The 121,896-nt window shown below is 40.6% G+C and overlaps 1 protein-coding gene across 3 annotated transcripts; it reads right to left on the minus strand.

Moving 5' to 3' along the window:
- Window positions 1-31,810: 31,810 nt before the first annotated feature.
- On the minus strand, window positions 31,811-119,372 carry sh3tc2 (SH3 domain and tetratricopeptide repeats 2). Of its 3 annotated transcripts, XM_072590969.1 has the most exons (19): window positions 119,279-119,345; window positions 118,531-119,153; window positions 114,572-115,244; window positions 85,045-85,119; window positions 84,318-84,416; window positions 82,532-82,659; window positions 78,280-78,385; window positions 74,787-74,930; window positions 55,941-56,133; window positions 55,249-55,325; window positions 53,458-53,653; window positions 51,586-51,719; window positions 47,264-48,940; window positions 45,001-45,181; window positions 44,417-44,567; window positions 42,085-42,207; window positions 38,851-39,001; window positions 37,229-37,425; window positions 31,811-34,489 (listed from the first exon to the last, which is right to left on the minus strand). In XM_072590969.1, the coding sequence occupies exons 3-19, from the start codon at window positions 114,876-114,878 to the stop codon at window positions 34,271-34,273; spliced, it is 4,158 nt and encodes a 1,385-aa protein (XP_072447070.1). In that variant the 5' UTR covers window positions 114,879-115,244; window positions 118,531-119,153; window positions 119,279-119,345; the 3' UTR covers window positions 31,811-34,270. The 3 variants fall into 3 exon arrangements, with proteins under 3 accessions (XP_072447070.1, XP_072447069.1, XP_072447071.1); XM_072590968.1 differs by having other exon boundaries at window positions 118,531-119,372; XM_072590970.1 differs by lacking the exons at window positions 78,280-78,385; window positions 82,532-82,659; window positions 84,318-84,416; window positions 85,045-85,119 and having other exon boundaries at window positions 118,531-119,372.
- Between the last annotated feature and the right edge of the window lie 2,524 nt (window positions 119,373-121,896).

Here is a 121,896-nt window from a genome sequence, read left to right on the forward strand (position 1 = left end):
CTCTCCTGGTTGTCACAACATCCTTGTAAACCTGTTTTGACAAAGCCTCCACATCTTTCCTGTAGTATGATGACCAGACCTGCACACAATACCCTGAAAAAGGCCTAACCGAAGTCTTAAGACAGCTGCAACATGCCTTGCCAATTTTTATACTCAGTATTGTGACTGATAAAGGCAAGCATTGTGTATGCCTGCATTACTCCAGATCCATTTGTGTTGTCACTTTCAGGGAACTATGGACTTGTAGCTCAAGATTCCTCTGTATTACAGTGCTCATAAGGGTCTTGTCATTTACTGTGCACTTTCCTCTTGCATTTGACTTCCCAAGATGCATCACTTCACACTTGACCAGATTAAACTCCATCTGCCATTTCTCCACACAACTTCCCAACTGATCTATATCCTGCTGTATCCTTTGATAATCTTCCCCACTAACCACTATTCCACCAGCTTTCATATTGTTTGTAAATTTACTAATCAGATCACTTACATTTTCATCCAAATCATTTATAAGTATTACAAACAACAAAGGTTTAACACTGATCACCGCTGGTCACAAGCCTCCATTAGAAAAATATCACTCTACAACTACCCTCTGTCTGCTATGACCACGCCAACTTTGTATCTAAATTGCAACTCGTCATGGATTTTAAGAAGCATAACCTTCTGGATCAGCCAACCATGGCGCGGGACCTTGTCAAGTGCTTTAGTAAAGTCCATGAAGACAACGTCCACTGGCCTACACTTAATCATCTTTATCACTTTCTCAAAAAACTCAATCAAGTTTATGAGACAAGATCTATCTTGCATAAAAACATGTCGTGCTGGAAAAGCACAGCTGGTCAGGCAGCATCCGAGGAGCAAGAGAGTCAATGTTTCAAGCATAGCTCTTCATTGGGAAGAGTTTATGCTTGAAATGTTGACTCTCCTACTCCTTGGATGCTGCCTGACTTGTTGTGCTTTCCCAGCACCACACATTTTGACTTTGATCTCCAGCATCTGCAGCCCTCACTTTAGATTAGAGATTAGATTAGATTACTTACAGTGTGGAAACAGGCCCTTCGGCCCAACAAGTCCACACCGCCCCGCCGAAGCGCAACCCACCCATACCCCTACATCTACCCCTTACCTCACACTACGGGCAATTTAGCATGGCCAATTCACCTGACCTGCACATCTTTGGACTGTGGGAGGAAACCGGAGCACCCGGAGGAAACCCACGCAGACACGGGGAGAATGTGCAAACTCCACACAGTCAGTCGCCTGAGGCAAGAATTGAACCCAGGTCTCTGGTGCTATGAGGCAGCAGTGCTAACCACTGTGCCACCGTGCCATCCCACATAAAACCAAGCTGACTATTCCCATAAGTCCATTCCTTTCCAAATGTGAGTAAATCCTGTCCCTAAGAATCTTCTCCAATACTTTATCAACCATTGATACAAGGTTCACTGGCCTGTAGAATAGAATACAATAATTCTGATAGGCTGCATGGCTTTTAACTGTGCAGCATTATGATACTGCAGTGAAATAATGAGGAAATGGTTTGAAAGGTGTAGATGTTTACTTATTATCTGAAAATCATTGCGTTTTAAAAGCACACTATTTAGTTTCACTGGATATAGGTTTGCTCGATGAGCTGGAAGGTACATTTTCAGATGTTCCATCACTATACTAGGTAACATCATCAGTGAGCCTCCGGTTGAAGTACTGGTAGTATGGCCTGCTTTCTATTTATGTGTTTGGGTTTCCTTGGATTAGTTATGTTATTTCTTGTGGTGACATCATTTCTGGCGGGGATGTCATTTCTTGTTCTATCTCTCAGGATGCGGTAAATGGGATCCAAGTCAATGTGTTTATTGATAGAGTTCCAGTTAGAATGGCATGTTTCTAAGAATTATCATGCGTGCCTCTGATTGGCTTGTCATTCCTCATCTGTATATAAGGATATTAGGGAGAGTGGGTCATATCACAACAAACAAAACTAATGTCATTTATAAAATACTTTGCAAGAACTGTAACAAACACTACATTGAACAAACAGACAGAAAACTAGCCACCAGGAGACATGAACATCAACTAGCCACAAAAAGACATGACCCACTCTTACTAGTATCTTTACTAGTGGAACAACACATGCATTCTAGGACAAGCCAAACAGAGGCATCCATGAATATTCCTAGAAGCATGGCATTCCAATCGGAACCCTATCAACAAACACATTAACTTGGATCCCATTTAATACCCCCTGAGAAAAAGAACAGGAAGTGAGATCACCACTGGAAATGACATCACTGCAGGAAATGGCATCACCAGCCCAAGGAAACCTAAACACATAAATAAAAAGCGGGCCATACCACCAATGCTTCATCCGGAGGCTCACTGATGATGTTACCTAGCATGGTGATGAAACGTCTGAAAATGAACCTTCCAACTCATCAAGCAAATCTACATCCAGAAACTCGGTCTGAGCTACTGGCCTTCTCAAAAGATAGTTTCATTCCATCACCAAATGCTAAAATTTACTGTTTGACTCTATAACACAACAGCATAAAAAAAGTACTGAAGGTGACAATTCAAAATTATAACCTCAATCAACATGGACACCCACAATTGACTTCTGTACAAGATCTCATTGTAACATTTGCATAAAGGGATAAATACTTTTGGAAAGAAATATTGAACACAAAATGTTATCCCATTATAGTAATTTTAGCTTGATCATCTTACCAGCACTGGAGATACATGGCACTGCGATGTAAATAAACCCACTGTGGTAATGCCATCAATAACAGAGATATTTAAACTGAGTCTTATTCTAATTATCACTGCTATTCTTTATTAATCTAAATAAATGCTGTGGTGAAGGCAGAAAATATGTTAAATTAATAAATTGATAGTTTGTGAATAGAAGCTCAAGGTTTTAACACAGTGACACAATAACTAATCTAAAATTCATTGCTGTTGAATTCCCAGTTCTTACACCATATCAGCATACTGCAGGATTTGACAAGAGTTAATAGATCAAAGAATATGCTTAGGGCACATCAGATGCAAAGATCCAGATTGATTCTGAAGTAGAACAGAATGAGACTTGCTCCTGCAAATTGTCTTATTCCATTGTGTTCCTGTGTCAGGGTAAACTGAAATCTGAGTTTAGAATGACCTGCACTGTTGCTTCATTGTTATTAACAAAACAGTGCAAGATTACTTCGCACCAAAGTTGTTGTGAGAATGGTCACTTAAATATTGATAGCGAATCTACATTGAATAAAACAGGACTTGAAGGCAGAAGTTTATTTCTTCTGCAATCAACCCCCATGATACTTCTCCCTCTGCAGTAGTAGCAATTCAGTGCCTTACTGAGGGGATCATGTGTTCAGGTTTCACAGTGAGAGACTGGATAGAAAACTCAGGCTGATAGTCCAGCACAGTTCTGAAGGAGTTCTGCCCTGTTAGAAATGTCAATATTTCACTGAAACATTAACTCTGTCAGGTGGGTGAAATGAAAACCAAAACATCATTTGAAGTAGACCAAATTTTACTTTTATTAACGTTATTAAAACAGGATATCTGGTCATGATCAATATTTGATGTTGCGCTTTGTTCTATGAGGATTGACTGCTATACTTCTCTACAAAAGATACAGTGACTCTGCTTTGATAATATTTCAATGAAGATAATACAATTTGGGATCAGAAAGGCATATGTTTCTTTCTTCTTCAATTTACTAGAAAAAGGGAAAAGCAACTTTCAGCTAAGGAGCATGGTAATGGGTTCTGAGGAAATGGTCATCAACCAGAATTCTATTTCATTGATGAGATCTCGCTCACCTGTCAATACCTAGGCTGGGTGGGCAGTTGGGAACATTATCGAGAGTGTGTGGTGCTGGAAAAGCACAGCAGGTCATGCAGCATCCAAGGAGCAGGAGAATCAAGGCCACATTCCTGATGAAGGGCTCCTGCCCGAAACGTTGATTATTCTGCTCCTATGATGCTGCATGACCTGCTGTGCTTTTCCAGCACCACAGACTCACGACTCTGATCTTCAGCATCTGCAGTCCTCACTTTCTCCTGGTTGAGAACATTATGTTTGTGCTGGATGCCTGGGAGTCGAATTAATTGGTTAACTGGAAGAAAGTGAGTGGAAGAGAGAGAAATATTGAGGGGTAAGGTATAGTGAGAAGCAGGGATGTAGTGAGTTAATGATAGGGGTGGTATATTCAGGGAGACTTAGGGAGGAGAAGATACACTAAGAGGGAGGTATAATAAGATACAAGAGTATAATGAGGGGTAAAGGTATAGTGAGGGGTGAGGTATGGTGAGAGTTTGAAGAATGTTAAGAGAGTCTGAGAGATACACACTGAGGGAATGGGGAGAGAGGATGTGCATCAGAGAATGTTTGTTTGTATGTCGGATGGGGGTGAATGAGAGGGAAAGGGTGATTGTGTGTGAACACTGAGAGTGAGTCAACCAGACATCTGCATCTATTCTGCTCCTCACCCATCCTTCAAAAAACATTTTAAAAACTAGAAATGGTTTTAAATTCTGCATTTTTGTTGTTTTAGAAGATAAAATACCATGTTAGAACAGTTTACTGAATCAGGCTGTATTTATTTTTATTTTTTATAGGATTAAGCTGTTATTAATTAGGCCAACATTTATGGCCCACAGCTGATTATCTTGGAACTGAATGGTTTGCTAGGCCATTTCAAAGGGCAGTTATGAATCAATTACTGACTGTGGGTATGAAATCACATATTGGTTCAACCAAGTAAGGATTTTCTTATCTAAAGGACATTGCTAACCCAGTTAGGTTTTTTATGATGATCAACAGTGGTTACATGGTCAACATTGGGCTAACTTTTAATCAAAAGCTTTTATTGAATTCAAATTTTATATATTCAACATGGTGGGATTCAAACTCACATTCTCTGAATATTATAGCCTAGGATTCTGGATTTCAAGTCCAATGGCATTACCACACTAGTACATAGTAATATGTAGCTGATAGCTATCCTCAGTGCTGTTGAATAATGTATGTAATAAAAAAGTGCACCTATCATTTGCTCCCTTTCATCATTTGAACCAATAGGATTGCTCATTCATATCCAGAATTGACAAGTTAAACAACCCAGTATTGGCAATATATTTTCCACAGCTCCAGCAAACATCACCATCTAGTCTGCAGATCTTCAATTGTATCCACAGTGAAAGCTCAACCTCCGAAGTAAGGTAAACAGTCAGATTGCTTTCCTGATGTAGAGAGAAAACTTGATGAATATCTTCCAATCTGTAAACCTAACTCAGCAACAGCAATTAAATTCTGATTGATATCAATTTTTATAACTTTAAGGTCTTCAAATAGAAAAGTAAATTCGAACATAGACACACCTATGCAACCAAGTTAATATTTTGCATATAATATATCACAATACTGCTAGCATATCCACCTGACTTACTGCCTTACTTAATGCTAGGGATGTGCTACTTCTAACAGTGTAATTTATCAACAACCTGCAGGAGACTGAAGTCTAAAATATCTTATTCTCCTAATAACATGATAAAATTCTTAACACATCTATTAATTTGCTTTCAGATATTCAAATTAGATTCATTTGATTACAAATTACACTTCAGGCATTGTTTCATTTACTTCCTTCCAATCTTCTTGCAGTTTATTGTTTTGCAAGGATTAATTGCCTAGCCAACCAGGGGATTGTTAATTAACTTGTATTTTCTGTGGGCAAGAACATTGCATCGAGAGAACATTTAAACTCTACCTCAGGAAATGTATTAAATGAGTCAGAACATTAGCATTTCTAATATGTGTAATTTGCAAAACCTACAATAATAAAGTAACATTCTTCATGGATTTGTAATATTTATTTAAGAATCAGGGTGAAAGCAATTCTATACGGGGACAATAAAATATTTATCCAGGAGTAGCATACAAGTAGCACAACATAAATTTGGCATCAATATTTTCACAATGGTTATTCTATGTAGCATTAGAATAAAAAAAATCTGATTAACTCCATTACTAATTATTATGCAATGGATCTCATGAATATTCCAGTTTCTGCTAAGTAACCTACCAAAATCTGTTATTTATGCAACTATTTACAAAATTCTGTCAGGATATAACATTTTATTCGTAATATAGCTTAATTAGAACAAAGTACCAAAATAGTAGTCTGATGAGACCAATCAAGTAGTAAATGCTCTAATTGATGGTTTAATCATCCTCTGTTATGCAAATAAACTTTAACTGGAGTTTACAGATTTACAATAATGACAGCAGTACTATACTTCCAATTAGCAGTGAGGAAGACTGAAGGAGAGTGCATAGGAGAGAGATGAGTGTAAGTTTAATTAGGAGTGCTGCCTTAGTGGGTCAGAGACAAAACAACTTCAGAGATTAGGGTTCTGCAATGAACTTCCCTCAGAACAAGATTTTTTTGGTATACAGAACTTAAGTATTTCTGAAAATTGTTTTCAGTGATTTTGTTAATTCTTTGTTTTTTTTTGCCTTGCACTTATCAGGACAACTTGCAAGAATACCAATTTGAGGTAAAATCCAGAATTCATACTATATCAAAGGAGAATGCTGATTGGTTGTAAAATGTACTCTGATTTGTAGAGGCATTACCAAGGAGAATACACCAGTTAATAAAGATTGAAAATGAATTGCTAGGCTTTTGATTTTGCGATTGGAACTGGAACTTTAAGTGATGACTTTCTATCATGGGGACGGGGGGGGGGGGGGGGGGGGGGGAGGAGGGTGGCAGGAGGAAGTTCTACAATAACTATAACTGTTCTCCTTACTGCCGTAGCTGGGAAAAATGTGATATCAGACCAAATGGGCAATTTATGTTCTTCGAGGAGAAAGTGAGGCTGGAGATCAGAGCTGAAAATGTGTTGCTGGAAAAGCGCAGCAGGTCAGGCAGCATCCAAGGAACAGGAGAATTGACGTTTCGGGCATCAGCCCTTCTTCAGGAAGAATTCCTGAAGAAGGGCTGATGCCCTAAACGTCGATTCTCCTATTCCTTGGATGCTGCCTGACCTGCTGCGCTTTTCCAGCAACACATTTTCAGCAATTTATGTTCTTCCTTTTCTACATGGAAGTGCCACCATTTTAAATAATCACTTGTTCTGGGAGCAGTCACTAGGATAACAGATGCAATTTGCCTGCTTTATTCCCAACTCTACAACTATGTAAGCAAGACTGCCATTAAATTCTACTTAATGAAACTATTTCAGGACAAGAATCGAAGTATTCATCAAACAAGTAGGAATGGGCCAAAATGACAAAGAAAGAAAGAACTACACAATTAAATACACCAGAAAGTAGGAGCACATGTAATGGCCCAGACTCTGTAATCAGCATTGAAGTTACCTCACCAGTGAGTTTGAAGAATGCTGCCCAAAAAAGACCAACCTACCGCTGCAGGGCGAGTTTCAGCTGTCCTCATGTTAATGGAAATATGGTTCCAAGTCAGCAGGATTTCAAGGAGTCAGCAACAGTGAACAGAATCTGTGTGCAGTTCTGGTCGCCTCACTTTAGGAAAGATGTGGAAGCTTTGGAGAGGGTGCAGAGAAGATTTACCAGGATGTTGCCTGGAATGGAGAGTAGGTCGTACGAGGATAGGTTGAGAGTTCTCGGCCTTTTCTCGTTGGAACGGCGAAGGATGAGGGGTGACTTGATAGAGGTTTATAAGATGATCAGAGGAATAGATAGAGTAGACAGTCAGAAACTTTTTCCCCGGGTACAACAGAGTGTTACAAGGGGACATAAATTTAAGGTGAAGGGTGGAAGGTATAGGGGAGATGTCAGGGGTGGGTTCTTTACCCAAAGAGTGGTGGGGGCATGGAATGCGCTGCCCGAGGGAGTGGTAGAGTCAGATTCATTGGCGACCTTTAAGCGGCATTTGGATAGGTACATGGATGGGTGCTTAATCTAGGATAGAAGTTCGGCACAACATCGTGAGCCGAAGGGCCTGTTCTGTGCTGTATTGTTCTATGTTCTATGTTCTATGTTCTATGTTCTAATCTTCTGCACTTCACCACAGCTTGTAGAAGGGGAGGAAGGGATACTTAATTGGGCAATAGGCTAAAATCCAGTGTCCCAATGGTTTAATTCTTTTCATATTAAGTTCTCAGAACCTTGCAAACAGTTTGGCTTCTACTTAATTCATTTTCATGTAATAAAGATTCTTTACTTCCCCACCCACTGGAATTAAAGTCACATGCGCAATCTTCATTGGCAAAGATGGGAGGTGTGTTCATAACTCTGTATAATGAATCGTGTACTTAGAGGGATAAACTTCTTCCTCCAATTTCCAGTTCATACAAACTTCTTGAGAAACTTGACTACTTCATGACCAAGCTGTTTCTGTGCATAAGTGGTTAGAGTGTGCCAAATGAAGCCTGACTGGGTCTACATCCCCTGCTCAAGTGAGGTAGCCACATTGACTGCTGCCAGCACAACTGATGGGTGCAGGTACACGGGGCTTAAAACAAAAGATTAATTCAATTGTGGCTTAGCTAGAAAGGAACTGTAGGAAATGGAACTTCAAGGGTGTGTCGTAGGAAGAACTGGAAGAATTCTGAAGAGTACGGGAGAAAAGTGGAATGTACCTGATCAGTTGGGTTGCATATTTAGGATGGGGTACACAAAGGCTGATCAGGTGCATTCGGGAAAGAAAAAGAGCAGCTGAATTGAATAATAGGTGGTGTAAGGCTGAGGCCAGACATTAGGATCTGGATGTAAGTGGAATCACAGGAAAGAGAAGGAATAGCAAGGGAGATAGAGAAAGGGCAGATTGCCATGGGGACAGACTGAAGAAGGATTAGGGACACACGGAGAAGTGAAGGCCATCTCCAGAGATGGAGAGGAAATGTGTCGGGTTGAGGGGGAATGGATCAGATTATCTTTTGCAACACCATCACTCTCCTAAATAATTTTGCAAAAGGATACCTTACAATGCAGGTACAGTACAAGTATGAGCAGACCCAAATCCACTTGCACATGTTCCTGCACCCACAAACAGCCACATGAGGGGATTGAAACCAAAAGGGAAATGGAGTATTATGCAAGTACTCAGTTAAGGTGTTAGCACTGACGAGACATATTCAAGGTGAAGAAGTTCTATTACCTCCTAAAATCAATGTCCTATCTATTCATTTATTTCTAGGAAGAAAGCCCCTGAGACTCACCAACACTGATGGTGGTGGAGGAGGAAGGGATTATTCCACGTGCAGCACTCACAGGCCCATGTATATGAAATAGAGGCAGCCACACACTTGTAATGCTGGAGAAACAATATCAGGCAGGATGTGGTTAGATCCCTCTTGCTTTTACTCCAGTCTGTGTATAATCCCTGTCATTACCACCAGATCTTCCACTGTTTGCCGCTGCATTTCTGGCAGCTTATTAATAGCTGAGTCTAAACACTTATCATCTGCATTTGGCTCAGAAAGGAACCTGTTCTTCTGGAGTTCTCAATGTTTCAGAGAACTCGGCTTTTTTTTTTCCCTCCCATGAGATGTGAGCCCATCTCAGTCCTCATCATCCTGTGGCCCTGAGCCTATTCTCGATATGTTACCCACCAAGGTGACTGTCTTTGTGCTGGTGGGGAGGCGGGAGGAAGACCTGATGCTGCGTTCTCTGAGAGTGCCGACTGCTCCTCCTCAGACGTGCAGTTCCAGGGGCTGGTAGAGATTGGAACTGGTGCGCTGCAGCTCTTCAGTTTGTCTTGGCTGGGTGTGGGATCTGGAAAAACATATCAGTACCCTGAGGCACCAATCTTACCCAAGGATTTAATTGAGATGTTAATGCTTGATATATAGCTGGAGGTAGATGTTTGGAGATTTTCTCACCCTATGACTGTATTTATCAAATCTCCCCTTTGGCGCAGGAATGTTCACCTTGCTTTCCTGCCGACTCAGTGACCTACTCCTCAAGGAGTGCAAGGAGCCTTTTGTCAGACATACTCCATCTTCCCTTTCTAAAGCCTGGGCCTGCACACACTGCTTGTGAATGTTCAAAGTGTAGAGGGACATAAACATGAAGATAGATTAGCATGGGTACATGAGTGTTATGCCAATATTGGCGGATGTCAATCCCTGAAGCTGTGATTGTCTGTGCATTTCTTATGACAGTTAGAAGTATAAACACAGAAGGTGTTGGAGAAACACAGCAGCTCTGGCAGCAACTCTCGAGAGATACCAGACATGTTATGTTTTTCTAACACTTTATTTAATGGTTTCAGATTTCCAGAATTCCGAGTCCTTTGATTTTATTTGAGACGTCTGTATGAAGTTGGGTGTTACAGAGTTCTGAATGAAAGGTATTTCAATATTGTCAAAGATCTACAATTGATGAAAACCATTAAAGCATTATATAGTGAGTGTAATTGGGATACTGTGCGATGTTCATCCCAAAGCCGTGTTATCGCATAACCATTTGTGATTATTTCCTTGTCCCATGTAAGCCTTAGATGAGAAGCTATCACATGTATACATTTTCCTACTTCTAATTAAAGGCTAATGAGCTGATGAATGCTGTATCTCCTATTAAGTTTTTGAATGTGAACACTGGCAAGTATGTGGGAATCAATAGCACTATGGCACAAATAATGTATTATTTGTAGTTGCAATTAAGTGACAGACAGTGATTGAACATGTAGCATCTGATGGAGATGCTTGGCAACTAACGTTATTTGTGACAATGCTATCTCAGATTCAATTACACTCCTTCCCAGTGGTTGTGAAAAATGGTTGGTTTCCCAACTGGAAAAACTGGCCAATCTGCCTGACAGGTTGGGGGGGCATCCTCTACTTTCCCAAATCTGGGACAAATTGTTGACAGTGATGGGGTTATGGGGGCAAAGGACTGCCCGTTAACCTTGCCTGTACCCCTCCCCTGACCCTCGTTCCCCAGGATCCCACCCATGAGACTAGACAGAACTGAAAGACTTATCTTCTTGACATTGGATTCTAGAAGAACTTCCAGTGATGATTTTGAGGGCGCAAAACCTGTTGGGACAATCAGTCAGTAGCTACTGAATTTTCCTACCCTCACTTAATCATAGAGTCATAGAGATGTACAGCAGGGAAACAGACCCTTAGGTCCAACTCGACAATGCCGACCAGATATCCCAACCCAATCTAGTCCCACCTGCCAGCACCCAGCCCATATCCCTCCAAACCCTCCCTTTTCATATACCCAACCAAATGCCTTTTAAATATTGCAATTGTACTAGCCTCTACCAGTTCCCCTGGCAGCTCATTCCATACACGTACCACCCTCTGAGTGAAAAAGTTGCCTTTTAGGTCTCTTTTATATCTTTCTCCTCTCATCTTAAACCTATGCCCTCCAGTTCTGGACTCCCCCACCCCAGGGAAAAGACTTCATCTATTTATCCTATCTGTGCCCCTCATGATTTTATAAACATCTATAAGGTCACCCCTCAGCCTCCGACGCTCCAGGGAAAACAGCCCTAGCCTATTCAACCTCTCCCTATAACTCAAATCCTCCAACCCTAGTCACATCCTTGTAAATCTTTTCTGAACTTTTTCAAGTTTCACAACATCTTTCCGATAGGAAGGAGACCAGAATTGCATGCAATATTCCAACAGTGGCGTAACCAATGTCCTGTACTGCCACAACATGACCTCCCAAATCCTGTACTCAATACTCTGACCAATAAAGGAAAGCATACCAAACGCTTCTTCACAATCCTATTTACCTGAGACTTCACTTCCAAGGATCTATGAATCTGCAGTCCAAGATCTCTTTGTTCGGCAACACTCCCGAGGACCTTACCATTAAATGTATAAGTCCTGCTAAGATTTGCTTTCGCAAAATGCAGCGCCTCACATTTTTCTAAATTAAACTCCACTATTTAAGAAAAAACAGGGAACTATAGATCAGTAAGCCTGATGTCGATGGTGTGCAAGTTGTTGGAGGGAATCCTGAGGGGCAGTATTTACATGTATTTGGAAAGACAAGAATTGATTAGGGATAGTCAACATGGCTTTGTGTGTGGGAAATCATGTCTCACAAAGAGGACTGATGAGGGCAGAGCAGTGAAAGTAATCTATAGGGACTTCAGTCAGGTGTTCAACAAGATTCCCCATCAGAGATTGTTTAGCAAGGTTAGATCTCATGGAATGCAGGGAGAGCTAGCCATTTGGATACAGAACTGGCTCAAAGGTAGAAGACAGAGGATGGTGGTGGAGGATTGCTTTTCAGACTGAAGGCCTGTGACCAGTGGAATGCCACAAGGATTGGTGCTTGGTCCACTACTTTTCATCATTTATATCAATGATTTGGATGTGAACACAGGAGGCATAGTTAGTACATTTTACACCAAAACTGGAGGTGCAGTGGACAGCAAAGAAGGTTATCTCAGAGTACAATGTGATCTTAATCGGATGGGCTAATAGGCTGATGAGTGGCAGATGGAGCTTAATTTAGATAAATGAGAGGTGCTGCATTTTGAGAAAGCAAATCATGGCAGGACTTATACACTTAATGGTAAGGTCCTGGGGTGAGTTGCTGAACAAAGAGACCTTGGAGTGAAGTAGAATGGCAGATAGATAGGATAGTGAAGAAGGTGTATGGTATGCTTTTCTTTATTGGTCAGAGTATTGAGTTGGGAGGTCATGTTCCAGCTGTACAGGACGGTGGTTAGGGCACTTTTGGAATATTGCGTACAATTCTGATCTCCTTCCTATCGGAATGATGTTGTGAAATTTGAAAGGGTTTAGAAAAGATCTGCAAGTATGTTGCCTGGATTAGAGGGTTTGAGCTGTAGGGACAGGATGAATAAGCTGGGGCTGTTTTCATTGGGGCATCGGAGGCTGAGAGGTGACTTTATAGGGGCTTATAGAATTATGGGAGGCATGGATAGGGTAAATAGACAAATCTTTTCCCTGGGATTGGGGAATCCAGAACTAGAGGGCATAGGTTTAGGGTGAGAAGAGAAAGATATAAAAGGGACGTAAGGGCAACTTTTGCACGCAGAGGGTGGTGCATGCATGGAATGAGCTGCCAGAGGAAGTGGTGGAGGCTGGTGCAATTGCAATATTTAAAAGGCATCTGGATGGGTATATGAATAGGAAGGGTTTGGAGGGATATGGGCCAAGTGCTGGCAAATGGGACTAGATTAGGTTAGGATATCTGGTTGGCATGGACGAGCTGAACCGAAGGGTCTGTTTCCGTGCTATGCAGCTCTACGACTCTATGACTTAGGACACAAAATTGAAAACCTCAGCTTATTATTAGGTACAATTTAATGTCGAATAGGACATTACCAACAGTAAATTTTTGATTGAGCTGTCCATGTGCAGACACCAGAAATTACTGTCATTTACACAGGTTAATAATGGCAAATACTGACCATCATCGTAATCTTGAAATTTGGTCCTGTGTTACATGGGGTGCTTTTGTAATTGTCTTCAGTGGAAATAACAAGTAGCAACTTGCCTGATAAAGGCAAAGCTGCCAATGTTAAAGCCAGAGAAGGAATGTAGAAATGACCATCACTGCTATTAAACAATTAGAGAGAGATGATGATAGGAAAGGAATAAGTATAATAAGAATGATCTTTGCTACAGATTTTTGTTTGTGGTGCAAATGAAAGGAGTCATTGTAAAAACAAAAGTTTTAGGGTAGTTAGATTGATGTATTGAAACAGCTGTGGTTTCTACTGGTTTGTGCTCATCTGCTTCATGATGTGTATGCATTGAAGGATTGTTCTGAATTTTATTAGCCCTCTTGAGACAGATTTGAAAGTAGAAGAATTTGCAAAATGTGGCAGGAAGCACCTGAAGGGATGGCCAATATCCCACTGACACAGGATATTCTCACAGGATGCATGTGGCATGACTGGCTGCCTGCCGTTCGAAGGGAAGTGGGCAGCCTATTAAAGCCAAAAATTAGTCACCCATTGAGCACTGAAATATGGCCTGTCATACAGAGAGAGAGCACTCCGCTGTGGCAGCCTCCCAATGGTTTCTCAGCAAAGACCCTTTCCTTAATTGCCAATCCACAAACTGCAAAGCAGCAATATCCACCCATGTGGTTCCAAAACTGCCACTAGTTGGTTTTACCCTCCCACTTATGGTCCTGGATGTCTGACACCAGCACAATTTTAAAGATAACTTAACTGCCCTTCAAAGGTAACCCAATATATGTTCAACAGGTCAACATTCCCTCATCGGAAAGGATGTTTGCAAACCCACAAATGACTCATTGTGCTCAGATAATAATTTTTCATAACTCATCTTTTAAACATGCATAATTAGACAATTGAGATCTGGTAAATATTTAATTTTCAATGGGAGACATCAAATAAAAGCATGAATGTTTTTGAAACAAGTCAATTTACTTGTGGCAAGGGGATTATTATTACTTTTCTCTCTCAGTTAAATAATTCATTTTCCAATGGCTTAAATAATTGAGCAAGTCTAAATTTTACGTAAGAAAGGATTTAATAGTGTTTGAAAGTAAATTAGATAATATTCTGAATAAAGTGACAACTATTTGAAATGACTGGCCAACACAATGATATGGATTCCCTGTGCCCTCACTAGGAATGCAACTTTTAGACAGTTCCATTATGAACTTATTCTGCTTGGCTGTGAAGGACAATCAATGACTTTTATTTCAATAGACAATCCATGAGGTCTATTTTATAAAAAGTATTTGGAAAGCAAGTCATGAGAGATAAGAATTCCAATGGTAAATTTGTATATGGGCAAGTAACATTTTTAAATCATGTTGGCTGCACGAATATTTGTCTCTTTTGAAAACATGTCACACACAAGGTAAAAATCTCAATTCACTTATGCTTTGTTTCAGTTTCTGTGTATTGTTAGTGAGCATGCTGCTATTGTACAGTGTGTCATTCAGCATGAAGGTGACTGTGCCAGCAGTGAAGGCAGTGCAGCTTCATGGTTCATTGATGATCATGTTGATATAAAGCCAGAATCATCAACCCAATGTCTGACACATCCCATGGATGTGTAGGGCACAGCATTGTTCTGTTTATCTTTCTCGTGTTGCCCATTCTTCAGCTTGCCTTCACAAAAGATGTTATGTTTTAGTTTAAAGCCCTTTTTGAATTATTCTTTTAAGTTCGCACATCATAACTAACTGCCGATTGCTAGGCCGATCAGATATTTATTTGAAACAGCGAACAAACCAATGTATATCTTAGTTGTAATTGCCTTGGAACTTATTTAGAAACACAACATGTATGGATACATGGAAGGGACGCTGTGTAGGAATTCAATGTCAAAGTAATGCAAAGGGAAAGGCACTCGCTGTTGTTTATGCAACAATTATACAGAATCTTTCAGTATAGACAATTATATGGATAAGCAGGAAATTCATATGTAACTGTCTGAGATGAGCCACTCTACTGATAGTATTCCAAACACGAAGAGTTGCTCTATTCCTCACCAATGAAACATATTGAACAACATTTTATTCCTTTAGAAAAGTAAAAAAAATGCACTAAACACCTATCAGAAAGGCATGATTTAATCAGTCTAAATATCCTTGACAGTATCGTCAGTCTTAACTATGAACAAAAAATCTTCTGACCTTGAAACTTAACTATTTGCAAAGTGTAATTTGCATCCCTTCATCAATTAATTACTCAAGGTTTAGAAAAGACTTTTGTCATATGTTCACCAGCTGCAATAAATTCTGGTCCATTGAGTTCCATATGATAGTTACCTCATTAATTGTGTCAAGGCCTGAAATGGGTTCTACACATCAGACCACACATGCAGGATTCTTCTTAACCCATGATTTCGAGCCATTGAGACATAGAAATGTGCAGCATGGAAACAGACTCTTCGGTCCAACCCATCCATGCCGACCAGATATCCCAACCCAATCTACTCTCACCTGTCAGCACCCGACCCATATCCCTCCAAACCCTTCCTATTCATATACCCATCCAAATGCCTCTTAAATGTTGCAATTATACCAGCCTCCACCACTTCCTCTGGCAGCTCATTCCATACACATACCACCCTCTGTGTGAAAAAGTTGCCCCTTGTGTCTCTTTTATATCTTTCCCCTCTCACCCTAAACCTATGCCCTCAAGTTCTGGACTCCCCCACCCCAGGGAAAAGACTTCACCTATTTATTCAATCCATGCCCCTCACGACTTTATAAACCTCTATAAGGTCACCCCTCAACCTCTGACACTCCAGGAAAAACAGCCTCAGCCTGTTCAGCCTCTCCCCATTGCTCAAATCCTCCAACCCTGGCAACATTCTTGTAAATCTTTTCTGAACCCTTTCAAGTTTCACAACATCTTTCCGATAGGAAACCTAAGATTTAAACTGTGTAGCAAAAGCAGTTGTAATAAATACCCGTTTTGATTGTATTAATAAAATTGGTTCTGTAATCTCCTGCCACAGGCACAGTCCAACAGCATGTACTTCAGGACTCAAACATCTCAGTCCATAAATCAAGTTGCTAAGTCACTTTCAATGGTAAACGTTGAAAATCCAACAATCTCTTGCTACTCTGATCATGTTTTCCAAAGTTATCAGTAAGTAACACAGGTTGCATAATATGGATTCAGTTTACTTAAAAAGGTAAAGCATATTTGTTAATGGCTTAGAGTACATATTGCAGTTACAGATAATTATGTATACAATCTTCTGCTCGCAATGCTTCTCGTTGAAGACCATAAGGCCATAAGATATAGGAGCAGAAATTAGGCCATTCAGCCCACCGAGTCCACCATTCAATCATGGCTGATATATTTTTAAAGGAGAAAGTGAGGACTGCAAATGCTGGAGATCAGAGCTGAAAATGTGTTGCTGGAAAAGCGCAGCAGGTCAGGCAGCATCCATGGAACAGGAGAATCAACGTTTCGGGCATAAGCCCTTCTTCAGAAGGTTGAAGAAGGGCTCATGCCCGAAACATCAATTCTCTTGCTCCTTGGATGCTGCCTGACCTGCTGCGCTTTTCCAGCAACACATTTTCAGCTCTGATAAATTTTTAAATCCCATTTTCCTGCTTTCTCCCCATAACCTTTGATCCCCTTAACAATCAAGAACTTATCTATCTCAGTTTTAAATATACTCAATGACCTGGCCTCCACAGCCTTCTATGGCAATGAATTCCACAGAATCATCACTCGCTAGCTAAAGAAGTTTCTCCTTAACTCCATTCTGAAAGGTCTTCCCTTTACTCTAAGACTTTGCCCTTGGATCTTTGTCTCTCCTGCCAATGGAAACATCTTCCAAATGTCCACTCCATCCAGGCTGTTCAGTATTCTGTATGTTTTGTCAGATCACTCCTCTTTCTTCTAAACTCCATTAATTATAGTCCCAGAGTTCTCAAATATTCCACATATGTTAAGACTTTCATTCCTGGGATCATTCTCGTAAACCTCCTCTGGATCTGCTCCAGTGCCAATACATCTTTCCTGAGTTATCGGGCCCAAAATTGTTCATAATACTTTAAATCTGGTCTGACCAGACCTTATAAAGTCTCCAAAGTACATATCTGCTTTTGTATTCTAGTCCTATTGAGATGAATTTGCTTTCCTAACTATCTAGTCAATCTTAAGGGAAACATGACTAGAATATCCAAGTCCTTTTGCACTTCAGATTTCTGAATTTTCTCCCCATTTAGAAAATAGTCCATGCCTCTATTCTTCCTACCAAAGTGCATGACCTCACACTTTCCCACATTTTTTTCATCTATCACTTCTTTGCCCACTTTCTTAACCTGTCTAAGTCTTTCTGCAGTCTCCCCACCTCCTCAATGTTACCTGCCCCTTCAACTATCTTTGTATCATCTGCAAACTTAGCCAAGATGCCCTCAGTTATTTTATCCAAATCACTTATGTATAAAGTGAAAAGTTATCATCCCAACACTGACCATTAGTCACTGGCTTCCATCCTGAGAAGGACCCTTTGATCCCCACTCTCTGCCTGCTGCCAGACAGCCAATCTTCTATCCATGCTAGTACCTGGCCTCTAACATTATGGACTCTTATCTTAAACAGCAGCCACCAATGTGGCACCTTATCAAAGGCCTTCAGGAAGTCCAGTTAGATAATAGTCATTAGCTGTCCTTGGTCTAACCTGCTTGTTACCTCCTCAAAGAATTCAAATAGATTTGTCAGGCATACCTCCCTTTGATTAAACCATGTTGACTTTGGTCTATTTTACCACGCACTTCCAAGCATTCAGAAATTTCATTCTTCACAATGGACACCAAAATCTTACCAATGACTGATGTCTATAATTTTCCATCTTTTGCCTTGCTCCCTTCTTAAATGGTGGGGGGGGGGGGGGGTTACGTTGGCAATATTCCAGTCCTCTAGGACCCTCTCTGACTTCAGTGATGCATGAAAGATCACCACTAATGCCTCCACTATCCAACTATCTCTTTCAGAACTCCTTCAGCTATCTTCTTCATAATTGTCAGGTGGTTATGTAGTTGACATCCTTACATCATTTTCTTCCTACTTCTTTTCTTCTTGTTAGGAATTCTGCTTTGCTGGTTTTTGATAGATAAAGGTACCTTTAAGAGACCAGTGCTGTGGCAGTCTATATTGTTCTGTTTTTGTTGGTGCTCTTTGTTGCTCTGGATAACTGTTCAAAATGTCTGATATTTATACCCCAAAACATTGGATCATTTCATTGGTTTTAAATTGTTAAAATACTAAATTCAAAATTGATTGGAGTTTGGTATCTTGGGGCATAATTTAAACTGATTAGCTGATTTGAATTAGTTTTTGTATCCAGGTAACACAGCTCTTAGCTAGTTGTGTGATCAAATGTTACATTGCTACCTTGTTCAAAACACTGTGCTTGCTAGAAAATTCAGCTTCCCCAAAGGTACAGTATACCCTCAACTTAATAACACAATCCCTTGTCAAAATAAAAGCAAATTCAAACACAGGTTCTCAAATGCAGTTCTTCAATTCAGGATGAAAACAAATCAAGAGAAAATTCTGAGAAAATAGCAGCTAGGAGACATTGAATGAAGCTTCCAACTCTGTTGAGACCCCAATAGCTTGTGCTTAAAACTAAATGTAAAAACTAAAGAAAAACTAGAAATCCTGATCTGTGAGAGCTGGCCACACCCATTCAGGCTGTTAAAAAAAACCCAAGACCACCCAACCTGTTTACTTAAATGGTCTTAACTAGCCAGTATCTCACTCAACCTGTCTCTTAAAAACAACCAGGACAAACTAACCTCTTAAAAGTACAGCGATATCACAAAGGCATTATAAGTAAATACCAAATATAAAGTTCTCACAGAAATTATTCTCTGGGAAGAGTTTAAAAAATCAGTATCTTTTCAAATAGAACCCATGTTAAAGACCAGAGTGGGACAAAATCTAAAAAGGCAGTCGTAATGATTATGAACTGATCCATAAAACTAAAACTTTTTTCTGATCAACGGTTTGAAGTCTGAATCTGCCATGATCGCAAAGAAGCTCTGATATATATGGGTTATAATCTGCTAGCTCTTGTAAAGAAATTTGACTTGAAATGCTAGATTTTCAGATGGAACTTACTGATTCTGCCATTTGTAAACAAATGCTCATATTTCTGGAAAAGCTAATGTAATAGCAGATGCATTATCAAGAAGGAGATTGTGTTGAATCTATTTAAGAATTTGGAAAGTAAATGAGAATAAATAATTTAAATTCTGTATAATAAACAGTCGTGTGTGAATGAGTTTATTTGTCTTGTGCTGACTTTTATATCTGTTATGTTAACATGGTGATGAAGCACATTTATAAGTTATGCTTCATTTTCTTTAAGGGTGGAGACATATTTAAGAGACCACATATTTTTCTTTTTGGGAGTATAAACAGAAATGAAAGTTGGGCTGCTTTAATTGAAATACCAGAAGAGTTTTGCAACCAAGAGTGCAAGTGTTTTTTGAACTCTGCAATGCAATGCTACTGTTTGAAGCAGTGAGAGAGTGCTGATTAGCACCAAGAGTCCTTTAAGTTAGGAACTTCTGCCTAAGACCAGACGTCTGATTCGGTAAGCTGCAGAATAGTAAAAGCTGTAGCTGCCAGAAGCAACAGATTAAAGAAGACGTTTGGAATCTGCAAATAAAGCAACCAACAATCTGTCTCTCTCACTCTCTCTTTCTCTATCTCCCTGTAGGGAAAAAAAATGAAAAACAAGAAAACTTAAAAGAAATAATTCCAAAACAGGGAAAGACTGATGTGCAACTAATCAACCATTGAATTAAAGAGTGACTGTTCCCCCTTACGACAACATGTGTTAAACTTTATTTGTGCTAAAAATCACAAAAGCCCGTGAGGGATTATTAACTATTTAATTGTAATTTGTCACAAGGTTTTTGCTCCATTTGGCATACATGTCCCTAAAAGATCTGACTGCATATTCTGGCCTGTCAGATGCAGTTATTTCAGATGTAATGAACACATTGAATATTGCTGTCATTCTGTCGATCATGGGTGTGTCTGAAATGTACTTTATAATTTTATTAGTGTTGAGCACTGCTGCCTCCTGGCGCCATGGATCCACGTTCAATTTTAGCCTTGAGTGATTGTCGGTGGGGAATTTGTACATTCTCCCTGTGTCTGTGTTGGTTTCCTCTGGCTGATCAGGTTTCCTCCCACAGTCCAAAATATGCAGGTTAGGTGGATTGTACATGCTAAATTGTCTACAGAGACCAGGGATATGCAGGAAAGGTGGAATAGCCATGGGAAATGCAGGATCACAGGGATAGGGTAGGGGGTTGGGTCTGGATAGAATGCCCTTTGAAGGGTCATTGTGGACTCAGTGGGCAGAATGGCTGGCTTCCGCACTGTCGGGGTTCTATGATTCCAACAATTTGGAAATGTAGACTGTAGTTCGGAGAAAATTGTCACCATGTTTGGTGAATAAATCTATTATAATTTTGGACTAAAGGATTAATATTTTCAGAATAGTATTTCAGAAGGGTATAGACGTTCTTTGTGTTGCTACTGCTGCTGACTCTAGCATGTTGTGCAAATCCTTACTTTCTTTCTTAGTAAGGAAAGTCGCCTTAGTCCCTGGAGACTATAAGAATTCTCTCATTAAAGAAAGACAATTAGCAGGGGTTTAACCTGAGGGTCACCACACCTCAAGCAAGGAGCAAGGTTAAGATGATAGGGACTTCACGGTAACCTCAGCCTGTGTAGGAATTGAACGCATGCTATTGTCATCACACTATATTGCAAACCAGTCATCCAGCCAACTGAGCTCACTGACCCACTTTGATCTGCTTTGCATCACTGTTGATCCCTGGCCAATACATAGTAACTCATGTCAGATGTTCATATTATACCCAGCATCCTTGGTCTAACTGTGGCAGTGGTTAATGGCTTTGCGGACAAACCCCTTTTCCCTTTAAAACAATTTCACATTTTGCAATGCTAAGTTTATCTCTACATTCAAAAATATTTCAGAACCACTTACTGAACAGGAATGTATGGAATCTTGTGATATTGAATATTAGAGCAGTGTTTCACATGTGTGATATTGAAATAATTGAAAAGTCACAGACCTTGCCCTTGTCACACCATCTACAGACAAACTGTTCCATTGATTCTCAAGCTTTAGGCCCTAAGACATTAGCTTTAGATGGTGCATTCTAAAGTTAACTTTAACACAAAGCTTATTTTTCAGCATTTGCCAGAGCTTACTAAGATCTGCATGGTGGTCTTCAGATGTGTCAAAACTGTTCACTCTGTGAAACCCATCATTTTCAATGTCTATGTTGATTTTCATTGCTTCCAATTCCAATTCTCCAACAGCCAAATCTAAAATGCAAGGTTCCATCCTTTGTTCTGTGGCCTTCTAAATCATACTAGGTAATGCAGTTGTCTTTCTTATGACGAATGTCTTTTCAAAATGCTAGCAATGTCTTGGACTTGCTTTTTTTGTCTTTGGTCTGAGTGTTTCCAGTTGCAGCTCTAGCTTGATTATTTTTCTTGCACCTCACTCACTTTTCTGTAGAAATGTTTTGTTCCTGGGTTCCTGGTATAGATGTGACTTCTGTGCTGCTTGAAGTCTTGTCTAAAGTCTTTTCCTGTGTGTTTCAACCTTGCATCACAGTGTTTCTCAAATAAAATCCTCAGCACTGTTAACCATGTCATCTTTTTGTGATATCGGTAACAAATGCAAAATGAGTTGTATAGTTTCATCTTACTTGAGAACCTCAAAAAGGTTAATACCAGCTTAGGCTATATCTTACAGTTACAGGTATATATGTACGTAATGTCCTGCTAATATGCTTCTTGCTGGACTGCACATTGCAATTTGTATTTGTTTTTATCCTGGCCTTTGTCTCATTGGCGAATCAAACTTTCATTGCAACACGAAGTTCTGAAAACACTAACATGCACCTATCAGTGCTTCTTCTACACTGTTTTCAACATAGTGGAATACTGATTCATTAGCTGAGGGGGAATGAAAAGTAGGAATCAGAAGGAGATTTCTTAATGATTTATAACTTAATACTTTGTTACTTCAAGGATTTGGGATGTAGCGAATACTTTAATAAATACGACCATCCTATTGTTCCTGGTGAGTTATGTCATACTGAGGGATGATAATGGAGGACACCAAAAACAATAGCATTCATCTCCTGGAATCCTGGGCCAGATTTTCATTTTCAAAGCAGGAATCCAGTACTCAGGAGATTTCCCACATTAAGATCAAATCAAGAGCACTATTCAAAGTTTGTGAGAAGATTTGTAGCTCGGGTGCTCATTGTTGTGGTTCTGTTCGCTGAGCTGGGAATTTGTGTTGCAGACATTTCGTCCCCTGTCTAGGTGACATCCTCAGTGCTTGGGAGCCTCCTGTGAAGTGCTTCTGTGATGTTTCCTCCGGCATTAATAGTGGTTTGTGGAAACATTGCAGAAGCGCTTCACAGGAGGCTCCCAAACCCTGAGGATGTCACCTAGACAGGGGACGAAACATCTGCAACACAAATTCCCAGCTCGGCGAACAGAACTACAACAAGAGCACTATTCTCATGTTGGGGAGTCTGTGATGGGCAGGGATCAGGTCCACTACCTCCAGCAGCATGCCAATTCCAAGATGGTCATATTGAAGATCTATTTGCTGAGACATTAATCTGATTCTGGATATGAGTGTAGGCCCATAGTCCTTACTGTCTATGCTCTCTCAGATCCCATATCCCGGTAAAACACTGCTAAAATCCACACCTCCATATTCTCACTCTGAATGCACCATCCTAACTTCTTTACCTCTCACCAGTATCCACTAAAAACAGAATCACAAACCCCTTCATAACAATGAGAAGCTTGCATAGCAAACAAAAACAAAAATAGTTTCCATATTTATTAGGTCAGTAATTTTAGTGCATTCTAGCTATTTACATTAGGTCAGATTTTGCTGTGAAAACAATAATGAGACTAATACTCTTGCTGTTATTAGAAGTTTGAAATCAGACAACAATTTCCAATGATTACAGAAGTGTGTGAGACAGGAACTTGTTTTTCAGTAGGTTTGCTCCTCCAGTAGCTATACAGTACAGGATCATGCCATTGTTTGACCTGCTTAAGTTGCCAGATCACATGTAAAAGATAGTGAACTGAAATGGGCTCTTTAATTTCAGAATGTTACAAAAAATCAGTAGACAAAAGCAAATACAATGCATTTAACATGCATTCACCATCAAGGGATATATCCAGTGCATAAATGCCCATTGACTGAGCAGAGAAGAGAGATTTTTTTAAAAATAGATAATTGATATAAATATTATCTGGCATGACGTGAATCGGCGATGAACTCATGTTCTTAGAGTCTTCTGTAATGACTTATGCAAAGTTGATATACATTTTAAAATCCCCTTTATGTGCTTAAACCTAAAGATGAAACTAATTAATGAACTTTATGAACTATATTTAGTTAATTTTGTTTGGATATAATGTTTTAACAAGTGGAACCAGCTGTTTCAATGATCGAGCTATTAAGCAAAACATGAACTGTTTTGGTGTTAGATTTGCTTTACTTCTCGTACATAAATGGTCATAGATTAACAAGAGCTGAAAATGTGTTGCTGGAAAAGCGCAGCAGGTCAGGCAGCATCCAAGGAGCAGGAGAATCGATGTTTCGGGCATGAGCCCTTCTTCAGGAATGCCCAAAACGTTGATTCTCCTGCTCCTTGGATGCTGCCTGACCTGCTGCGCTTTTCCAGCAACACATTTTCAGCTCTGATCTCCAGCATCTGCAGTCCTCGCTTTCTCCTCATTGATTAATGGGAGTCAACGGTTTTCGTGACCCTTTAAAACAGTATGTTTTGTGAAGTTTAGTTAAACAAAGAAGATGAGTGGCGATCTTAAGATTGTGCACTCCTTATTTAGAAAATCATATCTGAAGATTTTTAACAGAATGTGTTCTGCAAGATTCTTAAAATGTTATTATATTTTTCTCATAGGCCAAAGTGATAAACAATGATGTAATTGAAAATATGCTAAAAATAACAAGATACTGTTTGAGTTACTTTAGTTCAGACTTAGAAAAATAAATCTGGAATTCCTTTGCATCGTCTATAAAAGAGACATCATTGACAATAAACTCATTCCTTTCAAGAAATTAAATGGGAGAAAAGAAGGAAGAGTGTAGAGTCCATGATCAAGTATTGTAATTTTTGGATAAGTTAATGATTCTGAAAAAGTTAATGTTTGAGTTCTGAGCTCTACCAGTCTGATTATGTCACAAAGCATGAATGGAGAATCAATTCTTTGGACTCTGGGCATGGTCTCCTGATAGAGTTACAAATGTCTTCCTTATCTTTTGTTAATAATAGTTAATATGCCTAAGAGTAAATGGGACCTATATACAGTTGTTGTTATGTCATAAACTGCATGTTGTTATGTAAGACAACAGCCTCTTCTACTAAGACTAATTCATAGTCCATCATCCACCATTAGACTAACATGAAAAGGAGCATACTACTCAAGCATAAGCCACTTAATAAGATGGTGATATTTGTTTATTTTCGTATTTGATTCATTTCTTCCTATTGGTATTCCATTGTGTAGAATTCTATTTGAATTCTGATTCTGTCAAAGCTCACTCCTTCCCTGTCAGACAATTTTATCTTTGAAAACAAGGGTGCCAGGAAGTCAACTAAAGTATTGTAAATGCATTGATTTGGGCCACATATAATCTGTCCAATTGTACAACAGAAATCTTCAGTCAATGTTTAAGACAGAAGTTCTGGAAGAAAGTGAGGACTGCAGATGCTGGAGATCAGAGCTGAAAATGTGTTGCTGGAAAAGCGCAGCAGGTCAGGCAGCATCCAAGGAGCAGGAGAATCGACGTTTCGGGCATTCCTGAAGAAGGGCTCATGTCCGAAACGTCAATTCTCCTGCACCTTGGATGCTGCCTGACCTGCTGCGCTTTTCCAGCAACAGAAGTTCTGGAATCAAGTTTCACCCACACTGGAAAACTCTCATATCATGTCCATTCAGCACAATTCAAAATACTGAAAGAGTAACCTTATTTTAAGTGCCTTTGTCCTCTGAAACATCTTGGGCTAGGAGAACAAGAGTGTGGTTAAGTCTTTCGTATGCGCAAATGACAGAAATAGCAAACATAGTCAAATGTATGATACTTTCCTGGATAACCACTGCTGGCACATTGTGTTTGTCACCTCTACCAATATGCCGCGGAGGGTATGAGTTCTTTGAGGTAGGTTCACTACCAATAGTCCACCTTAGATTTGCTCTGTCTCTGGCCTATCCAGCGATTAGTGATAAAGGATACACCACTATAGAGTAGCAACAGAAAAGATGTTATTCATAGAGTCATAAAGTACAGAATAGGCCCACTTTCGAGCACTTAGCCCTTAGTCTTGAATGTTTCGACATTTCAAATGCTCATCCAAAGGTTGTGAGGTTCTTGCTCCTGTAATGCATTTCAGACTCACATCACCTTCTGGGTGAAAAACATCTTCCTCAAACACCCTCTGAATCTCCTTCTTTTCACTTTAAAATGATGCGCCCTTGTTATTAGCCTTTCAAGAAAAGGGAACAACTGCTTTCTAGCCACCTTGCCCGCATAATCAGGGCTCCTCTCAGAGGTCTTTGTTCTAAAGAAAACAACCAGAGTTTATCCAACCTCTCTTCATAGTTAAACTGTTCAAATCCAGACAATATCCTGGTCAATCCCCTCTGCACTCTGGTCTCTATATTGACCAAGCAGTCAGGAGAATATTAGGACTGAGGATGCTGGAAAAGTCAGAGTTGAAAAGAGTGGTGCTGGAAAAGCACAGCTGGTCAGGCAGCATCCGAGGAGCAGCAGAATCGACTTTTCACACATAAGCCCTTCATCAGGAATGTGCGGGGAGAAGGGGGCTGGGAGATAAATAGAAGGGTTGGAGTAGAGGTGAGGTAGCTGGGAAAGTGATAGTAGGTGAAGGTGGAGGGTGATGGTAATAGGTCAGAGAGGAGGGTGGAGTGGATAGGTAGGAAGGAAGATGGACAGGTGGGACTGTTCAAGAGGGCGGTGCCGAGTTGGGGGGTTGGATCTGTGATGAGGTGGGGGAAGGGGAGTTGAGGAAACTGGTGAAGTCGATGTTGATGTCGTATGTTTGAAGGGTCCCAAGGCGAAAGATAAGACGTTCTTCCTCCAGACGTTGGGTGGTTTGGATTTGGCAGTGCAGGAGGCCCAGGATGTGCATGTACTTGGTGGAGTGGGAGGGTGAGTTGGAGTGGTCAGCCACCATTCAACCACGCGCCACCAATGTTGACTTCACCGGTTTCCTCATCTCCCCTCCCCCCCACCTCATCTTAAATCCAACCCTCCAACTTGACCGTGCCCTCTTGAACTGCTCCACCTGTCCAAGTTCCTTCCCAACAATCCACTCCACCCTTCTCTATGACTATCACCATAAACCCCCACCTGCCTTCCTAGCTACCTCACTGCCACCCTCCTATTTATTCCCCAGCCCCCTATACGCCTCCTAACATTTCTGATGAAGGGCTTATGCCTGAATCGTCGACTCTCCTGCTTCTCGGATGCTGCCTGACCTGCTGCGCTGTTCCAGCATCACACTCTTCAACTCTGACCAAGCAACCAGCCAGCTCAACAGCATCTGGGGATGGACAGCAAATGGTACTCTTGTCAACAGTGCCCATATTCCATAAAATATAAAGACTCGTATTAAAACCGGTATCTAGCTTTGGAATTACATTAAGCAAAACAAATGTGTATATACAATGGTTCGGATTTGTCCTGTAAAGAAACAGCCTGCCAAAACTATAATTTATTAAGTGAAAAGACAGGGTGCAACATGCTCCCTGGCTTTCAGCATTCTTTAACTGGAGGCTTCTTACTTTGTTAATGTAAACTCAACAAGAAAACTGAAGGTGTTTCCTCGAAGCCATTTTCAGAAAGGTAAAATAAACATAAATGAATCTCAAACACTTGCTAGAATTTGGTCAAAATAAAACAAAGGCGTCATGCTATCACCCTCTAGTGGTTAAACAGGTGTCTCTACACAGGAATACACAAAAAAATGTAGTGAAGTCCAATCTGTGTATATTGTGCTCGAGGTATGAATAAATTGGTCAATCCTCATCTAAGTTTTTAGTGATGTATTGTGCTCTGTGTGGCAGTTGATAGTTGGTTTAGCGACATGGACACTCTTTATTGAATGAAACCCTAAGTCCCCAGTTCAGTCCTTCATTGCAGGTTACTCATTAAACAACCCGAAAAAGGAATGGGATGCAGAATGTTCTTCAAGAGGATTGGAATCTGTGAACTTTTTAAAAATACGCTGTGTATATTTTCAAATTGTAATAAAGTTCTGGAACACTCGGAAGGCCGATCATCACTTGTAAACACGGCAAGAATTTTGAAAATTAACTAGAAAAGTTTCTTCACCAATACTACTGACTGCAGGATGTTTTCAAAGTTTTCTATTTTTAAATCAGGTTTACTTTTTTTTAGATTTTTGCTTTGCAATTTGTTTGCTGAATAAAACAAATCAAGAAAATTCCTTCCTCACTTTCAAAAAAAATCTGAAAAGGAGTTTCACTTGATAAGCAAGACTATGATATATCAGACCCAACTTATTACCTTTCTGTTGTATGCATTTTTTTGGCTGCCAAGATTATTCATTCAAGACCCTGGAGTGGTGACTCAAACCACAAACTTCTGACTCTGAGCTGCAGGAAATACCAGTGAATCAATTGACAAAATAATGGATATAAGGTTTACACTTGTTTCAAATGTATTTATTCTGCCTTGATGTAAAATCAAAAGGATGTAGCACATGGAGTATGTGAACATCGTCTTTTGCAGCAATTAAAGGAATTTCTGTTAATTTTAATGTCACTATTTAGGCAATTAACATTTTTGTTGATATTCACAGCCTATTTTAAAAATTGATCAGTATCTGTCAGTAGTACAATATACTTAAATCAATGAATGCTTATAAACAACTTAGCTCGTAAGGTTTCGACATTTATATTGAAATATTAGAAGAGTTGATTTTATTTTGGTGTAGAGGTGCTGGTGTTGGACTGGGGTGTACAAAGTTAAAAATTACACAACGTCAGGTTATTGTCCAACAGGTTTATTTGGAAGCACTAGCTTTCGGAGTGGGAGCAGCGCTCCAAAAGCTAGTGCTTACATACAGCACTATAAACGTCTATCCCACATCTCATCCACTGAAACAAAGGTAAACTGTATAAAAAATGTGATGAAGGAAAAGAAAGGTCTACTTAAATGTAAAAAAAACAATTTCCTTCCCTCCAGATATTATTTCTGATGTTATCTCAAAGTAAGATCACCAGAATCTGTGTAAAGGAAAACCACTAATAACTATACAAGACCAGCTATCAAACTATTTTAATATTTTTAATATTAGTAAAGAAAAGATTTTCCTATTAACTTGCCTCACATTACAGATCTCACATACACTAAATGGTAGCAAACAAAGCTCTTCTATCCTTGCTCAGCTTTTGGCTTGCAGACTGACAGTATAATCTGGAACTATCTTTCTGCACTGCCCTATTGATGCAAACATTTGGTGAAAACCCTTTGGAAAACTATTACTTCTGTAACATTGTAGATTCTACTGCTTTTGTACCTACACTAATTGCATTTATACTTCAAGGCAATTTTCATTGCAAAACCAGAAAAAAGATTTTAAAAAAGATATGACAGTTCATTAAGAACCAGATTCCAGAGGATTCTGAAAATATTTGCAATATAAGGAAGACTCCAGAATTTTATGAAAATGGCAGGTAGGTCCAGAGTAAAAGTCACTCCCCCATTTCGGACAAATCTCACACTTCCAGTAAGGAAAGGAGGCAAGACATGAATCACACAGAATTGAAGCCTGAACGCAGCACAGCAAATCAAACTTAGTGCTAAGTTAAAACAGGCCCCTTATTATTTTATTTGTGAGAACCCTCGAACCACAGTTTAGGAGTTGTAAATTTATGGAGTCAATGTAGAAATTCTTGAAGGGTGGATAACGTTTATTTAACAGTCATAATTAGAAACTTCTGAATCACCCACTCTTTCATCATCCACAGTCAATCCTTTATTCATCCCTACAGAAGGACATATTCATTACATCCATCCCAACAGGATCCTCTATCTTGTGTTGTCTAAAGACAAACTTTTCAGGTCTTCCTTCACGTTTGTATTTCATACACAAAGCAGCCGAGTGAACCCACACTATATCCACTCCAGAGGAAGGATGTAAAGGTGATGGTGGAATACAAATCTGCATACAATACTCTAACTTTATGAATATGCTTCTCAGATAGATTCTTAGAACTGTACAATCTGGAACTGACAATTCTGGACAATTCTGAGGAACAGTCTTTCGACCCAAAGCATTAACTCTGATTTCTCTCCACAGATGATGCCAGAAATACTGAGCTTTTTCAGCAATTTTTGTTTTTGTTGCAGTTTTTATTAGTCATGTGACAAGATTAATTCAAGCCCTCAGAGTAAAATATACCCAGTAGCAGCAATCACAATATGGTCCAATTTTACATCCAGTTTGACAGCGAACAATTAAGGAAGTATGATGTGCTGAGGGTTTTAGGTATTCTAATGCATGAGTCTCAGAAAGCTAATATGCAGCTATAACTCATAATCCAGAAGGCTAATGGAATGCCATCTTCTTTTTACATATATCCTTTGTGCTGGTATCTTTTTGACAAAAAATAATTGATTATTAATGACTGCACTCTTGAAGATAGTTAGAATCAGTTAGTCTTAAAGTAAATCATTACCTTCAGCTTCTCTTTGAGAATTTTCCAGATCCTATCTGGATCTTTAAGATTATCCATTGAAAACTTTGATATATTAATCTGCAAAATCCCTCCTTGCTGGTGACAAGCAAGATTCTCTGAGCTCTCTTTTTATGGTCATTGAACACTTGATCTGCATATGTTGTACAAAACAATTGTAATTCAGGAAAATTACCACTGGCTGCCCAGCAGGACTAAGACTATCAAAAAGCAGCAAAAATAAAGTTAAACAAAAGCAAAGAAAAACGGAAAAATGAAATCAGACAAAAGAATATCAGTATAGAAAACAAATACAACTACCCTCAACTTCCAAACAAAATGCCAAAAAGAAAAGCAAATGCAAAATGATGGTCTTTTGAAGAACAACAACCTGTAGTACAAAATTTGTCATTGCATTTTTTAGCCTTTCGATGGTTTTTGTACCAAGTAAGGAGAATGTCATGCAGATTTCCCTTTAGTTTGAAGAAATAAATTGAAATGAACAGTCTTTGGACACAAGTAAGTTTTCTAATGTACAGAACTATTTTTAAGTGTTTTTGTTTTCTGCATTTTCTTTCAGAAGGCCATTATAGCTATATGTGTGGTCGACTTTTAAAATCACAACTGCAGACGTGCAAGACTGTTTCTCTTTTCTGTTTTTCTTATAACATGATTGAACTTATATCTAACTCAGAAAAAAGTAATTCTGTCCTCTGGCTGGTCAATGCATATATACAGGTTTATATCATAGGAAGTGATGCTACTAATTATCCAAATGTTATGATGTCTAGAGTTGTTGTCCTGTCCATGCAGCATGACCATCTCCAGCTCGGAGTTCGTGGATGCAGAAGCAATGGTGCCAGTGGTGGCAGAAAAGGAGCACATTGTCAGCATCCCCAGGGATGATGCTGAACAGTGACTGGAGGAGTAAAGGAAGTGAAGTTTATGGAGAAGGAAAGATGAACTTTTGAAGTTGTTTCAGTTTTAGTAATATCAATGCAATTTTAATTTATTCAGTATAGTTGGTTCTGCTATAACATGTGTTTCTTGAACGCGAATTCACTATAACACGATTGAAGAATTTAGACCATTATTTGTAGAAAGCAAATTTCCCTTACTTGTATTGGCTATAAAATGATTCCGGTTCCCATTGGTTTAAATGGTGCTGCTATTATGCAATTTTCTTAAAATGCAAGATTGCACGGGAATGGACCTATTGTTTTATACCAGAACAGACTGTGTTTTACTATTTATATAATTTATTTAGTCATTTATTCTGTAATCCAAGATGGTGCCGGAAACTAGATACAAGAGACAATATTAAATAAATATAAATCAATCTAAATCTAAATTAGGCTTGCAAATATCTACCACTGAGATTTTGAGTTGCCTTTTTTTAACAATAGTTACCGCTACTAAGCATAATATGAATTTTCAGAGGGGTATCTTTACCTGATGCACAAATACTAACATTTTCTCTTATAACATTAAAAAAAAACTAGGACATGAGCAATATTGTATTCAAAGACCTGCCAGATATTTATTACAGTTCATTAATGTATACAGCATTATATTCAAAATCATATCCATATCTGGGCTAATATTGAGCTATTCAGTTACAAAGAGTAGTGTACTTCCATCAGCATGTCATTCTTCAAGTGGCTCCCAGTTAAGATGGAGTCTGAGATCTTTATACACTCAAGTCCCATGCTATGTTGCAGCAATGGTACTGTCAACATATCCCTTAAAGGTGTACTGACATATTAATTGTGAGAAATAATTCAAGTTTGTTTTGCTGATAGCTGTACAGTTACTGATCTAAAATACTAGTTGCTGTGCAACTGAGATCAAATCTTTTATGAAAATCAAAGAGAAAAGTTAGCCTAAAACCTTACAAAACAATTGTTCAAATTTATTGGTTATCATTAAAAAACTTTGATCCTACATTTGACATTATAATGTATTATAATAATTGAATGATCTTCTGCCATGATATTGTTATCAATTAAAGATAGTATTTCAACCGTTGCCCCCCAACTTATGATATAAAAATATAAAAGAAAGTTTTTATTTTGTTAGATAAAACATTTTAATATAAAAATACTGTGTTCACATTACTGTTAGGTAATGATAGATTTGACCTATCATGTATCAAATATTAAACAATCTACACTGTTCACTGTTTGCATCATCCTCATTCTCTCCAAATCGTATTTTCATTTTTTCTCAAGCTTGCACAAGTCAGTTGATATTTACAATAATATAAAAGAGAAATTAGCTGTCTGTAATTTCTACAGCTACCAGAGTTGGTTGATGAAATGAAACTCGTACTATGACAAGAACTTTCTTACAAGATTAGTTTATTAGATTACTTACAGTGTGGAAACAGGCCCTTCAGCCCAACAAGTCCACATCAACCCACCCAGACCGCAACACTTAACACTACAGGCAATTTAGCATGGCCAATTTACCTGACCTGCACATCTTTGGACTGTGGGAGGAAACCCACACAGACACGGGGAAAATGTGCAAACTCCACACAGTCAGTCGCCTGAGGCAGGAATTGAACCCAGGTCTCTGGCGCTGTGAGGCAGTAAGGCTAACCACTGTGCCACCATGCCACCCACATAACTTAGGTTATATCTTCACAGGTCACTCTTTACTATCGAAAATGATAGGATTATTACATCTCTAGAATTTCTGCTTACACTCACTTCTCCATTTATATCCATGGCATATACAAGGCTTTGATTTTTTTTGTCTGTTTCACAAAACTAATCATATTCAAATTACTTTAAATGTAAGTAATTTAGCTGAAGATAACATTCTCAGTCAAATATTTATTCCATATCCTTTGTGGATTTCATGATATTATATCTCAGTTTAAGAGACAATCTAATACTTGTCTTCCCTGAAGTGTATTCTTAGTAAGACTGTATGTCACTGTTGCATATACAAAGTGTGGTACTTAGAGGTGAACACCTTTTGGAGGGGAATGTTCAAGTACTTGTCATAGAAAGAGTTCAGGAAAAGAGCAAACTTACAATAATTATTTCTACATTTCTAAATGCATCTATTTGAGGATCTCCCAACAGGTGAGAAAAATGAAAAGAAAGGCAGATTAGGTATGACAGCTTGTCAGGAATGAGGTAAGAATGCTGTATTACTGTAAATATGTCTTATAGTGTTGTTTTTCCAAAATGGCAGTTTTTAAAAAGAACTTTTGATTTCATAGGGCCATCATGAACTCCAGCTTATTTTTATATGAAGCAGCCATATATCTTCACATGCACTTTTGCATGCATTATAGAAATACTGTGGCACCAATAGCTTTTTTTGTTAATGCAATCATAAGTTCCCATTGTTAGCATGCTGAATTTTGTAGTTCCACAAGCTCAATTTATAATCTTAATTTTTGACTTAAATAACCATTGTATTCAGAATCATTTCCAAAGTAAAACTAAACGTATTGGAATGTTTCCAAAATACTGTGCTCAATTAATCTAGCTCTCTAGCTGCCTGGCTATTGTAAGCATTCAGCAGTGTTAATTTATTTTGACTATTATAGAACAATCTGAAGAAAACATTAATCCTGTCACTACTAGATGTTTCTGGGTTTTTTTTCATTTTGGTTATCAGAATAGAACAAAATAACTTGACAATCATTGTGATTGAATTATTCCCAAGAAACTGAAAACTGTGGATTGCATCTTCTTCCATCCATCTTTTCTTCTGCTTAATTCCCTGGCTCTTAGAATTTGACTTGCCCTCTCCCAGTTACCACTTATTTAGATGCTTGTAACATCCTTTTGCTTTTAACCCTGATGATCTTATAATATGGGTCTTTGGTCTTCATACTTGTTCTTGAATGTAAAGGGAAAGTAAATGCATCTGTATACAACAATTCCTTTCAAACAAATAATTGCTGTAGTAAATGGAGTTGATGCAGGAGTTCATTCTATATCTTATGTATCTTCACATTAGCTTGTTCATGGGATTATTTTTGCATTTGTGTAGCTCAGTGCTAAGAGCCTTGGCTTGCTTAACAAACTGCAAATGCAGATCTTCATTCACAATGTAGTTCTTATAAATGTTGGCAAGTCTGGTGGAAACAGTAAACAAATCTTGCTTGTTCCCTACTTCAGTAGCTGCAGCAAAAGCCAAATGGAAGTAGCCAGCAGCATCATGTGCATCCTGAAAACAAGAATAAGGAGAATATTCTTATTAAAAGTGGACAATCATTGTGACTTAAAGACAAGTTCAGGTTTATAAATTTAAGTCAATGATTTAAAAGGAATAACTACTGTAACATGCAACAGAACAGTTTTAAAAGTAGGTTCAATAGGCAATTTGTTTCCAATAAGTTTAACTATTCACTATCAAGTCTGTCTTTTCCGTCAACCATTCACAATTAGTTCCGTCACATCCTCTCTCTAAATGATTAGGTCTCCTTAATAACCATGGATAAAATTTTTAATTTTTCCCAGTTTCTAAAATAATCCAGGGAGATTTCAGGGTATCAATCCCTATTTATGTCCCTAACCATTTACTTTCTGCATTCGTGTCTATGGCACCTGAAGAATAAATGTAATCCCATACCAGCTGAGATCAGTATGTAGGTCCCGCCTGCTCAACCTCACCCCTTGCCCTTGTGGTGAACCTCAGGTTAAACCACCACCAGCCATGTCTTTCTCTAATGAGTATTTCTGAAAGAATGGTAGGTGCAGAAACCTTCATTACATTTAAAAAAGGTGTTTGCAGTTTATTTAAAGTGCAGTAAACACCAGCATTCTTGACCAAGAACTTAAAAAGAGGATTAGACTCCATATTAGTCATCACGTACACAAAGGGCTGAATTGACTTCTTCTGTGTTTTCAATTTCTATGAATATTTTACTGGATTCCACATAAAGTTATAGAATAACTTATCATAGTAGGAGACTATTCTATCTATGCCTGACCTTCAAATGTTCCACTCATCAGCACTTCTCCATTTGCATTTTTTGCATCTTTCAAGAGAGCATCTGGTTCTTTTTTAAAAGGATTATTATTGAATACACTTCCACCATTCCAGTAAATCTCATCTGCACCGTAAGGATTGAAGATTTCCTTAAACATGTTCAAATTACTTCAATTGATGCCTAACTATAAACTTCAGCATAATTTTCTTTTCTTTGGACTCAATAATACTATTTATAAAATGTAAGGATCCTTTATGCCTTTTTTAAAAACAATCTTCTAAACTTGTGCAGGCATTTTCAAAGACAAGTATCTATGTTCCTAGATTCACATTAAAATTCAAACATTTGGTTCATAATATCTGAATTCAGCTTTTCAACAATAATAAATCATTTTACATATCACTCCATAACATGTTGCCTCTCTATATCCATTTGAAGATTATTAATATTTTCATTTATTTGACCTGCAAGTTTCATGTCATCTGCAAAATTTGAAATGATCATCTATATACCTGAGTCTTGGTCAATAATACTTACCTACAATGAAAAACAACTCCTGGGTACATTACTGTGCATGCCAATCCAGTCTGCTAAACAACCATTCAACACATACCCTGCTTTCTATTCTTCATTCTGTATGCATTCAGCTACTTCCCCCTTTAAGAAGCTTCAATTTTGCTTATTTGTCTATTGTGTGATACTTTGTTACACACGTGTTGAATGTCCATTTATACAGCACCAAACATATTGTTTTGGTAAATTTCCTGATTACTACAAAGGAGTGTGACTTATTTATTTAGAATTCTTAGCAAGTTCCTTATGTAGCATTTTCTTTTAAGGAATGCATCAGTATCCATTAACTCCTCATTCACCAATCTGTAAGATCATTTCCTTCTAATCCTGAATAGAAAGTTCTTTCTTTTATCCAGGTGTCCTGAATTGATTTTCTCATTCCTCATCTCATAAAGATTCATTTTCATCACTTTACCATACTTGAAAATCATGTGGGAATCCTCCTTTTTTATTGTAATGACAGACATATTTTCAGATTATTGTGATAAATCCTGAATTTATTTTTTAGGAAGACATGTTGTTATAGAGTAATAACACAATGATGGTCTCTGATTTATTTTCCTGAGACTTGTTCATCAAAAAGTCTGGCTTATAAAAATATCATTGTTGTGTTTATTATTTTGTAATTATGGAAAACAACATCCCTTGGTAAAGTAATAAAATGACTTCAGTTACATCGATGCAAAATATGGACTACCTAACTAATTCAGATGTCATGCACTTTAAATATTTAACATCTAATCTTCAATGCAAGAGCATCAGAGGACTTGTTTGTTACAAATACAGAGAATGCTGAAGAAACTCAGCAGGTCTGCCAGCATTAGTGGAAAGGAACCCTGAAGAAGAGTCATATCAGGCTTGAGATGTTAACTCTATTATTTTCTCCACAGATGCTGCCATACCCACTGAGTTTCTCCAGCATACTCTGTGCTTGTTTCAGACAGCCAGCATTTACAGTATTTTGATTTAATTTGGATTTATTTCATATTTAGCTGCTAATGTCAAGATTTGTCGCTATAAATTTAATAGCTCTTAAAAGAGCGAACAGAATACTTTGAAGGATGTAAATTTATGTCTGCATGCCATCTATTGACATTTCTTTTTTTTTATTGGGAGATACACTAAAATACAGCATTTCTACTGCTTTAGGGATAACTTGCACAAAATAGTCGTACTCAACCACCAGTGCATGTTATCCATAGTCGATTTAGAAAACCATGACATTTGGTGTTAGGTATCATATCATGCCAAATCATTCATTCTAATTGTGGATATTCATTGAAGAAAATAACAAGGCTTGGCCATTTTTAGAATGCTCATTCAACTTCAATGCACGTTCTTCATTATTGGTCAGTTGATAAAATGATTGCAGAAAAGCCAGTCAGAGAAACTTTCCCAACCTTGAGTTTGTGGAGTGTAATGTCACCTAGTCTCAAGTAAACCTTCATGTAGTACATTGCTTCTTTATCAGATTGCAATGTGTAGGGACTGAGTGACAAAGCCTTCAGGTAATAGTTCTCAGCCATCTCATATTGCTGGTATAAGTAGTACACTGTTGCGAGTCGATAAAAAGCGATTTGTTCCTTCAGTTGGCTTCCTAATTATTGAGAAGAAAAAAAATCCTTTAAAGTAATCTCATCACTAAGTTATTTTTGTTCTAATTATTTTAAAAGATTAAATGCATTAAGAGTATTAGTTCATACAATGGAACACAAATATGGAAGAGTAGCTACCATAATTTCATATTGATAATTTCATTCAGTTATCAAAAGATACTTCAGAACAAAGGAAGCCACTTTTCTCATCATTTGTGTACAGATGCTGCCTCTGACATAGCAGCATCAATTGCAACACAATTACCGACAAGATTTTAACATTATTTTCCTTCAAGTCTTGAACTTTTTCATATTGCTTAGTAAGGTGTTTGTATGGTTAATAACCCAAATAAGTCCTGGAATGTTAGCAAATTTCACAGTTTTATCTGTTTGCAACCAAGCACTCAAGGTTTAAGAAACACCCATCAAAACTAATTCAAAAGGTTACAGATTAGCAATTAACTGTTTGCTAACAGTACTCAAGATCCTTTGCAAATACTGATATTAAATATATTTAATATATTTAATGTCATGTTCTCTGTAGAAAGCGCATTACTTTCCAACCTTAAATGCTGGCTATGTTATATTTCAAGTCCAGCTTTCCCATGTCTTCCAAATTTAGTAAAAGTACTTTAGGATAAAGAATAATAGATCAGGTGTTCCATTTGTCCCCACTCGTAAATTGCACCAGATTTGGCTTGAGATCATAACAATAAGAGTCAAACTTTAAGCTCATCTGGGATTAATATGGGTGGCTTTAAGGCCCAGATACCCCAAAAGGAATTTTAAAATATAAACAAATACAGCTAGCTTTCTTATGAAAGGTGTGCTTGCAGTCACTGTAGCAATGGTATGAAGTCAACATGACTCATTTCTATACCATGTAAGTTAGGGATATTTTCTTGATCCGAAGGATGACTTAAGCAGATGTTCCAGGCAGACACCCCTCAGTGTTTAGACCAGGATACAATCATAAAGGAATTTTGACACTAAATTATCAAATCTGAAATTAAATAGCAGACATTTCTATATTTAATCATGCGGATATGTGTTACTAGCACTGCTGCCTCACAGCACCAGGATCCCAGGTTCAATTCCAGCCTCGGGTGACTGCCTGTGTGGAGTTTGCACATTCTCCCCGTTTCTGCGTGGGTTTCCTCCGGGTGCTCCGGTTTCCTCCCACAATCCAAAGATGTGCAGATTAGGTGAATTGGTCATGCTAAATTGCCCATAGTCAGGGGTGAATACGGGGAATGGGCCTGGGTGAGTTACTCTTTGGAGGATCGGTGTGGATTTGTTGGGTCAAAGGGCCTGTTTCCATACTGTAGGGAATCTAATCTAAATTTAAATGACTAATTTGAAATTAATACATGCTATTTTTTCAGTCATACTTAACAAAATTGTTGAATAAAAGAAAAATTACTCACCAGTATTTATGCTGAGTCTTACAGCTGCAATTGCATATTCTAGGGCTTGTTCTAAACGGTTCAGTATAATACTAAGCTCAGTCAATTTATTAAAAAGTCTGAGCTCTGCATCAGTATCTCCCGTCATCCTAGCCAGCGGTATTGCCCCAGTCTGAGAAATAATTCATAAAGTTTCACATCAGGCAGAGCAGATAGTTAAGTGCATACAAAACTGAAATATTAAGCAATTATTGTTTTCACATAAACACGTCGGGTTGAATTTTCCCAGAATTTGGCTAAGTGGAGATTTTGTGGAACTTCACGAACAATTTCACTCCATGAGCTCCAGGGCATTTTCTCACACACTTCTCTGCTGTGCTTTTCATCAGTTATGCATCCCCATGGCACCACACCCACTCTATCATGCATTCAGGAGCTAAGGAAGGACCCCTGTTACCATAACATTCTGGGATTTAGCCACCGATGCCATATTTAAAACCAAGCTAGACACCAGGTCAATTGCTACAATCTAGTAACTGCCTTTCACAGTGTGTTGCTGCACAGCTATAAAAGGCATGGCTGAGAAATAGAAGGTGGATCCCAGCCTCATCAACATGGACTTGAAGGCCCTGGTGGATGGGGTAGTGGAGGAAGCCCATTATCTTTCCTCAGAAATGCCAAAAGGGATCAAAGCACCAGACCCTGCCAGCCCAGTTTGAAGTTGCCACCCAGGTTAGTGTTAATGCCCAGCAATGCTGAAGATGATTAATGACCTTCTGTGCTTCACAAGGATAATTGCCACCACTTTTCCTTTGCCACTTCACACTCACCGCACACATCTCTCCCTCAGCTGGTAGCCCCTCACTCTCCCTCAAGCAGTCTCACCCACCTCCCAACAGCACTAACCCTGCATGCCTTCACCAAGCCTCCTAATCACTCACTCAGGATAACTTAACACTTCTCCCCACCTGCACCAACACAACAGCTGTGTCACCCACTTCTATCACACTCAACCCCATTCTTTGTCTCATTCTAAGAAAAACGTGACCCACAATAGGGCACAGAGAGCCACAGGAGGTGATGGACGATTTGACATTCCTCTCCTCCCTCCCTAACAGGAGAATATTCTTGCCTTAGGGGAGGGGAATGTGACTGCTCATGTGGTGATGCTGAGATTTCAATGATCCGGTGACCTAAAATGATTAATTGTCAAGTCTTATGCTACTTTCCCATTACCAGCATCTGTCAATGTATTATTAGCATGTCCAAACATCTATCCTTATTTTGCAACTCATTCCCTTTCTTGGCTCCCGCAGACACCACTGCCATCCGCATGATTTATGCGCTGAAAATACCAGGGCATCCTCTCTTCCTCAACCTCTGAGGAAGGTGACACAGTCCTCTCGGATTCAGCACCAACAAAGCTGCAACCCCCACCAGCTCAGGTACTAATACCTCAATAACTACTTTAACTAGATTAAAGTCAAAAGCACATTCTGGTGAGAACAGCTGGCCAAAAAAGAAACACTCCAGGTTGCAAACAACCGGAGGACAGCTGGAGACCAGGCACTTGCTCAGCCACTGGCTGGAGAGAATCTGTTGTGTTAACCATTAACACTTCATTAAAATGAACAAACATACCCTGGATCAGCAAAGAGGCTTGTCCACCAATGCAACTGAAAAGATTGGAGGCTGTTATGGAAAGCCAAGTCTAGCACACCCCATGCCTGCCAGATACACACGCAGGCCTGCACTCCATCAGGCCTGCACCACTGGTAAGGCGGCAGAGGGACAAGCGACCTTGACTTCCCTCCAGGTGCCCCTCCCTCACAAGGTGGCAGGGTGGTGCCAGTAGGCTCCCACACAGAGAAGGAACCACATACAGGTCTCTTCTCAGGACACTCCAAAGGTGCCTGTAATCCCTAACTCAATGTAGACAACAGCAGCAGAGTGGAGCATGAAGCATCTGACACCAAAGGTCCCCAAGCCTGCCTCAGGGAAGCAACCTTTGACCTGTTAACCTCTGCGTGTTCACATTGTGGGGGTGTATGAGGGGGCTGGGGGAGGAACACACCACTGGAACCAAACCTTAAATCCATCCCTAACTGGAGTTTTAATCGTCCAAACAGATTGCCAAACTCAATGATGCAGACAGTGATCCAGTTCCCAAATAACCCTTAGAAAACATCTTGATGTAGGCTTTCCCCTTTTTGCTCAATATCTCTTCTCCCCACACACTACCAACCCCAATCTCCATGAGGCCTCCAGAGGGTCAGCAAGATCAAGCCCTTTTAAATTCAGCTACTATTATTCTCTAATCCAATTGTAAGAATAGAGTTTTTTCTAAAGCCGAAATATAGCCACATAACTCGTCTGCTCCAATTAACAGCATTAAGAGGACAATCAATTCTACCTGTGTTGGGAAGATCTATTACATCCCATCTAAAAAGAGATTATTAAAAATTAGAAGGAACTTTTATCCAAGTAAAGGAATGTAGGCTTTTAAAATGCACATTTGGGTCAAACAGATAGGATCTAAGTCAAAAAAATAATAAACTCCAGAAAGATCCAAATATTTTATTAAAGTGATTGCTTTGCATTAATGTCCTTGCTGAGGGGCTAACAGGATGATTGCCAACGGCTGGGAGTAAGGTTTGGGCAATAACCTCCTCCCCCTCTTGTGAATGAACCCATCATTCCCATAAGTAAGGGCAATATTCCTTGGGATTCAGGATGACTTTGTCCCATTCCAGTGTTTTGGGTCGTGAAGTGACTAAGTAGGCCAATACTGAATCTGTGAACTCTGTCACACGTGAGGCATGCAATGTTTGCTGAAGTAGGTGGGTGAGACACTGTGATTTTGACACGCTCCTTCTGCTGTTCACACTTGACCTCTATTTGGGCTGGTCAGAGACATTTGTCACCTTTGTAGATGCTCCTTCTGTAGTTTGGGCTGTCTTGGGCTAGATATCCCCATTAGCAGTGGAGAAGCTTTAAGAACATCCTCATTGCGATTCCTCTGCCCTCCTTGTAGAAAGGGCAGATACGCAAAGTTATACTTAAATCTGGCTGCCATGTGTTTATAGGATGTCCCACCGTTGATTTGCATCCCATTTCATTCCCTACCTCCATTTCAAATCTCCAACTGGTGGCTTATTACCAAAGGACAACTTTCAGTGCAATACTGACATTACTCAAAAGATTTTCAGCACTTGTCATTATGATAATCCAAGACTATAATATGTCTGCACTTACCCTATAAAACGATATTGCTTTCTCTCGCTCCCTAGGCCCATTGTAAAACATATCCCCTGCTGCTTCATTGATTTTCATTATAAAGTGCAAATCCTCCATTCGTTGTGCTGTTTGTATAGCTGCCTGAGTGATTCACAAGAATCAAAAATACAAATCATTAAGATAATGTAGGCTATGAACAACTTATGTTGTAAAAACCTATCACATTCCATTTAATGGCTTTCAGTTCATCAATTCAAAACCGTCGCACAATTGTGATGCCTTTTCTTTCAGGTGGAATACAGGTTAGTTCGCATTCCTCTAAAGCAAACATAAACTGAGGTTAACTCAGTCTTCCCGCTTAATCCATCCTAGTATGCCAATTCTCTGTGTCCATGTACATATTTTGATCCTGGGCCAGATATGAATCCATAACTTTATTTCTACCATTCTCCCCACCTCTTTTTTTTTTTAACTTCAATCCTCTACAAACTCTTCTGTCCTGTGATGGCTCCTTTTAGTTACTCCCCATCAGGTACGCGGTCCTCCCAAATTCCTACCTAAACACCACAGTACTCCTTCATTTCCCTGCGCACCTGCTGTTCTCCTAGGTTTGAGTCCCTCTTAGATGAGCCTATAAATTCTCTTTGTTTCTCTTTGCATTCCCTGAAGTGACCATTTAAGGGGTTGATATCTGGCACCTTACAAGCAGCAATCCAAATGCCACATACCCTTCAACCTTCCTGTCCAGCACAGCTACTAGAGGTCATTTCTCTGCCAATTGGGGTGACCTTATAGAGGTTTATAAAATCATAAGGGGCATGGATAAGGTAAATACACAAGGTCTTTTCCCTGGATTGGGGGAGTCCAGAACTAGAGGGCATAGGTTTAGGGTGAGAGGGACCCAAGGGACAACTTTTTCACACAAAGGGTCGTGCATGTATGGAATGAGCTGTCAGAGGAAGTAATGGAGATGGGTACAATTACAATATTTAAAAGGCATCTGGATGGGTATATGAGTAGGAAGGTTTAGAGGGATATGGACCAAATGCTGGCAATTGGGATTAGATTAATTTAGGACATCTGGTCAGCATGGATGATTTGGACTGAAGGGTCTGCTTCCATGCTATACATCTCTACGAATCTACGACATCAGACTTATACCACCCTCTCAGCATTGTTCTTGGGGACTCTGAGTGGATCAGCTTTCCCCTCATCTTTCTGCATTTCTCCCCAGGACAATTGTTCTCCTGTAAACAAGGTCCTTGCCATCTATGAGTCCATTATTTGATGACTCAATCAATAATGTCACTTGGATAGAAATTCTTTCCACTTCCCATTATAAAACATGGGTATAATCTTATTTGGAGTATTGTGTCCAATTTTAGGCTGTGCCCTTTAAGACGGAATAAGAGAGGGTACAGAAGAGGTTTATGAGAAAAATTCAGGAATGCACTTCAGTTATGACATATACATGATCCTGAGGGGGTGACAGGTTGAACATGGAACATGGAAAGGATATTTCTTCTTGTGGGAGAAATCTAGAACTAGGTGTAACAGTTGAATGATAAGCAGGCATCCATTTCAGACAGAAATAAGGGACAATGTTTTTCTCACTGATAGTGAACGGTATCTTTGGAAATCTCCTCCCCTGATGGCAGCAGAAGCAGAATCTTTATATAATAAGTCTTTAAATAAGTGGGGGAAGATAGATTGTTGATAATCAAAGGGGTGAAAGATCATTGGCGTGGGGAGGAATATGGTATTATTCCTCAAATTAACCACAATCTTACTGAATGGCAGAGAAAGTTCAAGGCCGAATGGCCTATCCCTGTTCCTGATTTGTATGTTCTAATTTGTATATGTAGGTAGATTGGACAATCTGGGGTTATTCTTCTTAGAAAAGTTGGGATGATATTTGATTGAGATATTCAAAACCAAGAGGAATAGAGACAGCATAGATAGAGAGAATCTGTTCCCTTGAATGAGCAACCAGTATAAGATGAATGGCCTAAGAGAATGAATAAGAGCAGTATTTTATGCAGGTAGGACCTTGAATGCATGGCCTGGTGACTTGGCAGAGGTAGATTCAATAATGACTTTCTAAAAATAATTGGTTAACACCCAAAAAGAAAAGTCAGAGCCAAGAGGAAAGGGCGGGAGAGTTGGACTAGTTCAGTTTGCAGAGAGCTAACACAGGCAAAGCAAGCTCCAATCAGGACATCTGCTCAGTGACCTACAGGCTTGAAAATGAGAGTAATGTCTCATTTCTTAGGGGGAAAACCAATCAGCATACTCAGTTATTCATTAACTCCATAATCAGAACATTTTGATATTTGTGAAGAATTAATACCTGAAAGTACAGCTCAACAAGTTCATATTTTTCCATCAGGTAATAGAGCTTTCCAGCCAGCAGCCATGCCTTTGCTTCCTTGTAATGCATTCCGAGATCAATAAAATTCCTCAGGTTCTGTTTGGTATAATCTAATGACAATCTGTAGGAACTAATATTTGAATTTCAATTACTTCTAACACTTCAAAACTTCTTGTGTGATGGCTCTATAAAACATAAGATAGATCTAGACTTGTTTTTTATAAACTAAAGTGTGGAAAAGGATCTTTAATGTTATTAAAATTCAGTAAAATATTTTGCCCTGCAAATGAAAAGGATATTTAAATATGAAAAGAATGGTAGACTAGAGTGGTGCTGGAAAAGCACAGCAATTCAGGCAGCATCCGAGGAGCAGGAAAATCGACGTTTCGGGCAAAAGCCCTTCATCAGGAATAATAGCAATGGAGATGATATTGTTTTGAAGAGATATACATCAATGTAATAGTATGATTATCTAAGGATTATCTGGGTTTTATTAACTTAGTTACTTTGATACATTGTTCTTTTTTTTATTGGTGTAGTTAGCCCCACTTAATTTTACTTACTTCTGTGTGTTAAAAGACAGGTGAAGATGGCTTAGAATTTTCAAAATTTTCATCTCTTGTTGCTTGTCCTTTAACTTTTGGGAAAGTGTCAGCCAGTGCTCATAATATATTCTACATTGCTGATTATCGTGTAAAATGTTCTCATAAAAACTGCAGAGTTGTTCAAGAGCCTGAATTTGGCCTGTAAATAAAGCAAATAAACGATGAGACAAAAAAAGAATAAACTCAGAATAAGTATAGGCTTCCAGTGAATTTTATCCTCAAAGTGTGAATTGTGGCATTGCAATCCCATTTCCAGATCAATAGGCTTTGCCCATATTATTTTCTTCATGAAGTAGCATGTATGATCTAGAGTTGGAGCCACCTTGCCAAGCAGGTTAAAGGGTCCACCTCTATTTATTGAGACATCGGTATATTTCTGTATGTGAGTGTTAGGCATCTTAATAATTACCCTTCTAACCTACCACCTATCAACCCAGCTCCCTCATATCCTCATGTCTATTTCATACACTTCATGCTCAAAATCCCTATTCCTCACAATAATACCCCTCACATTCCCAAACCCTCTTCCCACGCCTACTCAAAATCCTCTACCCTACTCAAAATCCTCTGCCCCTATCATTTCCCATGCTCCTTCCATCCCCCAAATGCCTCCATATTTATCATGCCTAATCAGTCAGTATCCACTATTGCCAGAATTGATAAGTTCTATAATAACACTAGGAAGTCTTTGGGATGCTCATGAAACTGTTAAAGTAAACAAATAGTCCTTCAAAAACAGTATTAATCATCTTTACACAGCTATTCAAGCTCCATTTTAGAAATTAGTCTTCTTAAGCACTCAAAAACTGTCAAAATAAACAGCTATTCGAAAACCACTTCAAAAACATAATCCCATTAGTTGTTCACTGAATGTGAATCAAAACAGCTCAATCCTCTTAATAACTATGTCACTATTTTTTACTGAACTGAATCCATCAGTGGGACTTGGAATTCAGTCAAATAGTTGTAATGGACTTCCATTACTTAGCTGCATCAACAAATTTGCCACAGTTGAGCACATTAAAACCTTTGAAGTAATAGAACAAAAGACCATCTATTCCATTGTTTTAAAAGTTGAACAGATCATTCATATGGATTTTAAAAAATTAACTTGTGCACAACTTTACAGAAACCTAATGGTTATCTAATGTCTAAACTTTAACTTTTTCTGTAATCTCCCTCAGAATTTTGCACTGATCAGATTGCCATACAGTGTTTCCTCTCATTTCAGCCCAAATAATTTAATTCTAATATAATAGCAATTGTCTCTCACATATGTTTTCTCAACAACTTCAGGATTCATCTTCTCTCCAATATTCTTCTATTTAATAAAATTCAATGTACAGTAGTTAATATAATCTTCACCATGTTATAATCACCACCTCCAAATTGACCATTCCCTTCTCTGAGATTCATCTCATTAGAAACAATTTTTAAAAATTGATTTTAACTAGATAATACTTGTTCCTGTGCATCCTCTTGGGATTTCCTATCTGGCTATTAATTAAAAAATATATTATCTTAATCTGCCCTCTACTTCAATCATAATTGCTTTACAACCTCTACTTGGACCTGGTATTCTCAAAGTACCGTTGCTTTCTTCTTTATCAATATTATTCCTACGTAAGAAGAGTCATTACACTTGAAAACAGTAAATTGGCTGTAAAATGATTTTGATGATACTGAATTGAATGCTGTAAATTCTTTCTTTCACACATCCTGTGGTTTTTGAACTATTTTAATAAAAGTATCTCAAAGTCACACTACAATCCTTTGTGCCAATTTCTCCACCTAACTTATATTAATTAGCTCACTCATCAATTTTCAACCATCTGCCATAGTCCAATGTGATGTCATAGAGTCATAGAGATGTACAGCATGGAAACAGGCCTTTCGGTCCAACCTGTCCATGCCAACCAGATATCCCAACCCAATCTAGTCCCACCCGCCAGCACCTGGCCCATATCCCTCCAAACCCTTCCTATTCATATACACATCCAAATGCTTCTTAAATGTTGCAATTGTACCAGCCTCTACCACATCTTCTGGCAACTCATTCCATACATGTACCACCCTCTGCGTGAAAGTGTCATTAATTTGTTTAACCACCTGCTAATTTAAATATTATCGAAACTAGTTACAAGCCTCACTGGTAATTCTGGGGCACCTATTTTTTGTGTATATAATACATGTGGCTTCATCTGTGTGACGTGATACTTACAATAAATACTATTGTTTTTCATGGCAATAAGAAGTGCTAGCTCATAATTCAGTCTACCGTTCTCCCTCAAGCCTCTGTCCACGTAGTATTGTCCTAAACAAAGAAGGACTTGCACACAATCTGATTCCAAGCTGCAGTCTTGCATTTCCAAATATATATTCAGAGAATTCCTGAGGTAGCGTTCCGGCAGTGTTAAATGTTTACAACATAGAGTCAGAGACCCAAAGTTAGCATTAGCGATAGCTTGGTTGTGTTTTATACCAGTCTCTTCTGCAGCCATTATTGCACACAGGCAGTTTTCCAAAGCTTCCTTCAGTGTACCTTTCCTTCTTAAAGATATTGCCAACATGTTATGAACAACTCCCAGCTCGATAGGACCATATGCCTGAAGTGATGATTCCAAAAGGGAATTCAATATTCCAAATGCCACAACAGGCTGATTATTTAAAATATACAACCAAGCAAGAAAAAGAGAGATTCTGAAAGCTCCCCGATCATTGATGTATTTTCCTATTTCTGCAGATTTTGTCATGAAATCAATTGCCCTTTCATATAGCTTATATTGCTGGTATAGATTGGCCAAGGCGAAATACATGTCTCTCTGAATGATTATATCGCTCACATTGGTTGAGAGATCTGAAGCCTCTTGAAGGTAAAATGCAGCCTGTGTAGCTATTTGACAATTACAATACCCTGGATAGTTTGATTTTGAGACTATTTCCATGACCAGGTCAGCCTTCTGCAGAGAATCAAACAACGTGTTGCTTGAGCCAGGTTGAGCAAGTCTTAATGCTGCTAGCGCAAGTTCTGGTAAGCATTTTTTCTTATATATTGAGCTTAAAATCAAATACACATCTACTGGGACTTTATTGCTTTTTGAACCAAAATTATTTGAAAGAAACTGCAAATGTTCAGCAAATGGCAACATTTCTTCAGACTTTCCAATTTCCAAAAAAAGTTTTGAGATCAGAAAACAGACACGTGCCTCCAGGAGATGATCATCAGCAATCATCGCTTTTTTAAGTATCATGTTAAGTATCTCTAATTCATTCTCCGAGCTAACAATATGGCAAGGGATGCACAAGAGAAGAGTTGCAGCCTTTTCAACAAGGTTATGAGATTTCTCTTTCATTTTTAGCTTCAAGTACACAGAAGCCAAGTTTACATACAAAGCAGTCAATAGATATAAGTCAGAAAATGACCCTTGCACCAGAGTCATTGCTTCTTCAAAGTAAACTCTGGCCTGTGAGAACCTGAGCCTTTTCGCACAAAGTCTTCCTAAAAGGAAACAGATTCTGGAATAAGCCCAATGTTTGTTGTATCTTTTGGCTATCTCTCTTGCCATTTCCAAATATTGTAATACTTCTTTTTCTTCAGTTACCCCATATAAAGAAGACCCTACAAAGGAAAAGGACAAATCATAGAATTGGTTGAAGTGCATCACATATTCTTCATGGTTTAGGAATAGTAGTAAAGGGTCAAAGGTTGCAGGATCATCCAAGCCTTCAAGATTATGGTCTATACAGAACTTCGGTTCATCAGGTTGATCTGGCTCTGGAACAAATTCTTGAAATTCCTTAGGTTTAGAAGAATTTATCTCAGGAATGCTCCTTCCACAAACAAGTCCAGCTAGACCAGAAGGGAGATGGTTTGCAGATGTTGAATGAAGGAGATCTCCTGTGGAGATACATACAGAACAGTAACATATAAAGGCCTCAGAAATGTTCATAAATTAGTCAAAACATCTGAGCCAAGAAATTATTGCCAGTGATATACTGAACATGTGCTGAACCCATTAATCATGGAAATTAAATAATTTCACATCAGTTAAAATATACAACTGAAGAATTTCAGACAAAATATTGTTCAACAAATATTCATAGCATCCATAACAGTACTCTTTGGGTTTAACTTCAGTCAATAAAATTTCAGTTGTCGTTAGTTAGGTTGTACTGATTCTTTGACTAATTAGTATAAACATAAGCGAACACCAACAGATTTTGTTTTACCAGGTACTCTGCAGTGAACTCATAAAAACATCAATTCCTTTACTATAACATTCAAATTCCAGAAAATACTACAAATTCTTTAAAAGAAATGTATCAATCAGCAATGTTGCCCCCAATAATACAAATAATCATGGCAGGAGCAAGTCGCTGTAGATGCTAGAATCTGTGCTGAAAACAACAAATGCTGGAGATCACAGTCGGTCAGGCAGCATCCATGGAGAGAGAGCAAGCTCATGTTTTTAGTCTAGATGACTCTTCATCAGAGCTGAAGCTCTCTCCATGGATGCTGTTTGACCAGCCATGATCTCCACCAAATGATGTTGCAATACAAATAACCAACAACTTATGACATGAAAATTTCAATGCAGGTCTTTTTTTAAATACTTTGAAAGGAGTTATATTAATTTTACTCACCCTTTTCACTTTCTGACATTATTTCTTGCAATTGGCATTTAACTACGTTAAACATATATTCTTAGAAATAGAGAACATTGGTTCATTTTTATAACCATTCTACACCTGCATTGTGTTTGTATATTTTAGGAACAAAGTAGATGAAATGTCCTGGTCACTTTAGAGTATAACCCACAACAAAGCAAAATTCAAAATTAAAGGCCACAGAAATGATGCAATAAATGGATTTGCTCAGACTATAATAATTTAGTTGGTAATTAAACATGCTTGGATTATAAATTGATACAATAAACTGTGAACATCTTTTGAATTTATATTTCATATATCATTTGATATTTTAATTTTCTTCGACTGAAAGACTTCAAATAACCCACATATCTGTAACTTTATTGTTAATTCATCACAGTATAAAATGCCATCACTTTCTTGCAATTAAAAATATTCTTGTAACAACCACCATGACGAAACTCTAGGGCAAGCAGCAACACATGACAAGATGCTAATTACTTCCACATATATTCACTAATCACACGTTGTTCTTTTCGGGATATAAAATAAGTAATAACCTTCAAAGTTAGCCTGTAATATGAGAACAAACATCATAATAATATACAACAATTAATTCTTAAATTATAATTAAATCTAGCTCACAACCTGTTTAAAACCATTGAAATGTGTTTCTGTTGGAGCAATTTTACTGTCACTTTAGTTTTCTGAGCAACGCTTTAAGACCTACAGTATGAAGGTCAGGGACCTGGAGCTGAATTCGAACACTCTGCCAGAAGTTTCAAAACAGGAAATCTGGCACCTCTCAGACCTAAGAGATTGCAAGGTGTTGAAAGAACTAATTATAAAGTAGAACAAAATATAACTCAAGCCTCAATTAGGCTGCATGTCGGATGTATGACATGGCAAGTTCCAAACCCGTTGATGAAAGAAGATACAGATCATGCGCTGAATCATAACAATGGGGCAATATGCATACCAGGGGAAATTCCAACGGAAATGACAAGCTGTTTTTACAATTGGTTAGCTTATTACCACATTCTTAATGGGGAATCACACTATTATAAAGGAATGTACCTTCTCCTCCTAAAACTGTGAGCATTTGAGCTAAAAATCAAGGAGGCTAATCTTCAGCAAATGCACAGTAGATCATGCGCTTTGTCCAGCTGTGCTTATTGAGAAACATAAACAAAAAAACTCATGATTATTCAGTGCACTTAGCTGGCAGAGAAGACCTGACACTGTAGTGTTAGGGAACCAGGTTTGAAGTGTGAACACATATATTTAGCTTGTCCAATGTGCCATACTTTGAATGCAAGCCTCTTTTAACAGTCCTCCATACAAGTTTCAGGCCATTTCACGAAGGCACTCATTAGAGATACTGCAGCTGACTGTATGGAGTTATATCTTTAGACTATCAGACTGGGTGAGCTAATTTGCTTTCCCAGTCATGTTGCCTCCAAACACTCATGGTCTTCTACTTAAACATGTTTAATAGCCAACAGGGTTTTACAGGACAGCCAGCACCTATGGGACCATATCCCAGTGAAAGTCAGCACTTTCAGCACAGTAGAAATGGTGGAAGGGATAAGAATTGGAAGATCAACCATAAATTAACATCAGCAAAAACATAGGAGAAAGTAAGGATTGCAGTGCTGGAGATCAGAGTCGAAAGTGTGGTGCTGAATTTAATAATAATTTAAGAATTAGTTGTTGGATATTATTATGATGTCTGTTCTCACATTACAGGCTAGCTTTGAAGGTTATTACTTATTTTATGTCTGGAATTCCTGATGAAGGACTTATGACCAAAACATCCATTCTCCTGCTCCTCGGATGCTGCCTGACCTGCTGTGCTTTTCCAGCACCACACTCTCATCAGCAAAAACTTACCTAAACGATAAACTGTGCTGATGTCAGTTTGGCAGAGCTTGTTCAGGAGATTGATGCAATGCTGTTCATCAGGTTTTTTAAAGGTAACCAGAGATGATTTTTCTTCATCGCTTATAAACAAGAGATGGGCAGCCCTGCAAAATTAAAGTTTAGAATTTTACTGTAACTGGATGTCCAATGCTTCAATTTCAATCAAGCAAAATGCATCAAATTAACCAACAACTGAAGCAAGATTTTTAAAATAAGTGGTATTTGCACTGATGAAATTTATCTTGAGATGGAAAGTCATGAGATGGACCTAGTGTATGTGCTCTTAGCTCTGCAGTAGGAGGGCTCAAGATGAAAATTTACCCCACCTTATTGGGTCATTCAAAAATCTCCTAAACTGCAACACATGTCATTATTTTGGTGTGCAAAGGAATGTTTTAGGTGCATGCCAGGTACCAGGTACTAAAGTAAAAACTGGTGAACCTAATGCCTGATTCCTAGTCTGCTGTCATTTTGACCAGTGCATTCCATTGGGTGGTCCAGCAACTAACTAGCAGGTGGCAGTTTCTTTAACCTGTGTCTTAGTAGTTTATTGGGAGGAGCAAGAGCCACAGATTCCCTGTTCAGCAAAGCCTGTTAAGCAAGAATAAAAGACTTGTGAGACCTGATAAATCAGTGTTTCTCCAGGGTCCACACAAATTAATGCTAGCTACTGTGATTTTCTCCCCTCCAATGATAATGGTTCCCTCTCTATCTCTCTGTTGTAAGTATTTTGCGATAGTCTGTAAACATGCCCTACAGCATGACATCCACTTGGACTGACTGAAGCCTAAAATTTGAAAGCAGTCTGGGCACTCCCATTGAAAGGAGCAACCAAACAACCCGCCCTCTCTTCAGGCACCTGATTATTAAATTTCATCCTAATCTGTTATTATATAGAGATTGCAAGTTGTCACACAAGGCTGCTATCAGACACAAAACATGACTTTCCTGTGTATATTCTTTTTCAGAAAATCATTCAACAAAATACTTGTTGCTCTGCCCATAATTCCCCAAAACCTTCCACAGTCTAGACAGCATTTATTTTAATATGAATTCCCTAAAATCAACTTGATCTTCTAAAGTAAGGCTAAATCAAGTAAAACCTTAGATTATCCAACCTCATATCTTAGATGTTTCACCTTATTTGGCTGCATTTCTCAAAATGTTCTCGGACTTTAACAGCAGAAGACCATCAATGCTGCTCACTACATTCCATTAACTTTCTCTGCATTTGTTTACATAGACTTATTTCACTCAGTTGATTATAAAATGTATCATTGATTTCTTTAGTTTGGAAGCTGCTCCAAATTTTGGAAGGGACTGAATAATTAAAATTGTCACAGTTTTGAGAATGTGCATATTAGCCTTTAAGTTGAGAAGTTACTTCAAGGAAATCTCTTCCGTACAAGGCATTTCTGTTTTGATTGGCAATGCCCTGACAGCACAGAGATGTAGGTGAGTTCAGCGAAACTATGATCACTGAACAGCAGCAGAAATATCAGTGATTACTGCTTGTACCACCAGAGGGAGCACAAAACTGAGATGAGGTGCTTCCTCAAAGTGAGGAATCGAAACTGCCAATGAATAAAATCACTCAGCTAGAATGTGGAGAGTCCAGAACTTGTGTGAAACCCTGAATAGAAAACATAAAGGGAAACATAAAATTGAAAACTGAGAAATATATATGAATATTTCACCTATGTGCCCAGTAATGTGTGTTGGGAAATTTCAATCATGTGCAGAATCAGCACGATCAACGTTATTCCAGTATTAAAACTATGAATCTTAGTTGAATAATGAACTTTTTTTTAATACTGTTCAAATCAGAAGCTCTTTACTCACAATGCTGTGAATTGGTCAGGTTGCATGTGTCTTACTTGGACAAACCCAGTTTCTCCAGAAGATAAAGACTTTCCCAAAACCCACTGCAGGTTAGAAAGCAGGAAGCCGATGATCTGAATTCTTTCTCCTTTAATGAAATGCAATTCATCTGCCTCGCCCTCTTGGTAATCCATAGTTGCAACACAGGTACCAGTACCTAAAGGCAGATGTTACTTGTAAGTGAAAAGTTGCAGGAAATATTGTGGAACCTCTTTTGTTCATCTTAATTTAAATGACAAATAATTTATGTTTCGGGTCTGGTGACCCTTCCTCGGACTTTGCTAAGCTTTTCTAGCAACATCAGTTTTTGTTTCTGGACTACTGCATCTGCAGTTCTTTCAGTTTGTATTTAATTTAAATGACATCTGGCTTAAAGAGTATAATTTCCATGAACACACTCAATCTCTGTTTAGATATACATAATGGAAATCATGCAAATCTGCAGGTGCTTGTCACAATACAGCAAGACATAGACAACATTTTGGGCTGATAAGTGGCATGTAACCTTTACACCACAGTATCAGGTAATGAACATATCCAACAACAAATAAGCTAAACATTGCCCCTTGACATTCAATGGCATTATTGAATACTGTTCTATCAACTTCCTGAGGATTGCTATTGACCAGAGACAGAAGTGGACTAGCCACATAAATTATTTGGCTGCAAGAGCTGGTCAGAGGCTAGTAATACTGTAGTGAGTAACTCACCTCTTGCTTCCCTAATACCAGTCCACCAATTGCAAGGCGCAAGTTAGAAGTGTGATGCAAAACTATCCTCTTGCCTGGAAGGATGCAACTCCAGTCAGACACAAGAAGTTCACAGGATCCAAGACAATGCATCCCACTTAATGGCATCATATCTACTACTTTCAACTGTCCCTTCACCACTGATACACTGGTTGTAATTCTCTCGCCCATCTACAAGATGATCTGCAATGACTTAACAAGCCTCCTTTGACAGCACTTTCTAATCCTGTGACCTCCACCACAAAAGCAATAGATACAAGAGAACAAGTCCCTCCTCATCCTAAAGCCTAAATCCACACACCATTGTAACCTGGAACTACATTGCATTCCTTTACTGTTGCTGAGTCAAAAATCCTGGGTCTCCCCTGTTAACAGCACTGCAGACACCTCTCCACTTCAAGAACTGCAGTGGTTCAAGGCAACTCACTGCTACCTTCTCCAAGGCAATAAGGGACGAATAATAAATGCTGGCCTAACCAGCAATGCCAACATCTCATGAACAAATAAATTTAATCAAATGCTGACTGCCATTTGTAAGTGTACAAGTTCCACACTCTTCTTAGACAAATACTTTTTGCACCATTTCCTCAAGAAGTTAATTCTTCAGAGTCAATTTTGTTTTAAGTAAAGTATTATTGTTCACCAACTTCCTTTTACTTATATACACAGCATAGGCTTTCATTAGATTCTCTCGCCCATATAAAACTCATCACCCCATCAAATTTGTTGGAAATTAACACTCTCACCCTGTGAAACCATAACAATGGAAAAGGAGGATAATTTGAGACAAATGAGCATTGTTCAGAGTTAATTCTCTAGCTGGCTGTATACTATACTTAAGCAACAAGTGTCGAGTGTAACAAAATAGTAAAAGAGAGTGTTCCACTGCCAATACCTAAATTTAGTGAGCGTAAAATTGAAACTCACCTGAATCTCCTATGTATTGATTAAATGTTAGAAATGAGAATCTATTGTAGGAGAAATGCAAAATTATTTTACTTACCGACTGACTGAGCAAAGTGGTGCTGTTTAGCTTCCTTATATCCATTGAATTTTTCTGCTCTGACCTTCAGGAACCATCTGTGAATGAATGCCACTGTATTGTAACTAATCAGCGACTAATAAGCAACAAAATATTAGTCAAAAAATAAATATTCAAAACAGATGTTTGAAATGTTTCAGATTCTTCAAAATATGCCTTTGAGTGCTGTAATTTCTTTTCAATTAGCCTTAATCTAGGTATGGATGTCACTTCATTGACTAAGATATATATTTTCAAACTGGACCAAACAGCTTGAATCAAAATTGTAATCTGTGTTTTAAGGGAGACTATATATTCTTCTGAGATTAAAGAAGATATACACAACAATCCTAATATAGTTCCATTTTAATACTGCAGTTGCATTTTGGAACTGAAACAAAAGTGACTTGTGATACAGTGGGTTTTCCCTGTGAGTTTCTCACTTCACTGAAGTTAAAGCGGAGAAGTGGAAACACAATTGAATTTTGTCATCTTATTTTCCAAAAGCAGGAATCCTAATGCTATATCATTATGTTCTGGCAGAAAAGCAATTTTCCAGCTTCTCTATATGGCAGAAACAGGCAGACGACTCAAACGCAGTTAACTGAGTTTTAAGGGCGGTTCTATAATTTTCCACCAAGAAAAATACAAATGGGAGAGATTATTTTCCGTACTGGTAAAAAGGGTAGAGAAGAGCCTGTGGTGCAGATACCGGAAGAAGGCCCGTTTCATTGGTCGAAAGTGAAGTTGCTTCCCATTTTAAGGTGTTTCCGATATCTTTAAGCATGATGAGGTCATCCTTGCAGATGTGCACGTCTTCCTCTTCATTCTTCAGAATATTCGATAAGATTCTGGTGAAGAAGGGCCCTTGACATAGAAACACAACAATTTCAGAAAACTTTTAACAAAATTAAGGTGCAATTAACAGCACAACAGAGGCGTAAACTTTCCTTTTACATTTGTTAATGAAATCTAATTGCAGCAATGAACACAATTTTGCCAATTTAATTTATTGGGTTGCAAATATTATTGCGGCACTTGAATTAATCACAAAGCAAAACAATTCAACATTTCCTTAGGTGGAATAAACTCAAAACCAATTAAACAGCTAAATGGTAGGAAGAACTGTGAAAGACAATATAAAAATTGTGTACAGTTCTAAAGGGGATACAGGAACAGGGGATCTGGGTGTATAGGTGTTCAGTGAATTGAAAGTGGCAGGCAGATGGAGAGACCAGGGACCAAAGTGTATAGTATCCTTTATAAATAGTAACATAGAGTACAAGTGCAAGGAGGTGATATTGGACTTGTATAAGGCACTTGTTAGACCTCAGTTCAAGTACTGTGTACATACTAGATGATAAGATACAAAAGCAGAATTATACCATTTGGCCCACTGAATCTGTTCCACTAATCGATCATGGCTGATATGTTTCGCAATACCAATCTTCTGCCTTCTCCTTGCAACTTTAATATCTCTTACAAATCAAAAACCTACCTCTGTCTGTAATACCCTCAGTGACTTGGCCTCCACAACCTTCTGTGGAAATGAATTCCACAGATTAACCTCTCGTTGAAGAAATTCCTCCTCATCTCAGTTCAAAACGGTCATCCTTTCATTTGGAGGCTGTGCCTTTGAGTCCTGGGGCAGTCCAGAACGAGAGGGCATAGGTTTAGGGTGGGAGGGGAAAGATATGAAAGGGACCTAAGGGGCAACATTTTATGCAGAAGGTTGTATGTGTATAGAATGAGCTGCCAGAGGAATTAGTGGAGGCTGATACAATTGCAGCATTTGAAAGGCATCTGGATGGGCATATCAAGAGGAAGGAATGAGAAGGATATGGACTAAGTGCTGGCAAATGGGACTACATTAGGTTAGGATATCTGGTCGACATGGACAAATTGGACTGAAGGGTCTACTTCCATGCTGTACATTGCAATGACTCTGTGGTCTCTCCTACCAGTGGAAACATTTTCTCCATGTCCACTCTATCCAAGCCTCTCAGATAAGTTTCAGTCAGATCCCTCCCACATCCTTCTAAACTCTATTGAGTTCAGACCCAGAGTCCTCAACTGTGATAAGCCCTTCATTCCTAGTATAATTCTTGTGAATCTCCTCTGGACCCTCTTGGACAGCAGCATATCCTTCCTTAGTTATGGGGCCCAAACTGGTCACAATATTCCAAATGGGGTCTGACCAGAACCTTATACAACCTCAGCAGTACTTCTTTGCTATTGTATTCTTGCCCTCTTGAAATGAATCTGATATTGCATCTGCCTTTTTAACTGCCAAGTGAACCTTCATGTTAAACTTTAGAGAATCCTGAACTAGGACTTATAAGGCACTTTGTGGTTTAGATTTCCTAAGTTTTTCCTCATTTAGAAAATAGTTTACATTCCCATTCTTCCAACCAAAGTGCATAACATTACACTTTCTCACATTATATTACATCTGCCATTTCTTTTCCCACTCTCCTAGCCTGTCCAAATCCTTCACAACACTACCTCCCACTCCACCAATGTTTGTGGTAATCTTCAAACTTAGCACCAATGCCCTCAGTTCCTTCATTTAGATCATTAATGCATAACATAAATGGTTGTGGTCCGCAATACGGACCCCTGCGAAATTCCACTAGTCACCATCTACCATCCTGAAAAAGACCCATTTATCCCTATTCTCTGCCTTGTGCCAGTCAGCCAATCCTCTATCTATGCCAGTCCTTGCCCCTAACACCATTGGCTCTTATCTTATTTAACAGCCTCCTGTGTGGCACCTTGTCAAAGGCCTTCTGGAAATCGAAATACACCACCTCTGCTGGCTTTCCTTTGTCTATTATTCATTATCTGCTCAAAGAAGTCTAACAGATTTGTCAGGCATGACCTCCCTTGACAAATCCATACAATTCAACCCTTTTTTAGAATGTACTTCCAAGTACTCCACAATCTCATCCTTAATAAGGGAACCTGAAATCTTACCAATGACCAATGTCAGGCTAACCAGCGTATAATTTCCCATTTGCTGCCTCCCTCCCTTCTTAAATAGGGATGTATAATTAGCTATTTACCAGTCCTCTGTGGTCCTCCCCAACTCCAGTGATTCCTGAAGGGTCACTGACAATGCCTCTACAATCTCCTCAACTATAGCCTTCAGAATTCTAGGGTCTAATTCATCTGATCTAGGTGATTTATTTGCCTTCAGATCTTGCAGCTTACCCAGCACCTTTTCCTTAGTGAAGGCCACTACACTGACCTCTAACTCCTGATTCTGTAAGTTCTAGTATGCTACTTGTGTCTTCTACCATGAAGACTAATGTACCTGTTTAGTTCCTCTGCCATTTCTTTGCTTCCCATTACTACTTCTCCAGCCTCATTTTCCAGTGGTCCAATACCCAATCATGTCTCTCTCTTAGCTATCTAAGAAAAACTCTTACAATATTCTATTATATTACTAGCTCCCTTACTGTCATATTTCATCTTCTCGCCTCTTATTGCTTTTTTAGATGTCCTCTGCTGGTTTTTAAAGACTTCCCAATCCTCTGGCTTCCCACTAATATTCACCACATTGTATGCTTTTTCTTTTGTCTTTATGTTGTCCCTGACTTCCCTTGTCAGCCAGGGTTGCTTCATCCTACCCTTATTATGTTTATTGTTCCTTGGGATGAATTTCTGCTGTGGCTCTTGAAATACCCCCAGAAATTCCTACCATTGCTGCTCTACCACCTTTCTTGCTAGCCTCCCTGTCCAATCATCTCTGGCCAACTCCTTCCTCATGTCTTTGTAGTTACTTATATTCAATTGAAATACCATTACATCTGATTCAAGCTTCTCCCTCTCAGATTGCAAGATGAATTCTATCATATTATGGTCACTGTCCTCTACAGGTTCCTTCACCTTAAGCACTCTAATCAAGTCTGCCTCATTATGCATCACCAAATCCAGAATTGCTAGAGCCCTAGTGGCCTCAATCACAAACTGCTTTTAAAAAAAGACCATCTTGTAGATATTCCACAAATTCCTTTCCTCGGGATTAACTACCAAACTGATTTCCATCTTTCAAGTTATTTTATTCCCCACATCATGACAATTATTCAGTGCCTTGTACATAACTCTTGTCAAGGTCTTTTCTCCTTTGTGGTTCTTCTAATCTGCCCACACAGATTCTACGCCTTCAGACGCTATATCACTTCTTGCTATTGATATACAGTACTTTCAGTTCTTACTAACAAGGCAACGCCACCTGTTCTGCATATCTGACTATTGTTTTGATAGGATGTATATTCTTGGATATTTAGTTCCCAGCCATCATCCCATTGCAGCCAAGTCTCTGTGATGCCTATAGCATGGTACCTGCCTATTTCAATCCGTGTGACAAGCTAAGTTACCTTGTTGTGCATTTAAGTACAACACTTTCTGTCCTTTCAATTTATTAATTTGTGGAACGGTTTTGTTGCCTGGCCAGAATTTATTGCCTGACCCTAAATGCGCCCGCGAAGATGGTGATGAGCTCCCTTCTTGAAGTGCTGCAATCCATGTGCTGTAGGTTGGTTCACAATGTCCTTGGGGAGGGAATTCCCAAATTGTGACCCACTGACAATAATGGAACAGTGATACATTTCCAATTCTAAGTCAGGATGATGAGAGGCTTCGAAGGGAACTTGAAGGTTGTGGTGTTCCATGAATCTCCTGCACACGTCCTTCATCAGTCATAGAGATGTACAGCACGGAAACAGATTCTTCAGTCCAACCCGTCCATGCTGACCAGATATCCCAACACAATCTAGTCCCATTTGCCAGCGCCCGGCCCATATCGCTCCAAACCCTTCCTATTTATATATCCAACCAGATGTCTTTTAAATGTTGCAATTGTACCATCCTCCACCATTTGCTCTGGCAGCTCACTCCATACCTGTACCACCCTCTGAGTGAAAAAGTTGCCCGTAGGTCTCCTTTAAATCTTTCCCCTCTCACCCTAAACCTATGCCCTCTAGTTTTGGATTTCCCCCACCCCAGGGAAAAGACTTTGTCTATTTACCCTATCCTTGCCCCTCACGATCTTATAAACCTCAATAAGGTCACCCCTCAGCCTCTGACGCTCCAGGGAAAACAGCCCCAGCCTATTCAACCTCTCCCTTTGGTTAAATCCTCCAACCCTGGCAAAATCCTTGTACATCTCTTCTGAATCCTTTCAAGTTTCACAACATCTTTCCAGTAGGAAGGATACCAGAATTGCACATAATATTCCAACAATGGCCTAACCAATGTCCTGTACAGCTGCAACTTGACCTCCAAACTCCTGTACTCAATACTCTGACCAATAAAGAAAAGCATACCAAACACCTTCTTCACTATCCTATCTACCTGCGACTTCAATTTCAAGGAGCTATGTACTGCACTCCGAAGTCTCTTTGTTCAGCAACACTTGCTAAGACCTTACCATTAAGTGTATAAGTCCTGTTAAGATTTGCTTACCCAAAATACAGTACCTCGCATTTATCTGATTTAAACTCCATCTGCTTTCTACTTGGAAGTGGTTGTGGGTTTGGAAGATGGTGTCGAAGGATCTTTTGAAAATTTCTGCGATGCATCTTGTAGATCGCACACACTGCTGCTACTGAGCATCAGTGGTGGAGGGAATGGTTTTTTGTGGACATGATGCCAATTAAGTGGGCGGCTTTGTCCTGGATGGTGTCAAGCTTCTTGAACATCGTTGGAGCTGCATCCATCCAGGCAAGTGGGGAGTATTCCATCGCACAGCTGACTTGTGCCTTATATGTGATGGAAAGGCTTTGGAGAGTCATGAGGGGAGATATCTGCTGTAGTGTTCCTAGCCTCTGACCTGGTCTTGTAGCCATTGTGTTTATGTGATGATCCAGTCAAGTTTCTAGTCAATGGTAACACCGAGGATGTTGATAGTGAAGGATTCAGTGATGGTAACACCATTGAATGTCAAGGGGCAGTTGTGAGAGTGTCTCTTATTGGAGATAGGCATTGTCTGGCATTTGTGTGGTGCAAATGTTACTTGCCATTTATCAACTCAAGCCTGGATCTTGTTCATTTGGACATGCACTGTTTCAGTATCTGAGGAGTAGCGAATGGTATTCAACACTGTGCAATCATCGGCAACCATCCCCACTTCTGCCCTTATGATGGAGGGAAGGTCATTCATGAAGTACCTGAAGATGGTTAGGCCTTGGACACTACCCTGAGGAACTCCTACAAAGATGGCCTGGAGCTGAAATGATGGATCTTCAACAACCACAACCATCTTCCTGTGTGCTAGGTATGACTCCAACCAGCAGAGAGTTTGCCTCAATTCTTAGTGATTCCAGTTTTGCTAGGGCTCCTTGATGCCATACTTGGTTGAATACGGCCTTGATGTCAAGGGCTGACATTCTCACCTGCCTTCTGGAATTCAGGTCTTTTGTCTATGTTTGAATCAAGGCTGTAATGAGGTTAGGAGCTGAGTGGCCCTGAAGGAACCCAAACTGGGCGACACTGAGCATGTTATTGCTGAGCAGGAGCTGCTTGACAGCACTGTTGGTGGCAGCTTCCATCATTTTACTGAAGGGATTGGATGGGTTGGATTTGCCCTGCCTTTTGTGTACAGAACATACCTAGACAATTTTCAGGTAGCTGCCTGTGTTGTAAGTATATTGAAAGAGCTTGGCTAGGGGTGTGACAAGTTCTGGAGCATTGACTGCCCCACTTCTCTTGGTCTTTCCCTAATCTGCTGTGCCTGAAGTTAGATTCCTGACGTTTTCCATCCTCTGGTCTAATATTAGTTCTGAAAACTTTAATAACCCTGGCTAAGCACCACACCCACCCCACCCCCCACCACCCCCCCCCCCCCCCCCCCCCAACAACTTTAACTTTTTTCCATGCAACTGAACCCACCCATCCACTACTTTGTTAAAAGCCCTATTCACAGCCCTAGTTATGTGATTCACTAGGACTCTGGTCCTGGTATGATTCAGTTGGAATTTAGGAAACATGTGAATGCATTGGACAGAGTGCAGAAACAAGATTGGTTCCAGGGATAGAGAACTATGAGGATGGACTAAAGAAGTTAACCTTCTTCTCTCCGATGATAACTGTTGTAAGAGGAGATCTGCTAAAGGTTTTCATGCGCAAATGATAGAGCAGATAGAGAGAAAAGAACAAGAGATTTAAAGTGATCTGCAAAAGAAGCAAGAGTGAAGTGAGGAAAAGCTAGTAGTTGTGGAGGTCAGTTAGCTTAGTTGGCTGGTTTGTCATGCAGAGTGACGTCAACAGCATGGGTTCAATTCCCAGAGTGGCTGAGATTTACACAAAGTCCCCACTTTCTCAACCTTGCCTCTTGTCTGAGGTTTGGTGACTCTCAGATTAAACCACCAGCAGTTACCTCTCTCTGGAGAGCAACCCGTGGTCTGTTAAGGCAATGGTCACTTTTAGTTAATGCCTGGAGGTTTGGTGGAGACAGATTCAATTAAGGCATTCAAGAGGGTGTTGGACGATTATTTGGATAAAAATAACATGTCAGGTTATGGGATAAAGCAGAAGATTAGCTGTAGGCAATAAATCACATTTAAAGAGCCAGTGCAGGCATGATGGGTTGAATTTCTGTGGCACACCATTTCTGTGGTTCTACAACCCTCGCACTGTCACCTAAAAATTTACATTCAAGCTTGGTATCTGCAAACTATAACTTATCTTAATTTATATATTGTTTCCCATTTATTGCACTTTTTTAGATTAGATTAGATTACTTACAGTGTAGAAACAGGCCCTTCGGCCCAACAAGTCCACACCGCCCCGCTGCAAGCGCAACCCACCCATACCCCTACATCTACCCCTTACCTAACACTACGGGCAATTTAGCAGGGCCAATTCACCTGACCTGCACATCTTTGGAGTTGGGAGGAAACCGGAGCACCCGGAGGAAACCCACGCAGACACGGGGAGAATGTCCACACAGAGAGTCGCCTGAGGCGGGAATTGAACCCGGGTCTCTGGCGCTGTGAGGCAGCAGTGCTAACCACTGTGCCACCGTGCCGCCCACTTTCTAGAGTTTAATTTTATGGATCTTAGCTCTAAACTCAAGTCTGCATACAACCACTCTCAATGTCACTAGGTGAGGGAGAAGGATAAAATCAGTCAATGTTCACACTCCTGCACATTGCTGCAAAGTAAGTCTTTGTATTCGTGGATTGCTATGAACTCATCATCCTGTCTGTCCCACTGTCTGTCAGTTATTAGCTGAAGTATTTGAAGGGTTAATTGTGGTTGTCCACTATCTCTGCATGACTTATTGCCTTCATGCAGGACTGTGCTCTCTAAGTGGAACTAAGTACCTTTAGTGGAACCAGAAAGATACGCCTATTTGTCAACAAAAGACTAGTTTTGCATTTAACAGATGGACTGGGCCCATTGCCAACATAAAATAATTATCAGCATTATTCCATAGCTGACAATATGCCTATTGTTGGAAAGTCAGATGACCTTTCTGGTGGTAATGAGGAATCTTAGGACATCAATCGAGCAACATAGCTGTGGTGGACATGAGAGGAAAAACAATGCTCAGATTTTCATCACAACAGCGACAATTCACTGTCAAGTTAAAAATCTCTGAAGATGAGGACCTTCCCCAAATGTATCATTTCAAACTTTTGTGAAAGTGGCTTTAGGGTTGGCCCGGGTTTCATGCATACACAATCTGCAGAGATATTTGATTAGATTAAAGTTCACCCATCTCCAATTAAATCTGAGTTTGATATCTCCACTGCTTGGAACCTGTAGTGTGCAGAGCAGACCAGCACAAAGCAAACAACACAGAGGATGCTAGAGAAATTTTGTAGGTCTGGCAGTAAATCTAGAGAGTGAAACAGAGTTCGTGTTTCAAGCCTGACATGACTCTTCTTCAGAAATGAAAATCCTACCCCATTGAGGGCTAAGAACACTGCAGGATATGCTTGAGCATTGACAGGGTCAAACAAATAGTTACCTCGTTAGGAGGCTAATCAGAAATGGGGATTTAATGTGCAGATATGTTGCTGGATTTTGATCTTCATCCATATTTGGTTATCACCCAGTGATAATGGTTCTTAACTACTTGGTTCACTTGAAACACACACAAGGATGATAAGTTAGAATTTCAGATAATGCAGGGCCAAAACACATAAGACATGAGCCCATATTGTTGAGCCAACTTATAAAAATGGTATAACTAAGTACATTCCTAAGCGCAATATCTGACCAGTATCCCTGGGCAGGGTGTGTGGGGGGGTGGGGGGGGAGGTGCAGAGCACAAGGACAAAGGATAATACCTTTGTAATAATAGGTCAAGGGACAAAATGAGTAGGGCTGGGGGTTGGATGGAAGCTGAAGGGGTTAAAAGGAGTTTCACAGTTTTAGTTAGAAGCGTTTTAGGTAAAATAAATATAAACAGAACATTAACAAGTATACTCTAGACAGGATAAGTAATGAGATGAGAGCAAAGGGACAGCTGAATGAATGATAGAAGAAAGGATGCAACTCAGTTGACATAATCAACACAATAAGGAGAGGCCTTGTGTAGACACGAATACTCCCTAATATTTGTGGGAAATAAGTGGCATCTGGCTAACATTCGGTTGTCAATTGATCAGATTAGATGTTGAGGATGTTATTTAAACTATGTAAGAGATAAGACCTTGTGGGTTTTGCCAGAGTTCAGTTTTAGAAGGTTAAGGCCGACTCTGTTTTTATATGTACGAATAAATGATCATGATCTGTAACAGAAGTCTCCTGATGGTTAATAAAGTTGAACCACAATAAGCATGCTGGTGGAAGCCTTCATCATAAGTAGATCATACAATGTAATGAGTATGCAACAAAGCAAAAGGATAATGAATGCATCATCACTAACTGGCCAGAGGACATCTCTTCAACACTGGGAAATATTCAGCTAAACTGGCACTATACTGTACATATGCAAGTGTGTGTGCTGTACTGCTTAGTCACATTTGCAAATTTTAAACAACAGCTGGCTTGGTGACTCTGGTTAGCATTGCTGCCTCACAGTGCCAGGGACTCAGGTTTGATTCCAGCCTCGGGTGACTGTCTGTGCAGAGTTTACTCATTCTCCTCGTGTCTGCATGAGTTACCTCCAGGTGATCCAGGTTCTTCCCACAATCCAAAAAAAATGTGCAGGTTAGGTGGATTGGCCATGCTAAATTGTCCACAGTGTTCAAGGATGTGTAAGTTAGCTGCATTAGTTAGGGGTAAATGTAGAGTAATTGGGTAGGGGAAGGGTCTGGATAGGTTACTCTTCGGAGGGTTGGTGTGGACTTGGGCTAAATGGCCTGTTTACATAGTAGGGATTTTATGGTCCTAGCTAAAACATATACTTCATGTTATTGTTGAACATGACTCCCAGTATAAATTGTGCATATTTATCAGTGAAGTACAAGAGAATCTAACAAAGCCATTTTAAATGTATGAGGTTGCCCAGTGAATACTGGTTAAGCCCTAAGAGGACTTTAAATTTCCAGCATTGAGAATAGGTTTCTGACTGCTGCTTGAACCATAAATCTAATGTGATACATGTCCTTCGACAGAAATGAGCTTTGGAAGGAAGTGCATTTAAGTGTTCACAAGTAATATAGTGTGAATGAGTTGGATGTAAATCAGCTTTTGGGATTTAGACACAACAAATTTGTAGTCTTATCTTTACTCAATACAAAGTGAAAAGCAAAGCTAAGTGTTTCAGTACAAGGTTAAAGAAGGGAAAGCATAATTGAGTAAAGTGAAGTCAGATTCCATGGTCATGCACCCTGGCAAAGAATATCATTCACAAGGAGTGCCTGTCAGGCCAGTAGTTTATGATTTTCCATCATGCCTCACCAGTAAGTACCCCACTGGGGAATTATTCCTACAGTGCCAAACGAAAATACTCTCACGTACTACTAAGCTCTCAAACTATTATCAAAAGTGACATTCAAACAGTCTTAAAGGATTGTCAATTGCCACAATCGAAATATAAGTTTCAATATTAAGCCCTCATGACAGATAGGAGAGGGTCCAATTAAGGAGCTAAATATTAAAAGTTGTAGAGCATGTTTCTCAGCAAATGCACACAATTCCTTGAATTTTGGGTGGCATCTCAAGTTCACTCTATTAAACCTATTTAATATTGCACCCTGGAACTGAATGGGAAGCAAAATAAAAATAAATGACAGCATAAGATGGTCCTACTGTTAAACTGGTCAAGGCTTCCATCAAACCAGGCTTTCTTGAGTTTCTTTGCACAATTGCATTTTTTATCCTCACCCCCTTGTATATAATCGGGCTCATGAAGACAGTCAATTAATACCAACCATTGATGTAAATGTGGGTCGAGAGTGTGGTGTTGGAAAAACACAGCAGGTCAGGCAGCATCTGAGGAGAAGGAGAATCGATGTTTTGGGCATAAGCTCTTCATCAGGAAATGATGTAAATGTCTTTTGAAAGTTAACTTTGAAGTTCTTCTGAAGGTGCTGGCCTTCACATCCTCATTTTCACCTGAAGCGTAGTGACCCTCAGGTTAAATTCACTATCCATTAACTCTCTCCAATGAGAGAGCAGCCCTATGGCCCTCTGGAATATAATGACTTTATATAAAAGTGACATAGTATTTACAATTGCTTTTCACAAAAAAGCTTCATACCAAATTTGAAAAACTGATTAGCAGCAATGGATGAGGTCAATTACATATGTTGAAGATGTTTGCTCAATCAAAAATCTACCTTAACTACACTGGGTTTTGGTCATGTGATCTTAAAGCAAAATTTCTTGGAACTTAACTATGTCAAAGTACATGAAACATTACAAGCAGGAAGGACGATGTGACATAGTCTTCTTGTGCTGATTGAAGTGGAGTAAGTAAGCTCCTCCTTATCAGCATTCCAGAGCAAGGTGCAGCAGTCCCTGAACATTGGCCAGTAAAGGCGTCATATGATTGTTTAAGTCCTTTCACCAGCAAAATAAATGTCAGTAATTTACACCATGCCTGAAGTTAAAATGATGACAAAAGGTTTCACCACAAAAGAAATGGTGGGTGATGCTCTGAAATCTGCGTTAATCAATCCAATGCTGGGCTTGGTACATCATGCTTCCTGACAGTGCATACAAAATAATCTATTTAGTAATCAGTTAGCTCATAAGAAAGAGATATGTTTGTCCAAAATATTTTTATTTGGCTCCTATATACTGTGAATTTGATTATTAAATCAATCCATGGCTTAGTCTGTCCTTGTTATCATTTAGAGTCAACTCAAAAATAACATCGCAGAATGAAGGTCATTAATGAACCTTAGGACAGCACAATGTTCTGATTCAGCGACTGGTGAAAGCTCTGGATATTGTAAAATGCAAGCTCTAATACAATTCTACTCTTTTTAGGTCCTAGCAAACTGTCAATTTGCTGCAATTTTGGGCGGCACGGTGGCACAGTGGTTAGCACTGCTGCTTCACAGAGGCTGAGACCCGGGTTCATTTCCCGCCTCAGGCGACTGACTGTGTGGAGTTTGCACGTTCTCCCCGTGTCTGCGTGGGTTTCCTCCGGGTGCTCCGGTTTCCTCCCACAGTCCAAAGATGTGCAGGCCAGGTGAATTGCCCATGCTAAATTGCCCATAGTGTTAGGTAAGGGGTAAATGTAGGGGTATGGGTGGGTTGCGCTTCGGCGGGTCAGTGTGGACTTGTTGGGCCGAAGGGCCTGTTTCCACACTGTAATGTAATCTAATCTAAATCCTCAATCAATAGTTGTGCGAACTGTGATATGGAGGAAATGCTGCATGAATTTTTTAAAAAATTGTTAAAAACTTCAAACTCTATTCCAATACACTGAATCTGAAATAACAAAGTGACACCTCAAATCCTGCAATGAGGTTCCAGATTGAGAAGACATGAAATCAGAAATTATTGGAGAAACTCAGCAGGTCAGGCAGCATCTGCAGAAAGAAAGCAGAATTAACGTTTCGCGTTTGGTGACTCTTCAGACTCTTCCATAATATGATGTACCTGTAATCACTTTTTTTCCATTAAGATCTTAGAAGGCAAATTTTGCTGTAACCAAAGCTGTAAAATTTGACTGATGTAAAAATGCAACAACTGGATTCCCTAAATTCCAAGTTCTCAACCCTAGCTGCCAGCACCTGCAATTCACTCAACAGGAACAAATACTAAATCGAGCACATTGATCTCCGTATCTGCTTCACTGATATGCATTCTTTTCAAACAAGACTTCAAGTCAGAAAGAGACTCTGATAATTTTGAGATGACACTGATTGTGAATCAAGAGAATTGTCTGAGAGTGAAATACCCATAGCATGGGCACACCTTTGTTGGTTATAAACTTATATGAAGTCAGAGAACATTGAACAATATAGCACAGTACAGACCCTTCAGCCCTTTTTGACGTGTTGACCTTTTATCCTATTCTAGATCAAACCATCCTACATACCATTCATTTGACTACCATCCATGTGCCTATCCAAGAATCGCTCAAATGTCTCTAATGTATCTGACTCTACTACCACCACTGGCATGCACCCTGCGTAAAGAACCGACCTCTGATATCTCCCCTAAACCTTCTTCTCATCATCTTAAAATTATGCCCTCTTATGATAGCCATTTCTGCCCTGGGAAATAGTATCTGACTATTCACTCTATTCATACCTCTCATCATTTCGTACATCTCTATCAAGTTGCCTTTCATCCTTCTTCATTCCAATGAGAAAAACCCTAGCTCCCTCAACCTTTCTTCAGGAGACATTTCCTCCAGTCAAGGCAGCATCCTTGTAAATCTCCTCTGCACCCTCTCTAAAGCTTCCATATCCTTCCTATAATGAGGCGACCAGAACTGAACACAATATTCCAAGTGTGTTCTAACCAGGGCTCTATAGAGCTGCAGCATAACCTCATGGCTCTTAAAATCAACCCCCATGCTAATGAAAGCCAAAGCCTTCTTAACAATCTTATCAACTTGGGTGGCAACTTTGAAGGATCTATGGACATGGACCCCAAGATCCCTTTGTTCCTCCACATTGCCAAGAATCCTGCCTTCAACCCTGTATTCTGCATTGTTATTCCACCTTCCAAACTGAATCACTTTATGCTTTTCCAGGTTGAACTCTATATGCCATTTATCAGTCCAGTTCTGCATTCTGTCAATGTTCTGTTGCAACCTACAACAGCTGTCCTAATATCCACCACTCCACCAACCTTCGTATCATCAACAAACTTACTAAACCACCCTTCCACTTCCTCATCCAAGTAATTTATAAAAATCACAAAGAGCAGAGGTCCCAGAACAAATCCCTGTTGAACACCACTGGTAACTAAGCTCCAAGCTGAATACTTTCCATCTACTACCACCGTCTGTTTTCTAAGGGTTAACTAATTCTGTATCCAGACAGCCAAATTTTCCTGTACTCCATGCCTCCTTCCTTTCTGAATGGGCCAATCATTGGGAACCTTATCAAATGCCTTGCTAAAATCCATATACACCACATCCACTGTTCTATCTTCATCATTCTATTTTGTCACATCCTCAAAGAATTCAATAAGGCTTGTGAGGCATGACCTGCCCTCACAAAACCATGTTGACTATCTTTAATCAAACTGTGGTTTTCCAAGTAATCATACATCCTGTCTCTCAGAATCCTCTCCAATAATTTGCCCACCACAGACGTAAGACTGACTAGTCCGTAATTCCCAGCATTATTCCTATTCCCTTTCTTGAACAAAGGAACAACATTTGCCACTTTCCAATCATTTGGCACTTCTCCAGTGGACAGTGAGAACATTAAGATCATCACCAAGTGTGCAGCAATCTCTTCCCTTGCTTCCTGTAGTAACTTTGGGTATAACCTGTCTAGCCCAGGGGACCTATCTATCCTGATATTTTTCAAAATTTTCAGCACATCCTCCATCTTAACATCAACGTGTTCGAGCCTATCAATCTGTATTACACTGTCCTCATAAATGACAAGTACCCTCTCAGTAGTGAATACTGAAGCTAAGTATACATTAAAGGCCTCCCCTACCTCCTCTAACTCCAGGCACAAGTTCTTTCCACCATCCCTGATCAGCCCTACACTCATTCTAGCCATCCTCTTGTTCCTCATGTAAGTGTAGAATACCTGAGGGTTTTTCAAAATCCTACCTGCTAAAGCTTTTTATTCCCCCTTCTAGCTCTCTTAAGTCCATTCTTCAGTTCCTTCCTGGCTACCTTGTAACCCTCTAAAGCCCTGTCTAATCCTTGCCTCCTCAACCTTAAGTAAGCTTCCTTCCTCCTCTTGACTAGATTTTCCATATCCCTTGTCACCCAAGGTTTCATCACCCAACCATCCCTTCTTTGCTTCAGTGGGATAAACCTGTCCAGCACTAATCAGCAAGTGCTTCCCAAACAACCTCCACATTTCTGTCGTGCATTTTTCTGAGAACATCTGTCCCCAATTTAGGCACCACACTTCCTGCCTAATAGCATGTAATTCCTCCTCCCCCAATTAAATACTTTCCCATGCTATCTGCTCCTATCCTTCTCCATGAGTATAGCAAAGGTCGTGGAGTTGTGATCACTATCACCAAAATGTTCTCCCACAGAGAGATCTGACACCTGGCATGGTTCATTGCCAAGCACCAAATCCAATATGGCCTCCCCTCTTGTTGGCCTATCTACATAGTGAATCAAGAATCCTTCGTGGACACACCTGACAAAAACTGCTGCATCCAAACTATTTGAACTAAGGAGGTTCCAATCAATATTAGGGAAGTTAAAGTCACCCATGATAACAATCCTGTTATTTCTGCACCTTTCCAAAATCTGCCTCCCAATCTGCTCCTCAGTGTGTCTGTTGCTATTGAGGAGTCTATAGAAAACTTCTAGTGAAGTGACTGCTCCTTTCCTGTTTCTGACTTCCACCCATAATAAGTCAGTAGACAAATCCTCCTTGACGACATCCCTTTATGCAGCTGTTATACTATCCCCGATTAGCAATGTCACTCCCCATCTCTTTTACCGACACGCTTATTACTTTTGAAACATCTAAACCCTGGAACATCCAACAACTATTCCTGCCCGTGATATTTAAGTCTCTGAAATGGCCACAACATCATAGTTCCAAGTACTGATCCATGCTCTGAGTTCACCACTCTTATTCCTGATACTTCTTGAGTTAAAATAGACATTTTTCAACCCATCACATTGACTGCACGTTCGCCCTATCAAGTGCCTATCACTCCTCACAGACTCTCTGCATGCTGTATCTGGCTGTTTACTAGTTACTCGATCCTCAGATTCATTGCTCCAGTTCCCACCCTCCTGCCAAACTAGTTTAAACACTCCAGAAGGACTCTAGTTAACCTCCAGCACAGGATATTGGTGTCCCTCCAGATCAGGTGAAATCCGCCCTTCTTGTACGGGTCCCACCTTCCCCAGAAGGTATCCCAATTATCCACATATCCGAAGCCATCTCTCTTACACCAGCCCTGCAGACACGTTCATCTGCACTCACTCTCCGTTCCTAGTCTCGCTAGCCCATGGCACCGGGAGCAATCCTGAGATTATTACTCTGCCTGTCCTGCCTTTTAACTTCCAACCTAACTCCCTATATTCAGTTTTTAGGTCATCAGCCTTTTTTCTAGCTATGCCATTGGTACCGATGTGCACTACGACTTCTAGCTGCTCTCCTTCCCCCTTAAGAATCATGTAGACTCGATTCAGGACATTCTCGACCCTGGCATGATAAAGAATATGTAACAAAAGATTCACAATTAGGGATGGGAAAATCTATTTGCTGATTCCATAATGTGAGTTGACTCAAGAACCCCTTTCCACCATATTTTTGCTCTCCAAGAGACATGGTTGAGGACATATCAGTTTTCACACACTGCAGTTCACTGCAAAAGAAATGCAGATGTGGAGGCAGACTAGTTAGAAAGTCTGACAGATTGCAGTTCACCTCAAAATCATTTATATGCTCCATACAAACATCCAACACATCTTACGTGTCTGTTCACACTCCCTATATTCACTCCATACCTTCTTGTAATCAGTCCATGATTCCACATACCTCTTATGAGGCCTTTATATCCCCTGTGTCACAAAGTTAGCTCTTTTTTTTCCCTAAAGCTGTTCCTTGGCCCAAGGAGAATCTATCCTTGATTTTTCTCAGAGGGGCAATAAACCGGGCCAGGCTCCAATCAGTCTGGTTTGGTACAGAGATGAAATGGATTTTGAGAGGCCTTTCCTATACATGTAAACAGATGAGACTTCGGGCCAAAGTGGTCATGTTTGAGAAGTACCTGTATAATGAAAGGGGAGTGGTCAGCTCTCTAGCTGAGTAGTGTTGTTCAGTCTGGCCTGGTGACAAGTTCAACAGGGAGCTGTGTGGAAACTCTCTCTTTCTGCCCTTCAAATTCAACTTGAAAGCATGTGCTCCATTTCTACTGGGTTTTAAAGGGAGTTTACTTATTGGGACTGTTGTGTATATTCGGAACAGCATAACTAAGTCTAGTTTGATATGCTGAGTTCTGTCAGGGTTCTTTATTCTTGGTGTTTCATTGTGTAATTTTTTGAATACATTTTTGTCTGTTTTAAAATCTAGTAGTCAACCTAGCTATCTTACTCCGGGTAATTTTCACTGTAAACTTACCGAAACAAGTTGCAAAATTATGGTCTGGGGCTGCTTGCTTAAGAATGTTTTGAGTGGTCTGGCCTAGTCCATAACACCTGCAAGGTCTGGACAAAAAATTCTCAGTTCAAAACTCAGGCCATTGGCAAAAGGCAACTCCGTCACTACCAGCACACCTTTCAGAGCTGCTTGTTTCTCTCTCCTGGTTCCTACAGAATAGATCTAATAGTGATACTATCAGCAACAAGCCTAAGAGAGAAAAAGCCTGTCATTGGAAGATCAACTCTTCATTGATTCTAATTACGAGGGGATGGGAAGGGATGGGAGGTGGTAGGTGAAATTATCTTTCCTCCAATTGGTGTCCTTCCCACCCGGTGCTTGAATTTTCCCCGCCACATCTTTTAGACCCTTTGAGAGTATTCTGAACATTGCAGACTCACGTCGTCGTTTAGTGAGCCTATGTCTGCCTGGTAGGGAGTGTGGACAAGACTAGCTCACCCACGTTGCATCCTAACTGTCCAGACCTGTGGCCATAAATACTCTGGCTGTCACTCCAGGAAAACCAGAACTCAAGCATCAGAAATGTATTACAGAGCAAAGCAAGCATTGAGCACAAGTTTGAAAATGTATAATCCTTCGAGGGCAGACACTGTTACTCAAGCTGGACTCCCCCAAAAGCACCTGCCACACTAATTAGCACAACTTACACTTCCTCCCTCAGTATCCCACGGGAGACAAATTAGGACCACTAAAGTAGTGGAACAGTCTATGATCCTGAACCAAACTGCCAAATTTATGACACAACCATTCTAAGGGACAAGATTTGATTTTAAAGTAGACAAAAACAGAGATCCAGGTACCTGCTATGAGAATAAAGCTGCAAGATTTCATGGTTTTGAACAATAATAAACATTAATATATAAAGTTAGAATGGTGGTACAGGCTACATTATATATACATATAACTTGTATTCTAATATCCGGAATTAACCTGAAGAGAGTGCAGGTAATAAACTGTGATTGAACAGCATAGCACACCCTATAGCAAATCCGATCAGAACCAACAGATTTCTCAGCAACTCCTCTTGATATGGTATCCTGGTTGGCCATCAAGTCTCATGAACATGTCACATAATCCATCTGGTTCACTAATCATTTAAGGAAAGAAATTGTCATCCTTATCAGGTCTAGCCCACATGTGACTCCAGATCCACAGCAATGAGGCTGACTCTTAATGGCCCTCTGGGCAGTCGGGTTTGGGCAATAAATGCTGGCTAGCCAGTGACACCAACATCCCGTGAATGAATTTTTAAAAAAGTACAATTCTACATTTTGATGATCCAGCCTTGAAACACCCTCATGGACTAATTCAATAAGCATTCACGTTCAGTTAATCACATTCCTGTCCTGGGATTACACTTCCCTGGATTCTGGAAACTGCACTCCAGTACTAACAGGCACAATTTCAGCTTTTAACTAATAGTCAGTTTCACCAAGATAGCATTGCCCGAGCTCAAATCTTGCTCAGTAGCATCAAATGATTCCCAAGCAAATGTTACTTGTACAAAATTACTGCTAACATAAGGGCAAATGGCTGCTTCAGCTCAACTTTACAAGTGTGGAGAATGCCTTTTCATAATGGCTGACTTCAATCTTGGGAAAACTCAGTATGCAGTGGATCAGTTAATTCTGTGCCTTCCTGCTCCTGGAAAGAGTTTGCAAGTGTAAGTCTGCATATTGAACATACAATTCAGCTTAAACCCCAAATGAAGAAAGAAATCCAAAAATGTTATAGCAACGGCTCAGAATTTGAATTTACCAAACGTGCAAATCCAATTTTATGAATCAGTCTGCATTCCTGGTCCAATACTTTCACCTGTTATTACCTTACCTTCCTGTAATAGAAGATCCAGATACATCATTGACAAATCAGCTTCATTCACTTCAACTTGAATCTTTACATCTTCCACAAGAGAAACATTCAACCAGAAGTGTTGATCAAACAACAAGTTCTCCAAACATCGCCCAACAAACCCTATGAGAACAAAAATATTAACAATAGAGTTAAAATCTGGGGGGGTTTGTCACTTGATGTACGCATTGTTGTTAGAAATTGAAGCAAAAACAAAGTGCTAGAAATACTCAGCAAGCATGGCCACAGAGACACAGTCATGAGAGTTATGTGTCAGGACAGCGATCTTTCAGCAGATTTTCAGCACCTGCAGCAATTCATAGAATCCCGTTAGTGTGGAAACAGGCCATTTAGCCCATCAGGTTAACACCGACCCCCCCAAACAGCATCCTACTCAGACCCACACCCCCTACCCTCTCTCTGTAAGCCAGCATTTCCCATCGCTAATCCACCTAATCTACACATCCCTGGACACTGCACAATTTAGCATGGCCAATCCACCTAATGTACACAACTTTGGACATACGTTTTTCACAAAAACAATACTGTGCAAGCAAAATGTGAGTAGGCAGCTCGTTATGTTTCCCATCTTTCCGACGACACTAGTTCATCCTGAGGTTCAGTTCATAGTACTATCTATTAATGCAAACCAAATGCAATATTTTCTGTGTGATCTTAAATTGTGATTTCAGAAAACTCTTCATCTTGGAGGAAATTACAGCGAAATAGGAGACAGTCCACAATGTCTATCTACATGTATTCACTTTCTGACTAATGTGATTTTTCCACCTCCCTCTTTTGTCTCTGTACAACCGTGCTCACATTTGCTGCAAATATTGAGCTAGCATTGCAGTATTAATGTACAAGCCCTCATTGTTTGTTGCATTTACATTTGTAAAATATTAGACATCCCTGTGATAAAGAATTAGCCACAATAAAACAGTTTTGCTTCCAATCTGAGCCAAAGAACAACATGTTTGGACTGAAATGTAATATAAACACTAAGTAGTTGCAGTCTGTGTATACCACCGTATCCAGCAAAGTGACAGGTAAATCTGCCATACATATATCACTCAGAAACAAACAGGTGTACAGCCTAATAAACAAAAGGGGCAAATGAACAGAGTACCATAATCCTCAAGGCTAACAGCATCAAAATTAGAAAAGAAGTACACTGGGTGTTATCTGATGTGCAAGGATCCACATGCGTTTGTGACAAATCATCCAGTAATTAACTGTGTATGTGAGATAGTGTGAGCAAATAATAGAGAAAGAGAAAGAGAAGCAAAAAGGAGAGAGGAAATTAAATAAGACAGATAGAGTAAGAGAGCACAGAAGGAAAGTGAGAGAAACAAATACAAGAAATCAACCAAACAAGTAATTTGAGACAGAATGAAGACATGGAAAATAGCAAATATGCAACAAGAATAATTGTAGCACCATTTGCATATTTCTCTGATTAAATCAAATAATTTCCTGCAAATTCAAAAACAGATCTGGAAGCTTCCTAATTTACTATTTCCTTGATTAGTTATTTCCTTGATTACTTGAGCCATTATTAAAGTGATTCTAAATGTAATGCAAAAAAAAGATATTCTGGAAATTTGAAACAAATGAAAACACAATATTCTGTAAACTCCCAGTTGGTCAGCCAGCAACTGTAGGGATGCCAGCCTATTTATATTTCAGGCACAACCCTTGTCAAAATATTTTTAGTTAGTTTGTTTTATTCACAGATTATACGACTGAAAGGACTGTTTTGTCAGCATTTCCCCCTCAGACAGCAGGATTATTGTATGAGGATGAATTGACATTCTGTAAACCAGAAACACTGTTCAGCTGGCAAATAATTACATCATATTCCTGATTTTTTTAGGTTGCTCCAAATTTTCCTAACAACTAAAATCTTCTGAGTTGAAAGCTGTTTTTACACTGTCATTCACTAGAAATGCTGGAAATTTGAAATAAATACAGAAAGTGCAGGTAACACTCAGTAGATCAGGCAGGATTTGAAGAGAATATATTTGAATGGATAGAAAAATGGTTACATTAATGTTTGAAGACTTTCACATTTCAACAGACAGAAATTTTAACCTAACCTCCACTCATTCTTCTGCCCTTTCTGTAATGGTCAGTCAACGTCTGAACTGAAGATCCAGTAAGAAGGATAATCTTACAATGGTGGTGAAAGACTGTGTTGGTTTGATAGCATTCACAAGTTGCATAAACAGCCCAGTGTTTGGCAAACAAAGAATACTGTATATTTTGGTGTACATTTCAAACAGGATACTTGATACATCCCTGTAAAATTCAAAACACTGGAGTGGTTTTCCCAAGTTTACATTCCTGTCCAGACACACATGAAAAATTAAAGGGCATACAATTGTCAGTATTTCTGACTACTAAACTGGATATGTATGTCCCCAGCAAACTCACTCACTGATAGGGTTTTCATAATGGAGGGCTGTAACTATAGTAAAAGATGACTAGTATAAAACTCTTTGAGCAATTTTAAATAATTTTTAGCCCAAGCAATGTTACTATTCTGGAAAGAAAATATACTGTTTTATACAAAATATTGTTGGGGTTGGAGTCAGAGTCAGAGTCGAGCGGTTTGATTCCACATTGCCAAACTTTTTTTTAGTCTTGTTAGCAGCATGTTGTCAAGCTGATAAACAGACCTCCCAAATAAATTCACATAATTGGGAGAGATGTGGTATTGTCCTATATTCTGTTAACAGCACAGCAAATAAATGCATGTTTTTGCTGTCACAGATTCAAATCACACTGAGAACCACTGAATTCCACCTCAGGACTTGATGGCAAAGGAAAGTGCATTCACAGCATTGTCAAACATATTATCAGTTTGCACATTGTCCCAACACAGGCAAATGGTAAGAGCAGGAGAAACTCCTGGTCAGCTACAAGATGACAAGAAGGTTAGGGTCTCTATTGTCACTATCCAAAGTTCCAGAATACAAATGCATGTAAAAGTATATGTTGCCACAGTAACTTATATTTCCTGAGTATTCTAACACACTATTGCCACCAAGACCAGAAGGTTCCAGCAAATCTGACAATGGTATTAATTTCATGACTGTCAACAACTATAAGGATAAGTGAGTTGCAAGAAAATTAAACTCTTCAAGCAACGTATTAAGCAGGTTGAAATTTTAAAACCTTCAATGCTTAATATTTTGTTCCATAGGAGATTTATAATCTCTTTATTGTTCATAATTACAGTTCTAGAAGATTATGTGATGCCACAGTGGTAAATGCTTGAAATAAAAGAAACATCAAGGAACTATTACTGAAATGGAAGGGAATAGTTGATTCTTGACTTTTCCTTCCATCGCCAGTTTAATTCCATTTGCACTTTATGGCATGTCACCATTAGATGGTTTTCTAAAAATTAATGATTATTGTAAAAGTTAGCTATTGATGATGCTTCAAATATAATTTATCTCCATACCTAGGGAAAGATAAGTTGTAAATTTCCATATTTCTTCTACAGTTTTGAAGGTGAGAATAAAGCGATCCTTTTCTGCAAGTATGGACAATAGTCTTGCTGACAATTCCTGAAAAATTCAAACAGCAAAATAAGGTTTTTTTAAACATTTAGGTGTGGTTAGAAGGTATTTGGTCAGTGCAAGCTATGCATTTCTATATTCACCCTGAGGAAGGCCAGTAATTCCACAGTAAGGGATTTTTTTTAAAGAGATGTGAGAACAGGGAAAGTTCCATTCTGGAGGACCCAACAACCTACTTTTGTGTCAGAGAGAAGGGCATGGGGCAGACTTGAAGTGACAATGGAGTTGGGTGAATGGTGAAACTAGCAGGTGAGAAGACCCACCTCAATTTACTGGCACATGAACACAATTCAACCCATAGCTATTAGGCCCTCTAGCCCTCATCACTATGTCCATGACTCCAAAACTCCCATGCCCTCATGCCTCTCATACCTCCAATATACCTCTCTTGCTTCCATGCCCCTCTAACTCTCTATTGTATTATCTATAGCAACAGAAGCAGGCTAAACAGATTGACATGCATCTGGTTTGTCAGTTGGCCAATGCTTGGTGGAACTCAGAATGGTTAAGACTCAGCATAGCAGTGGTCTGTTCACTCTCCAATACAAAAGGGATTTGTGAGATTCACCTTGTGTGATTGAACTCTTTTAACTACTGACATTTTTTGAAGAGGAGTTTTTTCACCCTAATATCCCTGTTTATTTGAACAAGATTATGAGAGGTGAAGGGGATCAAAGGTTTTCTCAACGGGACTTCCATCTCCCGTGACTGACAATTGATTTATGAGAAGTTAAGATAGTCAGTATTTTTCAAAGGGAGTGTTGAATAACTATTTTTGGTTTTCAAATCAATACTAGGGGTTTCTGTGGTCACAATCTCTTTGAAATAATCCTCCAATTCTAGGTCTATGATTTCATCGAGACCATCTTTTTCCACCTTTCAGACAATTATAACATACTTGACTCATCCTGGTTTAGTTCATCTCATGCTGAACCCCTCACTATGCATTTGTTACCTCTTGGCTATTGACTATCACAGTGTCTTGACCAGATCTTATCCTTAATATGATCCAATTACTGCCACGAGTGTCTTAACACATCTAGTTCACAGATGTCCACATGCTTGCTGAATCATATTTGACCATATTTAATCAGTGTCTCAATTTTCAAGTTCTCATCTTTGTTTTCCAAACTCTTCCTGGTCTTTTCCTCACCATTTCTTTTATCTCTCCAGTCCCCAAGCCTCCAAGATTTTCTGTGCTCCTTTAATACTGATATTTCAATCATTACATTTTTATTTGCTCCACCATTCTATGGTTGCCTAGGTTCTAAGCTCTGGAATTCCCTTCTGGAACTTCTCTTAATAAATGTGCATTGCAAATAAGAACCTATTTTAAGAAATGAGTTTTACCTATTTTGAAGTGCAGTGACATCCATTGATTTCACAAACAGCAATCAGGACAAAGTCCAGTATCATTTCATATATAAGAAAAAACATGAAATAGTAAAGCAGAGGAGGGATTAGGTGAGGTGGCTAAAAGCTTAATCAAACTTTTGGCATTAGGGAAAGCCAAGCACGAGGTTGATATTTACCCTCTGAATCCCTCTCTGGTTGCTGAATGCACTGTGTTTCCTGCCTTCCATTACCCATTGGTGAGAAGGATGGAAGACGGGATGCCTAAACACCACAGATAGATGAATGGAGAATTCACGTGTTGGGTGTTTTGTGCTGCTGGATAGTATCACAGGGGTAAGTAAGCACAAGGACTATTAAGCAACTCATTGGAAGAAAAGGTTCCACACTATCTCCATCCTCAATGATTAAAGAGACCAATACACCAGTGCAAATAGATGTTTGCAGCAATCTTGAGCTATAAATGTCAAGTGAATGGTCCAGCTCAGCTTCTTTTAGTGGTCTACAGCATCACAAAAGCCAGTCTCCTGTCAATTCAATTCATTCCAAATGATATCAAGAAACGTTTGGAGGCATTGGCATATGAAAGGGCATGAGCCATGACAACATACTGGCAGTAGTACTGAAGAATTCTGCTCAAGAACTTACCACTCCCAAAGCCAAGCTATTCCAAATACATTTACAACAAAGGCATCAACCCAATAATGTGGAAAATTGCCAGGTATGTCATGTATGCAAAAGACAGGACAAATCCAACCTGACCAATTATCAGTCCATCACTCTCCCCTTGATGGTCAGTAAAGACATGGCATGTGTCATTAACAATACTATCAAGCAGCACCTGCTCAGCAACGCCCAGTCTGGGTTCCATCAGGGTCTCTCAGCTCTGACCTCATTCCAGCTTTGGTTCAAACATGGACAAAAGAGGTCGGTCATCTCAGCTCCAGGACATCTCTGCAGGAGTTCCTCATGGTACTGTTCTAGGCCCAACCATCTTCAGCTACTTCAATGACCTTCCCTCTATCAAGTGGGAAGTGGAAACATTGGCTAATGATTGCAAAATGGTCAACATTATTCACAACTCCTCAGATACTGAAGCAAATGCATGTTCAGATGCAACGAGATCTGGACATCATCCAGGTTTGGACTGACAAGTAGCAAGTAACATTCTCATTGCCCAAATGCCAGGCAGTGTCCATCACTACTAAAAAATCAACTAAATACTGCCCCTTGACATTCAGTGGCATTATCATCACTGAATCCTCCACCAACAATATCCTGGGGTTACTATTGACCAGAAACTCAACTGAACTCACAGTGACTACCAGAGCAGATCAGATGCTGGGAATACTGCAGCAACTGACTCACCTCCTGGCTCTGCAAAGCCTTTCAACCATCTACGAGGAACAAATCTGGAGTGTAATGGAATACTCCTCAATTGCTGGATGGGTGCAGCTCCAACAGCACTCAAGAAGCTTGACACCATCAAAGACAAGGAAGCCTTGCACCATCCTTCCACCACCAATGTTCAGTAGTAGCAATGTGTACTATCTACAAGATGCACCACAGAAATTCACCAAAATCCTTAGATAGCATGGCCACTTTTATCTAGATGGACACGAGGTGGAGATGTATGGGCATACAACTGCCTGCAAGTTCCCGTCCAAGCACACTTAGAAATATATTGCCGTTCCTTCACTCTTACTGGGTCAAAATCCTGGAATTCCATCCCAAAGGGCATCATGGGTCTTCCTACTGCACATTTAACTGCAGTAATTCACCATCACCTTCTCAAAGGCAAATAGGGACAGACAATAAATTCTAGCCTAGCCAATGACACAAACATTCCATGAGTAAATAAAAAAGTGCAATGGAGGTAATTAAACACAAGTTTCAGAAGATTGAAACATTAGGCACCAAGAGTCAATATAAGCAAACAAGGCCAGAGGTGATGGACAAGTTAGATCAATATGAAATAATGTAAGGTTGGGCTTTTCTTGAGCAGAATATTATCATTTTGAAGAATGGGAACTAACTGGGACCACTTTAGAGTAATCTTATCAAGATTTTAAAGACATGGATGCACAAATAAGCTGAGACAGGAGAAAAGGTGAATGATGTTATAAAGCTGGAAGCCTATAATATTTACAATACTGAGTATTGTGGAGTCAGCCAATCAGTACAGGGACACAGACAATGCTGAGAATTTGAATAAAATGTGTACACTTGAGATAGCGATTGAAAAGAAATAGAGTTGGTTTCCTGCTGTAGAATTCAGGGAAGAGGTCAAATTTGATGACTTCAGATTTCCTACTATTTTGCTGAAGGAATTTGGATACCCAGTGTTGGTTGAGTCACAACAACTCAAATAGAATGAACAAGTCAACCAGTGTGTTGGAGGAGTGGAACTGGTTGTTGTCATTACATGTTGGAAAGGGACCTGATGTTGGTGGTTGAACTCTCTAGAGACATTACATAGATGGGGAATGGGAAATGGCCAAATGTGATACTAGGGAAATTCAAAATAAGCCATTGTTGAAGATGTTCCAGCTGTGATTGAATAGTCTGAGCAACAGGAGTGCCAGACAGCAGGAGAACAAAATGGAAGGTTTGGAGGAGATTAATTATGTTGAAATTGGGGAGGGATTGAGGATGGATTTTACAGCAAGATTACAATCTCAATAAAGTTGTCCTTGCATTTTGTTAGCATTGTGGGAGAGGCAGAAATTTGTTTGGAGAAATTCAAAAGTAACAAGTTTCGTATACAGGCAATTGGCTTACATTAAACAATGCTACAATATGCTTGTTTTCACTCTCTAGAATGCACAACCTCCTTCTTGCGCTCTCTTGAAGCTCAGAATCACAAACTCCAGATCTTTGTCTGATAACACAATATGACAATGTCACGTCTGAAAAAAAAACAAATTATTTCAATGGAGGATGGCTTTCACAAAACTGTTCTACAAATTATGCTGAAGCACAACAATTTGAAAATAAGCACAAATATTTCAAATGTATGTAAATACTTTGTGTTTTTTCTATTTAAATTATTAATTTCACAAGATTGCAGTTGTTCAAGAAGGTGACTTGCCATTACTTTTCCAAGAGCATGAGGGACAAATGTTAGTCTTGCCAGAAATACTCAAATCCCATGAAAGAATAAGAACAAAATCTGCTGCTGTAAATTCTCTCATTTTGAGCTGTGTAATATTCTGATTAATCCAGATAGGAATGGGAGTACACTTCATTGTTCATGATTCACTTTTGCTGATTAGATAACATGTCGTTTGAAGAGAAATGGAAACTGATTTTTCTTGTACCAACTTTTGTTGATGGCTCACTACAAATATAGACATTCATTTCCAGATGTTTTAGAATTTCTTCTGATAAGTAGTAAGAGAAGAGATTTTTTTCAGGCCTCACTGTACATCCTTTTTGGAGAACTAACCAGAGAACAGCGAGACAGAATAAAGTCATGTCTAAAACAGCTAAAAGATGTGGAGGAGGTGAGAAAATAGATTCATACCAAAAAGCTTGCACAAGTAAGGCTTGCCAGGATTTAATTAGTCCAAAAATCTGTGCCAATTGTGCATTCAACAAAAATAAATTGCCCTCCTCTATTAAGCAATGACTGATGTTGTATGCTGAGCACTTCCCTGAAGCTATTCTTTCACATACATGCCTTTGCATGAAGGTTGCAGCTGTTCAAACAGAAAGATTGTATTTTAACTGGAGAAAAAGTGAGTTTATAAGCAAACTTAATCATAAATTACCAATATGGCCGATATGTATTGGAAGTGGTAGGTATTTAGCCTTCATTTAATATTTGCTCTTTCAACTTCCAATATCTCAATTGCACTCTTGGCTTTCTGGGCCAATTGGCTATCATACTTTGTATTTTTAATATTGTATTTACTTGGGGATATTTGGGGTTTAAGTTATATCTTCATACTGTGCTTGAACATCACATTCATTCACACAAAGGACTGTGGATGCTGAGTCAGTTGAAATTTTCTTTACTAGTCTTGACAGGTATTTCCTAGGTAAAAGTATGAAGGGATAACAAGTTGATATCATTCTAATGTAAGTTAGCTTAATAGTGGAATAGGCTTGAAACATTAAAAGGTTCCTATCTTTACAGTCATGCATCAGCACTGAACAGAACTACAATCAACATGTGGGAACTTTTAGAGTCATCTGCAACTGACTTTCCAGTGGCTGAAAGCATAACCATTGTCAGTCATGACTATTAACAGTGCTGCTTGAAGCTTCTTACCAAGCTTAAACATCATAAGGAGTAATTATATGGAAGGAATTATTATACTGATCTCCATTGCTTTCATAACTGCCTGAAGGCCTCCTCTGTTAGGTCTTGCAACATAACTTCTGTTGTGCGTAAAGGTGTTTCAATAGAGGTATTTTGTGTGCAATTTATGCCTCAGATTCTGACGTTACTCTGACTTCATCATTACTGAACTTCCTACTATTACAGTCCTGCAATAATATTGGAAATAGTGTCAGTGAAACACAGGGTTATGTTATACAAATATCTGTATATGTATCTTACCTTTTGGAAATTCTTGTTGCACAGATGATCCCAGAGAATATTCTTCACAACCTGTGTTGAGGTCCAATGACTGTGATTCAGACTGATGCTCCCACCTACCTAAAATGCAGTTTAGTATTAATTTATCAAAATGTCTTACTTTATATTTATTACAACCAGAAAGAGGAAGAATCTTAGAGGCCTCCCAGCTGACAGAATTCAGAAGCCCTGAACTGGCCACTGGCATCGTGATTCAGTTTTGCTTCAGTGACTGTATTTCTCCATTAATTTTCTGATACAAAGTGCTACTGAGGGGTTGGCCTGTGCTTGGTTGTATCAGACCTCAGCTAATAAATGGAAACTGCAATAATTAGGATTTAAAAGGGAAGTGATCAGTGGCCAGGGATTTTTAAAAATGGTGCAATTAGGAATTTGGTTTCACTATGTTTTGAAAATAATCAGGAGAGCAGGCCCATGTTAAACAACTAGCTTGACTTTTTTTCCAAGGATTGATACTCTGTCTGGGCACTGGCTTGAGCTGTGGCAAAAACAAAACACCTTTGTTAGTGAAAACATATCATGAAAATGTAAAGGATTTTCAAGGATGGTTAGACAAGCTCAGGTCACCAATTGGAATTGATTACAAATGTAACCAATGTTTTAAAATAATTTATATATTTAATCTGATATTTAGAAGGGTAGAAATGCATCTAGCAATTATGTAATAGAAGTTGTGCACAGTTTTTACCTGTTGCCATTTTATCTCCATGTGTAGATTCTGCATTTGATTCAACAGACAGCTTCTGCAGATAGCAGCAGTAATCTGAAGAGGTAAGTGATACAAAAGGTGATTGTTTCCCTGTATTGAAATAAAATGAGTCGGAATTATAAGCTATTTATAACAGAGACTAAATATGGCCTACCACTGAAGTGTTTGAGCATAAATCATATTTGTGAGTGGTATTTCCACGATTCCACAAACATTGCGTTCTCAATTTGAACAGGATTGTTCGAATTGAATCAACCATATTATTGTCATACACTCTAATGGCTGGTGAAAAATGCATTAGCAAGTAAGCGAAGAATGGCCTCCAGTATTAGTCTTGGGGCTTGGATGTGGTCAGGCAGCCAAATGGGGTGGTCAGAGTCAGGATGCTCCCCTCACAAGGTGTAATGAGCCGAATATTGGGTAGCCCACCACTTGTCTTGATGCTTTCTGCCTTGTTACAGGCTGTTTTCCTTCTGAAATAAGAGGACGACTGGAGATGAAAGTAGGTGGTATGGCTACTACTGTAGTTGCAGTTCAGGGCATGCATGGTTGATGCTTTCTGAGGTTTGGTTGGGAGAGAGCGATGATGTTGAAGGCCATAATGAGAATGATCAAGCTTGAGCTTTGGTGGGCGTTGGATACAGTCGAAGAAATAGTGTGAACTGTCGGAAAGAAAGTAGTGACACTTATGACACTTACTACATACCGTTCCTCTGCAAGGCTGAAACTGTACTGGCTCAGCAGGCAACCTCGCACTCGGCTAGCATTATCTGCTCTCATGATCTCTCCTGATGTTTCTGGGGTAAGAGGATGTTCAGCATCTACACCAACACAGCCAGCAGGACCTCCAGGTCTGAACTCGCAATGGGGAGCACCAATTTCTCCTTTCCCGCCATGTCCAAGTCAAATGTCCAGAACAGTGCAGGGCAGCTCAGGACTACTAGTGCTTGCCTGGGTGCATAACAACACTCTAATGATGGTGCCAGGGATGCCACTCAATTCCAGGATTTCCTGGCAGTGACACAAAGGTCTGGGAATGCTGCATGATAAGATGGGGCTAGAATTGGGTGAGGAGATGCATACGGATGAGGTAGGTAGTAAATGAGGTGAGTTTGGTAAGGTATGACAGATCTCTCTCAACTTTGCAGTGAAAACTCATCAAGAAACTTGACAAAACTGATGCTTGGCCAATGGACTTGTTGCGGTTTGTTCTAAAGTCACAGACAACTTTCCATTATTCAAAGTATTACTTAACATTTACAAGCCTGTTAGGTATTTTGTACTGTAGCAATTAAAAAAAAAGCCATTTGCTGTGAGACAAGAATGGACAAAGTCTCTATTTTTCCAGAGATAATCTGCTCCATAAATCATCCCTACCGGCACACCGGATGTGAACTCTGGTCTCCAATTCTGTGCAGTATCTAGGATTGAGGTCACTGAGGCAGTATAGATGAAGATTATAACATCAAGTGCAGGATTTGGAGAAATAGCAAAGAAGAATGGCATAGCAGGTAAATATGTGTGTGTGTGCTATTATGAGGACTGTAACAAAAAGGATTGACAAACTGTAAACACAAGCTATCACACTGGATTATACTATAGGGCTGAATCTTAAAATGTTTGTGGCTAAACCTAAGTCACCTCGAGTGTTTTGGAGAGTTTTCTCTCCACAGACCTTTGCCAGTTCTCTTGCCATATCTTATTAAATTCATTGCATTCCTGATGAAAGGCTTATGCCCGAAATGTCAACTCTCCTGCTCCTTGGATGCTGCCTGACCTGCTGTGCTTTTCCAGCACCACCTTTCTCAATTGATTCTCCAGCATCTGCAGTCCTCACTTTCTCTCACTGCAACAATTACCTACCACAGTCCTGTGGCAGCTCACATGTCCAATTCCAGTCCTAACTTGTCACATGCTTTTCCTAGAACAATTCACCATCCAGTGTATTTCCGGGAGTTTGCCCATATCCTTTGTGCCCATGCCATCTATAGACCCCTTTGTGTACCCCGACATGCACTTTCAGCTTGGACTTCCTTGCATGGTTCCTAACATTTTTCCAAGACATGACAGGTATGAGGAAATAACTACCCTAATCTCTGGGCAGGGTCCTGGGGTCCTTTTGGATGGGATCATGTAGAGGTAGGACTTCCACTTGCCCCAAGACTAACAAAGGAGACCACAACATCAGACCATTGTTTGGAAGTTGCTGCCCGGGTTAATAGCAATTCCTGATGAAGGGCTTTTGCCCGAAATGTTGATTTTTCCTGCTCCTTGGATACTGCCTGACCTGCTGTACTTTTCCAGCACACTCTAATCTTGACTTTGATCTCCAGCATCTGCAGTACCCACTTCCATCTAAGAGCAGTTTCAGCCACCTAGAGGAATACACAATACTGTAGGAAGAGGTCAACGACCACAACGTCACGAGCATAAATGTCACCATCTTGTCTCTGATAATTTCCACTCACTCTAATTTCCACCAAGGATCATGGTCTATCACTTTGACTAAAGGACATCTTCCCTCACTTGCTCTCATTCACTCCAACTCCCCGCACCACCATGTCAAATACAATCCGCAGGGACAAATAAAAGGGCAATATAAGGAAGGAGAAAGTGAGGACTGCAGATGCTGGAGATCAGAGCTGAAAATGTGTTGCTGGAAAAGCGCAGCAGGTCAGGCAGCATCCAGGGAGCAGGAGAATCGACATTTTGGGCATGAGCCCTTCTTCAGGAATGAGCAAAGTGTGTCCAGCAGGCTAAGATAAAAGGTAGGGAGGAGGGACTTGGGGGAGGGGCGTTGGAAATGCGATCGGTGGAAAGAGGTCAAGGTGAGGGTGATAGGCCGGAGTGGGGGTGGGGGCGGAGAGGTCAGGAAGAAGATTGCAGGTTAGGAACGCGGTGCTGAGTTCGAGGGATTTGACTGAGACAAGGTAGGGGGAGGAGAAATGAGGAAACTGGAGAAATCTGAGTTCATCCCTTGTAGTTGGAGGGTTCCTACGCGGAAGATGAGACGTTCTTCCTCCAACCGTCATGTTGCTATGGTCTGGCGATGGAGGAGTCCAAGGACCTGCATGTCCTTGGTGGAGTGGGAGGGGGAGTTGAAGTGTTGAGCCACGGGGTGGTTGGGTTGGTTGGTCCGGATGTCCCAGAGGTGTTCACTGAAACGTTCCGCAAGTAGGCGGCCTGTCTCCCCAATATAGAGGAGGCCACATCGTGTGCAGCGGATGCAATAAATGATGTGTGTGGAGTTGCAGGTGAATTTGTGGTGGATATGGAAGGATCCCTTGGGGCCTTGGAGGGAAGTAAGGGGGGAGGTGTGGGCGCAAGTTTTGCATTTCTTGCGGTTGCAGGGGAAGGTGCCGGGAGTGGAAGTTGGGTTGGTGGGGGGTGTGGACCTGATGAGGGAGTCACGGAGGGAGTTGTCTTTTCAGAATGCTGATAGGGGAGGGGAGGGAAACATATCCCTGGTGGTGGGGTCCGTTTGGAGGTGGCAGAAATGACGATGGATGATACGCTGTATATGGAGGTTGGTGGGGTGGTAGGTGAGGACCAGTGGGGTTCTGTCCTGGTGGCGATTGAAGGGGCGGGGCTCAAGGGCGGAGGAGCGGGAAGTGGAGGAGATGCGGTGGAGGGCATCGTCGATCACATCTGGGGGGAAATTGCGATATTTGAAGAAGGAGGCCATCTGGGTTGTACGGTATTGGAACTGGTCCTCCTGGGAGCAGATGCAGCGGAGACGAAGGAATTGGGAATATGGGATGGCGTTTTTACATGGGGCAGGGTGGGAGGAGGTGTAGTCTGGGTGACTTTCGAAGAGCACATTTTAAGTAAGTTGTCACATTCGTTAATGTCCGTGCATTTTTCTTTAACAGCTGTGAGTGAATGTCTGTCTAGCTGTAACTACAAGATTGAAGACATAGAGTCAAGCCATCCTTAGTGCTTCATGACGGTCTATGGTCCAAACTGTGCAGTGAGCAGCTCCTGCACCATGTGCAGTTTATGGAAACTTGGAAGGTGTTTGCTACTTTGATATCTAGGGTCCATCTTTCCAGGCCACAACACATTGCGTGAGTATCACAATATTAAAGGAATTGACTCCTGGTGCTACATGATGTAGTCAAAAGTGTTTGGACCAACAGTGACTGCTGGTCAATGCCCAAGGTTCACATTCGGCATGTAGGACTCATATGTATGTCATTCACCTGAACTGTATGGGCTTCTGCATAAAGTTAATGCCCTTTGAAGGGCCTCATATCAATTAAAAGTACAGCCACCCTCCCTCACAGAATAAAACTTACCCACTCTCTCCAGTAATAGTGGCAGCCATATTCAACTCCATTGCACACTTGTTATTGCATCATGGTGGAAGGAAACAGCAGTCACTCTTCATGCGCTGAGTCTCAGGCTCAGCATCTTACTTTCTGAGAACCTTCAAATGTACACATTCTCTTCCTGGCAACCCTCTCCATCAAACCCAGTGACTTTGAGTTTCCCCACATTCCCATCCCCATTCACATCTGTTTAACTTGACCCCTCAATCACTGTCATAATGAGTGAACTTGCCAGATATAGTGACGTACGGCTCTCCCCCATTGAAGTCGGGTACTGCTGACTGTCAGTGATACCCACTCCCTATCCCCACAACAACCTGCATAACCTGTTTCCTTGCCATGCTCTAACATTTGCCCCCATGTATTGAGTTGTCCACTTCACTTCTGTTAACCCCCCTGCATCCCAGTATGCTACCTGTAATCCCCACAGGTGCATTCTCCAGCCTGTCTTCCATAGTAGTGGCCCTTGATAACTCCATCCTTGACTTTTTTTGGATAAAGCCAGAGGATTGACTGTGGCCCACCTCCTTGCACAGATAGCCCTCACTGATGACTAACCAGACCATGAATGATCTCTATATTGCTCAATGACTAACTTCCTGCAACTCCCCAGACTGACCTTGGTCTGACCTCTTGATAAAAGATATAAAGATGCCATGACCGTTACCACCTCAACATGACCAAGGCCCTGGACTGATATTGTGGGTTGCATTTGACTTAGTAAGCTGGGATTCCATGACTGAAAGGTATCTTCCTTGACTGAAGATTAATCTCCTTAGATTTTGCAACATGGGCATTTACTTGAAGCACATGCAACGTAAATACGCTACTGACACATGGTGCAGGTATGAGATTGATGTCGCACAGTGCCCTCGAGCAATGTATCCACCCCCTTGACCAATGTCTGTTGACAAGTTGCCTGGCTTTGTGCCTACGCTTCAAGGCAAGAGAAGGAGGGGGAGAATGGAGAACTGAATCTAAATTATGTGAATTTAGGTAATAATGGATGCTATTTCAAGCTAATTAATTGAAATAAGCTTCTTGCCTCTCACTAGTGTGAAACGTGTCTTGCCATTCATCCCAATCCTGAACCAATAGGACAAGAGGACATGGCATCAAGATTAGAGAAAGCAGGTTTAGAACTGAACTGAGAAGGAACTTCTACACCCAGAGGGTTGTTAATCTACGGAATTCCTTGTCCAGAGTATTTGACGCTACTTCAGGAATCACTTTTAAAGCTAAGGTAGATACTTTTAAAAAAAATAAAGGAATTAAGGGATATGGTGAAAACGCGGATAAGTGGAGCTGAGTCCACAAAAAGATTTGCTGTCATCTTTTGAGTGGCCGAGCAGGCTCGAAGGGCCAGACGGCCTACTCCTGCTCCTAGTTCTTATGTTCTGTACAAATCTCAGTTCATGATTAAAAAGGAAAATCCAGAATTATTTGCACGTTTCTTAAACCAAAACCACTCCATCTCATTTCGTCAATTTAGTGTACTCCTCAGATGATCTCATGAAGAGCTTGAATGCATTAGTCATACCATAAGCCCTAATAATATCACATTTACAGAATTGAAGACCAATGCATCAGAGCTAACACTCCCTGATCCACTATAGTTAGCCTACTTATATCAAATTTGCAATGTGAAAGATAACCAGATGCATCAGATCTACAAAAGACTATAATAAGTTTTATCTTGCAAATTATTAACTTTCAACTACTCCCATTCATAACTGAATGGATCAGTAACAGAGTCATTTACTCCTCATTGACCTGCTCACTGATACTCAGTTCAGGAGTGCAACCTCACACTAACGGTTACACAATATTCTGTGCCATTCACTACTCTCTAGATAATTAAACGACTCACGTCAGCTTACAGCTCAAGACTTGAATAACATTCAGGCTGCAGCTGATAATTGGTAAGTAACATTTGTGCCACATAAATCACAGCTAATGACTACATCAAGCAAGGGAAAGCTCAGCAATCTTCTTCTGACATTTAAAGGTCTGTAAATTCTCCGGCAGCTCATTAAAAATTCTGATTTGGAGAATTTTTGCCACACTGTCGTTATTTCAGAGTTGATACCTCAAAATTCCCTACCTAACACCATCTACAGAATACCATCATCCTAAACGTAGACAGTGAAAGAGCAAGTTGCCAGCGACCTCTCAAGATTAACTAGGAATAGGAGTGAGACACAGCTTAGGCCTTTTCTCAAAGCTAGAAAATAATTTTCAAAAAATTCAAATCAAATTTTTTGAGACAGTGCCTTCATAACAATGCTTTCAATCTTTTTATTTATTTTTGAATACACAGGATGATATAAAATGGGAATATGTCACCGTAATGAAAATAATAAAGAGCTTTCCTCCGTCTCCAACCAAGAAAACAATTGCCAAATGTTTATTCATGGAAAAGACTGAGCTGGCCACAGTTGGCACTTTGAGGTCAGTTCTCTCTGAGCAGACCTTAAAGTATATACCTCCAAACAAGAGCCAAATCATAAGAATTATTGCAATAATGCTAAAATTATCAAAATAAAAAAACTTCAATTGGTCAAGGTTCAAATATTTAAAATAACAATACCTGACTACTGATCAGAAACACAAACCAAGCCTTAGAAATTCAGTGTGGTTTCTTAACAGTAATAAATGAGTTATATTTATTCTGGCTCAGGCATTTACCTTAAGACTGCTTACACTTAAATAAAGGATCACATTCTGGTTATCTCAGTTGACTGGATTGTGATCTCAAACCTTAAATCTTTGCATGATGCTTTCATGTCACTGTGTTCTCTAATCTATTGACCAGAGACACATTTGGGTATTGCTCTACATGTTACAGGAATGCCACTCCCTTATTTGACAAGACAGTCTTTTAAGGGAATGTTAATTCACTATTGGTTTCTGAACAATACAGGAATAAAGTCAACATGTAGCTAGTGGAAATTATATAAACATCTGCTTATTATACATTAGAGATTACAGCTACACAAGTGTGTTTATCTTACAGGACTGTTAAGTATCATTTTAATTATCTGATATATACTTTAATTGAAACTTCTATAAAATTAAGAGATCAAACAGAGAAAATAGGATTTGTTTTGAAAGAGATGAATGTTTGTGATTGAGGTTTTATAATTTTGCATTCTTCTGCAATGTTTGAACACAGAAAGTGGAAGTTGTCTTGTTTAAAAGAATGTCACTGCACTCTCAGTAGTATGTGTAATGGCTGGGATGACAAAACAGAAAAGGTTCCACAAAAATGTACTTCTGTCACCAAGTGAAAGCAAAGCATTTATTGATAAATTTTTCAGAGTTTGTTGTCAATTGTTAAGTTTATTTTTCACATTACTTGCTTCCACATCTGAAGTAAACGTCTTTGGAGAACATGATTCTTGGAAAAGAAGACTAAGTAGCTTAAAGTAGGTGCAGCAACTTCAAGGTATGAGGTTACAATATAAATTATATACTGCTGCAGACAATACCAGTCAATCACACCCAATGCACTAAACAGAGAGATTACGAAAGATAATTACCAGGCAATGCTGGAGATAATTAACTAATAACCAAAATGTTCCAGTAAATAAATGACTGAATAGATTCTGAAAACCTTGTAAATGCATTGGCTATAGACTCAGTTAAGTATTTATGATATCAATTTACATATTTTTTCGTTGAATATTTATTCAAAGATCAAAGTCAAAGTTTAAATTTTATCCTTTCACCTTTTAGAACAACTGTGCTCACGTCCTTCAATTCTTAATACTGATTGCCCAAAACACTCTTAAATACTTTTTGTAAAATGTGTAGCTTTGAAAGATGGTTATGCTTAACCATTACATTTTAAGACAGATTGAGGAGGCAGATATGATTTTCAAATGTATGACAACAGGATCATAGCTTTATATCATTAAGTAGAATTTAGGAGAACCAAGCTTAAAGTGTTTCACTCCTACATCTAATATCTCTTGTCCTTGTTATCTCTGCTTTTGCACACATTGCTGTCTGATTTTCCTGGTCTTGTTGTGAAGTAGATAACCCAGTCAGCTCAGACAGCAATGATATCTTGACAAATGTAAAGCCTTCACCACTGAATATCCCAATGTGTTCACATAAAGTTTAATTTAGTCCTTTCTGGAGGGAATGCATCCTTCTGCATTCTTCCATAGAAAAGATATATTGAAAGTTCATAGGTTGACCTCTCACATACAACATGCAATATGGAGCCATTATATCAAACAACCTGGATTAACCCGAAAAGGTGAGATAGTTAAATATTGGGTATCAGAATACATGGTTGTCCCATGTCTGTTCTATTTAGGCAAGGAACAAACAGACATCATGCTATTTGCTCATCAACATGGTGTCCGTATGGAACAGTGTTAATAGCTCTGTGGGAGGTCAGATATGCACACAGCTAGCACAACATACAGCTAGCCTTACACTTCTAAATGACAGCATGCCCATCTTAAAGAGGAGTTTCCCTCACACAACAACAGCTCTTGCTAAGGTAACTGGAAGTCTTTCCTGGAAGAAAGGGGACAGCAAACAATAATAGGTCTGAGAGTTAAAAATCACACAGCACCATGTTATAGTCCAACAGATATATTTGGAAGTACAAGCTTTCAGAGCACTGCTGCAACTAGCTACCTGATGAAGGAGCAGCACTCCATAAGCTTGTACTTTCAAACAAACCTGTTGGATTATAATCTGGTGTTGTGTGATTTTTAAACTTTTTCCAACCCAGTCCAACACCGGCATCTCCATATCAAGTCTGAGAGAGGCCACCTACATTTTCAGAATTGTGATGGAGGCCTCAGTGATGACAGTTGAAAGGATAAGCCTGGTCATCTTTTCAAAGGGGTGACAGGTTGTAGGAAGTCCTCAAGTCAAACTGACAGAAGTGAACAGGAACAAATGGTCAGGCAGGCCAATTCCCATAGGCTTGGTTGAGAACATTTTGTTGTTTAATGGGGAGTTCATACATTTAAAAAGTTCAATCTCTTCAAAGACTCTTACAAATCAAAAACAAATTTATCACTTTTCTCCCCCAACCATAGGTCATATATTTCCTGAGCCAGACCTTTGAATGTTCAGCTAGACACATTATACAAAAGCCAAATGTATTCCTGTAGGTTACAGATATGTGATTATAACAGTCAATGACAGCACCTTTTATAATTATACATACATAAAGAATTCAAGCACTAGGTGCAAGAATGTGTAATGACATAAGAGCCTCCACCCAGGTTTCACAGTTCCTGACTTGCAAACAATTCAACTTTTTTTTATTAAAATCAAGCATCTGTCATTCCAATTATTAACTTCCCACATGAGGTTAGGCCAACAGATGGATTTAATTTATTATACCTTCACATATCTGGACCATACTTGCTACAAATTGTCCCATCATTGAGATGTACATTGTCACTGTTCCTCTTCTCCCTCCACAAAATGAATAATTGTTGCTGTGTTGTATTCTTTACCTCATCAAGCTTGTTGTTTTAAAGCTGCATCATGCTTCTTTTCTATAGCCTCCACTTTCAGCTGTTTTAATCATTCTGACCAGTTTTTAACCCTTTCCCATTGTTGCTTGTGAAGTTAATTTTCCTCGATGCCATCAGCTGTCATATTCATTTTAAAAAGATTAAGGGAAAGGAAGTCACTGTCTGCTTTTCTAACTTTAAAGGAAGATGACTGAGAAGTGGGACTCAATCCATATGAATAATGCAGAGCTTTTCACTGATGAGCAGAATGCAAATTATAGCCTATAGCACTATCCAGGTCTTTCCAGCTGAACTGCGTATTTCATACTTGGACTGGTCATGCAGTATAATTGTTATCTTTTATATACCTAATTGACAGTGATGAATGTCTTCTTCCTGCTTCAAATCTGCACAGTTCTAGACTCTTCCAATATATGTCACCTGCTAGAACCTCACTGATTTTTCATTATTTTGATTTTATTCTACTATCAATTGTAGTTTGGACCTTTGAGCTGAGAAGTGTGAGCTGAAAATTATCTTTTGACTGCTGGCTATGACTAGGGTTAAAAATAAACAAAAAGTTTCTTTGTGAGGCCAAGTCTGGAAGTTAATTGCAGGTTGGTTCTTGATCAAAAAGGTTCTGCAGATGGTTTGAGATCAGGGATATGATTGTGTTTAAACACATACCAGATGTTGGCCATTAATGAGGTCAGAGCCCAAGAATTGGTTCCAGAAACTCTGGGAGAGACTTTATGCTCCAGCAGATGGTAGATGTTGAATGGTAGCTGGCATCTCCTCGAGAGACAGTCAGTCTGTCAGGAAGAGACCAGAGTTTTGAACAGGGTTTTGGACTCGTTCCTGGGAGAGGGAGTTTGGCTGTTGTTGTAACACCATGAAGAATTTAAAGCTTCCTCCTTAATTCCCTCACTTTCAGCTATTGGAAGTTCAGACAATAGAAACTAAATCATAAGTTCTTAGGATGGCATGATGGCTCAGTGGTTAGCACGACTGCCTCATAGAGCCAGGGACCTGGGTTTGATTCCCGCCTCAGGTGACTGTCTGTATGGAGTTTGCACATTCTCCCCATGTCTGTGTGGGTTTCCTCTGGGTGCTCTGGCTGCCTCCCATTGTCCAAAGATGTGCAGGTGAGGTGAATTAGCCAAAATAAATTGCCCAAAGTGTTAAGTGCATTAGTCAGAGGGAAATGGGTCTGGGTGGGTTACCGTTTGGAGGTCGGTGTGGACTTGTTGGGCCGAAGGGCCTGTTCCACACTGTAAGTAATCTAATCTACTGCTGACTTCCCTTGACTGAGCTGAAAACGTGTGCCTTATTGACATCTTCAGAAAATCAATCAAGAAATCACCATCTATGACCGTGCAGTCATGCATTGTGAAAACCACTTAAGTCATGTAGCCGGTTCTATTACCATTTTATTTATCCCTTAACTGTTTGTTTGTCTGTTTTTTGTGTGAATGGGACTGAAAACAAAGATTATCAGGTTTAAACACAGACATCAATCACATTACTTTGTTGGTTATCTTGCTCTGCTAAAGTTACTGTATTATTAATAAATGTCTAAGTCTTTTATTTAAACTACAAACCGGTATTCAAAATTGATTATTTACGAAGTCTCAAATTGGTTATTCAAATGTCTAATTAAGAATCTTTGAAATCAATTTTGAGGGTCTTTGAAGATATTAATTTTACTGTGTTACATATACAGAGGTAAAAAGGCTGATTTTTGTTCAGGTGTCTGTCTCTATGTAGTCACACATGCAAAGAACAAAGATTGGCATTTATATAGCATCTTTCATGACAGTCGAATATCTCAAAGTTCTTTACAGCCAATAACAAAAAATATTTCAATAATGCCTTTAATATAATGAAGTGATCTAAAGCAGTACACAGGTATATCATCGAAGAAAGTTTGACACCAAACAAGAAGATATTAAGACAATTGTCCAAATGTTAGTCAGAGTTAGGTTTCAAGAAGCATTATAAAGGAAGAAAGAGAATTAGAGAAACAGAGGATCCTACAAGGCCTCATCCATAAGTGACTCCTGATCCATAGCAAACTGATTAAGACAATAGACAACTGATTAACTCTTAAGACCTTCTGAAAGACCTATCAAGCCACTCAATTGCATTCAAGAAGATAGTTCACCAACATTTTCTGATGGATAATAGGGGATTATTCTTGCCAGTGACACTGACGTTTCATTTTTTTTAAACATCATGCACTGACAACTGGTGATTCCTGACCATTCATTTTAATGGACACAAAGTCTTAGATGGAGAATTATACAAATTCAGTGTTCAAACCAAAATGTTTATCTTACATTTGTCTCATGGTTGTAATAGTCCTAAACAAAATGCTTTAAGCATTCAAGTCCATTTTGAAGTGTCACGAATCAAAAGCATTAAATTACCAATAATTGACATTGAAGTCTGTTTTTCAGAGAATCTCAATGTCTATCTGAAAATGTGAGACATTTCTCATGATTTTTTTGATATGCACATCAATGGATGCATTTCTTCCATTGTTTAAATGTCAGTTACATAGATTATGCAAGCCAGGAACAATTGTTGAAGAGGACATTCAATTAGGAAATGTGAACTGCCAGAGGGAACTCAACAAGCTCCACATAACAAGTTGTTAAAAGAGAATGAAGTTCACAAAATTAAAAACACATTTGGATTGAAAGTCAATTTATCAAGAGAAAGATAAACTAACAAAAAAACAAAACACTGCATCAAGGAAACAGTGATTATTGGAACTCAGTTCTGAGACCCCAGGAGATTATGACTATTTAAACAAGGTGGAGCAGCCTACTTCCTTCATAAGGGATATTTATGAACAATATTAGTCTCTTGGATATAATGATCAGTATTGAGAGGTGTCATTCAAAGTGACATGGAACAAATAAGGGATAGCCAACTGCTGAATTGCAATATGGATGAATTTTCTCTTTGATTTAGTAATGAACATTGGAACAGGAAATATGGAACATGAAGGTAATCAATGAGCTCTCTTTATTCCCTCACGAGACACTAGGCAGACTCAATGTAACAGAGGTACATGGGAGCCACAGTGGGAGAGGACTCATAAAATTACAGAGCCTTAAACAAATACACTTCCAGTATACGCTAGCAAATTGGAAAGGACAAGCTGATCACGTGGGCAGGGGAGGGATGGAGGAAGGCTCACCCAAAGGATTTGGTCAGTCTATGAGTAAATGTTAGGTGGGCCAATCGTATTTCATTTATGAAGGGATGTAGAAACAAAAAAGCGGCAGAATCCATTTAGCACAGACTATGTCCACCACTCAAAGAGCTGATGGCTGACTTAACATACTCACCTATGGATTACCAATTATCACTTTTTGTCAGATTTAAAATTAATAACTGAACCAGCATCAACTGCCATTTGTGCAAGCACACCAATACTCTACAGCCCTTTGCTTTTTGAGGTGTTTCCTAACCTCAGTCCCAAAAGGCCAAGTTCTAATATTTATACTATTCTGCCCCTGAAGTGTAGATTCTCAGTAACGTACATGGCGTTTCTTTCCATATAATCACTTTCCCTTAATATCTTGAAAACTTTGATCAAACATTTTCTAAACCAAGTATATTTAAAAGTGTAGAATCCTAGTTTGTGTAATATCTCTTCATAATTCAATCCTTGTAGACCAAGAATCACGCTGATGAATATACATTGCACTTGCTCAGAGATTAGGAAGCAATTCTTTGTACTTTTGCGTCTAACTTCTACCCTCTTGTATTCTAGTTCTCGAACCTAAAGCCTACTAATCCATTGCCTTTCTGATACTTAATTCACTCTTAAAAATGCTTAAAAATTGACTCTTAAAATCATTTGGTCATTCCAGTGTTTCACTATTTAGAAAGTATTGGGCTATATTTTCCCACTTCTCTCATTTGAGATTCATGACATCTAACCCATTGCAACAGATAGCAGACTTTTCTCACACTATCTTCTGATCTTCATCTCAATAATTGTGGAACTGCTCTCTACGGTGCACATCTCGTGCAACTGCATAGCAGGACCATAGACTATCGAAGAGCATAGTATAGCAGCAGGTCCTTCAGCCCACCATGTCGGTGCTGACCATGAGGCCCATCTGCCTGCATATCCCTCTATTCCCTGCTTATTCCTGTGTCTGTCTAAATGCCTCTTAAAATTTCCTATCTTATCTGCTTCTACCACCTCCTCTGTCAGCACATCTCTGGTACCTACTTACCACTACAGTGTGGAAATATGCCATTAGGCCCAACAAGTCCACACCAACCTTCCAAAGAGTATCCCACCCAGACCCATTCCACTACCCTATTATGCTCCAGTTCCCCTGATTAATGCATGTAACCTACACATCCCTGAACACTTTGGGCACATGGCCAATTCACCTAACCTGCACATCTTTGGACTGTGGGAGGAAACTAGAGCACCCAGGGGAGACCCACACAGACACAGGGAGAATGTGCAAACTTCACACATATAGAATCAAACTCGCATCCCTGGCGCTGTGAGGCAGCAGTGCTAACCACTGAGCCACTGTGCCGCCCACATCACCTTTAAACAACCCCCCGCCTGTTCACCTTAAACTTTTATGCCCTAGTATTTGACATTTCTTTCCTGGAAAAAGGACTTGAATATTCACTCTGCCCATGCCTCTCATGATTTTATATACTTCTATCTGGTTGCCCCTCTCAGCCTCTGATGCTCTAGCAAAAACAAACCAAGTTTTCCCAATCTCTCCTTATAGGGAATACACTCTAATCCTGACAACATTCTCGTTTGCACCCTCTCCAAAGCGGCCACATTCTTCCTGTTGTGAAGCAATCAGCACTGTACTACAATGCTCCAAATATGACCTAACTAAAGTCTTATAAAGCTGTAACATGACTCAGCAATTTTATACTCAATGCCCTTTACAATGAAGGCAGGCATGCTGTAAGCCTTCTTTAACGCGTTATCCATTTGTGTTGGCACTTTCAGGGATTTATGCACCGACACTACAAGATTCCTCCGTATATCATACTCCTAAGTGTCCTTCCATTTACTGTATTGCATAAAGCCTCTTGCATTTGACCTCCCAAAATGGATCACTTCACACCTGTCTTGATTAAATTCTATCCGCCATTTCTCCACCCAACTTTCCAACTGATCTATATCCTGCTATATCCCTTGATAGCCTTCCCCACTATTCACAAACACACCAATTTCCGTACCTTCTCCAAACTCACTAACCAGACCATCTACATTTTCATCCAAATCATTTTAATATTTGCAAACAGCAGAGGTCCCAACACTGATTCTTGCAGAATACCACTGGTCACAGACCTCCAGTCAGAAAATCCCCCCTCCACAACTGCCCTATGTCTTCTATGATCAAGCCAATTTTGTATCCAATTTATCAATTCACCATGGATCCCATATGACTTAATCTTCTGGATCAGCCTACCATCAGGGACCTTGTTAAATACTTTTGGAAATTCCAAGTGGACTACATCCACTGCCCCACCATCAACCATCTTTGTAACTTCCTCAAAAAACTCAGTCAAGCTTGTGAGACAATACCTCCCTTGCATAACGCCATGTTGACTATTCTTAATAAGTTCATTCTTTTCCAAATGCAAGTAAATTATGTTCCTAAGAATCATTTCCTGACCACTGATGTAAGGCTTGGCACCCTATAATTTCCTGACTTTCAATGTTGCCCTTCATAAACAAACAAACAACATTGGCTGTTCTCCAGCCTTGTCTGTGACTAAGGAGGATACAAGGATCTCTGTCAAGACCCTGGCAATCTCCCCCCTTGCCTTACTCAATATCCTGGAATAGATCCCATCAGGTTCCGAGGACGTACTTACCAAAATATTTTTCAAGACACTCAACAACTCCCTCCTTCTTAACATTAACATATTCCTCCCTAACCTTACCATCATCCATGCCCTTCTCTGTCGTGAATAGCAATGTGAAGTACTCATTAAAGACCTCACCCAATCCTCACATAAATATCCTCCTATGTCCTTGATTGGACCTTCCCTTTCCCTCACTACCTTCTTTGTCCTAACTACCTTAGGATTCTCCTTAAGCCTAGTTGATTCCTTTCATGATTCCTTTCAGCCCTCCTAATTAATTGCTTAGGTTCGCTCCTGCTTCATTTATATTTCTCAAAAGCCTTGTCTGATTTCAATTTCCTGAACCTGACATATTCCTTTTTCTTTTTGACTAAACGTTCAATACCTCTTGTCGTCCAGGGTTTCAGAATCTTGCCATCCATACCCTTCATTCCCACGGGAACATACCAGTCCTGAACCCTGACCCAAGTTTGATTCTATCCTTGACATCCATCTGTCTGGAGGTTGCACATTCTCCCTGTGTCTGCATGGGTTTTCTGCAGGTGCTCCGGTTTCTCCTCCAGTCCAAAGATGTGCAGATTCGGTGGATTGGTTATACTAAATTGTTGGTAGTATCCAGGGATGTACTGGCTAGACGGATTAGCCAGGTGAAATGCAGCCTTGGGGTGGAGGGTCTGGGTGGGGTGCTCTTCTAAGGGGCAGTGTGCCCTCGATGGGCCAAATGGCCTGTCTTTCCATACTGTAGAGAGTCTATGATGGTTCCCAAGATACTCCCCCATTGAAACTTCAATCAACTGGCCAGGCTCATTCCCCAATACAAGGAGGCAGAAGCAATTCATCAGCACTGGGACTTTCCAATACCTTGGTTTCTGATCCCATATTTAACTATCAGCTCTATAGCACTCCAGATGTTGCAAGGTACGGATCTATCTGTGATTTTTGAGCAGATTTGTAGATCAGCCTGAGGTTCAGGTTGGAAGTTTGCTCGCTGAGCTGGTAGGTTTGTTCTCAGACATTTCGTCACTATGCTAGGTAACATCATCAGTGAGCCCTTGGTGAAGCTCTCAATGGAGGCTCACTGATGATGTTACATAGCCTGGTGATGAAACATCTGAGAACAAACCTACCAGCTCAGTGAGCAACTTCCAACCTAAGGACCTGTCTTTCCCACTGCTGTCCTGCACCAATATCTTCCAGGAAATACCTGAGAAAAGTAAGTTAGCTCCTCAGTTCTCAGCAAATACAAGAAGTGCTAGTGTGTATACTGCCAACCAGCAATGTCAGCCATACCTCTAGATCCAGCAAGCCTGCATAGAGATGGTCAACGCTGTGTCCCAGATTCAAAGCATGACTGACAGTTCTCCCACTTGACCCCATTAAAGACTGGTCCTCTTTCATTTTCAGACATGACCATTTGGTTCAAAACATATGCAGTGTTTGTTGCATAAGCTGCTGGCACATTCTGTAAGTGTGACACTGTGCTGTTGAGGGACATTTCTACGCTTCCTTGGATGTTCAGTGCTCTGAACAATGACAAGCTGCTTGCCTCTCCCTCCATGCCAAAAGCCAATGCAAGTCTTAAAGGCTCACAGTCTCCAAGAAAGCACAGCAGGAGTGAGCGCCAGGAAGTGAAGCTAAAAGCAAAAAGTTGCAGCTTGCATAGCCAAAAATAAAGTTTACTTCACATGCAAAGTGACCAGACAGAAGCATTGTAGTCATAGGTGGTCCTGAGCTCCAAAATAATGTCGTGAAGAGATGTGTGAGTGAGCCCAAGATTGGGATGATGTGGCAAGGGTGGTGGTTTGCCAGTACCAACCTGTGTCGATGGAAGGTGGAGGAGGACAGTGTTGATGGAGCATATGGGATGTTGTGATATAGACAGACTCAGGTAATTGGGCACCAGGTAACTGACTTGCAAGGAGAGAAGAATTGGAAGCTGCATTGAAATGAGACAAATGAGTCTACTAATGTGATACAAAGTGTGGAAATCACTTCTCATTAACAATATAGAAAATTTGATCTTTAAACCTTAAGAGGAAAATCAGATGGCCTAGTGATATTATCGCTAGGCTATTAACCCAGAAACACAGCTAATGTTCTGGAAATGGAAGTGTGGTGATGGGAAAATGTAGCAGGTCAGGCAGCATCCAATAAAAGCAGGAGAATTGAAGTTTCAGGCATAAGCCCTTCATCAGGAATGACTCCTTGTAGAGAGAGAAGGAGAACTTCTTCAAAAGAACATCCTTGCAAGAGGCTTCGCAGTAAAGTTAAAAGCAAGTAGGAGAAAGTGAGGACTGCAGATGCTGGAGATCAGAGTGGTTTGTGTGATGCTGGAAAAGCACAGCAGGTGAGGCACCTTCCGAGGAGCAGGAGAATAAACGTTTCAGGAATGCCTGATGAAGGGCTCATACCCGAAACATCAATTCTCCTGCTCCTCAGATGCTGCCTGACCTGCTGTGCTTTTTCAGCACCGTACTGATCTCCAGCATCTGCAGTCCTCACTTTCTCCTAATGTTCTGCGAACCCAGGTTCAAATCCCATGACAGAAGATGGTGGAATTTGAATTCAATAGAGAAGGAAAAGAAAATCAGAGAAGGAAATTTGCCTTCCTCACCTGGTCTGACCTACATGTGAGTCCAGAGCCACAGCAATGTGGTTGATTCTCAACTGCTCTCTGAAATGGGTGTCCTAGCAATCCATTCACTTGTATCAGTAACTACTAAGTCTTTACAAAGAAATGAAACCGATGGACCACCTGGCATTGACCTCAGCATCAGAAAAGACAACAGCAAAAACAACCCTGTCAACCCTGCAAAATCCTCCTTACTAACATCTAGGGGCTTGTGCCAAAATTGGAAGAGCTATCTCACAGACTGGTCAAGCAACAGGCTAACATAATCATACTCCACTGAATCTTACCTTGCACACAATGTCTCAGACACCACCAGCATTCATTAAGAGGGCATCTATGCAGTCTTGACAAGACAGGTCATTCTCCTCTAATGCATTGTTGCATTCCAGCAAAATCTCACTTAATACAAAATCGCATAATAGAAATAATGGGGTCTGCGAAAAGTGGGGCTAGGAGCAGACGAGCAAGAAATATCATTCACAATCGCTCAAAAAACACCCAAAATTCCAACACAGAGTATAGCACAGCCTGAAAGAAAGTTGATATCATACTTATTAATGAAATGAAAGTAAATTTAGCACAGTACATTTAAAATATGTAAGTAAGCTGCTCTCTGTAGAGTGCCTCTCACAGAAAGCTGCTCTGTCAGCAGCTGACATTGCGTATGCTCAGGATGGCGCAGAGACTTCAGCGAGTATACCAGCGCATGCACAGAACGGCAAGAACACCCCGCATGCACAGAACGGCAAGAACATGCCGCATGCACAGAACAGCAAGAACACTGACGCATGCACAGAATGGCAAGCACATCGCACATGCACAGAACAGCAAGAATACCCTGCATGCACAGAGCAGCAAGAACACCCCGCATGCACAGAGCAGCAAGAACACCCCGCATGCACAGAGCAGCAAGAACACCACACATGCACAGAGCAGCAAGAACACCACACATGCACAGAGCAGCAAGAACACCACACATGCACAGAGCAGCAAGAACACCACGCATGAACAGGGCAGCAAGAACACCGCGCATGCACAGAGCGGCAAGAACACCACACATGCACAGAGCAGCAAGAACACCGCGCATGAACAGGGCAGCAAGAACACCGCGCATGCACAGAGCGGCAAGAACACCACACATGCACAGAGCAGCAAGAACACCGCGCATGAACAGGGCAGCAAGAACACCACGCATGCACAGAGCTGCAAGAACACCACGCATGCACAGAGCAGCAAGAACACCACACATGCACAGAGCAGCAAGAACACCACACATGCACAGAGCAGCAAGAACACCCCGCATGCACAGAGCAGCAAGAACACCCCGCATGCACAGAGCAGCAAGAACACCACACATGCACAGAGCAGCAAGAACACCACACATGCACAGAGCAGCAAGAACACCCTGCATGCACAGAGCGGCAAGAACAGTCTGCATGCATTTAGCAGCAACAACACCCCGCATGCACAGAACAGCAAGAACACCGTGCATGCACAGAATGGCAAGAACACTGGCGCATGCACAGAACGGCAAGAACACCACACATGCACAGAGTGGCAAGAACACTGGCGCATGCACAGAACGGCAAGAACACCCCGCATGCACAGCACGGCAAGAACATTGCGCATGAACAGAGCAGCAAGAACACCCCGCATGCACAGAGCAGCAAGAACACCCCGCATGCACAGAGCAGCAAGAACACCGCGCATGCACAGCACAGCAAGAACACTGCGCATGCACAGAACGGCAAGAACACCCCGCATGCACAGAACGGCAAGAACACTGCGCATGCACAGAACGGCAAGAACACTGCGCATGCACAGAACGGCAAGAACACCCCGCATGCACAGAACGGCAAGAACACCCCGCATGCACAGAACGGCAAGAACACCCCGCATGCACAGAACGGCAAGAACACCCCGCATGCACAGAACGGCAAGAACACCACACATGCACAGAGCGGCAAGAACACCACACATGCACAGAGCAGCAAGAACACCACACATGCACAGAGCAGCAAGAACACCACACATGCACAGAGCAGCAAGAACACCACGCATGAACAGGGCAGCAAGAACACCGCGCATGCACAGAGCGGCAAGAACACCACACATGCCCAGAGCAGGAAGAACACCGCGCATGAACAGGGCAGCAAGAACACCGCGCATGCACAGAGCAGCAAGAACACCACACATGCACAGAGCAGCAAGAACACCACACATGCACAGAGCAGCAAGAACACCACGCATGAACAGGGCGGCAAGAACACCGCGCATGCACAGAGCGGCAAGAACACCACACATGCCCAGAGCAGCAAGAACACCGCGCATGAACAGGGCAGCAAGAACACCGCGCATGCACAGAGCGGCAAGAACACCACACATGCCCAGAGCAGGAAGAACACCGCGCATGAACAGGGCAGCAAGAACACCGCGCATGCACAGAGCAGCAAGAACACCACACATGCACAGAGCAGCAAGAACACCACACATGCACAGAGCAGCAAGAACACCACGCATGAACAGGGCGGCAAGAACACCGCGCATGCACAGAGCGGCAAGAACACCACACATGCACAGAGCAGCAAGAACACCACGCATGAACAGGGCAGCAAGAACACCGCGCATGCACAGAGCGGCAAGAACACCACACATGCCCAGAGCAGGAAGAACACCGCGCATGAACAGGGCAGCAAGAACACCGCGCATGCACAGAGCAGCAAGAACACCACACATGCACAGAGCAGCAAGAACACCACACATGCACAGAGCAGCAAGAACACCACGCATGAACAGGGCAGCAAGAACACCGCGCATGCACAGAACGGCAAGAACACCACACATGCCCAGAGCAGGAAGAACACCGCGCATGAACAGGGCAGCAAGAACACCGCGCATGCACAGAGCAGCAAGAACACCACACATGTACAGAGCAGCAAGAACACCACACATGCACAGAGCAGCAAGAACACCACGCATGAACAGGGCGGCAAGAACACCGCGCATGCACAGAGCGGCAAGAACACCACACATGCACAGAGCAGCAAGAACACCACGCATGAACAGGGCAGCAAGAACACCGTGCATGCACAGAGCAGCAAGAACACCACACATGCACAGAGCAGCAAGAACACCACACATGCACAGAGCAGCAAGAACACCACGCATGAACAGGGCGGCAAGAACACCGCGCATGCACAGAGCGGCAAGAACACCACACATGCACAGAGCAGCAAGAACACCACGCATGAACAGGGCAGCAACAACACCCCGCATGCACAGAGCGGCAAGAACACCACACATGCCCAGAGCAGGAAGAACACCGCGCATGAACAGGGCAGCAAGAACACCGCGCATGCACAGAGCAGCAAGAACACCACACATGCACAGAGCAGCAAGAACACCACACATGCACAGAGCAGCAAGAACACCACGCATGAACAGGGCGGCAAGAACACCGCGCATGCACAGAGCGGCAAGAACACCACACATGCCCAGAGCAGCAAGAACACCGCGCATGAACAGGGCAGCAAGAACACCACGCATGCACAGAGCTGCAAGAACACCACGCATGCACAGAGCAGCAAGAACACCACACATGCACAGAGCAGCAAGAACACCACACATGCACAGAGCAGCAAGAACACCGCGCATGAACAGGGCAGCAAGAACACCACGCATGCACAGAGCTGCAAGAACACCACGCATGCACAGAGCAGCAAGAACACCACACATGCACAGAGCAGCAAGAACACCACACATGCACAGAGCAGCAAGAACACCCCGCATGCACAGAGCAGCAAGAACACCCCGCATGCACAGAGCAGCAAGAACACCACACATGCACAGAGCAGCAAGAACACCACACATGCACAGAGCAGCAAGAACACCCTGCATGCACAGAGCGGCAAGAACAGTCTGCATGCATTTAGCAGCAACAACACCCCGCATGCACAGAACAGCAAGAACACCGTGCATGCACAGAATGGCAAGAACACTGGCGCATGCACAGAACGGCAAGAACACTGGCGCATGCACAGAACGGCAAGAACACCACACATGCACAGAGTGGCAAGAACACTGGCGCATGCACAGAACGGCAAGAACACCCCGCATGCACAGCACGGCAAGAACATTGCGCATGAACAGAGCAGCAAGAACACCCCGCATGCACAGAGCAGCAAGAACACCCCGCATGCACAGAGCAGCAAGAACACCGCGCATGCACAGCACGGCAAGAACACCCCGCATGCACAGAACGGCAAGAACACCCCGCATGCACAGAACGGCAAGAACACCCCGCATGCACAGAACGGCAAGAACACTGCGCATGCACAGAACGGCAAGAACACCCCGCATGCACAGAACGGCAAGAACACCCCGCATGCACAGAACGGCAAGAACACCCCGCATGCACAGAACGGCAAGAACACCACACATGCACAGAGCGGCAAGAACACCACACATGCACAGAGCAGCAAGAACACCACACATGCACAGAGCAGCAAGAACACCACACATGCACAGAGCAGCAAGAACACCACGCATGAACAGGGCAGCAAGAACACCGCGCATGCACAGAGCGGCAAGAACACCACACATGCCCAGAGCAGGAAGAACACCGCGCATGAACAGGGCAGCAAGAACACCGGGCATGCACAGAGCAGCAAGAACACCACACATGCACAGAGCAGCAAGAACACCACACATGCACAGAGCAGCAAGAACACCACGCATGAACAGGGCGGCAAGAACACCGCGCATGCACAGAGCGGCAAGAACACCACACATGCCCAGAGCAGCAAGAACACCGCGCATGAACAGGGCAGCAAGAACACCGCGCATGCACAGAGCGGCAAGAACACCACACATGCCCAGAGCAGGAAGAACACCGCGCATGAACAGGGCAGCAAGAACACCGCGCATGCACAGAGCAGCAAGAACACCACACATGCACAGAGCAGCAAGAACACCACACATGCACAGAGCAGCAAGAACACCACGCATGAACAGGGCGGCAAGAACACCGCGCATGCACAGAGCGGCAAGAACACCACACATGCACAGAGCAGCAAGAACACCACGCATGAACAGGGCAGCAAGAACACCGCGCATGCACAGAACGGCAAGAACACCACACATGCCCAGAGCAGGAAGAACACCGCGCATGAACAGGGCAGCAAGAACACCGCGCATGCACAGAGCAGCAAGAACACCACACATGCACAGAGCAGCAAGAACACCACACATGCACAGAGCAGCAAGAACACCACGCATGAACAGGGCGGCAAGAACACCGCGCATGCACAGAGCGGCAAGAACACCACGCATGAACAGGGCAGCAAGAACACCACGCATGAACAGGGCAGCAAGAACACCGCGCATGCACAGAGCAGCAAGAACACCACACATGCACAGAGCAGCAAGAACACCACACATGCACAGAGCAGCAAGAACACCACGCATGAACAGGGCGGCAAGAACACCGCGCATGCACAGAGCGGCAAGAACACCACACATGCACAGAGCAGCAAGAACACCACGCATGAACAGGGCAGCAACAACACCCCGCATGCACAGAGCGGCAAGAACACCACACATGCCCAGAGCAGGAAGAACACCGCGCATGAACAGGGCAGCAAGAACACCGCGCATGCACAGAGCAGCAAGAACACCACACATGCACAGAGCAGCAAGAACACCACACATGCACAGAGCAGCAAGAACACCACGCATGAACAGGGCGGCAAGAACACCGCGCATGCACAGAGCGGCAAGAACACCACACATGCCCAGAGCAGCAAGAACACCGCGCATGAACAGGGCAGCAAGAACACCACGCATGCACAGAGCTGCAAGAACACCACGCATGCACAGAGCTGCAAGAACACCACGCATGCACAGAGCAGCAAGAACACCACACATGCACAGAGCAGCAAGAACACCACACATGCACAGAGCAGCAAGAACACCACACATGCACAGAACGGCAAGAACACCACACATGCACAGAACAGCAAGAACACCCCGCATGCACAGAGCAGCAAGAACAGCCCGCATGCACAGAGCAGCAAGAACACCGCGCATGCACAGCACAGCAAGAACACTGCGCATGCACAGAACGGCAAGAACACTGCGCATGCACAGAACGGCAAGAACACTGCGCATGCACAGAACGGCAAGAACACCCCACATGCACAGAACGGCAAGAACACCCCGCATGCACAGAACGGCAAGAACACCCCGCATGCACAGAACGGCAAGAACACCCCGCATGCACAGAACGGCAAGAACACTGCGCATGCACAGAACGGCAAGAACACTGCGCATGCACAGAACGGCAAGAACACCGCGCATGCACAGAACGGCAAGAACACCCCGCATGCACAGAACGGCAAGAACACCCCGCATGCACAGAACGGCAAGAACACCCCGCATACACAACACGGCAAGAACACCCCGCATGCACAGAACGGCAAGAACACTGGCACATGCACAGAACAGCAAGAACACTGGCACATGCACAGAATGGCAAGCACATCGCGTATGCACAGAACAGCAAGAACATCCTGCATGCACAGAGCAGCGAGAACACCCCGCATGCACAGATCAGCAAGAACACCACGCATGCACAGAATGGCAAGCATATCACGCATGCACGGAATGGCAAGCACATCACGCATGCACAGAGCAGCGAGAACACCACGCATGCACAGAACGGCAAGAACACCACACATGCCCAGAGCAGCAAGAACACCACGCATGCACAGGGTGGCAAGAACACTGGTACATGCACAGAATGGCAAGCACATCACGCATGCACAGAACGGCAAGAACACCCCGCATGCACAGGGTGGCAAGAACACCACGCATGCACAGGGTGGCAAGAACACCACGCATGCACAGGGTGGCAAGAACACCACGCATGCACAGGGTGGCAAGAACACTGGCACATGCACACAGCGGCAAGCACATCGGAGCATGCGCAGAACAAAGCATGCAAACCAATCCTTGCTGGTATTGCGTTATGCCAATGGAGATAAATGTTCTCTAAAATACCATTCCCTAATTCTTCAGAAACATTACAGCAAAATCGCGCTACTGAAATGTGCGTTATACCAGAACTGCCTGTTTGCTATAGACAGATGCCACCAGCTTATGCATTATCTTACATAGTAGCACCACGGCATTTGTGATTTTTGGAAAGTGTATCACTGACATAAAGGCTGGTTAGAAGGGATGTGAGAACAAATTTCTGTCTGACTTGAAACTAAAAAGTGATTTTGTCCCAATTATCTTTGTATATGTTTTGTCCCACAAGCAGGACAGACCCAGTAGAGGGGGCAGCACATTAGTATACAATTGAGACGGGTGAGAGAGCAAGTTGCCATGGAAGCCCTCAACATTGACTCAAAATCCCATGAAGTCTCATGGCCTCAGATTAAACATTAGTAAGGAAACCTCCTGCTGATTACCATATCATCCTCGGCTGACAAATCGGTATAGCTCCATGTTGAACAACACCTGGAAAAAGCACTGAGGGTGGCAAGGGTACAAAATGTACTCTGGATGGGGGATTTCAATGCCCACTACCATGAGTGGCTTGGCAACAGCACTATAGACTAAGCTGCTCAGTCCTAAAGGATGTAGGTTCTAGACTGGGTCTGTGGCAGGTGACGAGGGAACCAACAACAGGTAAAACCATACTTGACCTCATCTTTACCAAGCTGCTGGCTGCAGACATTTCTGTCAATTACAGTATTGGCAAAAGTGACCGCCTCATAGTCCTTGTGGAGGCAAAGTCCCACCTTCACATTGAGAATACTCTCCATCATATTATGTGGCACTATCCTGATGTTAAAATGAGACAGATTTCAAACAGATTTACCAATTCAAGACTGGGCATCCATGAAGTGCTATGGGGCATCAACAGGAGCAGAATTGTACTCCAGCGCAATCTGCAACCTCAGGGCCCAGCGTATCCCCCACACACCATTACCATTAATCCAGGGCTTCAAATGGGGTTTCTGGTTCAATGTAAAATGCAAGAGGGCATACCAGGTGCAATACCAGGCATACCTAAAGATGAGGAGTCAATCTAGTGAAGCTACAAAAAAGGAATACTTGCATGCCAAACACCATAAGCAGCAAGTACTAGACAGAGCTAAGCAATCCCAAACCAACAAATAGATCTAAGCTCTGCAGTCCTGCCATATCCAGTCATGAATGTTGGTGGACAATTAAACAACTCACTGGAGGAGAAGACTCCACAAATACTTCCATCTGCAATGATGCAAGAGAGCAACATATCAGCCCCATGATATTTAATGGTGTTACCATCATTGAATCCTTTACTGTTAACATTTTGGGGCTTACCAGTGATCAGCAACTCAACTGGACTCGTCACATAAACACAGTGGCTACAAGACCAGGACAAAAGCTAGGAATGCTGTGGTCAGTAACTCACCTTCTGATTCCCTAAAGCGTGTCCATCATCTTCAACATGCACGTCAGGAGTGTGATGAAATACTCCCCACTTGTCTAGATCAGTGCAGCTCTAAAAATACTCAGAAGCTTGACACCATCCAGCTCAAAGCAGCCTACTGATTGGCACTTCATCCACAAGAATCCAATCCCTCCACCACTGACACTCAGTAGCAGCAGCTTGTTCTATTGTAAGATGCACAAGAAATTCACCAAAGATTCTTCAACACATCTTCCAAAACCATGTCCAAGGGCATCAGATACCTGGAAATATCACCACCTGCATGTTCTCCTCCAACTCACACACTATCATAACTTGGAAATATACTGACGTTCCTTTCATGTCATTGGGTCAAAGTCCTGGAATTCCCTCCCCAAGGGCATTGTGGGTCAACTTACAGCACATGGACTACAGCAGTTAAAGAAGGCAGTTCACCACCTTCTCAAGGGCAGCTAGGGATCGGCAATAGATGCTGGCATTCTGGATTAATGGTGCTGGAAGAGCACAGCAGTTCAGGCAGCATCCAAGTAGCTTCGAAATCGACATTTCAGGCAAAAGCCCTTCATCCTTTATTCCTGATGAAGGGCTTTTGCCTGAAATGTTGATTTCGAAGCTACTTGGATGCTGCATGAACTGCTGTGCTCTTCCAGCACCACTAATCCAGAATCTAGTTTCCAGCATCTGCAGTCATTGTTTTTACCTCAATAGATGCTGGCATCTAATGACATCCACATCACACAAGTGAATAAAAAAAAGATAAAGAGCAAGTGGCACCATTCCAAATATAGCCATCTCCAGGCAAACATTACAATCTATTTTTTCCCTGGTTGCTCACAACACAGGCAATCAATTTTCAACACTGAGAGTCCTGTACAATCCAGCAATGTTGGAACCCTATTATGGTGAGATCAAAAAATGCTGGGCATCACAGTGGGTCAGGCCGCATCCATGGAGAGAAAGCAAACTAATATTTTGAGTCTAGATGACTCATCATGAAGAGTCATCTACACTCAAAATGTTAGTTTGCTTTCTCTCCAATGATGCTGCCTGACCCACTGTGATCTCCAGCATTTTTTGCTCTCAGTACAGATTCCAGCATCTGCAGTAATTTGCTGCACCCTATTATAGTGTTACATGCACCAGCCTTGATTTGAAAGTCATCCTTGTTTGGAAACAGCAACAACACTAACAGCCAATTGAAGCAGGCAAAGGAATAATGGATGCAATAATAGGTAGCTTTAATTAAAGAAAATGTTTCTCTACCTTTAGTTATGAATAATTGAACATAAACTTTGCTACCTCCTATCTTCCAATTAGTGAGAGTTGTCCTCAACAAGACAGTAGAAGTCAACAAATTTAAAAAAACAGAATTGACAGTGTGCCATTGCTTATCTCTAATTGTGAATGCTAATAATTTGAGTGAAGCTAAAAATTAACACTGAAAACAATTTGGCATTGGTGAATATCATATTCCTAATTTTATTTTTAACTGAATAGCACAATCAAACATAGGGCTGCCAATTATGAAGAAAAATTAATTCTTGTCAATATTGATCACAATTTCAGCAATAATCTCTGGTTTCATTCTCGGAGTATGTTTCCACAATAAAAGCGATATTTTTCCCTATTATGAACTTTACTTATAGACAAAGGTCAAACTATTACTTCAGAATATCACTGTTATTGTAGTCATGATTTGGAAATGCCGGTGTTGGACTGGGGTTTACAAAGTTAAAAATCACACAACACCAGGTTGTAGTCCAACAGGTTTAATTGGAAGCACACTAGCTTTCGGAGCGACGCTCCTTCATCAGGTGATAGATGAAGGAGCGTCGCTCCAAAAGCTAGTGTGCTTCCAATTAAATCTGTCGGACTACAACCTGGTGTTGTGTGATTTTTAACTGTTATTGTAAGTAGAGAAGGTTAAATAAGTTAATTGTTGTTTGACGCAGAAGAAGCCCTTTTCTAAATTTCAGTTTTGTACTCGGATCTGTACTTGAAAAAGAAAGTACTTTTCAAAATAAGACTTGGTTACTCTTTGTGTATCTCCATCAGAAAGTATTAGAAAAAGATTGCAAATATTCATAAGCATATATTAAACCATACGTTTATTAAATATGAAGCCTGAAACAAATAACCAATCAATTTGTGTTACTTTCATGGGACCATCAAAAGTCATATGTAAGTAATTTAAATGTGGATTATGTTGAGTACTGAACTCTACACATGTAATGTTTAAACAAGTTGCATACTTTCTGAAATCAAAGCACATCATCACACTGGTGCTGCTACTCTGAATCAACAATGGATGTTCATTTACATAATGAAAATACGTTTTACTATTTTCAAGTTAATACTTTTTCTTTCAATGCAATGTAATTACTTTCTCCCGTGTTACTTTCAACGTAACTGATTGCAAAAGGTAGAAACTAAAAGGTCAGCTGTTTGAAAAGAGGGCCAGAGAAAACAGAGGCCAGTGAATTATGCACCTTGTCATCTTGCCCACCTGACTTCCTCTGTTGCAAATGTAGCGAATACCACCACGTCAAAGTGAGGTTCTGGAGATCCTTGAGGTGTTGCTTAACACTGAGTTTGCAAACATGAGCAATTTATTATCTTATGAGCTAGAAAATTGCCACACAGGTTATTTTCTCAGATTTTGCAAAATTTAGTTTGGTTACATTACCTGGAGCCACTGCAGTGGCTGTGTTCACACCAGTTCCCTCAATCCCATCAGTTTGGTTTATGTCAGTTTCACACTCAATTGTTTCTTCTGAATTACTGCTGTTTAGATGCATGTTACAGTTCAGCACCCTGTCACTGAGCGGATCTGTGTGTCTTGCAGTTCCTGGTAGCAGATCCAAGCTATTGTTATGGCCCTTTGTTCTGTTTTCCTCTTTAGCTGATTCCACAACATCTGACTTATACCGGTTTTTATTTGCAATATAAACAGTTTTGGGCCCATGAGACTGTTGGCTTTCTGTTTTCTGCATTTGTGATATTTATAATTAGCCATTAATATTAGAAAACATACTGATATTGATTAAGTTTGCTCCCTTGGTGGCACTTAAATGGTTGTTTTAGCATAAGTGATTACCAGAATTTGATTTTCAAATCACTTCCTCATTGATTAAAACTTAGATTATTGTAATTTGTGTCATTAGGTCATGAATTTCTGATATATTTAAAAGGTGCACAAGCAGCTGCCTTATTCTCCAGTATTTTCATTAATTAACCTGTCACATTATTCTTGAAGTCTTCCTTTATCATTCTCCTGGGGGTATGTTCAAGTGTTTTCTGCTTCAGTCTTTATGTCTAAATATCCTTTAACTTGAAGCGCTGCACCATGAAATTTGTATCTGCAAGAAAAATGACTAATTAGTAAATTATTTAATACATAATGATATGACTTAGACAATACATTGAACTGTCTCAGTTCTGGAACTCAAATGGTTAAATCCTCAATGCTCAGTTAGAAAGTCATGGGTCCATGTTGGGAAGTGTAGTCAGCCAAATTCCATAATCTCTGTCTTGAGGGAGGTAAGAAATAACCTTGCTACATTGCAACAGCATTACTCGCCACCTGACCACAGAGCTGTGGTGACAGCAATAATGAAGAAATTAAGCTAGTGTCCCACCTTCTAAATTCCTTATTAAAAGGGCGTGGAAAAAGAAACTAGTGAAGAAATTGGAATAATTTCCACTCAAACGCAAATTCTTATTCTTAGTCAAAAGCTCAACTCTATTGAATGATACTGAGATGATAACTTTGTAGTCATCAGTGTAATTTTGCTGATCAAAAGCCACTTGTAATCCCAAAAACTCTTCCCTGATGTGACATTGATCTTAAGTCAATAAATCTGTCAGTAAAAAATAGCATAAAAGGAGCTGTCTTACAAATTGAGCCTTCATCCAAGTGGAGGATTTCTGTCCTTTTCCACTTTCTGCTTGGATAGACACACTCAGGAATAGCTTCTTTCTCTGTTAAAGTCGATCACTAATGAAACATCACAAACAAACCTCTGCAATTCTACCTTGCTGCAAAGTATATGCTGTTTTCTTAAGACTTTGCAGTTTTCCATAAAAATACAACCGGTAGTTAAATGAAACCATGAGCAAACTTGAGTTTATTTTTCTTCAAAATTTTTTTGGGTGTATATTGGCACAGAATCATTGAAGTACCTACAAGAAACTTGTGTTCATGTGTTTATTCAAAATGGTTAAAAATTTCCTTTCCACCCCTTGCACATAGCTGCTGTTTGTATGTCAGCCAGTAGAAGTTGCAGCTGGAAACAAGACTAACATGATGTTTTTGTCCAAGATGCTATTTTTGCCCTTTTCCCATCACCAGCAAAAAAGGTACCTCCCAAATAAAAAGCACAAGTAAAAATTCCATGCATGCCAATATGGATTTTTTTTTCTTCCAAGTCTATCCAAGCAGAAAGTGGAAAAGGACAGAAATCCTCCACTTGGATGAAGGCTCAATTTGTAAGACAGCTCCTTTTATGCTATTTTTTACTGACAGATTTATTGACTTAAGATCAATGTCACATCAGGGAAGAGTTTTTGGGATTACAAGTGGCTTTTGATCAGCAAAATTACACTGATGACTACAAAGTTATCATCTCAGTATCATTCAGCACAGAATTTCTGCAGTTCTTTCTCCAGAAAGTCAGCCTTTCTTCAACATTCCAAACTGAAGGCAAAAAAGCAAAACACAGGGCAAGTGGGGCAAGTGTATGTGGTTGATGGTGGGAAGGATGGGTAGGAAGCTTGGTCTACAATCTGGCTTCCCACTACTACCTTTCACCCTGTAAATCAGCATATGCTCACTTGGTGCTACATGAATTCTACCACGCCCCAAAAAAGTGTTATTTGCTACAAAAGGAAGTAACTCAATATCCAGAGGAAAGTCACAGAACAGTACCAACATCTTTGACCCATTATTCTGCACCAGTTCTCAAAATGGGCTCACTTCTCAAACCCCGCACATCGTTCTTGATCCTCGAATCTGCTTTCACCATAATCTCAGACTGCGCACACCAGATCACAACTACTCATTGTGTAAAAATTATCCTCATAATTCTTTTAGTTTTGTTTCACTAATTGCTTTACTAATTTATTTTTGTGTTTTTCTTTTCACGAGTGGGGACATTTTTCCTTATTTATTCCACCAAACCCTCAAAAAACATTTTGGCCAAAGCACCCTGTGAAATACTACATTTTGAGCATCCACTGTGGACATGTATAATGCCAGTGCTGATCATTTGCTGAGTGTCCAACACAGACTGAAAGTTACAAGTTTGGCTCCACACATGAAAAGCACTTTAACCAAAATTAGTTGAGATTTGCATTCAAAATATGCATAAGATGAGTGTTTAGTACTAATTGCTCTTGAAAATAAAGACTAGCATTTAAAAAGTGACTTTCACATCCTCAAAGCACTTTATAACCAATTAATTCCTTTTGAGGCGGAATAACCTGGCATCACGTAGGCAAATATAACAACAGATTTGTACATACAAACAGCAAGGAGATAAGTGAGCACTCTGTTACTTTCCACCTCATTCAGGATGTGGTGCTGGGTAAGGGCTATTTGAGGTGATACCCTGACACCAAACTTCCATTGTGTTTTCTATGTCTTGGGACTTTCTAGGGAATTGTAGGGAAATACCACAACAAATTATCTACAGAAGAGGCACTGTTCTTAAATAACAACAAGGTCGATTGCGTGATAAGTATAGAAAATAAGTATAACTTTATTTGGTCAGGAATAACTACTAGGACCTTAGGGATCAGATACAGTTATGCCTGTTCCGTCTGCAATTAGAACAGAATGTAAAAAAACTGCATGCGATATCAGTAGAATGGGTAAAGCCAATGTAACATGAACATTAACTCTTTCAGAACCATTATCTTATGCAACAGAAATAGTCCACTGAAATTATTCTACTTACTTCGTGATTCAATCTAATTTCTTATTTTTGGCAACACCTCTCTCATTAATAAATTAGGATGTCAACCCAATTTGCACAAGATCTGGGACTTGAACTCATGACTTTCTGACTCAGAATCATGGATGTTATCTTGAGCAAAGCCAATATTTAAACAGAATTTATAAGCTTTCCAGCTTCTCACTGAACATTTATCATCTTAACAACCACCAGCACAGAAAGAGACAAGTCAGCCCCATCCAAACCTGCAATTTCCCCAAAGCCTTACAAAGTTGCTAAACAAAGATTTCAGTGAAATATTTAGATAAAGCAACCTAAAATAAATCCCTATTTTTTTAAAAAGTACTTTCATTAATTTGTCTTAATTACTAATGATGTGGAATAGACTGGAAATAGAAACCACTCTGATTACAATGCAGTGATGGCTGGATGTCCAGCTAGGTGAAGCAGTATCAGACTCCACAATGATAAAGTTCCTCTTTAATGTTGTATCCGGAAACACTGTCTAACCCATTTGAGAAATGACCACTGGGGCAAAAATATAGAGGGCTGGTGGTCACATCAGGAGCCTCTAGAGGGATAGGGAAATGCCGAAGATAAATGATCAAAAGTGTACAGTTAAACAACATACTTTTTTTTGTTTAAACTACAAATTTTGATTAAGTTATTTTCTAAATAAATCAGTACTGACCTTGACTTTCAAGCTCCGTCTCATCTTCACTGAAGCAAGTTCAACCGGTCCAAAGAGAAGCCTGTTGAACGATTAACAATTTGTGTTATTTCCTTACATCGCAGCCGCTGTGAATGAGGTTAATTGTCAAATGACTTCAGTCGGATGATTGTGAAAACTGCGACAATGGTGCATTTCCAGGCTGTCACCGATAGGTATGTGGGAGGTGCTGAGCCATGTATTCCCTGGCGCTCGCTGGGCTTTTTCAAAGGCAACAGGAGAAAGAAGCGGCAGTCACACTGATTTAAAAATCGGTTCAAGGTGAAGAACTTGTACTGCTTCAGCTCTAGAACAATGGGGCTTAATAAACTGCAGAGTTGTCACTGAATCTGCTCTGCCCGGAACAGCGGCTCCTCCAGATTGGAAAGGACACTGAAAAGCTTCACAGAAACCGGAAGCCAAATGCACCGATTAACAGCAATTTTTTTTCCCTCTGAGATTTCATCATTTTTTAAAATAAAATGACGTAAAGACACTTGATCCTCCTCATTGGCACACGAAATCAGAGATAACACATCTCAGCTCTCATTCTCTGGCCGGATGTCCTTCTCTCACCTTTATTATACAGCGAAAGGCTCTTCATTCTGTTGGCCCACATGAAGAGAGGGTTAGTAATGTGTGTCAGCAGCGCGACTGCAAAGAAACAAACGTAAATGAACTCTTGTTGAAAGACTTTTAAGAAAAAATGCTCCACATTTATGCCCACTACCATGTAATTCAATTGTGCTTCCTTCAAAATTACGGAATTTCGTTTGGAAGTGACCGGGTTTGCACAAGTTTCCTCGTTCTTCGGGGACCCGTCAAGTATGTATGTATCTCCGCCCAAAAAAACTGGTCGCACCTCTCCTCTGCTGTCGGAATTTCGATTTGCCCTGAAGCTTTATCGCATTCAGTCGAAACTGGTATGTTCGATCAGAACAGATATACAGAACCATCGAGCAGCATGAGGACGTCCCTGAGCACTGGCTCAGGGGTTAGTATTACTTTTCGGAGTCTTTTGCTTTTCGTATGAATGAAACTATCTACAGTATAAGGATCCTCGAAAGTAATGAAGAGTATAACCATACGTTGGGACACATTATTAATAAAGGTATAGGGTAATAGAGTAAAGCAGGACAGATGGTTGTGATATTATATGTATCTATGATCAAGCAAGTAACTTTTGCAGAGTTAGGTTATTGTGTTAGTGTTACATCATTAGAGTGGTGCTGGAAAAGCACAGCAGGTCAGGCAGCATCTGAGGAGCAGGAAAATCGACGTTTCGGGCAAAAGCCCTTCATCAGGAATAGATTCCTGTATCTATTCCTGATGAAGCTCTTTTGCCCAAAATGTTGATTTTCCTGCTCTTCGGATGCTGCCTGACTTGTTGGGCTTTTCCAGCACCACTCTAATCTTGACTCTAATCTCCAGCATCTGCAGTACCCACTTCTGCCTTAGCGTTACATCATGTCAAGTGACATTTTTGTATCTGCACCACCTTGACTAGTTGCCTATGTGCTTTGCAATTCAGCAGAAAAGTGAATTTGGTAAAAACAAGGACTGCAGATGCCGGAAACCAGAGTCTAGATTGGACTGGTGCTGGAAAAGCACAGCAGGTCAGGCAGCATCTGAGGAGCAGGAAAATCGACGTTTCGGGCAAAAGCCCTTCATCAGGAATAGAGGCAGGGAGCCTGCAGGGTGGAGAGATAAATGAGAAGGGTGTGGGGGTGGGGAGAAGGTAGCATAGAGTACAATGTGTGAATGGGGGAGGGATGAAGGTGATAGGTCAGAGAGGAGGGTGGAGTGGATAGGTGGAAAGGAAGATAGGCAGGTAGGACAGGTCATGGGGACCGTGCTAAGCTGGAAGTTTGGCATTGGGGTGAGGTGGGGGAAGGGGAAATGAAGAATCTGGTGAAATCCACATTGATGCCCTGGGGTTGAAGTGTTCTGAGGCAGAAGATGAGGCGTTTTTCCTTTAGGCATTGGGTGGTGAGGGAGCAGCGGTGAAGGAGGCCCAGGACCTCCATGTCCTCGGCAGAGTTGGAGAGGGAGTAGAAATGTTGGGCCATAGGGCGGTGTGGTTGATTGGTGCGGGTGTCCCAGAGATGTTCCCTAAAGCGCTCTGCTAGGAGGCGTCCAGTCTCCCCAATGTAGAGGAGACCACATCAGGAGCAACGGATACAATAAATGATATTAGTGGAAGTTCAGGTAAAACTTTGATGGATGTGGAAGGCTCCTTTAGAGCCTTGGATGGAGGTGAGGGAGGAGGTGTGGGTGCAGGTTTTGCAATTCCTGCGGTGGCGGGAAAATGTGCCAGGAGTGGAGGGTAGGTTGTTGGGAGGGCATGGACCTGACCAGGTAGTCACGGAGGGAATGGTCTTTGCGGAAGGCGGAAATGGGTGGGGAGGGAAATATATCCCTGGTGGTGAGGTCCGTTTGGAGGTGGCGGAAATGTTGGATGATGTGGTTTATACGAAGGTTGGTAGGGTGGAAGGTGAGTTTATGGACACCCTCACCCCCCTCTCATTTATCTCTCCACCCTGCAGGCTCCCTGCCTCTATTCCTGATGAAGGGCTTTTGCCCGAAACGTCAATTTTCCTGCTCCTTGGATGCTGCCTGACCTGCTGTGCTTTTCCAGCACCAGTCTAATCTAGAGCAAAGTGAATTTGTCAGCCAGTTTGAGTGTACACTATAGCAACGTACTCACTTTGTCATGTATTTCATTGGCCTGTAAATAAAGTCTTCAGACAGCTTTTCTCAGTACACATCGGTCTCAATGTTCATTACACCAGAATTAACATAATAGACCAGATTTTCTGAGGAGTGGCAGTCTCACATCCTTTTTTTTGTGTACAAGAAGATGGAGCTCTGTATTTCTGAGGAGATTCCACTCCAGTCTCCCTCAGAAATGCAGATTGTACTTCCACTCTGACAATTCTTTTGTAGTGCAGACTCATCAGAGGAAGATAAGTTCCCCGTCCCCACCCTTTTTATCGCAGTCAGATGCCATATAAAGTACCAAGTGAGACAGGCATAGGATGCATAGAGTATAGTGTCAGGTTGAAATGTGACAAGGAGGCCTAGTATGTAATGCAGTGTGTAGGGTAGGAATGGGTGTGTTGGAAGGCAAGTTACTCTCTGGAGAATCCCTAACTTATGACTTGCTGTTTTTGTCTGATTATCGGGTACAGTTTAGTTTCTGTTCAATAGTAACCCCTAAGATGTTTGTATTGGGAGCAGTAGTAATGGCAATGCAGTTGAATGTCAAGGATCAATGGTTATATTATCTCTTGTTAGAGATAGTCATTGCCTGGCACTATTATGGCACAAATGTTACTTGCCACTTAT

This window comes from Chiloscyllium punctatum, chromosome 20 (assembly GCF_047496795.1).
Source record: "Chiloscyllium punctatum isolate Juve2018m chromosome 20, sChiPun1.3, whole genome shotgun sequence".
In the NCBI taxonomy this organism is placed as follows: Eukaryota; Metazoa; Chordata; class Chondrichthyes; order Orectolobiformes; family Hemiscylliidae; genus Chiloscyllium; species Chiloscyllium punctatum.

What these genes read in the sequence shown, in the direction of transcription:
- sh3tc2 (XM_072590968.1), bottom strand. Translation starts at nt 114,878, where the DNA reads ATGCAGAAAACAGAAAGCCAACAGTCTCATGGGCCCAAAACTGTTTAT. An exon ending in GGATCTTCTATTACAGGAAG is followed by an intron (nt 56,134 to 74,786) that starts GTAAGGTAATAA and finishes TTCTATGTCAAG; the next exon opens with GGCCCTTCTTCACCAGAATC. An exon ending in AAGACTCAGCATAAATACTG is followed by an intron (nt 37,426 to 38,850) that starts GTGAGTAATTTT and finishes CTCAATAATTAG; the next exon opens with GAAGCCAACTGAAGGAACAA.